Source organism: Liolophura sinensis, chromosome 4 (assembly GCF_032854445.1).
Source record: "Liolophura sinensis isolate JHLJ2023 chromosome 4, CUHK_Ljap_v2, whole genome shotgun sequence".
NCBI lineage: Eukaryota > Metazoa > Mollusca > Polyplacophora > Chitonida > Chitonidae > Liolophura > Liolophura sinensis.
The window spans coordinates 18,759,846-18,893,511 of record NC_088298.1 but is presented as its reverse complement, the minus strand read 5'-3'; the positions used below and the strand labels follow the sequence as shown (position 1 = coordinate 18,893,511).

At 39.5% G+C, this 133,666-nt stretch overlaps 2 protein-coding genes across 8 annotated transcripts in view; both read right to left on the bottom strand.

Annotated features, from left to right (window-relative positions):
- Nucleotides 1-7,835, bottom strand: part of LOC135464717 (trafficking kinesin-binding protein 1-like) — a 19,701-nt gene extending 11,866 nt beyond the window's left edge. Inside the window, exon 1 of the mRNA XM_064742229.1 lies at nt 7,709-7,835. Within this exon, the coding sequence (XP_064598299.1) occupies nt 7,709-7,720 (12 nt within the window). The 5' untranslated portion in view covers nt 7,721-7,835. The remainder of the gene's footprint in view (nt 1-7,708) is intronic.
- Nucleotides 7,836-18,120: 10,285 nt separating this feature from the next.
- Nucleotides 18,121-114,784, bottom strand: LOC135464720 (innexin unc-9-like). Of its 7 annotated transcripts, none has more exons than XM_064742236.1 (2): nt 114,632-114,784; nt 18,121-24,530 (listed from the first exon to the last, which is right to left on the bottom strand). In XM_064742236.1, the coding sequence occupies exon 2, from the start codon at nt 24,527-24,529 to the stop codon at nt 23,324-23,326; it is 1,206 nt and encodes a 401-aa protein (XP_064598306.1). In that variant the 5' UTR covers nt 24,530; nt 114,632-114,784; the 3' UTR covers nt 18,121-23,323. The 7 variants fall into 7 exon arrangements, with proteins under 7 accessions (XP_064598306.1, XP_064598308.1, XP_064598307.1 ...); XM_064742238.1 differs by lacking the exon at nt 114,632-114,784 and adding an exon at nt 92,853-92,858; XM_064742237.1 differs by lacking the exon at nt 114,632-114,784 and adding an exon at nt 85,133-85,380.
- Nucleotides 114,785-133,666: the final 18,882 nt, after the last annotated feature.

The window sequence follows — 133,666 nt, the reverse complement described above, 5'->3', positions numbered from 1 at the left end:
CTTGGTAAACACGGAGTTTTTATTAGTTTAAAGTATGCCCAAATTGTTTGCATTTTCATAACTTTCTAACAGCTTGAGAGTGGATAAGGCAATGCAAAGATGAAATCTAAGTTGTTTGACGATTCTCAAAATCTCAACATACACGCTATTTGATTTTAGGTGATGATGCACTTTATCGAAAGAAAGTGTCGTGTTGATTGCTAAGGGACCCGCGAGAAAAAGCTGATGTTAACTGTTTGAAGTTATTAAGTGTGTGCGCTTCAATCATAAGAAAAACTGTACGACCATCGCCAATGGGAACCAACTCCTTCCACGACCATTTGAGTTGCACTGATTCGTATCTTAGGCATTCATGCATACCGAGCAGTATATGTTATGCATATGTTAGCAGTTTGTTTTTCCATAAAAATGTACTTTTCACAGGCAAAGATAAACATTTTAGGTTTATCATGTTTGTTTACTTTCTTTCAGACAAATCGATAGTACTTACTAGGTCACCGGTCAAGGTAAAATAGTGTTTACAACTTCGACAGATAAACCTGCGTCATAACTTTTACCAGTCGTATACATAATAAAGATAAAACCATTTATCCGTCTAGGGTTTCAGACGTCGTAAATTTTAACACAAAAACTAACAGTTTTTATGATAGCCCCAACGCAAGCCCAAAACCTTCTGGAATGATCGGATTTTGAGAAGGGCTTTACTGCCATCGACGTAGAAATGAGCTCGGTTACAATACCCTTTCAAATAAACAAAGAAACAAGACAGCACACAAAGAAAAAAAGAAAAACAAACAAAAAAAAAAGAAACTAGAACAATAACAAAAAACAGTACTGAAACAAAGAACCACAGAAATAAATTATTAAACAAAACAACTGAAAGTAAACAAAATATAAAAAAAAATAAATAAATGCCATGTATTATTTGCAATCTTTCTACTTTGGATTTAAAGTGGGTATAAAGGTCTCTTTTTATGAGCAATTTGTTAACTTAAGGCGGAGATATATGCCAGTCTAACCTACTTCTTTATCAAAGCGATGACGATTTTCACAAGGTTATCCCTTGAGCTGTCTGACAACTCGGATTTTTAAGCGATTTATTACATCACAAGTGGTAGCGGTAGAAATATTCCATTTGTGTTCAGGGATTGCCCTACGGCTCGGTAAGTTTGCAGCCAGCTATGCATGTTTGGAGGTTCGCTTGTAGATCTTGCCAACGAGAAAATGTCCAGGCAGTCGACACGTGACTGTATTAACTTATGAGGGTAATGGACACAACCTCTGCGCACTAGAAAATCTGTAAATGTATGTTCATTTGTACTGCAATCCTTCATACATGTAGCTCCGTGTATATAAATGAAAAATGCGTGCGTCTTGTCAGGGAAGGTTGGGATGGTGCCCTCGTCGCATGACGGTGCTTAAGTTTGCATATTTGGTTGACATGCACTCAAAAAATTACTATGTTAATTTTACCGGCAAGTCTGTTGTCTGAGTGATGCTAGAATGTATTATGTTAATGCAGTAGATTTTTCTGTTAAATATAACACACATATTCTGTTAATTCAACATAAAGATTCTGTTAGACTAACAAGATATTCTGTTGCATATCACAGAATATTGTGTTATAATAACGGAACACATTGTAGCATCACTTAGACAACAGACTTTCCGTTAAAATTAACAGGTTAATGTTTTGAATGTTTAAGAACTACTTACCTTGACTCCAAATTTGATAACACAAATCCAACAAATGTTTCAAAAGATATAACTCATTCTGACCATCTGTTTACTTCGGTACGGAGAGACGTACATAGTGGGAGTCAGTGAGCTGTAGTTGAGTATGGTGGGGGGTGGGGGGGGGGGGGGGGGTGGGGGATGTGGGTGGGGGGGATTTGGGTTCATCTCATAGTGAACAATGAAGTTGGTTGGCAGCCAACTATTGAGCCAGAAATATGCTGACTGTGTGAAAAGGTGATAAACATTTGACGGCGAGTCTATGCAATGTTCAGACACAAACAGGGCTTTGACCACTTCTTCAGGGGGACGTGACATGCTTTACAGACGTGTAGATTCTCTCACTGTGTCTGGTGAGGGGAGAGGGCGTTGATCGCGTGATCAAGACGTCTGATGTTAACGTTCTGGATTGAGATATTCTTACTTAATATTCAAAGTCTCCAACCCTACTATAAATTTTACTATACAGCAGATAAATTTTGCTATTTAATAAGCTTATATATACAGGCATTAAGTTTAAAGCTTCAAATTTAAGATACAAAAATAGAAATTAAATTATATTAATGAGGGAAAAAAATAAATAATAATAATAATAAAAAAATAAAACAATGATGTCCGACTGTCGTGCATGTCTGTCGACTTAAAACTGCAAGATAATCAAATTTTTTTCTAAGAAGCATCTTTTCATTTTAGTGTACATTCAGGTTTTTTTGGTATGTTACATGCATAAATCTAGTCATTTTTTAGAACAATCTCTGAAGAAATACTTTCTCATTTAAGTGATTTTAAAGGATGTTCATGCATGCATTAAATGCACTGTTCATGAATCAGTGTTTTAAATAACCTCTACAGAAATCTTATCCATGCAAAAAAGAAATAAAACGACAAAAAAATAAACAAGTAATACCACCGGATCTCACGGAAGTTAGCATAGTTACTTTAAACTTATGTGGTTAATAAAAGAGATGAAAATGTGAAGCAGTGTATATTTGTTTATTTATTTATTTATTTATTTGATTGGTGTTTTATGCCGTACTCAAGAATATTTCACGACCAGCATTATGAAGGGAGGAAACCGGGCAGGGCCCGGCGGAAACCCACGACCATCCGCAGGTTGCTGGAAGACCTTCCCAATTAGGGCCGGAGAGGAAGCCAGCATGAGCTGGATTTGAGCTCACAGCCACCGCATTGGTGAGAGGCTTCTTGGTCATTACGCTGCGATAGCGTGCTAACCAACTGAGCTATGGAGGCCCCCAATGCATATTTGGAATGTTGTTTTGCAACATATCAAAAAAGCACCTAGAAAGACATGCATTGTGTGACATCAGTGATTATACACGGAAAATGCATGACTTGGTTTCGAACTGTTGCTACGTGCAACTTTTACACACACCCTAATGAGAGTAGGCCTATACCGGTGCCGTATACTATAGTCTACTTTTTAGGGAGTCTCCTATATTCAACTCTCTACAAAATCGGTCATATACTCAGTACCAAAATTGCCTTTAGTCAGTGACACGTAACAACAAAAGCTTTACAAATACATGTAGATATGTTGAATGTCCATAATATCACAGAGAAAATGCAGTTAGAATACTTTTTCTAATTCATAATGTTAAACTCCGTATGCTTAGTTTCGACACAAAGAACACATTGCGTCCGGTGACGTCATAATTATTCAAAAGCAAGTTGCATGCTGGAGAATGGGCGTGGAGAGTAACTTATTTTACGATGGCTTCACCAACAGGCGGTAAGAACAAACTCCACGCAGTAACAAAGCCTACACTACCGTCTCTGCGAACACATTCCATTGCTTTCATTTCCTAACATTCATCTCTAAATCTATACTGCCGTGGGATCATATACTACAAGAGATAATATAAAATTCATTTATTCAGGTTATATTATAATAAAACAATATTATAAACAATATTAAATATGACAGTGTTAGTAACAGAGTTAATAGTTAAATCGATAGCAGTTTAGGTAACTGGTGTTGCCCTCCATCGAAACATGTTCAACTCCGCTCAAAATCCAGCATGTCACTGTTTTTTTTTAATATTTCTGACTTCACCCCGAGGCAATGGGTTCTTACCGTCGAAACCGAGCTTTTGGACGTTAACATTATGAGTGGAAAATGTGTTCTAACTTTTCCTTGCAAGAATATGAACTTTCAATATGTCGACCTGTAGAGCTTGTGTTGTTACGTGTCGCTGATTAAAGGCAATTTTGGTGGCGAAAATGACTGATTTTACTGACAGTAGAATATAGGCCTAAGCGACTCGCTAAAATAAACACACTATAAGTTAGAACCACTTCAGCGCTTCTGTATGACAAAATATTACATTAATATAAATTCTGTGATTATCTTGAAATGAAAATTGGTATTCGTTGTTAAAATTTATTCCGATCATTTCTTGGTTTTAGTGACGTGTTTGAAGCCGATAAAACTCTTACCATTTAGACGCAATTTTGTTCCGTGCTGATGTCGGACATTGTTCCGCAATTAAATAATAATTAGCGCAGGTAGCATGACGTGGCAGATACGTTTTGTTTTTGTCGCAATACTACCCCCCCCTTACCACTCCTTCCCCATTTGACACGGTTTCGTTAAAGCTGTCCACTACACACGGAAGTTTTTCGTTACAACACGTTTCGCACCATTATACCAACACCGTGACGTAAATAGGTCGGTTAATTCTATTTTCTGGCTGTTTAACTGACAGGTGAATTTAGGGAATTGAAAAAAACAAAGGGCTCGACTATTATGTATCATCACTTCTGTTGTTTATGTCACTTATTTTAAATGAAAAACAGTAATTAATCATAATTAGTTATCATTTGAATGCAAAATAATTAAATGTTGATGTAATATGATGTATCTTTGTACAAATATTTATTATCTCCACTACGTATGGTTTCCGTAACAAATGAAAATTGTATCACATGTAATAGGTTTGTTCACAAATCTTCCTGTATTAAACGAGAGATTTCATCATTAAAACATGCAACGTCCAGCATGATGTTAGAAAGTAGCAAATTTAAAGGGAGTCACGAGAAATTAATGGACAAGGGGTGTCGCACACCAGGAGTCAAAAGGTTTCGGTAGACCAGCGAACGGCAGCCAGAAAATATGGATATATAAGAAGACCTTTCATTACAAGCTTTAGTGTCATATTAGAATGCGGAAAACCGCCGGGATAATCATCAGTGTTCGTTTCACTGCAGTTTCTCATCTGCTGCAAAAAATAGTCCACCGCGGTTGAGTTTTGTTTTGTTGTGGCTAACGTTGCTGTTTTACATGCTAGCGCGAGATGCAGCTCGAGGGTTTGTAAGAAGTACAGTTGTACAAGTTGTTAAAATTCATACGGCATATTCTGATGAAAAGAAATACCCAATGTTATACTGCTGGATTCAAAACCACAGTTTCCGTATACATAGTAATTCAATTTTCTTATCACATATTTGGTCAGTCTTTGCTTACAATATGCTTGTACGATTTTCCTCACAAACAATGTGGTATTTGCTGGCAGATCAAGAGACAAATTGCTGAACCACAATAACATGCAATTCATTACAAACTTCTCCAGGGACATGAATTCTCACTAATGATCATGCACCTGATTCAAAGATCATGCACTTGATTAAAAGATCTTGCAACTATTTAAAAGATCATGCACCTGGTTAAAAGATCATGCATTTGATTAAAAGACCATGCACCTGATTAAAACTTTGTGCACCTGATTAAAACTTCATGCACCCGATTAAGGCCTACGTAGCCATTCATTAAATTCAGTTCTATGGAATATATTACATATGTTTTATGTATTTGGGGTTTTGCGAAAGGAGTAAATGGTTCTTCACAACCCAAAACAACTTCGTGTTTGAAGATTAAGTATTTCCAAGTGAAACATACATAGTCGTATTTAAAACCAGTGATGTGAAAATGTCAGAAAATTACAAAAATGAATACAGCTGCTCTCTGATGGATTCGAACCCATACATGTTCACGGTGCAAATGGGTCAACCTTGGGTCATCCAGCTCATCTCCACAGCGTGTTCATTGTTTAACATTTACGGATATCCCACTGAGAACTGACACGGATATTTCAGGATATTTTTGTACCTAACACTTATTACTCATTTAAATTGTGCCAGCGCCCCCTGGTGTGTGACGCTGCATCTCCCGAGCCAACAAGTCACGCAGGCACAGAGAGTTTACGGTGAAGCACGAGATCTGCCAAGGCTATTCAATGCTTCTGACGAGAAAAAATCACGCGGAGTTTTGACTGGCATATGACCACGAGTATGACAGGTGAAAAACTGGAAAATGGAAAACATCACGACCTACAGTAGGTATCCATACCATCATGGCCTGTAAGGCAAACTGCAATTTGTACATAATACAATATTCAATCAACGCTAACACCGGGTGTTTGTGGTATGGCCTAACTGATAGCCTAAATAATCCAGTTTTTATTTCGGCACGTTTTGTTGTGAAGTCTTAATTTTTTAATGACCGGTTGAGTTAAATATACTTTATCGCGTCGATCTAAGTATTACCCTAACTGCTGTATAACTACCTGTTTTTTTTTTTTAATATAATTTGGACAATATCATATTGTACATGTCTTTAAAGGAATATTTGGCTTCTATTAAAGTGTTTGTTTGACTCCTCTTTAAAAGTTTATTCGGTGCCTCTTCGAAGGTTTATTTGAGGCCTCTTAAAAATTTTGACACCTCTTTAAAGTTTTATTTGGTGCATCTTTAAAGGTTTATTTGACACCTCTTTAAGGTTTATTTGGTGCCTCTGTAAAGGTTTATTTGACACCTCATTAAAGTTTTATTTGACGATTTTTTAAAGGTTTATTTGCCGCCTCTGTATAGGTTTATTTGACACCTCTTTAAAGGTTTATTTGGTGCCTCTGTAAAGGTTTATTTGACACCTCGTTAAAGTTTTATTTGCCGATTGTTTAAAGGTTTATTTGCCGCTTCTGTATGGGTTTATTTGACATCTCTTTTAAGGTTTATTTGATGTATCTGCAAAGGTGTATTTGGGGCCTCTACAACTGTCAGCGTTCACGGGTAAGAGATATTCTTTGAAATATGAATAGTGCTTTATATAGGTAAAAATATGTTGCTATTCTGAGAAATTACTCGCGACAAAATATGCTGCCATTCTGAAAAAAATACTAGCCACATGTTATACGGTGCATTCACTACGCCATTACTCATGTCAGTCATAAACCAATCATATCAAAGCAAACATAAATAATTTGCATGCGTGGTAGCTTAACAAGAAAATTCCAAAGAGGAAAATGGAATTAATATACCAATGTGTGTATTTTCTGTACTATGTGTACCATTAGCTCGCATGGATAGCATGCACGGGATTATAGGTTCCATCGTAATGCACTGAAGAAACGGCGTAAAACACAAATGAAATAAATAAATCGGCGAAGAATAGCATTTCTCATAGTATCGCTGTCAATTAACCAGTAAAACGACTGAATATCCACAGACATGTAACTTGGTTCAGGACGTACAGTGTCATAATACAATTTCTTGCCTGGTTTAATGCCAGTTTACAATCCCATGCATTCGGTGCAACATATATATCCAGTTTATCATCAATTTATTGTGAACATATTGAAAACTTTGGCCTCGGAGATCGTGCAAGACTCCCATTGTTTATCACCTCAATAGTAAACATAAATTTTTATCCACATATTAAGGTTTTATGTTGTGCAATGTATTAAAGAATCAATGAATAAATAAGTTAAAGGTAGATTTGTACTCATAAAACAGAACTTTGTTTAAAGGCATTAGAGTTTTAGAGGAAGAACAAAAATTTTGATGAGGATAATCGTATATAATTGGTAATGTTATTAGGCTTTTCGTACCACGATATACAGTTTCAGAAGAGATATAAGTCCTGTTAGTTAATCAGGTGAAGTATAAAATACAGGTTTACCTGTGGTAGCATGGTGTCTGTCAAAGTGAGGGCCGAGGTGGTTTGCAGTCACACTATGAGGATAGAGTCGACTGGCAGGCAGCCCAGCAGATATAGGAGTTTATCGGTGAGGAGCTCTGTGTTAGTTAAAAGCTCGCGGTCATACTGACTTGACACATCTCACCGGTGGCTTATTTATCAGGCCCTTTATTCTGACCCGGTGAGCGTCTTTTCCTCGAAAAAGTAAGGAGCGATCTGATTGGTCGAGGCGCACTGACCCGGCATGTAACATGACGGCGGTGTTGAGTGGTTGACAGTGTCGGATCTCCAAATGTCAGCGCAAATAGCTGGAATAACAAGCACAGCGTGTGGCCGAGAACTATTATCTCCGACAAGATATACGTGGTGACTTGCTCTTAAAAAAACAGTAGCTATGTCCTTTTCATGTTATTTTTAAGAGAGTGAAATTGACACAGTCGAGCTACAGTGACTACTTAATACAAGGCTTTTTTCTGGAAGACATCGACGACTCATGTCACACGTGCAGCAAACTCTCAACAATGTTTTAACAAAACAGAAAATGTCGCCAAACAACGTGTAACAAAATCTAAAACAGTTTGATGAGTTACAACTTTCTTGTCTATGGAACACGTTCAGCTAAACATATTCATTCTTGGCTAATGAAATTATTTAATCAGAAACGGACGGAATGCAAGGAAGTGTAATTAAATAAATAAACCGCGTCTTGTTTGTTGTTAAAATTAAAATGACATTCGATGAGTAATAATTTGAAACAGATGAATCATTAACGACATCATCAACTCTAATCTTTTTCTGGATGTCAGGATAGCAGTTTTGGTACACATATTTCAGGTTATCTTTATAAATTATGGCATTGTTTGTCTTTTAAAGGATAGAGTTGCTGTTGCAAGGTAAACCAAGATATTTTCAGCGTCTCCGTCTGCCAAGAAAAACTAACTGTTCGTTAGAATTCAACTGATATTTCGTCATTACTACAGCGTTGTCTCAACGGAAAAGCAAAAAGTAAAAGAAATGGAAAGATAAAATCACTTCGACGAGAAATAATTTGCATTCTTTGGAACATGTTCAGGTAAGTGTTTTCTTTATTCGCTCTATGAAGTGACATAACTAGAAAAGAAAGTCCTTTTTTGGAAGGAGGCGACAATAAAGAAATCTCATCACTTTTTAAAAATTCTTATTCAAATGTCATCCACTGAGCATTAACAAAAATGAGTCTGCCAATTAAAGACGATTTAGCTGTAATCTTTAAAGGAGAAGAAAATTTAAATATCTATCAAATACCATTGAAAAGAGTATGTATTTCCTGGCAGGTGCATGCCATACAAATTTTTTTTATGTACCTCAAGTGGAAAAAATTATAAATAAAGTCAGCGCCAAAATCCGCCGTGGGCGACTCCATTTTGCCTAAGTAATAGTCCTGGAGTCTTCTGTGTTAGGAGAGGAATTGCTGTTGTAAACCGCTGAAGTGCAGTTCGTACATTTTCGGTAGAACTCGTCTTCCCAGAAGGTAGCGAACAGTACAGTTCGTTTTCCGCTTGACGATCGGGAGGCCGGAATGCTGGACGTAGGTTCCGAGTTTACACGAGCATGCCATCAGTTTTAACGACTATCACTGGCTGAGAGACACCCCCCACCCCCCCGCATTAAATTACAGGGTGTTAAAGATGAAGGACGCGATGGACTCAGCGACTTATGCCAGCTTTGCCGTTCTCAGGCTTTACGTGTATGGCGAGGAAAAATCGCAAAATTATGCAGCAGGCACCACCAGATAGAAAAAAATGTGCTCTTTTGAGCCTATAGTGTCATGTTTTTAAGTTTTCTTGTTCTTTAACTGGACATCAGTAGGGGGTCGTCTGTCTTGTCATCACACTAATGAGGCGTTCATTTAGGGATTACAGGTAGCAGTTTTGACAAACGCGTAAATCCTTTTAGTTGTCTTTGTAGATTATGATATATTGTTGTTGTTGCACCGCCTTTAGTTTGAGTTCTTACGCCTTCAACTGTCAAAACTGAAGACCAAGTCTAAAATAGCCAAGTATAATCCATCTGTTATCATTACTATAATATAATATTCAAACTTCACTCTGACGTCAAACTTCATTTACGGGTAATAAAAGGTTAAAACACAGTTCGACCTTTTGTCATTCTTCTTAAAGTGACAAGGTTATGAAAGAAGACAGTTGTTTTTCTTTAACAACCTTTTTTGGCTTACCTGGATTTTATAAATCCGACGTAGGTCGGGTCAGATGGATGGTTAAGGATATTAACCCCTGTTCATCAACCTGCGGATGGTTTCATCCCTGGGCTCCGCCCGGTTTCCCCCCACCATAATGCTGGCCGCCGTCGTGTAAGTGAAATATTCTTGAGTACGGCGTAAAACACCAATTAAATAAAAAATAAATATTAGCTGTAATCTGTAACAGTATGGGGTAGTCCCTCTTGTCACTACACGAATGGAGCGTTCACTGACGCATTACAGGTAGTAGTTTTGAGACACGTGCAAATCTCCTCAGCTGTCTTTGAAGATTATGATACCGCCTGTCTTCTTTGTGATAAAGTGTTTCAAGATTCCTCTCGGAGAGTTGCAACGTCTTCAAGTGTCAAAACGTAAACACTATATTCCTGAACAGCCTGGTTGGATCCAACGGTTTTACCATTTTAAATGTAATAATACGGTCTCCATTACAAAGCAGAAATTGACATAAAACTATACATGGAATGTAAAGATAAAAAAAATCTGCCAGTTACAACTTTCTTGTCCACCTTACACATGTGGGTAAATAATTACGTTCTTGGTCGATTAAGTACAACTTTGAAGGTTCAATTTTTTTCTAGCAAGTAGGTGCAAATAAAACATTTATGTCATGTTTCATTTATTACCTTTTGGTAAATTAAATGTGTTGTTCGGTGAATATTAGTTCTTTAGCTGGATGTCAATACGGTGTACTATCTCTTGTTATCAAACGAGTGAAGACTTCAATCATGGATTAAAAGAAGCAGGCTTGATAAAAGTGGGTGGAAAGGTCTGTTAGTAACCTTCGGATGGCCGTGGGTTTCCAACGGTCTCTGTCCGGTTTCCTCCCACCATAATACTGGCCATCGTCGTATAAGTAAAATAAGATCGGCGTAAAACACGTCAAGTAAATAAATAGATAAAAGTGCAAATCATTTTTTTTTTGGACATATTATAACACTCTCTGTGTAATAAAAGAATATAGTTGTTATTGCGATGTCGACAACCAGACTTTCACCGTTAACGTCGTTAGTTGTCTAAAAAGGTTATATTTTTTAATAATCAATAGAAGAATGAAACGTTTATGACAATGTTGTGTTACAATAACAGAATACGGTCTAGCTTCACTCAGACAACAGACTTTCTCTTAAAATAAACAGATTAATGTTTTTAGAGTAAAGTCAAATTGGTGAAATTAGAATGACAATCTCTAAAAATAAATATAACTTAAACGGAAGACGGTTATCTGGAGGCAAAAGTAGTAAGCCAATGATGTATCAAAGGCCTTTGTGTTCAATATCCAATTCGTCAAATCCAGCACGTAATCCGCAACACTTTATGTTCAGAAATTTAAATGTGCACATAAATTGTTCACAACATCCTGTCATAAATCAAGAAAAAGCACACAAGTATCTATGTTAAGCTTTTATTGCAGGTGTTTATATAAACATAGCGGTAACATTAAAACTGTGCCATGTTTCTGCATTCATGTGTGGTAAGGGAAAAGTAGACACATATATGTACATATAACTGCTGTAGAGCGAAAATCAATGTATTGGTATTTATACGTCAGTTTTACACAGAAATTTTTTCTTTATTTGGTTTTCATTTAACGCCGTAGTCAAGGGTTTTTCACTTGGAAGTGAAATGTATGGAAAACAAGTGATGCAAAAATTGTGCACGAGCTACTGAATTAACGAGTGCAACTTTGCAGAAGTTTACTGGTGTTACCTATTGCCTTTTTTATTTTGTTTTGTCGGGTATTTAAGATGTTAAAAGAAAACTGCTAGATATATCTTATTTATCTTGCAATCATACTTTTTGAATTGGTTTAATTTGTACGGTTGCCTACCCTGACATAATCATTTCTCCACACATTTCACCTTCATGATAGGTGTCATATGCATGGCTTGAAATCTGGCATCACTTTCTAATTACACAATACACATGCTATAAAAAGCATTTTATTCACATAGATAACAACACGAATTAAAAGCTTTACATTCTTAAATTAAATTTTGAATCAGGTCATTTGAAAACACATTAACACTTTTTCCGGTGAAAAAAAGCGCAGGTTTATATATGTACATTATAATATGTAAATAGCCTTCGTCTAAATGCATTGATGTGTGCATGTCTGCTTCCTGATACCAAGCCGTGACTGACCCCTTCATATATATCCCGGTCTGTTTATTACATAATAAAATTTTATGATTATTTATAGCTAAAGTTCTTAAATGTGTGCACATAGTTGCGAATTCTGAAAGGATGGAAATTATGTCCGTGTGATTAACACGCGCTATTGAAGCCGTTATAAACAAATCTGTTCACGTTTTAACATTTTAAAATGTTAATCGATTTAGCAAGTTATATATCATATCATTAACAAAATACTAAATCTACAAAGTTATTTTTGTCATTCTTCCTCAAGAGATTAAGATTTACTTAAGGGTTTACAATTGAGATATAAAGCTACGAACAATTACAGAGTATCCACAACTTAACAGGTTTGATATGTTTGTTAAATGATACAGAATATAAAGCTGGCCTGTGACACAAATCATATGCCGTAGATTTGTTGTCTTTTCGCGAAAAAACTTGGGCCGATTTCACAAAGCGGCGCACGACATTTTTTTTATCGTACATTCGTCGCACGACATTTTACATGTCACTTTTACCGTACCATTGTCCTATATGTGCGGCCGTAAGTGGGAAGGTCTGTCAGCAACCTGCGGATGGTCGTGGGTTTCCCCCGGGCTGTGCCCGGTTTCCACCCACCATAATGCTGGCCGCCGTCGTATAAGTGAAATATTCTTGAGTACGGCGTAAAACACCAATCAAAAAAAAAAAAAAAAAAAAAAAATCCTATATGTGCGATTGTCGTACAGGTACGACATCTTGTGTGAAACTGGATTCAGGAGCACATAGGCTAAGATGATTGCATTCAGTCTGAGACAGGAAATTGCCTTGGTTCCATTGTCTTTGTCAACAGCGCCAGTATAGAGAAAGATTTCCGCTAGCCAGACATCGGTATGGTAGACACGCATTCTGCAGGTGATAATCTCTGTTTGGCATTCATTGGGAAAGTCCAACAGTTACTTGCCAGATTTCGGTGGTTTTATTCGGCCCCACCATGCCTCCTACCTTGGCACCGTCATATATGCGAAATGTGTTGGAGGACAGCAATAACTATGACTGAAAGCAATTGGGCAGTCTTTGTGCAATGAAGGAAAAGTGCCCAAGTACCTGTACAACATCAATCATGCCCCAATCGGGAACAGGAATAGAACATTCAATTTAAGGGCGGTCAATGTGTAGATATAACAGATCTTGATGTTTGTATACTTTTACAGCTCTGGCAGTATATGCAATGAAGCTTTCAACTTTAAATTCAGCAAACCATATAGATCTACTGTACAGTGCATACATATATGTCATGTAGGCCTATCTACACAGATAAAGTTCTCGGCTATTGCATCTGTCACGTTTTCACACATCCTCGCCATGCATGTCGTGTTATTCTGTTTTACCATAGTTTTTTTTGCTGATTTAAAAATATATGCATGTAATTTACGACGGCCTTACTGGTCCAGCGATTAATAGTGCGTATACAGAAAGCATTTCACCTCGTCATCATATGACTGAAAACTTATTAAGTACGATGTTAAACCCCAAACATTTATTCATAGATTTATTCAGAAAGCATATCAGTATATGAGAAGGTAATTTTAATGAGGGGAGCCACTGGAATCGCGTGTTTGAATTCAATAAAATTTTCAGCTGAATGTTTGTCAGGCAGTTTTGACTTTCCCACTTGTGACTTATTCCCTAGAGGCGTGGCGTGTTAAGCCTTGTTCAATAAGCCAGTGGAAACTGAATTTGTCTGTCAAAGTCCGTGTCAGATTATAGCAAGAGGGAAGCTTTACGTTGCGTACGAAAACTTACCCGCGGAACTGATCAGTCGATGCCCTCAGTTGTGTTTATTTATTTCTTTGATTTCTGACACAACACGCAATATTATTTCACTTTAGCGATGGCAAGTCAGTTTTACAGGTTGATGAAACAGGATATAGACCGGGGTAATCTCCTGACAAATTTTCCCATGTGTCTCAGATGTGTTCCCAACTAGCAGTCAGAGCGGGGAAATCTAGCGTCTACACCCAACTAGCAGTCAGAGCGGGGAAATCTGGCGTCTACAACCAACTAGCAGTCAGAGCGGGAAAATCTAGAGTCTACACCAAACTAGCAGTCAGAGCGGGGAAATCTGGCGTCTACACCCAACTAGCAGTCAGAGCGGGGAAATCTAGCGTCTACACCCAACTAGCAGTCAGAGCGGGGAAATCTGGCGTCTACACCCAACTAGCAGTCAGAGCGGGGAAATCTAGCGTCTACACCCAACTAGCAGTCAGAGCGGGGAAATCTGGCGTCTACACCCAACTAGCAGTCAGAGCGGGGAAGTCTAGCGTCTGCACCAAACTAGCAGTCAGTGCGGGGAAATCTGGCGTCTGCACCCAACTAGCAGTCAGAGGGGAGAAATCTAGCGCCTACACCCAACTAGCAGTCAGGGCGGGGAAATCTGCGGTCCACACCCAACTAGCAGTCAGAGCGGGGAAATCTGCGCTCCACACCCCCCACCCCAGACAAAGCAAGGAAATCTAGAGTCGACACACCAACAGCAATCAGAGCGGGGAAATCTATCGTCAACACCCCGCCAGCAGTAAGAGCGGAGAAATCCGCGGTCCACACCCCCACCCCAGACAAAGCGGGGAAATCTAGAATAGATACACCAACAGCAGTCGACACCCCGCCCTCAGAAAGAGCGGGGAAATCTGCCATCCACACACAACTAGCAGTCAAGAAATCTGGGGTCAATACCCCCACCCAAGACAGAGCGGGGAAATCTAGTGTCGACAACCCGCCAGCAGTCAGAGCGGGAAAATCTTGCAGAAATTGTCAGTTTGGGTCATCTTTCTTGTTCCCTTGCTCGCAAAAGACGTCTAGGTTATAGTGCCATAAGGCGTCTCGTCATTTACGAAAAAAATTATGTCAGTTTGATGTATGAGGTTTTGTGAATGTGGACTCTGGACCTGGGATCCATATACGACGCCCCCAACATTTTGGTATACCTGAATTTTTATTTTAACTCTTTAGATGTATTATTATATATGCAGCTACATTTGCCGAGTATAGGAGATTTATTGTTTTATTTAAACAACAGCTTATTTGTATAACCATTTGATTCACACCAGACATAAGCAATGCCGAATATAGGCTCCGCCCAAGATTTGCCTCTGAAATGAAGAGTGAAGAAGCACAGATTGGATAATACTGCCACATAGCTCTTTTGTACCTAGTTAAAACATATCAGAATTTTGTCTGTTGGACAGAGCTGAAAACTTTTTGTCCAGTCTTACCACCCACGTGAGGTTATCACTGTAACAAAATCCCTGACTTCCCTTCAAGCGGGCACAGCTCAAAAACATGGTGGTCATGACAGATTAATTTTAGCTGAATTAGTAGGGAATATCATTGGGTTCGTGTAAACTATAGCCGAGGATTATCAACTAAACAAGGGAGAGAATTGTTGAAAAATGTAAACACCCGGTTCTCAAACTTATCTCCCTTGATTGGCAAATCGCTTTTCAAACCAACTTATCTATTGTTAGTTCAATTAAATTAAACTTCGATTGAGGCGACTGATGAACACATCGACCTTTCACACCAAGCTGCAGTTTCCAGACTGGTGTGCAGAGGTCAGAATCTGGCCTAAGAAAATCGACGCCGGAAACTCCTTTTTGACAGATAGGTAGGCCTATTTCTGTTTGTTGCTCAAGGTGATTTTATCTAACAACTGCTAATCTAATTGGTTGGTTTGTAGAGAAGAAGTTGCTTCGCCATATACTTTCCCGCCAAATGCGGAGCGCCTTGCTTTGATCGGCACGTGTTTCTGAGAATTGTTCATAACACACAGGAAAATATTTCAGAAGTACCAGGCTGCAGAAGGCTAACCGATTGTCTGAGAAACTGTAAAGGACCCCGCATGGTATAAATATGTAACAAACGTAACTTTCAGCCTTATACTCCCGCTTTGCATAACATGTTAATGTTTATGATATCTAGAGGACCACCGGTGTTCTCAACCAGGATTCACGTACTATTTCGCTGTAGTTGTCAGATGTTACGTAATACCATAGCTTGTCCATTCCAATTCATCAGAAAACTCATTTAGCACAAGATGACCTGTATCTTTACCCACACAAAATTATGTTTCCAAATAAAAAAAGGAAGAGGCACAAAGATTCCAACTCTTCCCAGAGGTGCAATATGTTTTCTACAGCCACTTCCTTACTCCACTGTACAGTGGAGGATTTCTGAGCGTCTATGACAGAAGGATAAGGATTTCAAACTTGCCAAAAAGATGACAAAACTGGTCACGTTATAATGTTTATGCTTTACACATGAAAACAAATATTAACCAAAACGTTACTTTGACCGCACATAGAAATAAACACATGAAAGTTTCAGTAAAGATATTTGTCTGGTTAACATTGATGTTCATACCATAAATTAAAAACAGAGCCTCGTTTGAACGAAAAATTGTTCTTTTTGATTGAGAGTGCATTTTTGGCAAGTACTACGCAACCATCTGTTTCATGGCCATGTAACCTTGATCAAGATTTATAGTTTTGATTTGGATATTTACAGAATTATGCTGGGGTTTGAATTTTGCTTTTTTTTTATATCGTACCTCTCTGGGTGCCGATTTTCCGCCTTACCGTACAAAATCCTTTCGTTCCTGTTGAACGGAAATTATATTCCGACGGTTCATACCAAAAAAAATGATTAATGGCATAGTATATGAGTGAATGGAAATTTGCAGAAAATGGAGAGAAGAGAATACGAGTCGTCAACCTCAATTGTAGCTGTTGTACAGCCTTCTACAGACCAAATAAGAGCGACCAATTAGGACTATATCGCCACAGCCCACAGGCGACTTACTTTGGTTTACTGAATGATTCTTATTGCTGCTCTCGTGAATATTTTGGTTATTTACTACGCTGGTGACTTTCATGAAAAAATCTCGGAAACTCAGAGTAAACCACCGACCTGTGACAAGCATAACCCACAGGCTATATAGGTACAGGGAAGATTACTGACCAAAACCGGACTTGGATATTTACAGAGACATGTCGTAATTTATTGCTAACCAATGTCCCTAGACTCTCAGATAGACTCGTGTTCACGCGTCAGTTCTGTTATTTCGAAGAAAGTTCGCGTTGAGCGGCGGGATTTCACATGACATCATGAGTTCCATCCAAATTAATGCGAATCACTTACATTTGTAAGAATCTGTACCAGAGATTCGCTTCAGTATGATATAATTCCACCCTCTCACGTTGGATTCAATTTAGCTGTTTATCTAAATTACAAACTAGCTAAACAGCGTCTGAGTAAGTTTTGATTGAGAATGTGACATTAAAATAAGGCGTCATGTCAAGCACCGACTTACAACAGTCTGACGTTCGTCGCCAGGAGCGACGCGTCAGCTACGCCAAGTAATGGTATCGTAGCTATTCGTCACCGAGCCGTTTCTGGTATCCCGGCTCCCTGAAAGATAGCTTGTGGTGTTACTGCATGCAGAATTCATTATCACTCATTTTAATGTGCCAAATGGAATCGTTCGTGGAAGAACAAAGAACAGTCGTGCAGTCAGTTTATCTTCTTAACTAATTCTTTGTGTCATATTAGACTCAAACGATAGCGGCCGGAGTGCCTGTGGTAAACCACCGACCTTTGGCAACTTACTCACGAACTTTTCCAGCTATACACACACCATACTGGTGGAAGTCAAGTGGTTATCACCGAACGTTGGACTGTACAAAGGGACACACGAGCGTTGTAGACCGCTTATTGTCACTAAGGTCTCAAGAACCTACAAATTCCCTGCCCCAAGCCGGCTTTGAACTCACACCTCGCTTGTCCTAGCGACTGAAAGATATGCCACTCGGTGCGGACAAGGAATGTTTGCTTCTCAGCAGAATAAGTACTGACAGAAGCTGACGTGGAAAACAAGAGAACCAGAGATTTTATCTCACTACTCACATGTGCGAAAAAAAAACCCTTTCCAAACCTACAAATCTCATGAGACAAATCAAAGTTATGTTTTAAATGATGAATGATTTTATTTTTTTTCTCAAATTCGTTTGGTCAATAACATATAAAAAAGCATTTATTCGTATCCGTCCCCGGGTTATAGTGTCCATATATATATACATGTACATATATATAATTATGGATGTTGTTTTAGTGTCTGTCATAGAATATAATATGGTGCTATACAAAATGATTTTTTTTCTCACTTCAAACAATTAACAAGTAAAAAATATGGGTTTTCATATCATACAAGTGGAAGACTACATACGCTTAATACATGAATAGCTATCACATGCAGATTGTCATAAAATCAAGTAACAAAACAGCTAATGTACTTCAGAATCATGGTGATCCTTGATGTCACGTGATAAAGGTAAACATACCAATCATCAGCCAGTTAGATTTTTCAAATCTAACAGAACCATATCAATCAAGATAAAAAAAGGAAATGTGAAATATCCGAGAGAAAAGGAACAGTCCTGAACAACACACGTCATTCTGAAGCCGAATTTGAAGCAAACCAGCTCGATACTAAAAAGATTAACTACACATACCGCTTCGGAAATAAAATCAACAGACATTTAGGTAAAATTATACAGTTTGTAAAACGAGACGATGTTTTTTGGACATCAAATATAGAAACACAATCGGACACCACAAATGTGAAATAACTGCATGCCTGTCACCGTTATCATACGGAACAAATGGGAACAAAAAGAAAACAATAGACAGTAACAGCTGTTGAACATCTCCATAATAAAACAACAACAACATCATCACATCGCCATGACAACCATGGTTATACAGTTTATACAGTACATTTCAACCATACTTCCGGTAAAAATCTTGAGGCATCATTTCAGCGTGAGACTAAGTAGTTCTGGCTAAAAAGCCGTTAATACATCAGTTTGTGATTAAATTTTGTGATTAGAATTCTGGTTATTAGTGATAAAACAAAACACTGACGCCATACAATGGCGAGCTTTTCCCGCCTGGAGTAATCCAGGCCTGACGCTGTGTAGTTTAGTGTTCCTTTCTGCCTTTGGCGTGACGCTTCACGAGCAAGCGGCTTACGTAGTACTGCTGTATTGCAAGTATCAGCTTGAACTCGAGTCAGCATTCATGCTAATATAGCGCTGCGCACTCGGTCCAATGCACGAATGAATGCTTTCTTTATCCCCGGAAAATACTTTGTTTACATTAGGTATATGGATTTAACAATTCAATTCTGATGTGTCGAGTATACAACTACTTTGGCACACTGATAAAAATTCCATCTTGAATAACGTATGCCCTGTGGCGTGACTTTGGGTAGCAGTTGGCTGGGTAAATGGGTTTCCGGTATGACATAATTTTATATATCGCTATCCAAACATCAGACCTCACAGGGTGAAGCAAAAGCATATGCCACATAATACATCATACAAAATACAATGTAGGTATTGGAAGAGTACATATTTTCCTTTTATGCATTTTATTGCGCGCAAGGTCTTTGTTTTGCATATTACACATCACTCATTGTTGAAATTCATTGCAACAGAAATACTTCAGCTGAAAATTCACATACGCGTTGTAATGTCTTGTCTTTTTTATTTACAGACTACCATACCTTGTATAAAACTCTCAACTATATTAAGTCAGGCATATGCATACCCCTGGCAACTTCCAATACACACTTATGTACACCATGAGTGAACAATGACTGCTTTCAGCAAGGCGTAAAAATAAAACCAAAAATGAGAGGATTAAAAATCAATAGAAGTGACGAGTTACAAATTATCTCATTGCTACCAATAACAATGCATGTAAAGCCGCATTCAACTGCATAGAGAGAATGTATTATTTGGTAACAGACAGGTATTTTGCGACCGTAAGATACTACAACATTGCACCGCATGACAAAAAGCTACAACAGTTTTATTAATAGACAAGTGACGTAATCGGAAGTCCCGCTCTATCTAAGAGTTCCTCCTCATGGTATTCGGCCATAATGGTTCTACAGAACTGAAGTATTTCAGAGGTCAAGGACAGTTCGAGGTTTTGACTCTATTCGCCGTAAAATTCACAACTTCATAGGAAAACGTTCTGAATTCAAGGCAATGAAAGCTCTGCGTAACCACATAAGAAATTAGAGATACACAAACAACATACAGAAAAAAAGGATTAACTACGGTACCGCTAAATGCAAACTACTGACATACAAGTGGGTTATTTTCACACAAAAAATATTTCCATATACAATTTATTTTTGGCGGGCGAAAAAAAGAGGTCTGTATATATGTTCAATCCAAATACAATCATATCTGGAAGGTTACTTCCACTAGCAAAGCAAACATCTGCGAGATATATGTACTGTCCATTTGGTTACATTTAAAATGGCAGTTATCAAAAACTGTATTATATACAACGCTGATAAAAATTTTAACAAATGGGAAACAAGAAAAAAACTAACAAAACACAGGTAAAAACATCACAAAATTGCGCTACGTCCTCGTTTCTCCTTCCGAACCACACGGGTATCACCATGACAACATTTATTTCGCAAAATTCGGATGAAAACGAAACTTATTTGTCACTATCAAGAGCCCGTGAACCACCCACAACCATTAACCATACTGTACCGTACATCACCTATGTTTTAATCGAAAGACGTTTGTTAACAGAAAAAAAAAGAAATAAAAAATGAGTGAAATAATATAGAACAAAACTGTCGTTCCTCATAGCCACTAGAATAACTTATCCGCATGCAAAAACACAAAATTTACAACCACGGGCTAAAATATAACCGTTGTAATAAGCATCAACGATACGATATGTTTTGTTCGGTAATGTTGGGAGCAATGCATTCTATCAAATATGTTTCCCATGTTGGACCTGTGCGTCGATAAAGACACTCGTACACCAATCGTAATGCCCGTGTCAGTGACGGAGGTCATATTGCCAGTATCAACGACGGAGGCCGTAATTCCAGTGTCAAAGACAGAGTAATTCCAGTATCAACGAATTACCACAATATATTTTAAAACTATCCACTTTTTGTGCCCCTAAGTTAGTAAAAACGTGTACAGGCTATATATAGCTAAAGCAATACAGAAACTACTTGCGAGAGTGTATACTCTTGCAGATTCAAGATATCTGGTTGGTTTGAGAATATCTAATACAAGTATATGTCAAGAGGAACCCTGCGAAAAACAATGTTCAGTCACCTTTTTTTTTACATTCAAATGTTTCTTTTTTGAGAAGATCAAACGCGCACTTTCGAAAGTGAAATGATGTAGAGAATTGACATAAAAACACCGACAGTTTTGAGTAAAAAGGATCAAAGTTTAAATAAATAATTTTACGATTCTTGGGGTAGACTGTGGATTGGGTGAGAACCGTGCAGAGTGATGGAGATTTTCTATGGATAACAGGGCGCCCTTAGTGCAGCAGGTGTTGTAGGCGGGGCGAACGCTGCCATCGGATTCATCCAGACAACAGAAAGGCCTCCAGGAAGTAAAGAGAACTGACCAGAATGGGTCGAACCTGTCGTGGTAATATAAACCCACGACCTGCAATCGCACCACACACCCAGCTTAGTCACCTCATAGTTTACATTCCAAGTAAATACAAGGGTCCCACTTCTGACACCATTTCCACACTGCAGCACTTCCAGGGGTCAAGCTCGTTTTCGTGTGCCATATTTTATCATTTTCAAGCAAATTCCCTCTGCGGTAATCTGTCAAACCATATCCATCGTACAGCTGTTATTAACGCTAAACACGACATCAGAAAATCACGCCATCAGTATAAATGCATCTGCCAATATTTCATCCAGACATTAAATAACTCACGCCAATCGTAGTTATGAGAATGACACCCGTGGCAAAATGACATAAGTCCAATATCATAATTTCCACCTTATTACTACGTAATGTGCTTCTGCATGATAATAACACTACAGCCATGTATAACACTGATCCCACTATACTACATCTTACTTTTCCTAGTGCATAGAAACACACTGTGAAAACAGATCATACAAAATGAGCAACATGAATTATTTGCACTTTCGATTTTACATGCAACAGATTTGCATAGAAGGAAGACGGTAGGTTAAAAAATGTGGTTGCTACCTTGCTACAACCAAAAAGGAAGGCACTTTTAATGTTTCCATCACATCTCAATTAGCGGAGCATTTTAATATCGTAGTCGTCTTGGGACGGATGGTGAATAATGTAGAGAGAAGGCACTAAAATGTGATTTCGGTGATACATGTGGGTTAGCACCAATCAATCTACGATGATCATTTTTCTGGGGTTCATTGTCAAGAAATCATATTTTGAATCCAACAATAGGCGAAATCAGGAGAAATATCAAATTGTTTATAACCGAAACCGAATTTCTAATTCCTTGGATGATATTGGTGTTAAACGCCATTTCTAAATAATCACCAAACTAAACACAACATCCAAACGTTAATTGAAAATGAGGGTATACAGTCAGCGGCCTACTGAACCATTCTGTTCCATCTCCTGATGTTGAACACGCATCAAACGTTCTTTGCCACGGTCTTTACCACAGCATGCAGCAGAACCCGCAAACCAGCAAAAGTGCAACCACCGTTGACAAAATATGGATGAGAATTTGATCACAGAACGATTTCATCGTCAGTGTTTCTACACTATAGGTGTCCCCAAGGCCATTACATTGTCCCTCTTCGACAAGTCCTTCATTGATTCTCACTAGTACAACGTATGTATTGCCACCACGTAGAACAGTTTTCATGACTTTGAAACCTTGCCGGGACTTGCAATGGCTTCCTGGGGTTACTAAAGTCCGGAATGCTTTGAGAATACCTGGAGTGCCCGGATATGACTCACTCTACACCCGAAGCCTCATCACACAGTAGTATGCCACACCACACATCTACACAACCGCCCCCAGAATTTCCATCGAACACTACACCCTCGCATAAATCGGTCTAATTCCGTAAGAATTTTAAGTTTTCCAGGTGTTGCATATCTCCACTGTTATTATTTTCTTCCGAGGGAATCTAAGTACATTAGTCCGTTCCGGGGGTGATTTGACTTCAGCTTCGCACGTCATCGTTTACTGTTACCCAGGTATTCAGGGAATAATTTTCGCGATTTACTTTGAAACAAAGAAACAAAATGTATAGCTCTGATGTCCTTATTTTTTTACTTTCTTCTTAAAATTTAACGAGATCATACATCTTCACCTTCCGTCTCATGGCCATTCGGTCGAATCTGAATGTTCTTCTTATTTCTATACATATCGAACAGACCAGAGACGATTTCTCCCACCACAATATCGCTTGAGTTTTTACCTACCAGACGTAACGTGAAGACGCCGTCGTGACGTAGGTATTCCATCGTAAAACGATTTGCCAGTTTTTTGTCCGGTCCTGCACCGATGCGATCCATGATTTTAAGGAACTTGCGCACGTAGGTGATGCGCGTGGCTGGAAACAACATGCTCCAGAGCCAAGACAGCAGGCTGTAGCAGCTGAAGGCCGCAACGAAGACAAACCAGAACCAGAGGAAGATGTAGATCTTCTCGTTGAAAAGGTTAATGGGCAGGACGCACTGGACAGTGTATCGCTGAATGTTTTGTAACTGGCGTATTTCAAAGTCACACAACGTCACCCGCGGAAAGCGCTCAGCAGCCCTCCACTCCTTCCCTTCTACAAGATCCTCGATGACTTGGACGCCGTACAAATGGTACTGTGTCCCCAAGAAGGCGTTCAAGAGGTACAGCTGACCGATGGCGTTCGCAATGTACAAGAGCTTGGTGAGGAAGTACACAGCCAGAAGATAATTCCCATACCGCTTCCCGCACAGCAAGTTCATCTTTGTGGACAGGATGTGACGTAGTCGCACACAACACGTGTTTCTATGCTCGCGCTGGTTGTCAAGACAACGGTCGAGATGGCGGACGACGTATTTGATGGTCTTGATACGGTTATCCGGGCTCTCGTACTGTGCCTCGGTGGACAAGGAGACGATGCGATCAATGTTGATGCCAGACTGACTGTTGAGGATTCTCCAAATGATACAGGGAAGGTAAAACAGCAACGCCTGCAGCAACAAGACGACTGGCACCCACTGGTAGTATGGCAGCTCCTTCTGTCGTCTGACATGATGCTCTATTGGAATGGTTTCAATCATTGGGATGTAGTAGGTGTTTGAAATCCAGCATATATTGTTCGTGTAGTCCACGTGTGCACCCGTAAACTGGGCAGGGCACCAGCATCTGATCGGATCCCCGACATATTGCCGGGCGCTGACCACCACCGTAAAGATGATCAGGATCCCCGTGGAATACAAATGGTTCAACCTGTCGACAAGGTCATCATCGTTCCTGACCTTGACTTTGGCAACCCTGCCAACCGACCCGATTATACTGTCCATTCTGCAACAGAGAGAAACAGAAATTGTATATGAAAATAAAATGATCAAAGTCACCAAAGTTCACAACATATCGTAAGTATCCTGTTCAGTTAAAAATATGACTCATCTGGTACAGTGCTATCTCCTTAGACAAACCTGCATACAATTTTTTTAAAATTTATTATTTATGTTCCCGAGGGAGTAGTCCTGTAACCTCCTGCTTTCTGATGGTGCGAATAAAAAACAAGCTGAGGTATTAAACGCATTTCACCAGTGACTGACTTACTTATTTGACTGTTGCTTAACACACACAGTGACTGAAGTGAAGGGTTACAAATCGTATGGTATTACCAACTGATCCTTAATTTAATTTTCTCACTTGTCCCTGAAGGTCAAATATTTTTCAATACACACTGTCAGTGTTAATTAAAGCAGATGAAATGAAAACGTAAACAGGCCACAAATCATATCCATACTGGGCTTCATACATCAAGGAGCCTGAAAATACCGTGTAATATACTCAATACCTTTCGGTGAAGAGCCTAGTTCACAAAATACAGCTCAAATCGCCATTATGAGCTAGAAAGTTGGGTCAATGTCATCAAAAATAAAAAGTGAATACCCGAATAACTATGGGTAACATGACATAAGTATGGTCCATCACACAACGAGCTTAAAAGAAACAAGAGCGCATACAACAATATGGACCGACGACCGGCTTGACGTACAAACTGACGCCTATACGGCCACGTCAACTTTTGTACAGGAGCAAAAAAGACACCATCAAAAGTATTTCGGAGGAGGATGTTACTACTTGAAAATACGTTTGACTATAACTGTATACTGTTACATGGAACATTTTCGGTCAAACACAATAAGACTTAATCCTTCTCAGTGACTACAATACTACGATACTTTCGTTATTTCGTAACGTTTTAGTTTTTAAGAAATAAACACATTACTGACAACGTGCCGATGTTGTCTAACGCTTTGAAACAATGGTTGGGCAAACATATCATAAAATACATATAGAACAAAAAGTTGGTTACACAATGGGGACTACAGCGTACGAAGTCCTGATATGAGGACCTACGGTACCACACATGCGTAACAGCATATCATCGCATTGCGCAAGAAGCACTTCCGGTTTACTAACACATCTGCGCAAGACTAACACATCTAAGGTTTGACTTACAGATATTGTCCACACAGCAAATGCTGAAGTCTGTACAACGAAGCAAGACTGGGAGCCATGTTGTTGAAGGTGAGGGGAGAAATAAGTACGAAAGATTCAAAGAAAGCAGCAAGGTTCTCAGTACCACAAGATCATAACTTCTTGTCTAGTTTTCTGTGGCAAAGTCTTTCTGACAACAACGACTCCAATGCGGTGCGAGTTTCATGGTTTATATCCCCTAGAATTGGTACTTAGCACGCGGCCGCACATTGCCACATAATTGCAGCATATTTTTAGCACGCACTACGAGCAAAGCATACGCCCGATCTGGCTAGCAGAGCTGTACCAACAAAGATAGCAAATTTCCCAGACTTGCTGTTTTCGAAAATGGTATTCCAATCCTCACTGTGCACCACGATGGCTTTTAGAAGTTCTAATGTTGAAACTGTCAAAACGCTTTCTTCTTGCATAAAGCATGTGATGTGCATCGTCTAAGCAAACTACTTCCAAAAACTGTTCAGAGTTTAAGAACAAAGTATAGCCATCGGAAAATGCGGAAACAAACTTATATCCGGATAGCGACGAAGCCGAAGTTTCGTTTCCACGCAAATCGTTAAGCCCAAATCCAAGGAGATAGAATCCGAAAATAGCTTCTCCGGTTTGAAGGGATGTCTTGAGAGACTTTTACCATATGGTAGAGGTCATGCTAAACAAACCACACTGCAGGGTAGCATTTTGGCGAACGGAAAGTTCTGCGGCACTTCTTCTATAAAGCCATGTTAAGCATGTTATTTTAAAACCTTTTAGCAAAAATATGCAAATCGTCAACATCTTCATTGATAAAATACACAGTCTTCACGTTAGTATTCCAAAGATCCACTGGAAATCCAATCAACAGTCTCGAACACATTTAAGGTACACGACAACCCATACATCAAATGGAAGTAAAATATTAAACGAAATCTCCATCTATATGGGGATATAACCAACAGTTAAACGAATCTTTTGGGCTCCTCCGAAAGAGTGCACTTCGGATTTTATCTCTTGGTGACTCAATAAAGCCAGTCATAAATTCAACGGCACCCAGAAAGAGGTTTCAACGATAAGCAGTGAGCGGAGCCGTAGCGTAGAAATGTTTACATGCTATCCAAAAACAGTAGTGTCTAATAAAATAGAAGAACCCGAGAGGTAGAGTTTGCGAGGGGAGTGCGCCTTAGAGCAAAACCAGGCCAAAGAGGAGACTGGTACAGTCTTTAAAAGCTAAAAGATCACGAAGGTTACCATGACAACGCGGGTTTATAGGTGGCCAGGGATGCGCAGCTGCCGTTGTCTATGTGTGCGAGAGAGGCAAGTCATTTGAAACTTCACACAATCTAGCCTAACAGTACCTGCAAATGAGATTATCAAACTCAGTTCCCCTTCCCCCTCCCCCAACATCAAACCCGTTACAATCCCCAAGCAAGCGGCTGGTCTCCCTATCGCAGTCACTCATACTTCATGGGAGGATAACTGGTACACGCCCATTTCATCTTAACTTTGTACAACCTGGGCCACGCTACTAATAAAAACACGAGTCCATTATACTCATTACATTTTCTCCAATCATCTAAATCCTTTAAGCCTTCTTTTTACATGATTGAAATTTATATACGAGGAGCTAAATGTTTCAATTTATTTATGATTTCTTTATTATGGTTAACTTGTGTTCTCTCATTTATTTCACATCCACCACGGCTGTCATGTTTATGTGCTTTCTTTGTGGATAGAGAAAACGGCACAAGAGAAACAGCAATTAGTCTACCGCATTTCTTCCTTTCCCACCACTTCAAGGAGATATAGAAAGTAACTAACAACTAGGATACATGTCGACTAATTTAAAAGTCATTATGGTAGCTTCAGATTTAAAAGACATGAAACACAAGAGCTCTTTTCCCCTCCATCTTTCTAAATCGACTGCAGCCTAGATCAACTGAATCACGACTTTCAATCAAGCTCCACTTTCTCGATTGCAGTCTGATGTCAGGCTACCTTATAAAGTTAAAAGTCGCGAGTTAGTCAAAATATTTCAGGGGAATTAAAATTTAGATATCAGAGTGAACAAACGATCTGCCTATGAGAACAACCACAATCAGTAATTATTCAGTGTAAGCCAGGTTAAATATCCGGCTCACTCCAGATCAAATTAGAGCTAATTCCACGGTTCATTCTTAGAAATCCCAATAAATTTGGCCATTTTGACACAATTCTGTTGTCAGTAAGGTAAGGTTACATTTGGAATTATGGATCAAGCCTTGCCTATGAGAGCTCGAAACGTGTTTTTCTGGTCTCCATTCTGGATGATACCCCTAATATTTGAAGATTCATGTGTGCAGTCCATATTCTCAGCGGAATGTGGAAGTCAAGTGCAAGGAATTAACCCATGAGGAATTGCCTATCCAAGCTGCGCACATGTAGAGAGAGAAATGGCCTGGTTAACTGGGCGACCAGGCTTCAAAACTGTAATCGGAATATGCCAGTGAAAACTGATTCTGTATTTTGGCATATGTTAATCTCTTGTCAGAACTGCCTGTAGCTCGTCAGTCTCTTGCATGACATAGCCTACGCACCAATGTACAGCGTGCTATGGCAATGTAACACCGGGTTCTCGCTTTTCATCTTCCAATCTACTCTCCCTAACAAGAACCGTTCTGTTGCTTTTTTGTCTTTTCGTTTCTTTTTCATTTTTTGTAAATGCGATTCTTTGCGACTTTTCACCAATAATTAAGTTGAACGTACAAAACATTCTGACTAGTCTCATAACATTTCCTTCCAGGAATAAAACAAATAATGAACTGTTAACCGGGAAGACTCCTTGTAAAAGGAAGAGAGAAAATGAGAAGTTACTGAGATGAAGGTATGTGTTTAAGCATATACATGAACAGTCAACATAAACCCTAACTGAATTAAACTGGCAAGGGGCCATATTTCACTGGTAATGCCTGTGAATTTTCTAGGTGTCCTCACTGTTCTGGTTTTACTCTCTATGCTGTATTCCTTTATATCGTAACGTCACGTACACAGTTTTCTCTTGAGATTATGCCGTACGTATCCCAATAGCATCTTCACAGACATTTAGGGTTGCACAAAGGCTTGTGATGTGTCTCAGAGAAAGCACCAGCATTCTCAGGAACATTTCCCAATTGTTTCAAAGCACACCCAAAACTTTATTGAGCACCATTCTGACAAATATTCGAGGAATGACAGGTAGCATTGAGAATGCCTACCTCTCTATTTTACCAATAAAAGACAGAGACCATATGTGTATGTCTGCATGACACTTTAGACTCTTAGACTACTGTATTACCCAATTTAGACTTCGGCGCAAAACTGAATTTTCAACATGCCAAACACTCACTATCGTAATTACTGAAACCAGCTCTAAATACTCCATCTTCAGAAAATCTTTTCGACAACAATTTATCACACATGCAGACACAGAATCCAGAACGAGAACCGCCAATATTATAATTCTCCACTTTCAAACTCTGAGGTCTCATAACTAATAGCAAAACCCAGAATATACACTTAACAACTACATAACAACCTTGGCGAAGACCACCACCGCTATAAATTCTGCAATCTGCAGGGTCAAAAGTTGAAATACTAAATCGAAAGGATCGCTAAGCTCGCACTCGTTGAAACAAAACGGCAAAGCGTGTTTGTACCACATTTTTTCCCGATAGTTGTGGGCTTCTCATACCTTCAAACTGATGTGGCTGCCAAGGCATGGGTATTACCAAACCCGAACGCAATCAATCCTGTAGAAAGAATAAACACAGCTCCACACGAGTGTTCAACGAAAGCCTTCGTCAGACTCTTGGCAGCCAGTGTTTGTGATAACTTTAACGTCCCGCGTATTATGTTCCACACCATATAAAATAAACACCTGCTTGAACGCAGACACGTAACAAATTAGATGAGCTTTGGGAAGTTTGTAGCTGTGGCACGAGTTAACAGTAACAATGATAAAAGTACTGTATCTCTACTGAACCCATATCACGAACGGCACTGTAAAATATTCGCCAATGTCTTTCTTTGACATATAGTGATCTACTCCGCCTTCGTTTAGAGCCATGATATGCACATACAAACCCATACACGTACATGTAACAACAAGTCCCGGCACAAAGCCATGGACAGTCAAACCAATTACAGTGACATATTCTCTGAAGCGCTGATGTTTTTAACAAATGATTCCTCATTTGCTGGCAGAGTAATTAGTTTAAACATTCTTTTTACCTTAAAATGACTAACCTTAACGACCACATAAGAAAAAGCGACATGTTTGTACAGGGAAGAAGAGGCAGGGTGGAACAATTATATACTAATCATTTTTTCTTACCCGTGGAGATTTTGGCTCACAATAACACTTTTCTGCAAGCACGCATATAGAGTATGCAATGGTAGGATATAAGCCAATTACATTAAACACATGTTCCTATATAAACAGAAAAACTGTCAGGAACATACTGCTCAAATGAAACATTTTATATCTCATAAAAAGTCATCTTTCGTAACATCAGTTCGTTGTCAGAGGGTCATAAGACCTAGTACTTGGAAATGGAATAAACCATAAAAATAACCGCAATAATAAAAAATGACAACCTTGGGTCTAGAAAGAAACTCATATTACGGTTTTGTTTAGTCGAGTGAGAAGGAATGACTCGCATGCAATCAAGACATTTATTTTCGAAAATACTGCACTTTCTATCAGGTTAATTTTTTTAGTGCAGAGGTACACTGCACATACATATAGTAAATCTTTTCCTATACTTTAAAGAACACTGAGTTACAGCCATGTGGCCACTGATTTCCGTAAAGGGTTTGGGCAACCAGAACTGCCAGATTTCATCAAAAATGTTGTGTGGGAGAATACGACTAGCACGTAATGACATGACGTTATAAAAAAGAAAGCTAATTGAATAGTCTGTCATTATTTTGCAATTGTACACAAAATCAGCGAGCTGCTAACAGGATGTATTTTCAGCAGACATTGGGAGTTCTAGATCTGTCTGGTGTGTCATACCTTCCGCAGGGATGGTATTAAATGATGTCTTTCAATGTCTGGAACAGCTATTTTAAGGAAGGTTCAAGAATGTGTCTGCACAGTGTACATGGAATGTAAACTTACTAAAGATAACAGCACAACAGAAACCGAAAGACGTTGTTATGGTAAGAACGCAAGCAGACGAACGTGGATATATCATACTTGGACATACAGGAAAAACACACCCACGTTGCTAGCACAATATGTACCGAAAACATCGTACTTAGTCTGCGTCAAAACCCACCTATTTCTCTGATATCCAATCAGTATAGGGTGAGGCGTTCACTGACAACAATCCCATGCAATCTACATTCTCAAGCTGATTACAGTGTCATGGCGTCATTATAATATTGGATGTTAACTATACAAGCTTAAACAGAGCCTCCTTCAGAACGCCACACGATACTTTAAAGCATACTGTCTACAGCGTAGAGAGCAAATCCAGAGCTGCGTCGACAGTGCTAGTTGGAAAATTGTCACACGTCAATTTACCTGAGTTAAGCTTTAATTCTAAATGTTCATGTAAATGCATTTACAATGTGACTGGCAAGCTCTATGAAGGAGCTTTCGCAGATTTCTAAACCATCAACAACTTCGCAACGCCGTGGGAACGGTGAACTTTGAAAGACCTAGATATCGGAATCATCCAAGGTCCCCAGCGTGCGGTCCATATGTACGCGCACCTGCAGGCAATTGTATTTGTGTTAGGTGATCAAAACAGACCCCGGGGCCTATACGGCGAGTTGTTCATTCCAACAGGGGATGGGTATTTACACAGCGTTAGATGGGTATAAACGAGGCCAGCAAAAACGAGGTGCTGGACGAGAATAGCTCACTAACTTCAAGTACCTAAGAGAGCAACCCATGCCACACATGCATGGGTGCACCGGGGTTCAATTCTACGCAAGGCCAGATTTAATAATCCTCAACATGCATTTCTTGCTAATTGCTTGGCTCCCAATATTGGTCCAGCTAAGTCAAAACACAGACTGCTTGAATAAAAGCAGGAGCCACTTTCATGAAATTTCCTACATGTCATTTCCTAGCATATAAGATATACGTAAGTATCTCATCAGATAGTCTGATTCTATGGCTCATTGTAGACGGATGACAAGAACCTTACGTTATATGCGTTTTTTCCCGTGAGATTAGGTGCTCATGACAGTCATGACACCCATTTAGCTGGATACGAATTAAATAGCTATGTCCTGAGCTAACCATTGGTTTTCTCGCATGTAGGTTTAATCTCAATGTCTACGTGTCTATTAAATGTATTAAGTAGCAGCGTAAGGACTGCACGCTTTATGCACCATCTACGTAACTAACAACATTTTGCAATACCGAATCCACTATATACCTATGTCAGAACAGATAACCAGCATCGTCAACTAATAAGAACAACTGCAACACAAGTACAAGAACAACAGCACCAGATGCTTCAGTCAGTTGTCCGAGAGCATACTGTTTCTATCAACAGACCCGCCTCTAATATAAATGAGTCCCAGATGAACCTCCATGAACACCGGACCGCCGAGTATAACCTACACAAGTATAAACAGCAGTTCCTTAAGGTATGCTTGTGAAGCAAATGAATAGACCTCTAGTAAGAAGCATTGCTTTTCTTTCACGCCATACACAAATGACACATAACGTTGTGCGTAGCTTTTCGCTTCACAACAGCATTGTGCATTATGACACCAACTCTTATCGTTGCAACGCCAGAACAGAGTACTATGGTGTCAAATAGATTAGCAGCCTTTATTTGAAAAGTTCAATGCACAGACTGAGTTAGTGTAACCAGTACCAGTAACCAGATTTATTTCAACCTTGGCGAAGCAGTACAGCCACAGAGATTCGCATCATGTATAAAGGCTTCGGAATATTAGCTCTCTGAAGTAAGCATATTACGTTCACTAGAATACATATACGAGATTAACACGCTTCGTTTTACTTCATGGGTATTGGCGTGTTACCGATATCATTACTATCTCCTCTTTATCTTGTACAATATATAATTCCTATACAATTCTACAAGATATGAAGTATTACGTAGACAGGGTTGTTTGAGATATGAAACTGTGCACATCATTATCACTATTTGAGAGCGTCAGTGTACTAGTCCTTGTGATGAGTAAAATCACCAAAGGTAAAAGTAAAATACAAGTACTTTACCAGTTAGCTGTTGAAAGCGTACGCTTGTTTTCTTTCAGAAAAAGAGAGATACGTACTTGGTTATATACACTTTGTTCACAAGTTTCAGGGGGTCATTAACTCGTGGAATGTCCACCGTATCATACTTCCGATAAGCAGATTCTAAGGCAGGCAATTGCACCGTACGTAATGATCATCAATATCATGATTTTGTTCACTCTGACAATATTTAACGCAGTGAGTTTATTGGGCAGTCAAAAGCAATATATGAGCAATACTTGAGTATAGGGCTGAAAAGCAGACGAGCATGTTCTCACAGGATCTCTGTCGTTAACCCTTGCTCAACTGTTCTCACAGAATGTACAATACAGTAGTTTGTAGCAATACAATGCTAACTCTGAAGGTCTTCAACAAGACACGGTTAAGTTAGAGAATGCTTTAGAAGTAAATAGTCCCTTGCACTGTAAAACCCATCCCTCATATTTTTGGCAAATGACTTTAAAGGCCAAAGGGATAACTTCATTTGTCTCATATAATACGTCCACGTGGCCACTGAGATCTATACTGCCTCCATGGCGTTACCAAACCAATTCTTGTGCTTAAACACTTATTTTTTTCGGTCGTATCTTCAAAACGGCGTTCGTATAATTAGAAGATATAGGGTAAACTGCCGTTCACCGGACGGCACGCGCCAATGTGACGTATACATTACAGTCACCAGCTGAGGTAAATTACTCCTCGTGTATGTCACGATGGTCGGGCCGGACCTCATGCACCAGCTGGCTTCCCAAGCATGCAACACGTTGACTTACATGTACATGTAGAGACTCGCTGACTATAGTGCTACATCTGCACCCGTCCTACAGCTGATACTTGGGCATACTATTTGGCAACATGGGAAACAGATAGCCAGATTGAATATCCAAATTCGGCCTCTCAGACTTTCTCAAACAGGACAGGCCTCACAATGGTATAAAGCAAGCCCTTGTGCAGTTTTAATCCGCCAAATATTTAATTGCAGCTTACTTTATATTGGATGTGTACATATTTTACAAATACAGATCCCATCCAAAAAAATGTTTAATATATATTTTGGTGAAATAAATGAAAACGCCAGGGCATGTCAAAATCTGAGCCATGTCTGGTGTCTGCAATGTAACGATATTTCTACCAATGCCGATAAGATTCATTAATCATCACTGGAAATGGAGATATGCAAGCTACACACATGAGCCAAAAGAAAGAATGTCCAAATACTGGCTAAGCGTATGTGTTCACATGATAGGGGATGTAAAACCTAACCCTCTTCACAGGGATGTTTAATGTCAACTTCGCTGGGACCTGTGCAGGAAAATTACGTCAGATGAAAAGCGGTAATCACTGGTAATGAAAGACAAGGTGTAAAACGTCGTATATGCTCTTGCTATAGGAAACGTGTGGAAATCAGTCCAGTTGGTAGCTGACTCAGACGGTTTCTACATAAATATACGTCAAAAACAGATACTGTTGTCATCGAGTTAGAACATGAACACATAAATAGGCAGAGAAATGCAACATACTTGTAATTCAGAAAAAAACCCCACTATTTTCAAATTCCAATAGACTGAAAGATGAGATCCATGGATAACTTCACTACTAACTTTTAATTGTTCGTCACGTTTGAGTATGGTTCATGATATCCCCGTCTTTGCAAGATGGATGTAAAATTTTAACTTCATCGTTAAGGTAAATGATATTGGTCGAGTTCCCTTATTTTCCAGTATTTCCCACCCAGCTCATGGAGTTTGTGTGGCGATTGTTTGATATCATAATTCGGACAGTAGCTCTGCGTAACACTGGACCTTAACAAAAAGACTACTATTAATATATGCTGAATCGTCTTAATTTACAACATTTATTTCACTGGATACTATGTGTGGAAAAAGTCAAAGTTGGACAACGTTTGTCTGGATAGATTGGAGCAAAAGATTGGACAGTAACAACGACAAAAACAACAAAAGAATCAACGGAAAACACACACGAAAGGAATGGATGATAAAACAACAAACCGATAACCGATTACAATTACACAAAATCGGTTAGGGTGGGGGTGGGGTGAGATTGTCCCAAAACATGTCACATGTCAGTATCAGAACACTGCTCATGCGTGCGTATTGCTTTCGATAGATTGGCTGGTGTATATATTTACTTACGGAGCACCAGCATCCGCTTCTCCGAAATATGACGATATATTCAAAGTGGTGCCAGCGTGAATTGACTGGCGCCTCGCGATTTCCTCCCGGCAACTTTCCGATCTATCTAAGCCCGGATGTCCACTTAACTCGCCGAAAAACTTGACCATGGATGGCATGGCGGGAAATATAAATGTGACCCCCTCTCACTGTGGTTTAGATAGTCTCCACTGTGACAAGAGTAACAACCCAAAAATACGAGAGGAACGGCATGAAAGACGTCACAGATGTTAGAATGATGGATTCTTGGGCAACAATGATAGGCGATCAGCTGGTGACCTGGTGAATTGTGTACGGTGACTTCGTCAACTTCCGGGCAAACTAAGCAAGGCGCGTCGTGAATGTTTCCACAATGACAACGAACACAGTTGTCGTTAACAATTCCGTGAAATTTGCCAATCGGTGGGGGAGTTTCCTTAAATGAACGAAGTTTCCTGAATGTCACTTTTGGAAGGCGACGATGTAATGAGTATTTCTTTCCTGCTGATGCTGAATAACAACAGACTGATTGGGACTCCAGGAAGCGTTCTCCAGCAAGACCGGAAGTGATCCCTAATGCTGACTCGACCAAAGGTAAGGAGGAAGAAATGGCATTGGAATTAAGAGAAGAGGGTGAAGGAATTCTCAGGCACAGAGTTAACATCAGTTCCCAACTAGCTCAGACAAAGTTTGTTTTTTACACCCTTGGGGATTCCCTGCACTGTCTCTACCATATGTCCTTCTTGTTTTTCACCTTGGCCGTCCAGTGTGGAACTCACGGCTCTCCGCTCGCGTGTTTCTCTGGCAATATGTTTACATTAGCTGAAGTATGACATACACTGTTAGCCTTCTTTACCGCCCTGGCCAGCCATTGCGGGCGAAAATATAACCTCAGTGCTCGGTCACTAATAACCCATCGGGGATGTTTTAGTTTGCCGTCGGACAGGGATCTCCGTAATACACACTCTAGCCTTCTTGTATGTCCGTGAGTTTACAAGAGGCGTGTTGAGCCGTTGGCTGATAACATCTTCTCTGCTTCAAGATTTCACGAGCCGGCGCGAGTCATCAAAACTTTTGGCAGAAATTCCATGGCACCGTTTCCTCTCGGTACCTCCTTAAGGTGGATACAACAGACATGAGGTTCCTCTTGAACTAAAGACACTCGACAAGCCACAGGTAGAAAGTTTTTCAGGGGGCACAGAGGTATAGAGCTGAATATCGTTCCCCTTGTTACTATTCTCTCACTTTTCTCTCTACCGCAGGAGAACGTTTCTCAAGAGTGTTATCCTTTGGCTCCGACCCAGTTTGCCAAATTTATTTAGCAGCTAGGCTCTCAGCGAAGGAAAGCTCAATGGTAAAGGTGCCCCGGTGTAAGATTAATAGAACGAACCATAAGACAGTTCCAGTCGTTTTATTTACAAGAGCTGACTCCCCTCGTAACTGTAAACGGGAGATAATTCAATGTCAGAGCAACACTGTTTGGAATAGAATGATGGAAGAAAAAACTTTCAACAAGTCAGCAGTCCCCTTGCGGAGGCAAAGTTTTCAAACCTTGCTGGACATCACTGAAATGATGTCCCTGAGTGAATGTCTTCAACAAAAAGAATTTAACTGTCTCTCGGATATAACACAATCTAATAAATCATTTCCCCAAAGCTGAACAAACCTGGAATAATGAGAGGAATGGTCCTATCGGTTGCTAAGCGCGCACGTGCTTGAGCTATGGAGCTCGTGCGGTGAGGTAGATCGTCACTTGAAAAAAACTTATCACGTAAGATGAGTACATTGGCAACGTTGTCTCCCATGAGTTACTAGACCCAAGCTTCTTCCGCTACGTCAAGGCAGGCAGACATGCGAAGACGGTACACAAGTACATATCTATAGCCTAGACTAGTTTACAGTTGCACATATAAATATACAGACAGGAAGCATCTTTACGACGACTCCAGCATGTAGACTCGTACGAAAGGCAGATGGGGGTACGTAACAGCAGCTGGTACCTAAGCACAGCACGCGCCCTCTTAGATACAGCCTGATTGCGTTTAAACTATCCCCTGATCTATTTTAAGTTTCGGGGATGAAGTTATACATAGGTGCCATCGTGTATACGCTGGTGACTGAAGATTAGGTCTGCAATACAGATTCCAGACCCACACTGCACAAAGAACAGTCTACACCTAGTAGGCTATGCAATGCACTTTACATGCGCTATACATTCGCTTGCATTGGGTGTCGGTGGTCCAACGTTTAACAGTTAACACACACGGGCATTGCGTAACTTGCTCCGGAGCGTAAGTAAGCCACTTGATAATTACAGGCGTCGGGTGTTATGTCAGGAGAAACAGGTAGACTGACACGAGAGCTGAGAGAGGGCTCAAAACAGACCTGTACTTCTTAAATGTTGGTAAAGGGAGGAATAAATCAATTAGGTTTGACGTTACATTGGCAGTGTATTTTCAGCTATATCCTAGTAATGTACTGTTGGTAAAAGAACATTTGCCTTAAGCAACAATGTTTTACAAATTGTTATCAATTGGAAGGTATGGTTCAAGTTCAATTAACGGATGGGCTCGCGGTATACCTATTTTCAATATTTGAACGACAAAGTGAAAAATTTCATAAAGGATCAAGAGGAACTAACAGAGACCGATGTGTGACAAAAAGTTGTGGCGTACAAAATCCGAATCAACCAAACCTAAGTCATGGTTACAATTCCACGAGGATCATCACCATCACAAGGAAATAACAAACAATGCAATGAAAACTCTTTACTGCTTCTCTTTACGTGAATCTGTTTTAATGTCTTACTTTAAATACTTTCCCTTTTTAATGGTTTCCGTTGGAAGTTGCTTTAGAAATTGATCATGAGTTAAATGACCTGAATTAATGTCCATTATGGTTGAAAATTGGTATACAAAAGTCTTCGACGTCTAGAATTTACCGTTCCAATTGTATATAGAAGCAACCCATTTAACTCCTGTTTGGTCACCATAGAATCTAGTCATCTGCATAACTTAATACCATAAGCAGAGTTGATGCGGTGGTTGTCTATAGCACTAGTAGCATTAGCCACAGGCAGATATTGTGATGTTTGTGTAACGACGTGGTCGGTGAAATTTGGCAACAGTAAAAAGCTGGAATGCGAAACCCAAGCGAATAACATCTTTCTGAGGTTGTGAGAACAGAAAAAAGGTTTTACAAGCGAACGACTAGAGATACCCGTTGCAGGGCGTTTGTTTAGCAATAACAGCGTAAGGCGTTTGATTGATGTACAGCGCAAAAAACAGGTGGGATGTTACATCACTAATTAAATCTATAATAGGGTATCATATCCGCACAGTCAAACTCGTTTTCGGGGACGGAAATAGTCTCTAGAAGTGAACTTTTGCCGACACACCACATAGTTTATTTATTCCATCACTAGCTATCCACCAGCCATAATGGTGCTGGTGTCAGTCAATCCTACATAAAGGATGTATTATACACCACTTCCATTCAGGAGAAGGCGACCTAACAATTTACATGATCATCTTTTATCTCCGAGGGATGGCGTCAGTAGTTGAAGTCCAATATAGTCCGATCATAGTTTTGGTATATTCAAACGTTTCCCAAGAATAACCTACGCGTTTAAATACTCATTGAGGACATGTAACAGCAAGATGCTTGTGAATTTGAAGACTTTGAATAACCGCACATCTTACCACCCGCATGAACTTTTAAGGGATATAAGTAGCCACCTTCACAAACCTGTGTAAGTCCTATCAAAGAGGCCCGCCATTACATCTCAAGTCTGAATTCTTATACCGCCTAAACAAGAATATACCGTGTGCGTAATAACCTGCAAGAACACTTTGTGGCCGCCATGCTATATCACGGTGAGATGAAAGAAACACCAATTTCTGATCTGCTGAACCTCGTTGTATGTATTTGTATTTCCGGAGGTTTACGTAATATACTTTTTTTTTTCAATTTCAATTTTTCAGTCATATGACTACGACAAGCCCCGCTCGCCACTGAAGTGTCATGTCGAAGATACCAGACACGACACCCCACTCAAGTACATTATACGGACATCGAGCCAACCAGCCATGTTTCCTTTCTCCAACCTCTCAGAGCTGAGCGCCAAGTGAAGCAGTAACCATTACCATTTTAAAAGTCTTTGCTATGACCCGAATCGGGTTTGATAACGGTCTCCCGACTTTGGAATGTCGTTGTTAGATATTCAATACATTACCAACATCCAATATACTTCTGATCATACCATGATATGAAATCAAATAGCTTTGAAGTCGTTTCAAGAATCAAACCATCCTATTCAGACGGACACACGGACATAGATCTTGATTCATGCCACAGGCATTGCTGCAAGAGTATTGTCATTCAAAATGACAATGGTCTATAGTCAGTAATACAAGCAAATTTCAGAAGAAACATAAAAATTCAGCTCTAACATACGCCAAAGAAAATATGTCAAGTGACTGCGATTTCGCTGTCGTGTGACCATAAATACCAAACCTTCATGGTAACCTACCCGAAATCCATCCCTTCCTCAGTGAAAAACACCTGAAACTTCAGTGAATATTAAAGATCGTCAGCATGGGCGAAGTAAGCAAGATTTGAAGATTATGTATTCAGTACAATCCAGTGAAAACGAGATAATAATACTGGTAAAATCCTGTACGACGGTCAACCATCAATCAACGGTAAAATGTCCGGTAAATGGAACAAGCAAGCCAGGGAAAAGGGTTCTTGTCCGTTGTCCATAGTACATGTAATACTTTAAGTCAAGTCCTGTTACTATTTGCTTCTCCATTTGAAGACATTCCAGTCACCTATATCTTCCAAATGACCAATATTAAAGCAGAAAACAATTGAACTTCTGTGCACTGAATGAGGAGCTAGACTGCTAGTTACCATTAAACAATCCATGCACATTCAAAATGTCTTCCCCGTGAGCGTGCTATATGATCAAACTGTCAGTCGCTCGTCAGAAGTTTTAATTGATTATTCGTATGGAATACATGGTCTGTTGTCAAAATTTCATTGAACAACGGCACATTAGCATTTGAACACCCCATTCCAATAGGCAAGGTAAACAGTTGTTCTTCATCGACCATTTCAATGTCTGAATGATGAAAAGCTCGCATATGTACGCATATATTTAGTCACGTCTGGACGATTTTAACCAATCAAGTGACAGAAAAATGCAGTATCTGCCGTTGTCGGTTATATAAGAGTTGCATACAAACTCAGAGAAGAATCATAAGTACATGTACACTACTGTGACTGGACTGTTTGTGTATCTAAGCCACGATACTGACATTCGAATGCCAGCCGTCAACCATTAAAGACGTTCCACGTCATGGCCAATTTCCAGAACGACATATAACCCGAACCAACAAAGAACTAAGACAGTATATATAAAGTACGAAATTCGGCTGAAATCACGCAAAAAAAACAAGCAGTAAGCAGTCTTCAACACTGCTGGAAAACGCAAGGAATGCTCTAAGGGAATAAGTGAAATCAGTGGTTAACACACGAGCTGCAGGAGGCAAGGGCTTGGTAACAGTGTGAGGCCCAATAAAAGTTAAACAGGTTGGCGTTTTGGTCCTGTTACAACGGCCCAGATGTTCGATACAGATATGACTTTGTAAATATAACGTCTCCACATTAGTAATTCACCAGTACATAGCCTTTCCCTACCTACTTTGCATATCGCATATCGCATATAGCCAGAGCAAAGCTTAAGTCAACAACTACAACTAGAACACAAACCGCCAATGAAAACCTATACAAAAGCCGAAGGTCGTTCAAATACACAGCGCCCATGAAACTGTTATCTGTACTAATAAATAAATATCCAATAGTATACACAGCTCAAAATCTGAATCTGTGTCCAATGTTTATGTGACCAAATGTACAAGGTCCAATCCCATAAGAATGACCACATCTTTCACTCATGTGTTTCATGTACTTAAATTAAAGTTTCATCATAACATTCAATCACAAATACATCAGTTATTAAACATTTCACAGGGCTTTATTGATATACAAAAACCAGTCCAAGCAATACTGTAAGTATAGAGCACTTCCAAACGGAAAAATGAACATTATGAGCTCAGTTTTGTAAAAAAAATCACAAAATATCAATTTATCTGAAATGCACAGTAATACATTTGGAATGTGGTGAAAATAATGATACCGCCTCAAAACAGTACAGGGTATGCATATCTTATTTTTAAAAAAAAAACACACGTAGAGGTTTATGTACAGATTAAGTGCTGGTTTTTGTACTGTATGCCCATGTGGCTAACAATCAATTCAATGTCCTCTCCATGAGGCTGTTCAAATGTCCATGTACGGTGTAGCCACTTCAGGGGATTTTCCTCAACTCAACTAACATTGTAGTATACCCCATCCCTAGACAGCTAACCATTTACCTGTCTCTGAAGACACCCACCCATCACGTCCCCTGCCAAGCCTCTAGACAGCTGTATTTTCGCACTAGGCTGACTGCTAGTTCATAAGAGAAAGTCAATGTCTGTCACACTCTGTCACATGTCTATCGATCAGTTATTGATTATTTACATGGCTTCACACAAACGCCATAGTAAAGATAGTAAATCTTTTGTGTGTTCATGCACAGAAAAGGCGGCTAATTTAAAAGTCTTTTCTGCTATATGAATGGTTTTGTAGTTATATAAAGGGATTCTAGTATGCTGAACTTGTGAGTTACGATGATTTTAATTACAGTATTTAATTCAGGTTTTAAAGCTCATGTAATAGATAATTAAAAGAAGACTTGTCAGCTTTTTTGTTTTTCAAATCAAATAATCAGCCTTGGATAAAACTGTATCTCCAGGACAAGGGTTTAGAATATGTCTTTTTAAGAGAGTGATTATCTAATTGAAACCACTTAATGTAAAATCATGCAAAGCATTGATTATATACTTCAATTATTTATTTGATTTATGTCTTACGCCACACTAAATACTCAAGAATATTTCACTTACACTATGGCGGCCAGCTTTTTTGTGTGAGGAAACCGGGAGGCCCCTACCATCCGCAGATTGTTGGAAGCCTCTCCCACATATGAGAAATATACTTAAATGCACATCTGACAGAAACATATACATAGGTTTCAGAAAAACTTAACCTCAGAATGATTTTGATATAATGAAGTGGAATGGAGGTAATGAAGTGGACATTATAGTACTAAACCACCTTACATGTACATGTAAATAGGAAACCAAGCTTATTACTCTGCATCATGGAATGTACATTGAAAATACTACAATAACAAAGTGCTACTGATCAAGTCAATCAAAGCATAGATTTACCAACAGTAACTAAAACTTAAATAGTTTTACATTAACAATATTTACCCCTGTCCTAGAATTATGCTATGCATCTAGCTGTAGCAATGGACTGGCACCCTCTGTAGAAGTTTGCATATGAAGTCGGGATAAATCATCTGTGCTAGTAAAAACACTGCCCCTGATACAGTTGGTCATGATCATGTACAGTGTATGAACTGTTAAATATGCTACACACAGTGTATACAGGCATTTGTCATCAGAGCCAGGTCAATCAGCCAGGTGTTACACCATTGATTTCATTTCACACTACACGTGCATAAATGTTCTACAATGGGATGATGTTACAAGGGGGCTAACTCTTCACACCTAATCCATATCACTTGTTGCTGTGTGATACAGTTATGTTCCCCTTAGAAAAACACACTAAATTACAACAGTGTAAACTTAACATCATATTACAACAAAATGCATGTATTTTGCTGGAAGAATTGTTTCTTAACACTACCGTGGCTAAAATATGACCAAATTGACTGACCCCAGTATTATGACATGCAGTGTATTCCAGGCTCGCTGGGATGATATTTTCATTTCATCTCATTGGTGTTTTATGCTGTACTCTGGAAAATTTCACTTGAACGACAGCAGCCACCATTACAGTGGGATGAAACCGGGCAGAGCCCAGGAAAAACACACGGCCATCCGCACGTTGCTACCAGACCTTCCAAAGAAGATATTTTCAAGAAATGTCTCCCTCTGTTCAGTTTTAACCTTATGTTACATAAAACGACACCATATCAGTACCTTTGTCAGACTTACCAACAGCTTTGGTGCCTTCTTGTTCAAGCAAAGCTTGTTAAATTCTCAGACATGTGACATAACTTAATGCAAGTCACATGGACTTGTAGCTGACTTGTAGGAATTAAGTATATATATATATATATATATATATATATATATATATATATATATATATATATTTGTAAAAAGCACAAGCAGTATGCACTATTTTATGACTAAATCTGTACCTAATCTTTTTACCTGTACATATTCCTTCTGGGAATAGGAGCTTTTTTGTCTACCCCAAAAACCTTAAATTGATTCAAAAAACAAAACAAAAAACTTTAACATACATGCATAGAAACCAAGTATATTTTAGCATTTGAAAATATTTTAATTTTGTCTAAATTTAAAAACTAAACAAAACTCCTTGTCCATGAAATGGGCAGTTCACCAAACTACAAAAATAAATGAATATAACAGCCAAACTGAAAATAGACATATAAACAAATCCTGCCTTTATACTATCAGGCTTTGTGATAAGTACTATTTTGGAATATTACGATAAGCTAGTCAGGAACGGCATGATAAAATTGTCTAAATTTAGGTCTTGGTTACCAGACAGTTCAGAGATAAGCATGTGTTTACAGTCCTGAACTCTGTGGGCATACAGAAAGCTTGTGGGAGTGTGTGAAGTATTTCACCACTAATATTGATAAGTTGGCTTGTTAATTAACAAAGTTCTACTTTACACTGTTAGAATTAATATTGCAAATCCACAAGCTATAACTATGTAGGGACAGGAAGATACTACAAGAAGATCACTCATAAACTGAGGTCATATATACCTATATACTGGTTTTTAAATACTATACAGTACTAAACAAATACATTTAAGATATAAATTAAAGAGCTATTAAACTCAGTTAAACATAATGAATGAACTTGATGGTGTGTTACATTAATGAACTTGTTGGTGTGTTACCTTTAGGAACAAATTTAAACACTAAATAAAATTTGTCATGTTTCAGTTTTGAGTGGCACAGAATATGCTACGTATAACACACCTGGTATTAAAGATCATGCACTCAAAGAATGCTTCATGCACACTTAATGAAGATGAAGAGACTTATCAACACATTCCATTTTTTTTAATGTTGTAATCTTGCAAATTAAAATTAAAAACTCTTAAATGAATCTAATGATATAAAATATTTCAAAAAATTTTTAACTAAATTTGAAAAAGTCATTTCAACTTCCCAAAGGACATGACACACCAGATAAGAACTTAGTCAATTAAATAATTAGTTGTTAAGAGTTTGAAGGATTTTAACAATGAGGTCACCTGACTACATTCACAGAGTGATGTTATGTAAGTGTTCCATAGGTCATCTTTGATCTCAGTATTTGGTAAAAGCCTCTGGGACATGTACCTAAGATGGAGACCAGAGATTTCTGTACCTAGTAGTGTCACATGTTCTGTGTCGTTAGGGACTAGGTTTAATACTAAGCAGGCTTATGCTGTTATGCAGTTCAGAAAAGAAAGGGTACAAGGTGAGGAATAAAAGTGTTTGTATGAAAGAAGGGCATCGAAAGGACATGCCGATTCACATTATACATATAATACCAAAAGTCCCATTAAGCAGGATTATTCATTGGCAGCTATCATAGTTAAGTATACTGAAGTACAGTCTCTAATAAATAGTTACACTGCATCGTTTTAATGGTATAAATACTGAAAAAAGAACAATTTTTTTTTCTTAATAGTTTTACAAAGTTACCATCATGTAAGCAAAACTATATTATTTGGTATCGCTCAGCCATATTGTATTTAAATTGCCTATGCTTATGTCAACTGAGTTAACAACCTTCCTTCTTTCCCCTACTTTCTCCATGCCAGACGGTGAGATCGTGTTAACCTACCTGTGGTTGAGTAGTCCTACTGCTACAGTCCTCTGAGAATTAGCTTTCCCCTTACTATATATCAAGTTCCAAAGACTCACCTGTATGTTTTAGTCTCTCAGAAATTTTTGCAAGATTTACGGTAAGATTACACTTCTACTGTGACATCAAGGGGCGGACCATCGGCCTGTCACTAATTGCTGACCAGGCAGTCAGGTGTGTCAAGGAATGATCTGCAGTCACTCAGCCATGACTGAGCATACACAGAGGGCTAATCATATGGTCCTTACCCATGGAGTGGTCAAAATTTGTACTAAAATAGTCACAGTGCTGTAGTGTACTTTTACTGCTGGCACATGGTGCTTCATGCTACTGACCTAGGCTTACACATTATGTGCACTGGTGACAACACTAAACAGCTGATCAGCAACATTTCGTGCATATTATTTATTGTGTAAGGGAATATAACATAGAATGTTTCAGCAAATCATACTAATGTATATAAAATTGGTGATATCTAAACATTTCTTAATTAAATCTGAGCAGGGTGGTAGATTTAACACTGTTCTGTTAATAAAGATTACTTCATACGTACTCACACACAGGAATGGCTTTCAGGAATTCAAATTATTAATGTTGGTTCATAAAGTATATATCACAACTGTGAGCGCCGACAGCTTGGCAAAGCTGTACACGTCAACTAAAATAAGACAAGCTCTTATTTGACGTCCAGGTTGTAAATCTATATGCTATATTCTTTCACAACGGTGGAACGAAAGACATCATGAAGTCATACTTGCATACTACAGTTTGGATGACCCATTTAAACAAGCTCGGTGTGAGATAAAATGAGCATTTGGCGAACACCTGTTTCGTTCAATATCAATGTGCAACAAGTGACAACAAGATATAGCGAATCATTCATCGCCGATCGTCTGCTTCTCACAGTTTGTCACCAAAACTAACGATCGCCCCAAGTAAACACACCAAAAACATGCAAGCACTTACACATTTTTTTCTGCACGCAATTGCAAGTAAATATTACCAACTTTCGCCGAAAAATCTTTTGGGATTACCTACCCGACAACTTAATGCTCCCGTCTGTCAGAGTGGCCGGTCCTCCATTGCGTGACCTATGTCGGCCAGTGCGCCGGTCAGCAGATCGCCACAATGCCGCCCGCTGATTGGCTTAAATTAGCCCAAATTTCACATAGAAAAACACTGGCATACTTGTTCGTACTTGGATAAACAAAGTTAAAACAGAGTGCCTAATCTACTTTTCAAAACTTTTGTCATCTAAACATGTCAACACAGCAATGTTTGGTTTAAGTATCTGTCGTCAGGTTTCATACAGAGAAGACTTCAGAAAAGTGCGCCTAGGCATATATGCAGTAGGCCTATAGGTCCCACTGGTATAAGTTTATGTCTAGTTTAATATTATGGGGCTTAATGAATTGAATGAAGGAAAGAAATAACGTTTCGTGAAAAAATAGCATCAATCATAATTACAAAAAAAAGAAAAGAAAAGAACAAAAATGGAAAGTGAAACTTACGTGATAAGTAGCTATATGTATAACAGACAATCGACCGCCTACATATGCCCCTACACCTTCGATAATCCTCTATAGGCCCTTACTGGCATCAAACCGCCGATCTTCTGGTGTGGTAAGTCACATATATGCTATAGTTATCAGTCACTCAACTGAATGATAGTTGATAGTTTATTTATTCATTCTTATGATTTAGTCTGGGGATGTTGACTTAAATGCGTTCGTGTGTATAAATATATGTCCCAAATGTCAACATCAACACGTAGGCTACGTTGGTCTCTATCTTTGTGTTCGGTGTTGTTTTACTGTGGTCCATAGGGTTGAGATATATTTCAATCAGTTACCATGATGTAACAATACACTATATCAGATCGTCACTTCAAAGATAGTTATACATCATGTCATCATATTTTGTCACGTGTCCTGCATTGTTATGTTTTCATTTACGCTATAGGTCTTGGGTCGGAAAATAACAACGTTTAACACAGAGGTCGAGTCAAGATTATTATTATTATTATTTTTTTTTTCAGTTTTCAAAATCTCTTCTAATGACAAAGGGATAGGCCTACAAGAATCCGTATTATATTCAAACAAACCGCTTATCTTATATATTTAATAAATATACCCGAGTAATTCCCGGCGCATGCTTCTCAGTAAGAGTATAGGTCTGTATATAAAACGGTCAATCAACAGTACACGTTGCATGCACATGCCGGAGTCGAACTTCGTCAAAAAAACAAAATCGATGACCGCAAGATCGAGGGATTCGAACTCGACTCGTACATTCCAGTGCATAACGCCTCTTCCGAAGGCATTGCACTGTACATGCTACAAAAGTTATGTCAAAGATCGGAACAGCCTTTAGAAGCACGGGTGTACATTTATACAAAGGAGCATGTCGTCAAGGCCTTCTGAGGCACGGCAAAACTAAAGGGTTGTAAACACAATGTTTGTTTTGCTTCCCCCCAAATCCAGACCCTGTACCGTTTAGACTTCTGTCGGTTTGATCGACGCAGACTGCGTAAATAAAGCAGAAGTAAATAGGCTTAAATGCTGCATGTCTGTATAGGCCAGGGCTAAACATTCTGATGCAACGTCAGCCAGCCTGTAGTGTATGTCTCCATATATCACTGATTCATGCTCGTTGTGTTGAAAAGTTTGTCCAAATGTACATAAGTCTACTGTACATATGTCGTGCTTTCAGTGAACATGGCTCACACCATCATGACTATAATCAATTTGTTAATTTGAAATAACTGATTTTTGCACTCCAAATAGGAACAATTTCTATATATATATATATATATATATATATATATATATATATATATATATATAGGTACAGTAAACGTAAACCACACCGAAGGGAGAGAACTCTAGAGAGCCAAACAGTTATTTTATATATACTGTATCAGTTTCAGTTTGTATGTAATTAAACCGCCCACTGTAGTATGTATTTTAACACAGTATATACCTTTACACGCGGTTTCTCTCGAAGACCTAGAACGAAAATTACAGTATTAGATGTGTAATGCGAAAAAAATTTATTTTTATTTATTTATTTTTTTTGGCTTTATGTTGAGCGTCAACATTTAATACTTTTGTGTGCTAATCCTTATAGAGGTACTTGTATATATATAAAAGCCACATGACATCCTTCTGTATTTCACGATTTGAGCACATGTACCTAAGGACGTCATGAGCCAGTTATGGTGTTACCCTTCAATCCACCTGGATAGGCCTGTAAAGGCTTTACATCAATACACGTATGTAACTACGATACACGAGACATTCCCATACGTTGGTAATTTTTTACATTTAACTGACACAAACTAACATACCACGGCAAACCAGTCTGACTACACCAGAAAAGTGTAACAACAGGCTACCGTACGAGGAGTCTATTACAGTATTACAATCTATTGGTTTGCCTGGTTTCCTCCCACTATAATGCTGGCCGCGTAAGTGAACTATTCTTGAGAACGGCGTAAAACAGCAGTCAGATAAATAAATAAATACATATAATGTTGTTATATACCTGGTCGGGAATTTCTCCAAACTATCTAAGAAAATTACAAAGATTTACATAGAAAAAAATGATAATCCATTGAGCAGATATAGATCTTTTAATGAACAACCTTTTCCTAGCGATGTAACATGGCTTTCGTTGGCATCTTTTCGTTGTACAAAAGCGGCCGAGCTAGTGACAACGAAACCCGGATTCACACATGCGCCTTACTATGGACAAAAGTTATGTGGTGTAAAGCACTTTATAACTCACTTGGCCAGTGACGGCCCTTCCCTCATTTATATGCGTATACCGTGTATACTGTACGCTTCATGTCTACATGGTTTATAACTCTAAGCACTTCCTTAGAGGGACCATGCAGATAAATATATACCCTGAAGATTCACTTACATAGATAACATTCTAATGGTCCTTATTAAATGAAGGATATCATCAACTAATCATTTTGAGATACGCTTGGGCGAGTTAGAACAAGTGACTCATCATGCATACAGTAAATGTGATGGTTTGCCCGTACAGAAAAAAAAAAAACAAAAACAACGTTTAGTTTGGTGTATTAATGTATAGAAGATCATGTATTCACTCTGAAATGCGAATTTCTGTGGTTAGACTGTCGTTTATACATAAACGTATATATGCATGTACATACAGAGATCTGTAACTATACCTACAGTAACTAAATTTAGCCCTATTCAACAGCGCAAACCAGTTTGAAATGAAAGGGGATGTTTTTTTTTATACGTAACACGGTTCAACCAGAGACAAATAAAATCTCAGACTATGAGATCGGGAAATATGTATTATGCATGGTATGCATGTTTATAGAGTACGTCAGAGACGGACAGTCAGTTAGCCAGACAGACGGACAGTCAGCCAACCAACAAGACTGACAGTCAATAAGCCAGACGGACAGACAGCCAGCAAGTCAGCCAGACAAACAGACAACCAGCAAGATCATTGTACAATGCACACCAAGGTTTAATCTCTGTTGCACTTTTGTCCCTGTTACAGATCTGTCCTTTCTCTCTGTACATGTAAGACCCTGTATATATCTATGGGCGATAAGTAGGCCGCCCAGTGTAAATAAGTACCATAGGGCACAGCGCATACATAGCAAATGTCAGCCACTTGAGACTGTATATAAATCTGAAGGCATGTTATAATGATAGGAATATGGTGATGAAGTCCACAAAATATCAACTCTATGTAATATAACATACACCTACTAAGCGCATAGGTTGGCACAAACATGTGAACCTATAGAAAGTCTGTTGTCTGAGGGACAGTAGAATGTATTCTGCTATTGCAGCAGATCATTCTGTTAATTCAATTCAATTTATTTAACATAAAAATTCTAACAGGCTAGCTAAAATTCTGTTGAGTATAACGCAGTATTAAATATATAACTCAAACAATGGATTTTCTGTTAAAATTAACAAATTAATTTTTTTTAGTGAAGGGTTCGAATCCGGCATAGGTGTATTTTTCATAGATTCATATATCTACCATACTGTCATGGGGTATAAGGCATTTAATAGCATTAACCACACATCTTTCTCACAAAATCGTCTGTCAGGATACATCATGTGACGTATTTAGTATACAAATACATACTGCATTCAGTGGATGTATCGACCAATTAGGAAATAGTGGACGACTTTGTTGCCAGTGGCCTACTACACTTGCGTAATGTGACAGGAAGTCATGAAGATCACAAACGATGAAGTCAGAATCACAAAGTGACGCTTACTTGTAATAAGAACAGATTTCTATTATAATATTCTATGCCGAATATAATTACTGGCTAAGTTGCCAAGTCATGCACTTGTATTGAATGAACACTTTTGGGAGAGGGCTTTTCTTAAGCTATTGCCCACCATAATGCTGGCCGCTGTCGTATAAGTGAAATATTCTTGAGTACGGCGTAAAACACCAATCAAGTAAAATAATCTTAAGCTATTGTGTAGGCTTTAACATTTCACAGAATGTAAATATACGAATAAGCTGGCATTTATGTAAATGTAAGGATATGTAAATGTAAGAATGGATGAACAGATTTACATATCAGTAACATGAAAGGCGAACAAATGGCGGTAAGTAGGCTACCATGTTACTGGGTAAACATGAAGAAAGGACGGTATATCTGTATAATATTGATATATACATCATAATCAACCACCCATGCTAGAACGTGCAGTTCCCAGTCAACTACCTTTTCACCTGTTCAAAAGTGAATATCTCTTAAACTTGGTATAAAATCCACACCTTCTATGCAAAATGCACAAATAGTGATAAGCTTGTCTTAAAAAAATCGGATAAAAGGTACAAATAATCATACACAGTACATCCGGGTACACATGTCATGCTGTACGATCATGTGGTTTATGCAGGTGTCACTCGTCAGTGCATTATAGGTGCACATTTCGTCCTAGTCGTCCCCACCTTTGTGACTCAGGTAGTCTGCACGTAACACATCTGCATGCACCGACATGGCGCATGTGTGAATCCGGGTTTCGTTGGAGAGAATGGGGCATGGAGAACGTTGTTGGTGAATTGTGCTAAACGCGACGTGCTTGAGTTCATAGGCCTTATAGTTCACTGCGAGCAATCGAGTATTTTACATTCCTTTGAAGAAGTGACTGCCGAGAAGCGTTGTCAAAAATTTAATGTTGAACTATTTCTTTTAATGCATTCTGTTTTCCCAAAATGGTCTCGTGAGCACACACATCAGTGATACATGTTAAATCCTTTACATATGTTTATGATCTTATGGAAAGAAGTCAGTTATGCACGACGGCAATTCACCATGGCAACTACATATGTAGCAGTAGATATTTGGGCATTTTCGAATCAACAATGGACGTACTGTCTGCTCAAGTGGAGTAAATAAAATTAAAAGCGGATGGATCAACCGAGTTATCCTGAAAAAGTAGTTGTTATACATGCAGGAAAGTTTTTAACCAAGTTTCGTGACGGCATTTATGTCATTTGTTGTCACTTTTGTTGAAACTTGCGTGTAACACTGCTTTATAGCTCAACAATGGGATGATTTTATTGTCCTTTTACTTGCGATCCCATCGGTGTAAGCTTACACTGATGTGGAATACCGCAGTCAATACCACTCTGCAAAAGAGGGTCCTGCGACCTCTATAACTGAATATTTCAAAGGTGCTTGTTTGTACCTATCTATCTATCTATCTATAATATATATATATATATATATATATATATATATATATATATATATATATATATATATATATATATATATATATATATATACATGTATATATTTTTGGAGGGTTTTGTTTTTTTTATGCACAGATCATTGCTATCCTGGCCACGCTGCAGATACCATCAGAATGATTGATCACGTGACACCACAAGTAATTCACTTTGATATATGGAAATCAGTGACACACTGCACGTATACATGGGATTTATTTGATGTCGCTCATGAAAGTCAATGAGCCGTAATATATCATGTTTAGAGAGCGCGTGTTCGTAATCGGAGCGAACAGAATACGTTATCTTGCAGACTAACTTACCGATTTTCATAAAACTAAACGTCACAGGAAAACACAAAATTGCCCATGATCGGTTTCGAACTTACGCTTTGGTCGCTGAATTATGCCACACGCAGACTACAATAGCTTAACACACGACGATCTTATCTAGCCACATCTGACTTTAATTTTATTAACAAAAAACGCATTCATTATTATTCTGACGCTTACAGCTCCGTGTAATTATAAAGTGTTCCGGAATTTAATCGGTTACAGAACGGAGTGAGGCATCTTAGGATGTTTCCGGCCGTTGATTTGACATCGGAAACCACAACGAAGGATGTGTGCACTTGCTGAACTGCATGTTTACATCCTTTAATCGCGGATGATTGCGTGTATGGATTACAAACTGTGGACAGCAGCTCAATTTGTACACGGTGCATTCTGTATTCACTTATCACAAAAGAGGATTACAAAGTTGACTGAATTCTATTTTAAACAGCTAATGGTGAACTTTTGATAAGTGAAGTCATCAGGTGACCAGTAATGATTCAGAAATTACTAAATATAGACATAGATATCATTAAAACACACATTTATCCGCCTTAAAAAAAGATGGTTTGCCAGCAACCTGCATGTGGTCGTGGGTTTCCCTGGGGCTCTGCCCTCTTCCCACCATTATGTTGGCTGCCGTAGTGCATGTTTAAGTGAAAAATCCTTGAGTGCGGTGAAAAACACAAATCATATAAATAAATTACTCAGCCTAAAACAGTGTCATTCTGTTCGTTAGAACTCGAGGGGACGGATTGTACAAAAAGAAAAAAAAGAAGCTGGAAATGAAAATACCAAAGACCTTGATAAGATGCATGAGTTGACCTCAAGTTCACCTCACATCAGTTCTAAGAGATTAAACACATATTTCCCTGGTATCCCAACCTCACAATAGAGGTAGGCCTACATATACATCAGCACACTGTCATCGGCAAATCCTTCAGAGAGAAACCGCTCCGGGCAATACGTCTTTTTTATCCTTCAGTTTTAACTGTATGAGTGCGCCTGCGCATCTCAACCTAAAGCTACATGTATGCAGTCATTGGAATATGAATCTGACGAAAATAGAAGTGTTGTCTGAAACGAAAAATCACTGAAGTGAGACGATGTCGTCACGGTCTATTTCCTGGCTGTTGCATCCTGCCAAGTTTTCTGTCTAATGTAAGGAATGTTCTATTTTATTTTTCTGGCCTATGTGATTCTTCAAGGACAGTCGCACTTGGTAAAAGTGTATGACTATGTTTGTCATGTGGAGGTCAATACAAGACTCCTGTTACTTTCCACACTGGACGGCAATGTGTGTTCCACCAAAGAACTGACCACCAGACAGGTTCATGTGCTCTTCAGACGTTTGGTATTTCCCAAAAGACCCTTCGCACTTAGTTGACGTGTATTGGTCCATTAATGCACAAGACAATCGAAGGGCATGGAGACATTTGCTTATAAAGTTGCTAAGAGTTATTTTCTAAAACGGGCGACATTTACATAACGGATTTGTTGGATTCTCCTAAACAGTCACGAGGGATTGCGGGTCAACTTCGAATTTGGGTTTTCGTATTTTACTATAAATTATTTTAAGAAGAAGGTTGCTGGAAGACCTTCCCACGTGTGGCTGGAGAGCAATGGAGGATGAGTCAACTGTGGAAAAAAAAATCGTTTCACCGCAGAAAATTTCACGGACACAAGAGTGACAAATAACAACGCACATATTCACTGTGGTTAATTGATCAAAAATTGAAAACTGCAATGCATTTTAAAGCTTCATGCACTCAAGAAAATCCGGTTTGATGTTGACACGTCTAAGAAACACTGTGCATCGTTGAACATGCATACATTTCTTAAACCCGGACTCGAAGGTTCAGCAACTGCAATCGTAAAGCTAACACTGGTGAAAAATATAGGTAATTCAAAGTGCACATGATAGGTAAATCCTGGTCTATATGCTAGGTATATCCTGATGTGTACGACTGTGTACGACTGTCGTAGACTTCATCCCTGCGTGTCTCGGTTGTCAGTGTATTAAATAAGCAGTGTGATATTGGTTCATTTCCTTTTATACGGACAAAAGGCGTCAAAAGGCGTATAAACCTGATCCAATTGTTGTAAGAAAAGAATAGAAAGATGCTCCACTATATCAGGAATAATCTTCCGTGAGGTAAATACAGAGCACAAACGCTGACCGAAGAAAACATTAAACAGTTCTGAATTCAGAGTATTTGCCGGCTCATTTCATGCACTGGTCGTGTTAAAACACAGAATTGAATCACATCTGATTAGCAACCTTAAATTTCTTCATTTTGTAGTTGGCTTGCAGTATGAAGAAACATGCCCTTGTTTTTAACTAACGACACTGTGTATTATTGGCAATTATTGATATGCCGACATCGGTTTTATATCTTTATCATATAGAGCACTATAGATGGGGGGAAAAAAACCCCAGGTGCTTCATTTTTGGTCGACTGTATTAAACCAGTCCTACGCCTACTTTTCATTGGTCATAATTTGAGTATACAGCTTTAGGTAAGCAGTGTTTCAGCAACCGTTATAGCAATTTTCCACAATTGCAGGACATTATCTTCGTCCCATCTGTGGCCTGGTATTTAGTTTTCTGACTTTAAATGGGAGCAGCGTTATACAGTATATAGAGCCTGTACATGTGTACTCACTATGCATGCACCCAGTACATACATATAACACTCAGGATCAGACAGTTTTTCTCACTTGTTATGCTGCAAACTGTATCGTCTTTAAAGGCAACGAAAACACTAATGTTAGGTATATGTCAGCTGAAAGACCACCGAACACTGTTCACGAAAATGGTGGGAATAATTTTTTTTTTTCAAATTTTTTTCAACCCAGTAAGAAAACGCACGTGAAACTCTGGATTCTATAGTGGTCTGTTCTGACCAGTGATGTCCGGCCAGGCTTTTGTCGCTGAAAATACATGGACTTCTAGATTTGATCCTTACGGATGTATTTGCCGAAGGGATCTTGAAACGAACTATTTCAATCACAAAATATAAATGTGATTTCATCAATACCTTCTGGGTCACTAAAGACCACCATAAAATCTAATGTTTTAAAATCATTTTACTTGGTAGGAAAAACTGGAAAAAATATATCGAACTACTATCTTGGACAGTGTTTAATGACCTTTCATCTGATATATACTACATAGAGTACAATTTAGCGTTCTCTTTGCCTTTTAATGACAGATTTAACAAAAATTATAAAAAAAATTATAAAATTAATAAAATTGAGTAAGACTGCAAAAGGATCTTCGCTGGAATACACCTACATGTATACCATATCCTGTTCTGAGTTTAAGACAAGCCCACTTCAAAACTTTCTCGTGATGTTTGATGTTTTATCCTTGTGCTATATTAACTCTGTATGTAAGACAGATATAAACAATAAATGGGGTAAGCAAATGAATGAATGAATAAATAATTAACGACAGTATTTCAGACAAAGTTTTGAAAGCATCTGCCACTATGCAGGTAATAGATAAATAGTGATATCAAATCCCACATCATCTCAACAGCAATGGCAGTCCTGAGTTTCAGTCTCGCCGAAAACAGTATCTACAGTACATTGGTCTCTAGCTAAAGTTGTTTCAGCGTAGGAAATTAAATCTATAGTTTTGTAACTCACACTTGTTGCATATCTGTGGTGACTGAAACGATTCAAACATACTCACGTCATCATGGCCTCTACTCGAGAGAATAAATCAACATTCTCACAAGTCATCATTCTCACAAGTCATCATTCTCACAAATCATCATTCTCACAAATCATCATTCTCACAAGTCATCATTCTCACATTCTCACAAGTCATCATTCTCACAAATCATCATTCTCACAAGTCATCATTCTCACAAGTCATCATTCTCATAGCTATCATTATCATATGTCATCATTCTCACAAGTCATCATTCTCAGCTAGGTGTAAAAATATATATAGAGTATACCTTAAAGGTAAAACATCGCAGTGGGCAGTGCTGTAATTAAAATTACACTCGAGCTACATTATCGGCTGATTCAAGGCAAATGAGTATATCAAGATATCAAGGTAGAAGCAAAGAATGTATATTACTGCATTAAAGTGAGTTTTACAAGGGCAAATCTTTTTTTCCACGGAGTTAAATATGTAGGGAAGGTTGAAGCTGTTTTTAGCGTATAAAGGCTGATTATAAGCCACATCTGTTCGTCTGGTCAAAATGCACGGCTATATAGGTTCTTTTCTGGCTGTATAGAGGGTTCGGTTAGATTTAAATCCACGGTAATATAGGTCTTACTTATATTACCTCATATAAGATTGAGTAAAGGAACCCGATAAGTAATCAATACTGTATCTGGAGGCGCTGTGCAGCTTATTAAATCCCCTCGACAAACAAGCCATACTGAAGTTGCCATAGACCTCCGGTCAGGTAGCCCTTTATATCATTATGTCACAATGCCAGCCATCACCGTAAACATTTAACAACTGTCCCGACCCGACAAAAACAGTTGTCCTAACTTTGAATGGAATGACAGTATACCACACAACTTTGGTCATGAAACTCTCTGCGTATCAAAAAATGGTACATTTTACATTTTTTTTACAATAATAAATCCATGATTTGATAAATATAGTAGTCCTTATGAGGTATACTATTTATATACTCGAAGAAAAACATGAATTGCAGTATTTAAGGTACCTGTAGTTTGGCCACCCTATCCCTTGGTGTGACGTGGGCTCGGATATTCGTGTGAAAACTAATCATGTGAGAAACCATGATTGGTTCAGTTCAGACACGGCCTGTGTGGTAATACAGAGGTGTGTAAAGTTTCGTATGTCTGTGGACATTTTGGTTGTGCCACAGAGGTGTCTCCGTACACAATGCGTCGAACTCAAAACACTTCGCAACACTTTATGAAGGCTTTTGTTGTCTGTTGAAATTCTCCACGTCCACTTTGTTTTAGGCATTATGCTGTTTCCTGAAGGGCAAGCTTTTAAAGGAAAGTTTACACAGCCTTAAAAGACAGTGATGGTATTCAACAGAAAGCAATGACATTCAACAGAAAGTGATGCCATTCCACAGAAAGTGATGCCACTCCACAGAAAGTGATGACATTCACAGAAAGTAATGACATTTAACAGAAAGTAATGACATTCAACAGAAAGTAATGACATTCAACAGAAAGTGATGCCATTCCACAGAAAGTAATGACATTCAACAGAAAGTGATGACATTCAACAGAAAGTAAGGCCATTCAACAGAAAGCGTAATTCAACCGATTAAACCTTTTCCAAATTAAAGTCCGATTTGCGTATATGTCAGCTTATAATTGATATAGGGACCAATCTGACTTGGAATGGGTGGGAGACAATCTGACTGTTCAGAACGTGAAAAATTAACCTGGAATGTGAACACTGAAGTAAAGCACCGATGAACAGTCCCTGAAGTGCCCAGTGCACTTAGATTTAGAAAATGTGAAGGATCTGTCCGTGGAGTGGTTACATAATATATGAACACATACGTGATACTTACACCATTTATAACACGACTACAAACACCTGGGTTAGAGCTTAGTTCAACAAAAGTGAATGTAGAGGTCTGTTTTAGCAATTTCGGATGACACACGTAAATATCAGAAACTGCTGAAAAGAGACTTCAACGTTTACTTCAATCGAACTAGGCTACAGTTGTGGATTTTTCAAAAGCTTTAATACCTTATGGTGAAGCATTACAGGTAATGGGGAAAAAAAGGAAGCAGAACTGACATTTAAAACTGCATTTACGATTTATGAGCACTAATTTCGTAAGTAAATATTCGTTTCTCCCATTACAGCTTTTACGAGTAAAGTTAAAAGATTTCACACTCTCGGTGACAAATCGCGATATATCCCTAAACATTATATATTAATGGCGATATCCGATTTTTGAACATGAACATTTAAGTTAAATATGGTTTAGTATTTTCTGAATATGAACAGTTTTGTCTGTTGCCTGCGCAGGCGATTTATTGAGTGTAAAGGATTCATCAAGTTTAAAAAAAATTTGGAATATTCATTAGCAAATCACAATTAGACTATAGCTAATGTTTCAGCCGGTAATTATATGTCTTTTCATTCACAATTATCCGAACACTGTGTTCAGGAATTCTGTCACTTGTGTGAACCGTCCCGGAGTATATCATCGCCCTTTGACTTCATGCTGCAACGGGGCTTGCAAGGGCTAGATTAGAACCGCTCGCCTGCACCTTATCAATCACTCAAGCGTCCAGTGCCGTGGAGATTAATCACATAAAAATGTATATTTCTTGCATAACAAAGGCTTATTCATTCGTACACGCAATACACTGTGTGTCATCAAAGCGACAAACAGACGTAGCTATAAGAAAAAAACAAACAACGCCATTGTCTCGCCAAATCAACAGCCGATGAGTAAACAAACGAGTGGAGTAAATAGAAACTTCTCTTTCGATGGCCCGACAGAAATACAAATTAAATGCTGATGTAATTACATATGATTTCGCTAATTCAATACATACAACTCTGAACACAAATATAGCCCTATATATATATATATATACATACATGAATACAAATGCGTGATCGGCGAAGCTTTATCTAGATAGGCCTGGTGTATTATGTCTTTCAACTGGCGAACAACAAAGGCTTTACGAATCCAGACAGTTTTTGAAATCGGCGAGGTATATCACTTTAAAAGAAACTTACCAGACTTTCTTGTGTCCGGCGTTCCAAAGTAATATACTTCTATTTGAGCCACGATCCACTGCCTCACTACAACCCCGACATAAGTGCGGGACTGTCCCACAGACGTGTAAGCTTCCTTTGAGCCCGTTCGAAATGTCACCCGTTTTCACCGAGCTGTCTACATGTAGGTCGGGTCCTGTACGCAGGTTTACAGCTATATGTATATGTATGTACAGGTCAGCTGTGTAGATCGACCCAGTAGGATGTCTGTAGCATAGATAAGGGCTTTAGATTAACTATGCGAAGCCCGAACACAAAAAAGTAACCTGCTTCAGAGATAAGCCAAGGACCAATTAAATGTCAGTACAACTAAGGCCTAATAAAACCCCCGTCAAAGCAAACCCTATTTAAACCTTTAAGACGAACAGTGTAGAGTACGTTACAAATGTCTATAGCCCTGTACGCGCAACGCTTTAGCTCTGTACAGTTTAGCTCGGGTTGTCAGGAGTAGGGATTTAATCCGATAATCCGCGACCCGTTTAATCCTCGTTTGGACTGGCTTTCTACGCAGACGATTGATTTAATCTTTTTATTAGTTCAGTTTTCAGCCTGACTCAATACAATGCTTGAATTTGCGAACTGGAATTAATACTTGGGTTTAGAAAAATGAAGATGCACATTCTTGAAGAATGTTCAAAATACAAAAGTCACTGAGTTATTCGACTGATCTAATAAAATAGGTTATATTCTCCAAGGCCAGTGATTAAATCAGTTGATAGTAATCGATTATAGAAGATCGGGTAATACTGGCTGATTGAATAGATTAAATGAACGACTGGCTTGTTTTTTTGTGTATCACTAATTCATTCATTGACAATTCCTTTGTCTACTTAATTAATGAATTAACTGCCTGTTTGTTTCATTGCTAAATGAATTTGTTATTAGATATATCAACAAATGAACTTTGATTCTACTTTAGAAACTGGTTATTACCTACACTTGAGAAACTGGTTACATTTACACTTAATAAACTGGTTATACTTACACTTGAGAAACTGGTTATACTTACACTAGGGAAACTGGTTATACTTACACTTGAGAAACTTGTTATACTTACACTTAATAAACTGGTTATACTTACACTTGAGAAACTGGCTATATTTACACTTGAGAAACTTGTTATACTTACACTTGAGAAACTGGATATACTTACACTTGAGAAATTGGTTACACTTACACTTGAGAATCTTGTTATACTTACAGAAAGCATGGTATAAAAAAACAAGTGACCGAATAACTCTTTCATTGGTCACAGGAAATGAGTAATGCATTATCATAGATCATACCAAACTATACGTGCTTACTCTGTAGAGGTATCTCGCTTTGTGCCTTAAGGCTATCTCGATAATACATACCCGAATTTGAATTTAATAGTTACTTTTTACCTTGAGCATTAACATAAAAGCAGAAATCACATCACGACTATACATATCAGTAGTTGTCACGTTACGACTATGCATATCAGTAGTTGTCACGTTACGACTATGCATATCAGCAGTAGTTACGTAATTATGACTCCACATATCAGCAGAAGTTGTCACATTACGAGTACACATATCAGTAGCTGTCACGTTACGAATACACATATCAGGATACACAAGGTTATGTTTTAACAACGTTCAAGAGAAGATGAGGGAAAATATATCAGTAGCAAAACAGGTCACGGCGATTCAAGAACAGAAGATACATTTAAATTTTACGTATTGAGGTGAAAACTGCAGAGTACATGTTTTCGATGATTTTGTAAATCTACGCTGATTGCTGGACACATGCGCACATTTAGGCATACAGCTGTACAAGTATAGCCTGCATAAATATTAGTACTTCTCTCGTGCAAGCCAATCTGACATTCACTGTATTGGTGGAGACTTTGTAAAGGAGTTTCGAACCCACTTCTGTGCACTAAAGTTATGTTGAACAGGTTTAATAATGAGAGTAACCGTCCGTTGTACACAACATGGAATTTTCAAGCAGACAGACTATAAATGCCTAACTTGTAACTAAATATAAGTTAATTTGTGAACAGATTTATCCCGTTAATGAGCATAGTTCAGATATGTGGAAGCCCAGATTCGCTATTTGTTCACAGCTTAAACCTGAGTTCTATAGCTTAATTAACTACTACCGACTATCCAAATGTAGTAGGTCATCAGCCTGAGATCTTTGTTGTCACCAATCCGTATTGGTTAATAAAGACAGCAAAAGCTCTTATGTTTTATGCTGTTCTCTATATTCTATATGGGTATTCTATATTATTCCCTGACATGGTTATATAGGGCTATAGTTGACTCGTCACGATAACTACCACGTGTCCGTGCATAGGTTGTCCGGTCAGAGTCAAGCCGGGCAAAGGTCCACTGCGCATGTAACGGATACAGGCTGATTAAAACTGCATAAGAGTGCGCCATGGCATGTTAAAAAGACTTTGTTTTGGCTTGTATGGAAATTATGACGTACCCGAAAAAAGATAAGTTTAAAACATCAGTTTACGCAAAAAGCCGACCCTTCGAGCCCACACACACAACTTCATCTTGCATATCCCCATGCAGACAAAACCAGTTCGAATCCATCATTTGGTAGTTCTGTCTACAAGGGCTTTGTACCTAACAAAAAGTCTGTGCACATCTTTCCGTCTATCTTGTTAATCCTTCATTGGACCAAGGCACCCGAATCGCCGTCGCGTGAAACTGATATTAGTTTGGTAATTCATTTTTTAAGTTAGTAAATCTACTTCTATATTCAGTTATTGTCATTCTTACTTCATTTATCATCCTCAAACAAATTTCCACATATACGACCGTTGACAAGTAGTTGACGCACTTTCCGTTGTTGGACGTACCCATAATAATCTTCCACGAACGTTTTATACTATGCACACCGGCAAGCGAGCGTTGTCACCGGCTTATTGGTATAAGACCCTGAAAAAATGACAGCCGAGTAAAGTACAAATTCTCTGTCCAAGGCCGGGACTGAACACATACCTCCTGTTTCCTTACTGATTACAGTTTTTCTTGGGAATGAGACAAACCCGGAATCTTGGCACGTATCATGCAGTACGCAAGAGTTGCCATTCCTGTAATGTGTGTGTACCGTTTATCATTAAATAACGGTAATCCAGTGTAGGAAACGAAGAACTCACAACGCGTGTGTCATTTCTACACAACGTCAAGCGCTCCATGAAAACTTCCCACAACTAAAGACAAAATGTTAACGAGAGAAGGATCAGAACCCGCGATGTTATTTGTGAAACACTACAATGGTCGTGAAAACTGTGTCTGCAGAACCGGGCTAGCTACATACAGTGATTGTGAACACTATTTTTTGACCGATCTGGTGTTGATCCCACCCTAAAGGTGATCTATTGGCTACATTCCAGTTTAACATCTCAAACCGATCATTAGTCTCAGTACAACTGTAAAATAATCCCACTGACAATGGCACAAATATAGCAAAAACCTGGCAGAATTCTGGTAAATAATGAGGGCAAATTCGTACTGGCCACTTTGTCACACGCATATAAACGTTACAATGTGCGGTTGTAAAGATGACATTTGAAACTGAATATGTTTGTTATGTTAAATTAATTAGTGTCGGGGTCAAAGGTCTCTTCACATATAAAGCAAAACACAAACCAGGTTTGATATACTGTGATTTTGTTATTTTAAGAACTGAGTTTTAATCAGACTACCCCACAGTAACCCTCTTCTACGTGTACGGCACCTCCCTCAGGCACCGCGGGAGACTCCAGACAAGCATAAATATCCACGACCCCACTTACGTCTAACAACTCGGAAAAGGTCAACAACTTTAGCGACTGAGTAAACAGGTGTTACTAATGGCTAAGTAAATAGCTGAGCGCACATATGCGCTGCACTTTAATATTGGACAGGTAAACTGGAGATAAAATCCATCTGACTTCCGAATACTTATGAGGTAAATAGGTATATTACGTCGGTCGTTAAATCGATCACTTGCCTGACTGGCATGATTGATTAAACTGATTTTGAGGCTTGCAATTAAAACTTCGCTCAGAGTTGTACGTGTTGTAGACGATAAGCTGAGTCATCTAGATCATATAACATGGAAATGATTGCGATACGGAGATTCCCTAATCTTGAGAAACTAAACTAAAGAACATGCTCTCGATTACTTAAGCGGGGTCAAATCCGAGTCTGGTCACACCAAAGACTTTAAAATTGGTACTTGTTGCTGCCTCGCTTGACGCTCAGCACTGAAAGGCTAGAGCAAGGAAACAGAACTGGGTATAATGTGATTGGGTGGGGTGTCATGTATGGTGTCTTCGGCATGATACTATAGTGGCGGCAGCACTTTGGTGTGCTTACCCCGTCGGCCACGGTTACATGGAGTGTTGTTGTGGCATCTGCTTCGTGGAGTTTTGTTGTGTTACATGTTACATGGAATGTTGTTGTGTTACATGTTACATGGAGTGTTGTTGTGCTACATGTTACATGGAGTGTTGTTGCGCTACCTGTTACATGGTGTGTTGTTCTTTTACATGGTATATGGAGTATTGTTGGGCTACCTGTTACATGGAGTGTTATGTTACATGTTACATGGGGTGTTATGGCTCTACTTGTTACATGGAGCGTTGTTGTGTTACATGTTACATGGAATGTTGTTGTTTTACATGTTACAAGGAGTGTTGTTGGACTACCTGTTACATGGTGCGTTGTTGTTTTACATGTTGCATGAAGTGTTGTTAGGCTACCTGTCACATGGAGTGTTGTGTTACATGTTCCATGGGGTTTTTGTTGTGTTACATGTTACATGGTGTGTTGTTGTATTACATGTTACCTGGAGCGTTGTTGTACTACCTGCTACATGGAGTGTTGTTGTGTTACCTGTTACAAGGAGTGTTGTTGTGTTACATGCTACATCAAATTACCAGGGTCGAGCTTTACAAAGCGTCGTAGGACAATTTTTTTATCTTCGATTTTTTCGTACGATATTTTGTACGTCACTATTACCGTACCATTGTCCTATATGTGCTATTATCGTACATGTACGACATGTTTGTGAAACTGGGTCCAGAACTGGCATACCTGGGTTCATGCCTGGGACTTGACAACCTGTGCTCAGCATAGAAAGACAGGTCAGCCACTGGCCAAATAGTTGTCTTTATGCTGCGAATGATTGGGTGTCATGTCTGGTGTTTTTGGCACCGTGTCCTGGTGAGGCAGCATGCCTACAAGCGGTCTATACGGCTACTAGGTGACACCATCGTCGTATGATCCAAACAATGTTGAAAGCCAAGTCAAACCCCCCAGCCAAAACACAAAAACACACCAGCAGAAATATACATTGTTTGTGTGATTGCATGATGGCAGCTCTTGATGACGTCAGTGACCACCTGTTTATTGATTGGTAGATCGATGCAAGGTTTTGGTGACGTTGCTATGGGCACATGTTTATTGACAGATAGTGAGAGAGGAGGACACGTTCCTTATGTAAGGACACTGAAATCGTTATCCAGTTAAAATCACGACGTATGCGCTTGTCGTAACTGTAAATGTTTGTTGTGGAACAAGATCTTGCCCAGCTGTTAAAAGACATAAAGCATACTTCAATCGAAAGCAGGATACTCAAGCTTTCTAAAAAGTATCATATTTTATTATTTTAATCAAATTTCACCAAATAACACGGAGAAAAAAATGACAATACGGCACAAATGACTGGTGTGAATCAAGGCAGCCATCTTGAGAATTTTATCCAATCAAACACGGTGCTATCAGATTTCAGTGACCTAAGCTGTGGTATAGCCTTTACTAATTCACTCCCTGAAGTGATATATGATACCACAGAACCACTGCATAAGACATAAGATTTGAGATCACTTACAATGATTTAGTTACGTGTACGAGGGAGCAGTTCACAAAGTGTGTGGGACAAATCAGCTTATTTACAAGCCGTGTAATATTAAACGCCGGTATCACAAATAATGTCAGACGGTAGCATACCGTCTGCGCCCAAACCTAGCATTGAGCATTTAACCAGCAATTTCTGAATAAAAATTGTCACAGTCAGTGCAAATTTCATTAGGTATGCCGCAGGTTTATGCGAATGAGAAGACGTCATCTCACCCGACAACGCTTAAAACTAATTAAAACATATGATATAATTTTTTTCTCTGAATTTACTACAACTGAAGAATTTAAAATTTTGCTCCTTCGTCTCTCTCGCATACAAGGGAGGCTTTTTTCCGTTTTCCTTTATAAAATACCGTAAAATACTTGAAAAGCTGTGTTCAAAGCCGAGGTGCTCTCTCTGATGCCCTCGATGACTTTGTCGGTACTGCTTTTATCTTAGAAGCCATCGCTACAAAACTGAAGCATAAAATCCAGCGACAGTCCAATACCTAGATCAGCCAGGTAGTACTTAGCTTTATTTCCATTTGTTTCAGAACTAAACATGAATCTAGTTGCATAACAACCCTATTGTAATTTCGTAAACATTTAACAGGAGTCAAAATCACCAGGATGACTTAAGCGCCGGAATAATGCTTATGTCCACTGAAAGACAACCATTCAAAGTATCTTAAACTGGCCTTAAATATTTTTTTCAACCCAGTAAAAGTATGTCGTCTTGACTTAATGTCAGTACGTCTCCATTATCGAAAGTAAGGTAACGTCACGTTTACTCTAGCTCTCTAACGTCGAAGGTATATTCCGTATAATAGTTTAAGCAGTAGTCTATGGCAGATTGGCGCCGATGAAGGCCCAAATGATAAAAATAGTTTTCTCGGAAATTGAACATACTGAAAGAATATTTCTTGCACTGCTTGAACTGTTCATACAGTAGGCCTACTATGTCATTTACAAGGAACCCAGCAATCCTGTTTAAATAACCTAGCTGCAGGTGCACGACCGAGGTATTCCTGGTTTAGGACATAGCCTGCGGACGGGTTGAGCTTAGTAATCTCTCTCGGCAAAAACAAAGCACGTTATACCAGTCGATCTGTTGTATTGTCAAAAACACACGAATGACTTACAAACCCATATTGGCAGTGTCATACGAGAAAGTCGTCGTCTAAGTATTCGTTAACATGGGGAACAGAAATGTAAATGTCGACGCCGACATGTTCTATTGCGTCTCTAAATTAAATGCCGCTCTGACCATTTTTATATAGCATACATAGGACTAAATGTCACAGTTCAAGTATTAATACGATTTTCAGCGAAATGCATCAAATCATATGACACAGAGCACGTCAAAAATCGTTACTAAAATGGTACAGTGCTGTATTATGAGTCCAAAATATTTGTTCACGTACCTTAATTCTGCTAGCTGCGCGATGACCCAGACGCCTTTCATCAATGCGGTCGCTGTGAGTTTAAGTCCAGCTCATGCTGGTTTCCTCTCCGGCGATACATAGGAAGGTCTGCAGCAACCTGCGTATGGTCGTGGGTTTCCTCCGGGCTCTGCCCCGTTTCCTCCCACCATAGCCCTGGGCGCCGTCGTATAAGTGAAATATTCTTGAGTGCAGCGTAAATCACCAATCAAATAAATAAATAAATCAGTTCTACAACATAAGTTAATATTGGCATAGAAATTGTTATTTTCAAGCTTGTCGTATAACTGGTAGCGTGCTGCATACATACTATATTTACTCTTTTGCTTATTTGCCTATATCAGAAAAATACTGCTCTCAGATATAGACAACAGAGCCCGGATTCACGAAGCACTCTTAACGTTACGTTCGTTTAACTACCATGGTAACCAGTACTGTAGGCCTTACGTCGTCATGGTAGTTGCGAGCTCGAAACGTTAACAGAGTTTCGTGAAACCGGCCCCAGGCCTCAATGTTGTATACAGCTTAACGTTACGTTCATTTAACTACCACGGTAACCAGTACTGTAGGCCTTACGTCGTCATGGTAGTTGCGAGCTCGAAACGTCAACAGAGTTTCGTGAAACCGGCCCCAGGCCTCAATGTTGTATGCAGCATAAGTTACCTTCATCTTCACTTCCTACGATTTTTGCGCTCTGTTTTTCTAGTGTGGTATAACAATTCTTGATGAGGTTTCCTTTTACTAGTTACATTATATGAGCATTTCCAATTCCAAAACACTCTAAAGTTGGCAAACACTTTTCACAATGGCTAAGGATGCTAAATCATGTACAGCATGAATACGGGTGTGTGCTCAAGGTAAGAGTCTAATGGATCAGATTGCAAAGCACAGCACGCTTTCAGGTTTCAGTACTGCTAAGACAATGGTTGAAAACACAACACAACTGATCAAAGGATGTTTGTTTTCTTAGCCTTGTCCATGGACTAAAACAGGTGAAAACAACGCACCTGTCAAGGTTTCCCACCTTCCACTCGCCATGTTCTTTTTATCTAATACGTTCCCCAAGTGCAGACATCAATAAACACAGAGCACGGAATCGGTGTTGAGCCAAACGTCAAAAACTCTACTCTTACACCTGGTGTAGACCACAAAGCGAGTACGCTGAATCACGCCTTTTGCTTTGATGGACATTGTAGGAGACGTGGTGGTTCTCAGGGCAATAGCAAAGGATGCTGGTTGATTCCTATTTAAGCCACACTAAGGCATTAACATATTTATGTACCTGGCACGTGGTGTATTGGCTTTCTCAGACTCAATCTTTCTCATTCACTAAATGGTATAATGATCATTTGTTAGCTTTAAACAACCCACATACAGCAAAGACTGTGTATATACGCTGGATTTAAAGGAAACCACATACTCTCCAGGTGGTTTTCACGTCAGTCCGACTTTATAGCAAGAGAGGTAGTTTCAATTTTGACATCGTAATTTATCCTTACGTGGACAGTAATATACTGAAGGGTCCTACATATAGCGTGTACTTATCCCGCCTTGTAGCATTCGTTAGATCCTGTGTGTTATATGATGACTTCAACCAACGTCACAAGTTATTACTGCAAAATCTAGTGGCTCAAGTCTATTCTATCAAGTGTTTAGGTCTGCGGGCTTAGCATAATGACATACAACCGACGACCGAATACTGCAACACATACGACTTTAATTGACTCGTGTACTTGCCACTACATCAAGTGCCCTTGGGTCACAATGAAATTGTGGATCTAGATCATGCACATGGACATATCCATAACATCAAGCGCCGTTAATCTGCAATGAGCATAATTCTTTGAATATGACCAGAGCGTTCAGAGTCCAAGGCTGATTGTGTGTAATTCCGCATAACGATCGGGGTTAGGGGACGTATATTCATCGTGATGAATTAGATAGCTACGTTAGATGTATGGACCGTTGCTATCAAAGCACAGCAGAGATAAATACATCGATTATCGCCAAATCATTCAACCAAAGGTACACGGTTTGCAAACAATGATTTAATTCAATAGGCTAGAACATTCCCTGCGTTTTCCCATCATCATTGAAAACTGTTGATTGCACGAATCCGTCTTAATTTCGTACTTTATAGACTTTCTAAGTTCTTTAGTGGTTTGTGTTAAACGTCGTTTAGGGAACTGGTCTTGCGATTATTGAATCGGAACGTTCATTTTGGCTGACGGCTGGAATACAAATGCGGGCTTGACACATATATTAGTGAGCTTACCTCAACTCATGAACCGTGCCGCCTTCATGTATGTACAACTGAAAATATTCGTGCAACTGCGTGAAACATTCATCAAAATTTAGGATTTTACACGTCACGTGCTTACATCAAATAATCATTGACTTGTTGTTATGTACACCCGAGGTATAAGTTATGGCAATGTAAATCAAACAGAAATAAAATATAGCTCCGATGAGAGATAACTTCACATTGACCTATTTTATCAACAGGTACACGTCTTGAGTCGGGAGTCAGGCTCGAACTCACGACTTAGGGTACCGGTACCTAGTCCGATATCATAAACTGTACATGTAGAGGGAAGAATTATGCAATGAAAGCTAAGTTAGTAGTACGGTTTAGTTGGACAAGATGTATGTGATGTAACTGAAAGAAAGAGACAGAGATGAGAAAGTTCTGTACATTACAGTTCTTAATAAAGGAAATACACTAATATTCAACACAAAGATAACAAATACAGTAAAGTGAAAGGAATGCCAAAGTTTATACATAACACAGCAGCACCTGTCTACGATAGGTAAAGTTTCTATGATTCCTTTGGGCTCCTAACTTAACCAAGATGGCCAGCTTATAATTAAGATTAGCCGAGTTACTGATATAGATAAGGCGTGAGGAAAATAGCCTGGAAGGAAGGATATCGCATTTCGTGTAGCACTTTCAAGTTCGAGAGGCCAACACATAATTTAACGGTGCAGGTGCGAAAACGGATGGAGGTCAGATTGTGGTTTCTCTCTTGTTCCTTTGCTAGCCAAAGCAAAACGTATCGATAGATGGAATAGAAAAAAAAGCTGTCAAGGCAGAGTTAAGTTCTAAAGCTTGTAAAATACAAGTACTGTTCCACTTGTTAACTTGTGGGATGGATGGGTTGATGAACCCTCAAGTACATAGTTTTGGGATTAGATCTGGCTTTCGAAAAATAAACCAAACCACACAGTGTTGCTGAATGGTACAAGTGCCCAATTAAAACTTCTATCCTAACGAAAAATTTTGGTAGAATCATAGCCAATGTATTGAATTTAAAGCAAGTTGTCGTTTTAGACACATATTCGCTTAACGGGTTATAGAATCTATTAATGTTAAATATTAAATATACAGAAACTAAAATTGTCACGTAGGTCTAATCCGTAATAAGGTCATCTAAAATCGTCTTCAAAAGATAACGTTATGGTCGATGAAGGCTCATTTGGATTGTACCAACTAGTACACAGCATAGCAGAAGTAAAAAGTGATAATATTTGTGTGCAGATGTGTGCAATAGTTTTACATTTTAAATTATTACGAAACTTTATGGATACTTCCAATCACTCAACACATTAGCGTCGATTCTCTGTCTGTTATAGCGAGTTAAAACTCTACAAAAACATCTTTCATTGTTTACAAAAGCATAAATACGCTCATGTGGAAAGATCACCAGTGCAGTGTCTTTGTACGAACATTTGCTCTGTGTTATAATAACCATTTCAAATGGAATTGAATTACATGCTTCATAATGAGGACATGTTGTGTTAACACCTTTCCGTGATACAAACCCTTCAGTTTACACTTCTTTGTGTTCGTTTTCTTATGGGAATCCGTGTGTTGACACATTTCCGTGTAACAAACTCTTCAGTTCACACGTCTTTGTGTTAGTTTTCTTATAGGGAATCCGTGTCTGTTAACACATCTCCGTGTTACAAGCCCTTTAGTTTACACGTCTTTGTAATAGTTTCCATGTTAGGGCATCCATGTCTCTTAACACATTTGCGTGTGTTAACAAGCCCTTACACGTGTTTGTGTTATCACGCGTCATGGGGAATCCCTGTCTGTTCAGACATGTACATGTAACAAACCTTTAAGTTTACACGTTTTGTGTTAAGTTCAGCTTTATTCACATACTTGAACGTGGAATAACACAAACACACAACCTTCTGCCCACATTATAGTACTAGTATTATAGTACAAGCGCATTACATTTATAAAAATGTTGGTATACTGTACCAATGCCATTCGGACAACCGGGACATATGATATGCCAAAACTAGACTGGATTCCGACTCCCACTTTCCTGCTCTTGTACAAATAATTTAGATCTAAATCATTTTGTTCTAAGATTTAAATGAGTTTCATTGCTCGTTTTGAAATCCGTTTCAAATGATGTCACGCAATACAAAAGTTACTTTAAAGTTACAGAGGCCATTTGTCTGCTGACGAGATGAACAGCCGTTGAACTGATTAGAACATCACACAACAGGCACTTTGTGTCTCTCAAGACATAGACTTTGTAGGCTATTTTCTCCACCAGAGACAGGCATGGTTGTAATGAAGATCTCATCTGTCCAGTATGTTCTTGCCTTTCCCCCATATACTCATGTTGTGGGTGAGGCGTTTATCCGGACCTTGGCAAGCTACTGCTAACTACATAGGCCTATATATAATGTTCCGGTGGTCATGGTTCTATCATTATACTTTATATAAATTCGGGGCAACACGACATATAGCTCCCAACTTGAACTGAAGACAAGATGTAAAATTTATTTCTTTGATATATTTGATTGATGTTTCACGCCGTACTCAATATTTCACTCATACGCGGCGGTCAGCATTATGGTGGGAGGAAACCGAGCAGTGCCGGGGGGAAAACTTTGGGGGTTATTACGCTGTGCTAGCACGCTAACCAACTGAGCCAGAGAGGCCCCCCAAGATGGAAAGGGCAAAACGTTTATCAAAGGGTGTCATACACATCAACAGTACTAATATGCAAAGCTGTGTTTATTACAAAAACGTGTTAAGTGTAGGCTGTTTCATTCACAACCAAAACTACAATGTGTCAGGCAAGGTTGAAAGTGTCTCTCATCTCTAGCCATGGCTTTCGTGGCCATTGTTCTAATATCAAGGTCGTTTTTATATAAACAACTGTCAATAACAGTGGAGCTGCAGGGATAGGTTTCCGCCTGGATTGCCACGAGTCACTGTTCCACAACTAACCACTGGCCATGTGCCTAGCGTCCACCACCGCTAAGCTTTCATCACCTCGGGATAAATGGTTGTGAGGACATAAGCATAATGTAGGCCATTCTCTTTTGTCTACGAAAATCGAGAAAACTCTGACCCGTAGCTTGGATTCCTGTGGCATGCGGTAAGTTTACGTCAGGACGATAGATATAGTATAGTCGAAGTTTACAATTTTTCGGTCCTTTCTTTGACATCTCCAATTAGATTCTTCAAGTTAACTACATGTTCTGAGCCAAGTAACCACTTAAAATAACCTAAGTTTGTTATGAACTAAACTTACTACTGGCAACTGTTGACACTGCTTTATCAGCTCAACAAAGACAGGTGCTGACCTCGTCTTTAAGGATAGATGTATCTTGATAATGGCTTTAACAATACAGAGATTTGATTTTTTCCTTTCAGATAGATCAAATAGATCCCTTAAGATTTTTATTGGTGGGTTATCCCTTTTCAAATAAACCACTTGTAGATGAAATATGCGTAACAAAAACAGGTGTTGACCTAGCATTCAAACATGTATCTTGATAACGGCTTTAACAATACAGAGATTTGAGTTTTTTTCTTTCAGATGGATCCCTTTACCTTCCGATGATGGTAATTTTTGATCAAATAAAAGTTACTAGGCATTCAAAAAGTTTTCAGCGTGAATACATATGACACGAAGTTATCCCTTTTCGAACAAACCACTTGTAGATGAAATACGCGTAACAAAAACAGGTGTTGACCTAGCATTCAAACATGTATCTTGATAACGGCTTTAACAATACAGAGATTTGATTTTTTCTTTCAGATAGATCCCTTTACCTTCCGATGATGGTAATTTTTGATCAAACAACAGTTACCAGACATTCAAGAAGTTTTCAGTGTAAATACATCTGACACGAAGTTATCCCTTTTCGAACAAACTACTTGTAGATGAAATATGCATAACAAAAACAGGTGTTGACCTAGCCTTTACAGATCTATCTTGATAACGGCTTTAATAATACAGAGAATTTGCTTTTTCTTTCGGGTTGATCTTATAAACTTCCAATGATGGTATTTTTGATCAAACAACTGTTACTAGATATTTAAGAAGTTTCCAATAAGAATACATCTGGCACGAAGTTATCCCTTTTCAAGCAAACTACTTGTAGATGAAATACGTACCTCCCAAATAATGTACTGATCATGATGCTTGGTTCTTTGCACGACGCCTGGTATACGGATAAAAGTCCTGGTAAACGGAAATCCGTTACAATTTCTTTAAATTCCACGGTACATCTGGTTATTTTGTTATGCTTTGAGTTATGGTTGTCTCTTGGTAGATACAGTAAAGCCCGAATTTCTGGTTCATGAATCAGCACCGTACACGCGAAATAATCCACTCTTTGGTGTTATCCGAATATGAAAATCTGTTTGGCATCAAGATGGCCGGGTAGGAACATTAGAAATGAGTGACGCTTCAAGAATTTATCTGATGCTCTCTCCAGTCTGTGGTACAATATCTCAGGTATACAACGTAAGAAAGGCAGAAGTTATTTTTCTTTCTTTCTCCAAATGAATTTGCGCCAATTCACACTTCGGCTACAAACTTGAGTTTGGAAAAGATGCAAACTATCCTTTGTAGCCGATATATGGAAAAGATTGCGCCCTTTGAGTCCTGTTGTCTAAAGAATTCTCAAAAGTTTTGCCAAAGTTGGTCTTTGTATGTTTGCTGAGTTCTTTGGAAGAAGAGAATATCCTTTGGGCAATCCAGAGCACAAGGAGACATCAGTCAAGTCTTCGAGGGTTACACCGTAGTTGCTGTAGCACTACTCGAACATCCACCACATCGAAAGGTATCCCAACTTCCAACGGACTCAGCAAACGGACATGCGCGTGTCTTCGTTGGCTCAAATTATACGATCTACAGACCGCAACAAAAGCTGAAGATGGCCAACGCCAAAGTACATTTTAAGACTGTTTGAAGAATCTAATTTCCGAAGCCGACCTTTCACCATCTGGGCATAACCGGTGCCGCGTGGTATCCAATATTGATTCAACAGATCGTGAAGGCTGTAATCGCTTTGCCCAATCTATGAGGAGCCTTTAGCCGGTGGAGTGTTAACGGACAAACGCCATATCGCTGGCAGCTATCATTTCGTAATGGTGGCGCTGGTCGTGCGGCTGATTACTAACCGGCTATCGCTTCTCTTTGATATATCAGCAACAGGTTCCAAGGCGTCAGAAGTTTAGACTTCAGTTTTTGATGGGCATAGCCTTCCAAGACCAGTTGTATTGGCTTCTAATTATAGAGAACACAACCGTCCCTTCACCCCTTTGCCTCTTAGTTCGCGAAACTTGAGTAGTTACTGGGAAGCGGTTCTCTGTAACGAGTAGTGCCACCGGCGATGAAAAATAAACATAACAATGAACTCTGACAGATTCTGGTTGAGCTGTTCACGGAAGACTATCCCGTGCGTCGTCACCGTGTTAACAACCAATCAGTTTCGGAATTCAACCATCGCCAAAACCCCTCACGCTTCGTGATAAAACTTATTGCCCGACACCGTTATGGAAACCTAAACCTCAAACAAATTATTACATGTACGTCAAACTGTGGTTCACGAGGTAAAAGCCCAGGAAAGTTGTGAGATTTGAATCGGAGCTGCGGGACGGGAAACCCACGACCCTCTGTGAGTTCAAGTCTATCTCACGCTGGCTTCCTTTCATGGCCGTAAGTGGGAAGGCCTGCGAACAACCTGCTGATGGTCGTGGGTTTTCGACGGGCTCTGCCCACTTTCCTCCCACCATAATGCTGGCCGCCATCGTATAAGTGAAATACTCTTGAGTACGGCGTAAAACACCAATCAAATAAATAAACAACTTACGGCCGGCGTGGAAGCCAGCATGAGCTGGGCTTGAACTCACAGCAACCGCGTTGGTGAGAGGCTCCTGGGTCATTACTCTGCGCGAGCGCGCTAACAAACTGAGCCACGGAGGGCCCCAGACACTTTAGAGGAACTCATTCACAGTTGTATTATTCGATGAATACGGTATACTGAGCGCTGTGTTTCAATCTTGTGCCACCTTAAACGACCTGTACTTAAAACTGATAATAGTTGGTCGGAACAATCACGAAGTTAAAGAAAGAACAACTCTGCATGAAAACCATGGTAAAACTCTCATATAAACAACCACTTTCTATCAAAGGTCTATGTAAAATATGTGCAAATTTCTCTGGAGAAACAAGACACTGTTACACCTTTACACCCATCTTACACCCATCTAAATCATCGCTTTAACGCCTCAGAAAGGAAGAAATTAACAATGAGGATTGCGAATGATGCACATAATGGTGACAGAAGTGAAATCTTTCAGATCCATCTTGCGAAAACATACCTCTAGATTTCAAAGTTCAAAGATATCGCGTATATTCTAGCAAGTCAAAAGTGCAGATCCAGTCACAAGCATGTGAGCAATCACAATGGAATATTAAGGAATTGTTTTGAAAAATATGTACAACTGCATGTCTTATAAATGTATTTAAATATGATGATGTTACGATAACTACACAGAAAACTCCTCCGGCATAGCTATATACATATAAAAGAGTCATGGTAATGAATGAATGATTATCGCTTAACGCCACATTGGTGACATTTCAGCCATATCGTGGCGAGAAAATATATTTAAAGACAAAGACATAATGCTTTATACGTAACGAAAACTAATGTGTTTTTTTTTTTGATCGAAAAACATTCAGATTTTTACGGTGTCTTCATTGAAGCCTGAGTAATGAGAAGAAGTGGATATAAAATCCCCCATGTTTTCTTGACAGGATATTTCCTATAATAGACGCGTCAACAGAGACTGCAGTACAGTGAAATACGAAACTACGGCTGACGGCCTATTTTCTACCATACATGTGTGGGCGACCTATTTTTCGTGAGAGTTTTGCTGGACTGGCAGCAGCTCAACAGCTGCTGTCGCGGAAGCCTTTCCCGGTCATAATCTGTCTGAGACTTCAGTAGTCCGACTCTGGTTTGTTTCTCGGGGCAATCATAGGTCTACAGCAGTAGTCAGAAATAGAACGACTGTGGTAAAAACATTTGCTGCGGACCATGGCACGCGCTTACAGCGAAATCGGCAAGTTTCCCTGCTGATTGGACAGCTGGAAACAGCACGTGGTGGTCAATGGTAAGTGGTAAGATACACATTTATCTGATAGTACACGCATGCCAGTCGACTAGTAAATGCCCGTGCGTAGGTACAAACCAACAGCTGTGTTCCAAGATAAGTTGCTCAGTGTTATGAGTAGTGCCTAATGAGTGAAGGTCCACATCACCACGCATGTGGAAAACCATTGAAAATTACGCAGCATCTGCCGGTTGAGGCCAGCCCCATTAGCACAGTTGCTAGAGCGTCCGTTTCGGAGGCGGTAGATCTAGGGTCAGTCCTAGGTCGGGTACACCTAAGACCTTAAAAGTGAGAAAGTTAACTTCCTTGCTTGGCGTTCAACATTAAGGGGATAGTGCAACGACTGGTTGACCCGTATCAGTATAATGACTCGGGCTTACTTGCCTTCGGTAAGTCGTCTCAGTGAAGCAGTACTAGATAAAAGAACGGTGGAAATCCGTTCTGCAACAAGGAGGCACATTTTATACACTCTAAGGATTCCGTCGTCGTCATATGACTGAAAAATTGTTAAGTACGATGTTAAACACCAAGCATTCACTCACTCACTCATTCACTCACTCACTCTGTCGGTTGAGCGAGTGAATATGCATGTTCGTGATATAAACAATGTAAATATTCTTCAGTAGATATACATGTAGGCCTTCCTAACGTCATTTCGTAAGCTTGAAGCTGGTCAACAAAATGGTCAAGGAAATGACAGCCTCTAATCCTAGGCTACAGTGTGAACCGTAGGCAGCTATTCACATGATTTGATTTTAGGTCTTGTGCCCTTTACATGTTTATGTTCATTTGAATTGTTCGTGGTAGCCAACAGAGATGACCTTCAGTGTGAACCGTAGGCAGTTATTCACATGATTTGATTTTAGGCCTTGTGCCCCTTACATGTTTATGTTCATTTGTATTGTTCGTGGTAGCCAACAGAGATGACCTTCAGTGTGAACCGTAGGCAGTTATTCACATGATTTGATTTTAGGCCTTGTGCCCCTTACATGTTTATGTTCATTTGTATTGTTCATGGTAGCCAAACAGAGATGACCTTCAGTGTGAACCGTAGGCAGTTATTCACATGACTTCAGGTCGTGTGCACCTTGCCTGACCTCACGTATGGAATAGGCAGTTATTCACATGACTTCTGGTGGTGTGCGCCTTGCCTGACCTCACGTATGGAGTAGGCAGTTATTCACATGCCTTCAGGTCGTGTACACCTTGCCTGACCTCACGTATGGAATAGGCAGTTATTCACATGACTTCAGGTGGTGTGCGCCTTGCCTGACCTCACGTATGGAGTAGGCAGTTATTCACATGCCTTCAGGTCGTGTACACCTTGCCTAACCTCAGGTATGGAGTAGGCAGTTATTCACATGACTTCAGGTGGTGTGCGCCTTGCCTGACCTCACGTATGGAGTAGGCAGTAATTCACATGACTTCAGGTCGTGTACACCTTGCCTAACCTCAGGTATGGAGTAGGCAGTTATTCACATGACTTCAGGTGGTGTGCGCCTTGCCTGACCCTATTTTCGCAAAGCTTTGTAAATCTTTCGTACTTTTTTTGCTGCGAGTAAGCGTCTGTGTATGTCGGTCGTCCTGTCGGTCAGTCTGTCGGCCGGTCAGTCTGCCGGTCTGTTAATCTGTCGATCAGTCGGACGGTCAGTCAGTTAGTTGGTCAGCCTGCTGGTCAGTCTGTAGACCTGTCGGCCAGTCTGTCAGCCTGTCAGCCTGTCTGTCAGACAGCAGGTCAATCAGTCGATAAGTCAGTCGGTGAGTCTGTTGGTGAGTTTATGAGTCAGTCTGTCAGTCTGTCGATCTGTGTTTTATCTGTTGATGCACTACAACTTTAGTGTTTTTAGATCACTATAGGTCAGTCAAAATGAGGACCTGTTTAGTAAAAAATACTCTCTCAAATTATTGCGTCAGGCTAATTAAATATACTGGAGCAGAAAGATTACGTGCAAAGAGACTGGGTGTACTTTTTAGCTTCGACAGAATTGGGAAAGTACATTTAACTGGCGTACAGCCTAGAGGAAGTGAAATGTTTCACGTAAGAAATAATCCACTCTTATATGTCAGTGAAAATAAGTATTACATGGGCATGAAAAATGAGAACAAATGATCTATTGTCATGAACACAGAATACTTCATTGGCTGGAACATTCGAAATGAAGAAGCCATTGTTATAAACTATTAAAACGATGATCGAGTGATTTTCCATTGCCTTGAACAATGAGCGTAACTATTCCATGAACATAAATGTCCAATGGGACCTTGAACAGTTCTGGATATTGTTCCGGCTGAGGGTTTTACGAGGCCAAGAACCATTTACCCATTGATCCCTATTGCAACTAGAACACAAGACTTGCGTTATTTACATATCGTATTTTAGTGATTGTTTCACTTAATATCAAGCGAGATAATTTATTTCAAGGAAATAGACATGGGTTGAACTGGTGCAGTTGATATCTGCCAGCAGCATTCCAGACTCTTTTGCCAAAAAACGCAAAATATTTACCTAGAAATAAACCAGAATAACAGTTTTTGACAACCCTGCGTACTAATCTAGTATCTCGCTGACATTCGGATTGAAACAGCATGTAAACTGTCACAATAATGAAAGGAAGGACTAGAAATTCCAGAGACATTCAAAGAGGTAAACTGTTTGCAGCAATATATGTATTTTCCACAGGCAGCTATATTCAGCGAAGCAGCGAATTGTGTCGCCTGTGTTGAAAGGCTATGGACATGTTATTGCTTGTTTGTGTGATTCTTTCGGGTTAAAGAACGCATTTCTACATTATTTCGCTCTTATCAAGATGGACTGGGAAATACCAATACTAATAGCATTAAACTCTGAACATGGCCCCTGGCGTTCGAGGTGGACACTTACGTCACTTAAGCACTTGAGTGTAGAGCACATATAATAGACAAGCCACATCTGTATGCATGGCATGTGTATTTGAATATCGTACTAGTAGGCTCAGCTCGCCAGAATTCTGTTTTTTTTTTTGCTACTGAAGTTTAATATCGTCGGTACTGGGATAGTACTTGTAGCTGACCAGACCTTAGGTCGGCATATATAGTGCTGTCTCACTGGAACGCCATGCGGAGTACACCATACACCAGATACATGGGCGACAGATGCATTAGACACAACATGCTTCTGTGTAATCTGTTAATTTTTTTTTTTTTAACTTTTCAGTGGTGGCGACTTTGCTTTCTGTATTTAGCCGGATAAATGGGAGTTAGCAAGCAATTAGTTCATCTTATTTGCATGGCACATCCCCTAATTCCATCTCTGTTTAGCTTTTCAGCTAATTTCTGTCTTTAATTTTTCTTTCTTTAATTTGACCAGGTAGAGAATTGGTTTAGCTTCTATGAAGTTTGACTTGACAACTGTTCGCCATTACTTCGAATATTGAGATCGGCATAAAACAGCAATCGAGCAATCGAATAAAGAAGGGAGTGAACACAATTTTATTTGTATATTTTCCCTGTTCGTGGCTATTGTTCATAAAGATTACAACATGACTGGAGATTTTCATACTTTACCCAAAATGATAAATTCCACATGTCCAATCCTTTGACGTGATAGTACTGTTTGATCTCAACAGCGTTCCACGAACAGACATATGTTGATGCTGTGTATGGCCATTTTTTTCTCACTCCCAAACCTAATCACAAGTGTCAAAATTTTGAATTTTTTTTCTGCACGTCATATTAAACACATCACAAGCATTCAGTTCAGTAAACTTGCCTCTACCTCCCATATTTCAGTCTCTCTCTCCTCTCCTTCACCCACTTCAACTCACGAGACTTTTCCTCCTTCGATCCACAACGTGGTTTTTGCCGAAAAACATTCAGATGTCACCAGATAAGCGGTAAAGGTTTAGAAGTTTAACCCTCTAATGGTATCAGTCTTGCTAACACTTTCATAGCACACTTCCATGAGCACACTGTCGTTGCACATTATTTATTTGGATGCTTGAAAAGTTTGTTGCAGCCACAAATTTGTCAAGGCCCCTTAAATTTGGCCTGGTTAACATTGCAGGAAGACAAAACAGTTTTTCAAAATTTTTTTCTCTAGCCGAAAAATGAATAGACAAAAAAGGAAACAAATTTAACGCAGTTGTTACGAACCTCTGACCATAATCAGATGAGGCTAGCATTTTCACACGCTATACTGTCCAGTTAGCAGAGGCAATGCACAGTAGACTAACAAAGAGACGGCTTTCGCCGTACCATCTGTCCAAAGTCAGACACAATATCTCCGCACAAGCTGTGCGATTTTATCGAATATGTTGTGAACGTGCCATTGTTTTCGTGTTCTATGGAGTGTTATGGCATAGTTTCGTCACAGACCTGTTGACGTTAAATATCGTGGGAAAACGTGGGAATGACTTGATGCTATTAAATAGACGTTAAAAGTAAAACATGAAAGTCGTACATAATAAAAAACTAAAATATATACGTGGTGAAATAGTGACCAAAGTGAAAGTTCGGGTACGGGCTTACTTTCCCGTCTTGTAGAGTTTATTTGACTTATAAATACTGTTCCTGAATCAAGAGAAATGGCTGAATTCGCCTTTTGGAATACGCCTGGAAAGTTTGTCGTCCATTGGATGAACGATTTTGGAGAAAATCCAAGTTTCTACATTCATACATTCCTTGCTTTATTGTCAGATTTTGTGTCATATTGAACACCTACACACATGTAGCTGTATGACTGATTTACTTAATGCTTTTTACCCATGCTTTTTAACGCTGAGAATTCAGGACAACAACAACAACAATAACACCTCCCCCCCCACCCCACGCCCTCTTTATTCATATTCAGCAAAGAAATAAAGAAGATAAAATCGAGAAAGTTCAAAATTAAATGAAAAATAATATCTATTTGGCAGATTGGGGGTAATAAAAGACGACCATATCTGGCGTCTAACCACAGGGATAAAATATATTCACAGCAAAATAAAACATGCATGCAAGAAGCGGTAGTATTTTCCCCCACTGACAAGGAGAAAACTTGGGTGCTGTCAGGTGAAAAGATTAATCGTTTTCCCTGTGATATAATGAAGTATGATACATATTCCGGCATGATTTATCCCGTAAAGCACCTGTGTGCACACTTTGCAGTGTCGAGTTTCCGACAGACTTGCTTTCAGTCTCCAGGTTACCCCTAATTACCCAAGTATGGAAGACCATACGAAGCAAAAACACATATGCTGTGTGTATCCTACGGTAAGTCAACAAGGCTTAGCCAGTGTGAAGTGCTGTTATTGATGTATCCAATGTGCTTTTTGCAAAAATATAAAATGTCCAAAAAATGAAGGAATCACCACGCACGGAGACATGATGCAACTTTTGCAAAGGCGCAATGGGTAAACTTTCAAAGAAATGTCTCAATAGATGAAATATAACCTGCGGATGGTCGTGTGTTTCCCTCTGTCTGGGGTATCCTGCTGGCTGCAGTCGTACAAGTGAAATATTCTTGAGTACGGCGTAAGACACCAGTCAAATAAATAAATAAACAATAGTTGAAATCTGTACTGTGACTGGATGCTTACACAAACGCGGATCTCGAAGTATTTCTACGTTACAAGGGAGACAAATCTTGATTGAATCTCTAGTAGCTGGTATGCCGGGCGAGGCAAGGACAGTAGCACTGCAGAAAGAACAAGCTTAGCTTTACGATCCCGAACAGAGGTGCAGAAGACTGGATTATGTCCAGCCGCTGAAGGGGATTCCCCAGCAGATGACGACATACGGGTGTTTATAAGCTATGTCAGGGAAATAACTATAGTTTATTCTGAGAGTCGCCTACATTCAGCTGTCTGTTAAATCAGTCATACTCACTACCAAAATTGCCTTTAGTCAGTGACGTAAAAGCATAAGCTCTACGCACTGATATGTTGAACGTCCATATCATTGCAAGGAAACTGAAAAAAGTTTGACTTTTTCCAATTCGACGGCAAGAACCCATTGCCTCGGACGACGTCATGGTTATTTAAAAACCAGTGGCATACTGGATACTGGGTGGAGTTCAATACGTTTTGACGAAGGTCGACACCACTTTCCTAAACGGCTATCGGTTTACTGTCAGCCCAGTTTTTAACAGTCATATTTGAAATTTTTAACACTTTTAGTATCATATAACCTTAATAAATGAATTTTATTTTATCTCTTGCAGTATATGATCTCATGGCAGAATGGTTTTAAAGCTGGGTGTTACGAATTTTTTTTTATAAAACACAATGTGGTCTATTTGCTGACGGTGGAGTGTATGCAGTGTTATTGCGTGGAGTTTGTTCTAACTGTATGCTGGTGCACCTATTGTACAACAAATTACTCTCCACGCCCATACCCCAGCATGTCACTGTTTTTTTAAAAATAATTATGACGTCACCCGAGTCAATGAGTTCTTGGTGTCGAAACTGAGCTTATGCAGTTTAACGTTGTAAATTAGAAAACGTGTTCCAATTTTATTTTCTTTGAAACAATATAGAGCTTATGTTGTTACCTGTCACTGACTTAAGGCAATGTTGGTAGCGAGTATGACAGAGAGCTCAATGTAGGCGACTCTTTAAAAGAAATAGAGTGAGTGAGTGAGTGAGTGCTTGGGGTTTAACATCGTCTAAAAGAAATAAACTATACTTCATTAATCTCTTGGTAATATCTTGGCAGTCACGTGTGTTTCACAAATTTACTGGAGATGAAGGCTGGATGTTTTACGAACAAGAACGAATTAATTTGCTTTGCTTTCACAACTGGAATCCGACGTAAAATAATTCTGCACGATTTCTTAGATGTGCCTACGCATCGTAACGCTATCGTAGCGGAATGACCCAGCAAACTCTCACCAACGCGGTCGCAGTGAGTTTAAGTCCAGCTCATGCTGGCTTCCTCTCCGGCCGTAAGTGGGAAGGTTTGCCAGCAACCTGCGGATGGTCGTGGGTTTCCGCCGGGCTCTGCCCGGTTTTCTCCTACCATTATGCTGGCCGCCGTCGTATAAGTGAAATATTCTTGAGTACGGCGTAAAACACCAATCAAATAAATAAATAAAAACGCATCATAATGACACCAGTCAATTCATGCATGTATTTAACCAAATGGTGCTAGATCACAATTTACACTCGGAGACATGCAGAACTGTATGCTGTATCTGTATATTGAGTCATACTTATTTATGAATTAGGTAACCAAACAGAGCAATTATAAAACAGATAAAATTACAGCCATTCTCGGGATTCTGACAAATGTACAAATGTTCTTAACGGCATCTTTTTAAGACAACTACATTGCACATTTCAGCAAACGGAGTCGAAAAGTACTAACAGTCTACCTAAGGCAAGTATTTCTTCTTAACGTTGATTTTGGGGCGATAGTTAATGTTTACAACAGGGTCGACCCGACTGTAAATTCTGATTGTAAGTTACAACTATCTAGCAAGAGAGTGTTGATTGTAAGCAATAGTTACGAACCAATTAACTTAGACCCACGATTCATTTCTGCAAGTGGTTTCAGTCCTGTAGAGCAATAGTAGGTTGATTGCAAGTATCTTGGCAGCGAATGTATTGAACACGTGTAGTTATGTTAGTTAAAACTAGTTTAGCTCTGAGTGTCTCGTGGAACAGGGCCTGGGTTGTGGACAATGTTTGCCTTTTTGCAGAAACGTAATTACACACCCTCTGTAGCGTCGAAGATATAGTCTCCGAACAACACGTTTGTCGAACTAAATTAAAAGGGATTTTTTTAAGGTGGTAACGTTATTGAGTAAGGCACACTTACTACCGTTAGTAACTGCAAACAGACGAAAAAGTTTGGGCGCGCTGCATAATTAACGAAATCTGCTGAGATAATGATTGCGAGCTATCTAACAGTACATCCTTAGGTGCTAAATAATTATGCGCTCCAGGTAACTTGAAGTGGAGAGGACCTTGTTATCAGGTAGGCACCAGAAAGCGTACTTATGCGGGTGGCTTAATTGCTGTGATTATTAATTAAGGAATAATTAGGCTGTTTTGCTTTCTATGGCATAGAAAGGCAGCCAGTGTCGTTTACAGCTGGGTGGCATTACAGGAAATTGCTAAGAAACAGTTCTAGAGCATGTTATATAATAATAGGCTGAGAATCATGAAACCCACAATGAAACGTAGAAAACCAATCCTGAAACGTAGGACCCCTCCCCCTCACCCCACCCAAACGTATGACATTCGTTATGAAACACAAGGAAATTTAAGAGATCCTTACAAAACCTTTGAAACCTACTACATGGCCATGCGACGTATGTAAACAACCCTAAAACCTGAGAAACACAGCCTAGAGCTTGCGAAACGCGTCATGAGACTTTCCAAGACTACTGTGAAACTTCGGATACCACCATGAGACTTATGAACTCCACTGTGTATGTATATACGCTGGGGTTTTACATCGTACTTAGTAATTTTTCATTAGGAGTCATTAGGTGTGCGTACATTTATTGGTGTCTTTTTGTGGCAGGGCGAGTTCATGCCGCCGAAGTCCTGCCGCTGCTGAAGTATCATGAAACCAGCCATGACAGCCAACATTATACAGACACCTCAATGCGGAGCGTCAAGCGAGGCAGCAACAAGTATCCTTTTAAAAGTCTTTGGTATGACCCGCCCCGGGTTTGATCCAGGGACTCCCGACTTCAAGGCGGATGCTCTAACCATGAGGCCACCTAAACGGTCTCGAATCCCACTGTAAAACTGTGAAACTCACGAAATTCACTGTGAAACTTACGAAAGTGATCATTCGTACAAATTGTGCCCTAATCAACGCGCATAGCCTTTGAAACAAACGACGCTATACAAACTGAAGGTGAGCTGTAATATGTAAGTGACTAACACGTCAGAAATGTTGTGAAGAATTTATTTTCCTTCGTAGTGCATGTATATTCGAGATTCAAAGATTAATTCATTCCACGTTTAAGACATTGTCAATGTAATTTATTTATTTATTTGATTGGTGTTTTACGCTGTACTCAAGAATATTTCACTTATACGACGGCGTCCAGCATTATGGTGGGAGGAAACCGAGCGGACCCTGGGGAAAACCCACGACCATCCGCAGGCTACTGGCAGACCTTCCCACTTACGGTCGGAGAGGAAGCCATCATGAGTTGGGCTTGAACTCACAACGACCGCATGGGTGAGAGGCTTCTGGGTCATTACGCCCCGCTAGCGTGCTGAGCTACTGTGCCACGGAGGCCCCGTTAATGTAATTTAGAATGACGGGAGTGAAACCCCGGAGAGATGTTCAGTAAGGTATTCCCTAAATGATATCTAATTAACTCCAATATTTGATTAATTTCTAGGGTGTTAGGAACATTACACCATACCTTTTCTCTACAGAAACTTCACAGCCACTCCACCCGTGTCAATTTCCAACCCTGCGTCGTAGCACGTTTTCTTATGGCGTACGCATTGAACTGAATCGCCCGGAATTTGCTGTGTGACTTGTTAAGGTCAACAAGTGCAAATAGTTTGAAGCGCAGTTCTCAAAAGTCGTGTATTTTCATGTCAAAGATTGTACTAATCACTCGTGAGCGAATACCACTGATAAGGGCGCTGGTTACCACGCGCTGGGGGAAACCGTAAAGTCTTAACACTAACATATATGCCAGGAACGTCTTGCCGAGAAAGAAATAGCAAACGTGATATATCGCCCACGAGTCAAAAAGCGTCAACAAAAAACGAAATAAAAAATATTGAAATACCAGCCTGTGATCACGCATTCAGGAGCCTCTTTCATATGCGAAAAGGAAGTGCGCTGATAAAGCCTCTTTGGCAAACGACACGTGTGTCGTAATCGGAAACCAGGACTTGCGGCTTTTACTGCCACTTTGATCGCCCTTGTTAAAGGTACCCCGTGATTTTGTGATGCAGGGCACCAGATAGACCGACAAGGCTAAACATTTATCAGTGATAAGGTATTTCAGCGGCTGATACGGACAGAACGGCCAAACAAACATCTCATTTAACGCGAGCTTGTGTAGACAGTCGGCACGCGCACGCGTAAACAGACACACGGGAGTTTGACATCCGTCTTTGCCACGGCTATGTGAGCTTCCGCGGGGGCAAAGGTCATCGCACTGAAAACTGACTACACCTCCGATCTGACGTGAGGATATACACATAGAGGATGTGACTGTGTGATTAATTGATTGATGGATTGATTAGGTGGTTTCATCAAGTAGGCCTAATCTTAAGCCATGATTGATGGATGTCCACGAACCATGCTCAATGACAGTAAACATTGTAGGAATAAAGAGCTACGTACCAAAATCTGAAATCAATGAATACATTATTTAACGTTTGCCTTTTTTATTTGACGTTTCACACATATGTACGTAGTGATTAGGCGTGCAGTACGTATGCGGCGACAGCTACAGTTAGTGCTAATATTACAAATGTCAATACAAAGATATTTCGACAAACATCGGCTCAAATCCTAGCCATGAACTAACGTTTTTATATTTTTGCGTCAGAAGAATGATCTTGTACTGTTAATTTATGCGATAAACACCTCAGGGACAAGATGCAATCTCGTCAAAGTCAGATCAAATAGCCATTCCAAACACTAATATGCGGCCTACTTGATATAAAGCAAAACCTGATTTCAGCCAATCCCGTGATCCCTCTTTAAGTAGAGAGATCAAAGATGAGAACCAATCAGTGTCATTATTTCAAAACACAAGTGCGTGAAGAGAAATAGTGCCAACCGACATCACGGCCTACCCTATGGTAGCAGGAATTCGGTTTGACGTATAGCTTGTAACTTTATATCTGGAAAGCAAAATCAGTATGGAGAAAGGTTTCCAGATTAGCACCCGCTTGTTCGAAGCATTCTTACATCCAGCAATGTAGGCATTACGTCGCCACGGCCATTACGTGCTCTTAGCGTTAAGTGGGCTTCATAGACTGACTGGTGGATTTGTTGATTGATTGATTGATTGAGTAGAATCATATGGTTTTCCCTCAAACCGACACGAATACATACCAGTGAGCGTTATTTTTTTATTTCGTAACTACCTTGTAACTACAGGGCAAATAAAAGCCTTCTAGATAACCACTGATAGACAAAACACCCACGGAAATAGTCCACGGTCACAAGTGATTAATTCCAGCTCTTTGTAGCTAAATATAAAGCTGGGGCGTCCATATCTCTACACGGATGTATCTGCTCCCACCTGTCCGCGTTAATCAAGGTATGACATTACACGTATATATGAAGGCCTACGCTGACAACAACAACAACATGTGTATATTTATTTCAGTGAATCCTGTTTAATGTCAGACAAAGGGTAGCAAGAAACACAGCAGTAAATGTTACATCTGATACACAAGACCATCTGGTTTACAGCCGACGACGTGGAACGTGAGAGGGACATATGAGTGAGTACTTAACGTCGTACCTAACAATTTTTGTGTGTCATATGACGACGAAAGAGTCTTTAAAGTGCATGTGCGTGTAATATACCTCCTTGCTGCAGGACGCATTTCCACCATTTTTTTTATCGAGTGCTGCTTAACTGAGACGACTTTCCGTAGGCAAGTAAGCCGCTCCACCCGAGCCATTATACTGATACGGGTCAACCAGTCGTTGTACTATCCCCTTAGTGCTGAACGCCAAGCGATGAAGTTACAACTCCTCTTGAGGGACATGTAGTTACGACTATACACAATGGGTATGTAGTTACAGTTACATGATGGGTAGCTACATGAACTAAAGAGCAATGACGAGCTAAAGAATCACTATATCTTAAAGAACCCCGCGGTCTCTACCCAGTCGATCTCAGCCTCGAGGGATTGTTCGGCAACAAATTTCCACATGGAGCGACAAGGCCTAAATAAGTTTTTTCCTAGCTGTGTAAGCACACACTGTTATCTGCTGTTACGCGACAATGTCTGTGAACTATCTGTTTGCTCCACTGGCACATCAATTCACTCAAAATTTTTTTTTTGAGTGCTGAAAAACGTCGATTGACTCAGGCGAGGGCGATGTTTTGTGAAAATGAGCCAGAGAGGGCCCTTTTTTGAAAGGTGTTATATAGAAGATAGAAGGTGTAAAGATGTAAAGATTAAAGATATATTGGCGCTATGTAACAGCTGGAAATATGTACTACTAGTTCGTCTTGACAAGTGGTTACAGGCAATGAAATCATTTCCGGAAGTGCTTATTATGATTGTATAATGATTCTAGTATAGCAGGTCATGAATGTCAAAACAGTCACGTGATGATTCTCACGTGCCATAGATAAAATTATCAGTTAAGCAGCGCGAGCCTCGAACACATGGCTCAACGATAATTAGACATGAAGCAAGTGGCAGATTCTACGTGAGTGCGATATGTTTGCTATACACTGTCAAAGCTGAAAAAATACGCGCTTCTGCTGAAATATTTTCTAATCCACGATTGATAATATGTATCAGTAAACGTTAAACGGGGAAAGTCAAAAAAAATATGATTTGTTTTTTTCTCCAAAAGTGCCGTTTTTTCCCCAATTTTGTCATCCTGGCACATAAGGTTAACGGTGTTGATATCAAAGAGCAGTTTAACGACTTGATCAGGAGTCATGGAGTGCTGTACTCGAGAAGATTCCGTGAAGGGATCGTGTACTATTTAGTTACTGAATGTAAAATGTTCCAGAAATTCATCGGGAATTATGGAAGTATATATGTCAAGTGTTTCAAGCCACAAATTATATAACAGCTGTTTGATTATGTTATTTATTCAATTGATGTGTTTTTCATCATACTCCGGCGAATGCCATGGGTCAGAAAACATTGACAAACGCTCTTATATCAAGAGATATCAAAACAAATGCGAGAGAATTTAGGTTTAGAGATTTATTTACTTTCGGCTGCGGCTTTATGTGAGAGGGTTTGTTAGGCATCTAACAAAGGTCGGTTGTTTACTCATAAACTCACAAAACCTGACCGTCCTGATATATGTGACATTACAAACAATCGAATAAATATTTTAATCGAACGTCGGATACGGAATCGAATTAAAACTTCATCGCTGATCAATAACTGGAGCGGTATTAATCGAGAAAACCTTAGATCGCTCTGCCGGAGAGGAAATGTGCAGACCAATGTAGTAGGCGAAAAACAACAGGCAGACGTCACCTGATATCTCGGCGAGTTGGGTGTGGTGTGCTTCTATCTATCTATGATATATGCGCAGTTAGCAGAAAATGGAAAACGTCACTTCTCATTTATGATGGAATTATTAAGCCAACAACGGCAAAAAGTGGAAAATCTTACTTTCTATTTTTTACGGTGTATACCACGTACAGTTACATGCCCCAGTCACTCTGCAGTTATCAGAGGACTAGCTTAGTGACGAAAATGTTATCAATCCAAACAGAAAACAGAGAGTCGTTCCTCTCCTCCGACCCCCACCCCTTATAAGTTATTACATTATGACAGCGTAAGTACTGCTGTCATTACGTGAGTCAGCAGATTACAGACTGCAGCCCACACACGTATTCTCAAAACCACTGTTTACTTACTGGGAAGAGTCAACATTTTGCCCACGTGTGCTGATCGTGTTCTCTAGTAACGGAGGAACCAATGAAAATTCACTGCGAACGCTTACCAAGATTTATGTCCGAAACACGTTGACGATAAATCACGCGTGAACGAGATTTCCCATTCTACGGTCATTTGAGACGCCATTTTTACAATGACCTACGAAGAAGGTGAGGAAACCTTTATGGCTGTCGAAAATACTTGTCTTCCATTAGTCGAATGGTTTATGCCCAACTCCGATGATAGCAGTAATTCACCCATACCGAATCACGTGATATGATCAGTCAAGAAACTAACGACTGGTTACGGTTGTGTGTGTGTTTGTGTGGGAGGGGAAGGGTGCAGGTAGGTTGGGTTGCGGGTTTAGGAACAAGTTTTATGGAATAAGTGAAAATTCCCATCTATACTTACATGTAATGATGTGTATTTGTATCTATCAGAAAACTGTACACTCATTGGTTAAACAGACGGAAGGCCATGTTCAGTACTAAGCAATTTAATATTAGTAATATTTACTTCTCATATTTAAACTGTTCCATAATGATTATGAATATTGCATAAAATTCATATATACATCACGCGATATTTTGTTGTGGATTACTCTTGTGGCTATTATACCTTTTTAGACAGATGGCGGAGAAGGGGTTAACCTTCATCTTAACTGCGAGAGGTACCTACATCTTCACTGGGGGGAGGGGAACCAATGCCATCACTGAATTCACATCAATAACTACACACAGGTGCAACTAATCGCAAATTTTGCATTTTATTTTCTCTGTTGTTGTATTTTGGGTAACATTCTCCTTGCCACTTTCTCGTCATACGTTACATTAGGAGTGGACACATGTTTAGTGAAGGTCTATTTGATGTTCTGACGACTAATGGACTAATTTCATGGACTTTTAATACGGTAAAAGTGACGCTGATGGCGATAGAAGATTTGACATAGATCAGACAAGAATAATTGCCGTTTGGAAAAGAATGGTTTTTAAATATTACGAATTTCGGGAAAACGATCATTTTATTTTCAAAACGGTCAAATGCAACGGAAAGTTCCGAAGAAGGAATGCAAGTCCTTAACGCAATTTGTGAACTCAGTTCGGGTGAAGGCGTTACACTAGATGAAAGTTACTCTTACACGGTGTAATTACAAACATGTGTAAGCGTTAATTGTGGATATGGGTCGCTGGGTTCAACCCAACTTCGTACAGGCGTACCAAGATTATCACATATTACCCCTGAAGCTTCGCCAATGTTTGTAGACAGGAAACAATTGCTTATGTCAGAATACCGGCTTTGAACTTTCTCTGAGGATTTAGTACTGTCAGCAGCATTGCTTAGCGGCGTAAGCGTTTGTCTATAGCGATTATTGTGTAATCTTTGTTATTTACATATTTGAGTACGATGTAGAACGCCAATAAAATAAAATAAATAAATTAATAATTTATTTATTTATTTGATTAAGGCTTATTCATATATATATACATTTTCATATGGATAAACAAAAATAATACTGACTATGTGACATACAAAATATTAATGCAGCTACAAACATATCTAAGAAAGACAGCGGTGTCTGTTTAATTACAATTTCTGGTATCCACACCTATATTTGTCAAAAACTGTCGCTGATCTAACAATGTACTAAAAGACTATGAGTAAAACCTGTCGATAAAAATCTGGTGTATTATGCTCATAAATAATATATTTATATATTATAAGAAATTTACCCCCTGACCAAGGAGCAGACAAAACAACTTTTAGAAGTGGTTTTCTGAACAGATAGGAAAACGAGAAAGTTTCACTTGTGTTTAAATACTTATACCTATCTATTTATTCTTGTGTGCAGTAACCTGCGGATGGTCTTGGGTTTCCTCCGGGCTCTATCCGGTTTCCTCACACCATAATGCTGGCCGCCGTCGTATTCTTAAGTATGGCGTAAAACACCAGTCAAAAAAAAATATTCTTGTGTACTGCGTTAGACTGATATTGAATAAAACTAAATAAGTAAATCAGTGCAAATTGATTCAGGATGCAATGATACCAGATTGGTTGGTGGTTTAAACGTTAGTGAACAATGTTACTGTCATAGCCATGTAAACGATTTGACCTTTACTAGTGAATTATGAACGCAATGTGCTGTGGCCATCTTGTGTCAATTGAAGAGTCTGTTAATGTTTTCTCATATATTGCCCTTGACCTGTACAGGAAGGGTCATAAAAATACTGGTAGGGAATAAAGTATTGGTTATCAAGTTTGAAGAAGACTTAGATAGTATTTATAAGGTAAACTAATGATTCTCAGACTTACTTAACATAAATGTCGATAGAGGTATCGCAAATCCGAAGCTGGTTAAGACTAAATACATGGGCAACTTTCTGCTCATTTCGGTTCACTGCCTTTTATTACAATTTAACAAGGTTAAAATATTTAGTTGAAATACCAGACTCTTGGCTGAAGTAAGACATCAGTAATGAATCGACCACGTACATCATCACGCGTTAATAATCTGGCAGCTTGTCAAGTCTACTGAGCTTACACTAGCCTGGTTGCTGCTATCGTTAATCATTGCCATATTTTTGGATGGTTAAGATTATTAATTTGTATAAACGTCAGTCTAATACTGATGCCATATTAATAATAAACCGCAGCATGAATAAACCCTGGCTATCTGCTTCTGTAATAGAAACCACGGTGGGAGAAAGAAAATAAACAGTGCACTTAACCATTATGTTTCATAAGAAAAGCACAACATACGCACCGTACAAGCTTACCACAGACACCATTGAAGTACATGTAGTTGATTTACTCATTAGATTGATTACCAGTTCCATTTCTTATGGAAAAGGTAAATCAAAATTTTAGTGAAGAAAACGGCAAAGTATAAAACATGCACTAACAGCCTTTAAAATCTCTTATATGCATGCTACTGGCCAACAACAACAAGTCTACTCGATGTCCACACATGCATGGACATGGATGTAGGGTCAGACGTTGTTGTCAGTCTGGCGCTTCAAGAACCGTCAGGAATGGGCCACATAATACTTCCTTCCTTTCAATACACAAGAGTTGTTTTTTAGTTGAATGACATCAGATAGCCGTCAATCATTTTATGGCCTGTGATTTTGAGTTGAAATGAAATCAGAGCAACGTGGCGTTCAGAGATGAAATTACCATAATATGCTCCACGGGTCGTACGTGGGAAGCGGATGGTCGTGGGTTTCCCAGAACCAGGTTTTTTCCCACTATAATATTAGTCAGCGTGGTGTAAGTGGAATATTCTTGTGTACAGCTTAAACATCAATGAAATAAATAAATGTTATACATTCCTGTAAAAATGTTCACAATTTTTGCAATTCACATCATCAAGAGATTGGATCACCTCTTTAATACTGACTTAGGTCAAAGAAGCTTTTTTAGAATCCGATTTCATTTCATAGCTATCATCACGCCGGTAAATACAGGCCTGATCAGTCATGAGTACATTAGTGTACTCCTATCAGTATTAACTAATTTGCTTACCCATTAATTCTTCCATAGATGACACTTCTTTAAATGAACCCAAACTAAGCCCCTTTATATCCTTTCACTACGCTCTGGAGCTAAAAATGTATAAGTGCACTACTTGCAAGCAAGCTTTCTGTCAGTCAGAACAAAATTTGGATGCGTTTGTCAGTTCCGTACATTATTTGTTTTGGCACCGTCCTAAGACAATGTTTTTGATAGACGGCTTTAGCCAGGTCCGGATGTGGAGTAACGGAGCTCTGGGAAATGTTTTCACCGCAACGAAGAAGTTTTCTCTTGCCTTCACACTCGAGCTATGAATGTCAAAGTTTAGTGATAGTTTGAAATGTTTTCGTATATCTCTGTCTGCAAGACGTGAAGACTTTTTCGCAGACGACATATATAAGAAAATACTGAGGCCTGCAAATAACAGCCCACCTGACCCCCCTCAAAGAGTTCATTCACCTTTCCCTGCCAAACACACCTGCTTTACCCCCCGCCAGAGGTTAATAGGACTTCCCTGCGTTCCCGTAATATCCCGCGTAATGCCGCGGTGGCTGCCATGCAGATGTCGGCGTCTTGCTTCCCGAATATGCCCTCGTTTCTTGTATACAAACATTTAGAGTTGAGTAGAGAGATGCTTAAACCTGTCAGCGTGGAAATAAACCCCTTAATTTATTAGCTCGATGGGTACTTGAAGGCCAGTGAAATAAAGAAAACTCGTGAAAATGCACCATATCTCTTTATCAAGTCAAGGTCACTGTTGTAGTTGATATCACCATGGTGACATGTTACACAGTTTCATGCTACTCCTCTACGCGTTCCGCGTAATCACGGTATTAAATCCAGTCGAATTATGATTTATTTTTTGTCCGAAACATGAAAACATAAAACAGTGTATGTTTGCTGTTCACATAAGACCAGACACTCCTTCGAGCTGTTTCGGAATTTGCAGGCTACTTGGACAATTGTTCGTGATAACCACTAATGGCTTTTATTCTAATGTGATATCCACATCTTCGGGAGCAAATTAGAAATGAAAAGATTCTGTCTTGCGCTCTTTCCTGTGTGATTATCCTAATGCAGTTTCAGTGTCTGGGTATACTTCTTTAAGTTCGAAATTTTACATTGTTCCCGTGACCCTTCCATTTACCTTGTACCCATGACCCTCCGTATCAAAACATTGGCTAAGGTATGTCAAATATTCTAAAGCAAAATAAAAAGTAATACCAAAGCAAGATATCTTGTATATTTTCACACATAATCGTTCATTTCAATCTGATTGCACATAACCAGTGACGTGCACTAATTTAACACTGTCATACTTGGAATGTAGTCGCAAATAACATGTGAGGTATGGCCATTTTGACAATGTGATACTGGGTATGTCTTCACATATAAAGGATAAAGTATGGCCACTTCTACAGCGTGATACTGGGTATGTTATCACATGTAAAAGATAAAGTACGGCCACTTTTACAGCGTGATACTTGGTATGTTGTCACTTATAAAGGATAAAGTACGGTCACTTTACAGCGTGATACTTGGTATGTTGTCACTTATAAAGGATAAAGTACGGTCACTTTACAGCGTGATACTTGGTATGTTGTCACTTATCAAGGATAAAGTATGGTCACTTTTACAGCGTGATACTTGGTATGTTGTCACTTATAAAGAATAAAGTACGATCACTTTTACAGTGTGATATTTGGTATGTTGTCGATTATAAAGAACAAAGTACGGCGACTTCTACAGCGTGATACTGGGTATGTTGTCACATATAAAGAATAAAGTACGTCCACTTTTACAGCGTGATACTGGTATGTCGTCACTTATAAAGGATGAAATACGGCCACTTTTACAGCGTGATACTGAGTATGTGATCATATATAAAGTGTGGAGTAGGTCCATTTCGTAAATCAGTCCGCGGTTTTAATCTGACTGACCATGACAATGGCCTTGTAGCAGAACTGAACCCGGAGTTAAAGTTTATCTGAATGGCCTTTATTTTATGGCCTTTTGCCGGCTATAGAATCCAATCGCTCATGTACGATAAGGTATATATTTAACCACTTGCCGTAAGCTCCTAGAGACCGTCTTTAAGGTTAACCCTTGGACCACCATATACGCTTGTCCTAACCGAGCTGGAACGTCGGTACTCTCTCTACATTCCAGCGATCCACTCAATTGATCTTTCAAAAGTGCATAGCTGGCCCAGCTGTTTCGGTGTGGCAAGCCAGACTTAAATATAACCTTATCAAAAAATTCTGAGAATTCTACTTTCTGGCACCTGATATTCGTTTCGTGTGTTGTTCCCACTTTCTGGCATGTCGTTATCTAAAGGCTAATGACGTTCGGTGTTAAATGGAAAGGATGAAAAATGGCGGTCTAGCTGTCAAATCCGCAGCTCCCTGGAATTGAAGCAATGATAGCCTCTGACTACAAAGCTGATTTCGAGTTTAACAGTTGAGCGGATTGATTGATTGATGGATGAATTGACTCTAATTGGTGTTCGAGAGACATGTTGTAATTATCCAAAAGATACAGTTACAGAAAGAAAACGTAATTCCACCAAACCATGTCAGCCTTTTCACTCAGACAAAGTGAGAAAACCTCACAAAATGTGGCCTAGAGCAAACTCGACATTAATACAGTACCATGAATTCCTACCACATTTCGAAATGATGTATGTATTACACGATGCAAAACGGGGGTTTGTACGGAAAGCCAAAGTTGCCAGCGACGACTGGTATTTTTAGTTGGGTTTGACGTCTTACCCAAGAGCCCGCAGAAAACCACTGCACGTTGACATGTACCACGCAAACCGCCTGACTTAAAGTTTTCGCCAAATCAGCTACAGCTGGATTCGAACATGGGACCGTGCTGGTGGAGGGCTTTGTTCTAATGAGCCCGCCACGGCCCGAAAACCAAATAGCAATTTGAATCAAGCACTTTCTAATGTTACCTCTTTTTCTACTTATGTGCTTTACAAGAGTTTAAATTTCCATGTTTAGTAATTTTTTATGTAAAGCGGTGTGTTGTGTTTTTTTTTTATTCCTCATTTCGTATCATGAGGGATTGTACTTTGAACTTCAGGGTATAAAATATCAAGCCATAAAGTTAAACAGTGTAATAAACCGAATGAGACAAGTCGTATATCAATAATGTCCAGCACTTGGTATTGATAATTATTTTGGTGATGATGGTAATTGTTCTGTTATATGATTGCTATGAAAACATATGTGGACAGACGCGCCGAACACGTGTGGTAACGATTCTAAAACTCGAGTGCTCAGACATAACATAAGTCGTGAAATGAGTTACAATCCAGTGTTAGACAATACTTATGTCGGTGAGAAAAAGCGCTAACAGAAATAGGCTTCTTTACTATCAAGACAGGTTACACCTCTTTAATTGGGTCCTCGGCGAGTACTGCAGGCTGTCTTTGTGCTGGTACATATTGATAAAATCGAACAAAAGCATGAGAAAATAATCATCATCATCAGGTAAAAGTAAGCAGAGCTGCATGTATTCCTAGGATATGTTGTCATTGTCAGCGCAACTCTAGTACACTTTTGATTAACGACAACTTTTAGCTAACGTGAAATACGATTACATTTAGAATATCCCTTGCGTGGCATAACTGAGTGAATAAATGAATGAATGCTTGAATTCAACATCGAACAGTCATTAGATGTGTGTACATATATTATCTTCTTGTGGCAGGGCGAGTCATGCCGATAAAGTGCTGTCGCCTCAGAAGTATCATGCTGAAGACATCAGACATGACACCCTACCTAGCCACATTATATGGATACCGCGCCAACCAGTCCAGTTTCTAACTTCTCAGTGCTGAGCGCCAGGTCTCTTTGCCTTACTCTGCTCTTATTTCTTACTTTATATGCGTTTTTTTGGTATTTTGGTGGTTTGTGTTGAACGTTCATTGAAACATTCATTATTATTAACGATTACCAGTATAGGAACACGATTTATAGCGTCAATAGAATTAAGGCAATTTTCAGGCCAGCGGTGTCAGACTTTCATGAAGATGCATGTTTCCATCATTCGTACTGTGCAGGCACACCCCTATACATAGCTAACAACATCATGGTAAATTCTCGAGCTGCAATATCTCGACCGTTACCTGTTGGCGCCGGCCGGGTACAGCACTGAGTCTCTCTTCAGCCACTAGAATCAGGGGAACCTCTTTAGTCTACTTAATTCAACGCCGATCTCTACTTAACCAAATGACCCGGAAAACTCTCCAAATACACCTTTGTTGGTTGAAAAGAGATAAAAACTGCTAGCTGCAGACAAACTCCGGCAGACCCGCGTGGAAGATCTTCGGTCTCGTCTGAGAATTGTGCCAAGTGCTTCACTTCCGAACTCTATCTGTGCTGCCATCGCAAAAAGATTTATGCAAGAAGTTAGATGTCGCTTTCTTTTGTAGGAGAGAGACTAAGTGAATGTACACCAATCTTAGTAAAGTCAGATCCAGTACGTGCCTGTGATACTCACTCGTTCTTTCCTAAGCTGAAGAAACACCTGTTTCCAGCTTGTCCGATGACACTTCACAATCGTCGCTTCACACAAAACCGATGTTTACAGAGTCCTATCTAATCCAGCATTAATTATTAATGCTAAAATAATTCTATTTTAAGAATTAAAATTAATTCTAAAATAAAACAATAAATGTTCGTTTTGTGATTTTTCGTGTAACAAAAGCCGTGCTATTAAAATACGACCACCAAGAATATTACAACAGCTGATAATAACTGATGTGTGTCGAGACGTGTACAGAATGAACAGAAAACGTATGTAAAGGGAAATGAGAACGGCATTCATTCACAGCTATGCTATAGCCTACTTGTAGATAAATTGTGCAATTCACACAGTTAGTGAACGACAACTTCATTTAGACTTGACAAAACATGGCGATTAATTTGTCTGCTTGTATACAAGTTTGCTACTTCCGCTGTGGCTTTCATTTCCTGTTTTCATCACTCATAAGCATAGCCACTGTAGGGTAAATGAAAGAGTTTTGGGCATAGGGTTAAACTATAATGAAATAAATAGATCAGTGTGGTAATATTCTTCTATGATCGACAGGGTCATCTTGTAAAATACATGAAATAGGGCATTTTCCCTAAACAGCTGTCTAGATCTGGCCTTCTTGGCTAGGTGTACGCCTGGTCTTCTTGGCAATGTGTACCTTTGCCTCTCCAGGCAATGTGTACGCCTACCTCTCCTGGCAGTATTCGCTCTTCTGAGAAGTTTGTAGGCCCACATTTCTGGACTACATGTACGCCTGTCACTCTGAGCAATGTGTACCCCTGCCTCTATGTGCATTGTGTACGTCTGCTATGGGTACCTTTGCCTTAATGTGTCATGAAGTCATATGGCTTTCAGGGAGAATTTTGAACAGACTCTATTGTCCACTTAACTCTAAACCACGTGTGAAGTATCTCTCTGACCGCGGCTCAACTATCCCCTATCGCCTGACCTTAACGAAGCTTAAGTTATCTTAGAAGGATTGACCGGGGCAAATATAGCGCGGCCCACAGGCTCAAGTGTTAACGCTAACCGTTTGCAGATTGGCTTCGGATATGAAAAACAGATTCCTGGACAGAAGCTCTTTGGTCATCGGGTTAAAACAATATCGTGTATGAGCTGACCTCCGCCGAAGCACACTATAAATTTTGATGGTTGGTAGAACGAGGCTAGTAGGCCGGTATAGTTCAGCAGACATATAGATCGAGAAGGCAGAAAGTGTTTCCAGTCACAGACAGAAATGGAATCTGCTTTTGATTCAAACTGCCGAGGATGAACTGGTTGTGCATGTTACTATTTATGCAGCATATACATGTATAAAGGAGAAATGTCAACAAAACCATTACTCCACCAGACATCAACCTGATAATGACCTTAAAGAATAATATCCATCAAAAAACAATGCTATCAACATGAAAATGTTCACAGAAACATAATGTCCACACAGCAGGATTAAATGTTGAATATGACACAGTATTTGTGTTATAATAACAGAATACATTCTGGTATCACTCAGACAACAAAGTTTCTGTCAAAATTAAGGGATTAGTTTTTTAACTGTAACGTAAGAAACATAATAGCCGACCTCTCTCAAACACACAGCTAAAGAAAACTACGCTAGGAAGCACATTTGGTGAACAGTTGGACATGCTACAGTAACATGATAACTGACCTTCAACGAGCTTAATACTACGCGACACGAGTGATTATTGTCACCAAGGCCTCAAAAAAGTGAGAGCGGTATTACATGGATGTATTCGTCCTTTTAATCCCAAACAAAACTTTCAAACAGTTTATTTGACCCCCCCCCCCCCCCCAAGGCACGTACCTTCAGTGTTCTTAGATGCTGTTAACGTCACCAAACAGAGATGGTACGATCTGCAAGTACGTGTATCCCACTGCGTTATTCCAAAAGTCTGGGGCATATTAGTTGTTTTACTCCATTGAGTTGGGGGTCGAAATTCAGCATCGCCCTATGAAGACATAGAACATCGCATAGAACTGCGCGAAGGTTTTCTGCTAAAGAACTTGCTGGTACTCCAAACATCCTGCTCGAAACTCACAGCCAAAGTCACTGTCATTGAAACAAAGTATTATGGGCAAATAAGCCGTCTGGTCACGCACGAAAACTGTTGGATAGAATCTGCAAACATTTTTGGCCAAATGTCTGCAACGACTTGCAACGCATTATCGTCTATTGTCTTGTACAGGGCATAAAAACATCGAAGCTGCAATTACTGCGGCGCTGTCTTACGCAATAAATGTCACATATATCTACCTTGGCAGTGGTTGTTGTGGTGAGAATTGAATACAGGTGTCGATGGAATCAGATATAACGGCACTCTCCTCAGAACGAGGGACAATTGGCACAAGCCTGTTATATAACGAGAAAACATAACCTTTCCCAGCCGTTGTTTGGTGAGAGAGTGCCAGAGTTAGGACTGTCCCGTGGGATGGGGGTTATCTCACAGAATCATCTCCCCATGCCCAACAGAAGTGGTTTCCAGTACGTACGTGTAATGTTAAACATGCACGGGGTGGTTTTCGGTATTTACCTGCGTGTGGACATGGAACGTCATGGTTCATTTATTTGGCGTAAGCTAGCATGAGGTAGAAAGTCTACATGCACGTTCCACCAGTAAAATAATTTTGAATTGTATAATTGTGTTTATTATATACTCCTGAGGGCGTGTAAGTAATACAGATAATATGTACACCTAGCGTGGGTGCTACAGGTAGTGTCGACACCACGACACCTTATTTAGCAGTGCTACATGTAATATCCACACCATGCCACCAAGTTAACACTGCTGCAGGCAGTTTGTACGCCAGGTTGTGCTACAGGTAGTGTCGACACCACGACACATAACTTAACAGTGCTACAGGTAGTTTCGACACCACGAAACCTAACTTAACAGTGCTACAGATGATATCAACACCACGCGCCCTAAGTTAACAGTGCTGAAGGTAATATCGACACCACGACAACTAAGTTAACAGTGCTACAGATAATATCGACACCACGACACCTAACTTAATAGCGCTGCACGTAATATCGACACCACGACAACTAACTTAACCGTGCTACAGGTAATATCTATACCACGACACCTAACTTAACAGTGCTATAGGTAGTGTCGACACCACAACACCTAACTTAACAGTGCTGCAGGTAATATTCATACCAGGACACCTAACTTAACAGCACTACAGGTAGAGTGGACACCACGACACCTAGCATAGCAGTGCTACAGGTAATATCTATACCACGACACCTAACTTAACAGTGCTACAGGTACTATCTATACCACCTCTCACCAATGCGATCGCTGTGAGTTCAAGTCCAGCTCATGCTGGCTTCTCTCCGGCCGTAAGTGAGAAGGTCTTGCAGCAACCTGTGGATGGTCGTGGATTTCCCCGGGTTATGCCAGGTTTCCTCCCACCATAATGCATAATCAAATATTCTTGAGCACGGGGTAAAACTCCAATCAAATAAATAAAAAAAATTACTAAATCAATAAATAAATAAATAAATAAAATATCTATACCACAACACCTAACTCAACGGTGCTACAGGTAATATCGACACCACGACAAATAACTTAACAGTGCTACAGGTAATATCTATACCACGACACATAACTTAACAATGCTACAGGTAGCGTCGACACCACGACACCTTACTTAACAGTGCTACAGGTAATATCGACACCATGACATTAACGTAAGCAGTGCTACTGGTAATATCAACATCACGACAATTGAATTCTCAGTGCTACACGTACATGTGGTATCAACGCCACGACACTGAACTTAGCAGCATTCCTTCCGACACTTCTTTTGGTTTTTTTGCAACATCGGACGAAAATGCTCCTCTTAATCGCCCTTTTTTCTACAAGGATTAAATCTTCATCATATCTCCTGCATCAGAGAGTAAATGTGATTCGCATTAAACCGCCTTCGGTTGGCCGTGACTTTTTTCTTCAAAGGCTCCATCTGTTACATATTAGACTAGAATAATGCTGGAAGATATTTGTAGCGAAATGGCCTGCATCAAGTGTCCCGTGGTGTTTGGATGTAAAGGTTACCGTAATAAACCTGTATGTTATCGCGCCAACGCTTGTTCCTTGGATAACTACCACCAACTTGAGTCCCCACCCGCAGGAAGTGCCCCCATTCCTTGCCCTGTGGATATGTATGCACCCACATGCATGGAGAGTACAAACACAGAACACAGTTCACATACAATGGTCTGGTTCCGACCAGTAACACTCGAGGGAAGAAGTAGGTGAGTTCGAATTCAGGACCGTCCATTAACAAAGCACTGCGAAATTCTTTTCTTGTGTATTGTTCGCTTTCAATACCAATATAACATTTTATTTATTTATTTAATTTTTATTTATTTATTTATTTAATTCGTGTTTTACGTTGTGTGCAAGAATATTTCACCTATACGACGGCGGTTAGCATTATAGTGGGTGGAAACCGGGCGGATTCCATCCGCAGCTACGTTTTATTCATGTGTTGCATTTTTAAACTTTATCACAAGGTTTGCATGTAAGATTTTGTGGTTTGTCTTGGACTGTCTTCAACCCTTAAGACTTAAGAATTAATCTGATCATTTCCAGATCTATGAAATGACAGGAATTGTGACCATAATTTTGCACCAAGTGTGAGAATGACAGACTTGTTCTAAGTGATTTGCACAGTAAATTTCTTTGGGGTGATATATTTAGTCTGCTACCTTGAAGCAGCTTACTGTGGCCGTCTACTGTTGAATATACTACCTTGACCGCTTACGGTGGAACACACTACTGTGGCCAGCTACCGGGCTACACATTACTGTGGCAGGATACCGGAGAACACACTATGGCTAGCTACAGGGGAACACACGACACACTACTATGGCCAGGTACCGAAGAACACACTATGGCCAGCTACAGGGGAACACACGACACGCTACTGTGGCCGGGTATTGGGTAATACACTATGGCCAGTTACAGGGGGACACGCTACACGCTACTGTGGCCGCCTAGTTTGGAACAAACTACTCCCAGTAATTAACAGTGCACTACACCTTTTCTGTCCCACTAATACATCAACCGTTCTAAGATAACAACCCCCCCCCCCCCCACAAAACACACACACACACACACACACACACACACACGGCTGCCTCAAATATACATACCAGTTCCACAAAGTCGCTTGTCAGCAACGGAACCGACTTGCGCACATTATTTAATTTGCTGGTGTCAGAATAAAATGTACTGACATGGAATCCACTTTGCTATAGCCATATATCGCCGGCAGTGAGCTATGTAGGTCTGATTCACTCGGCCGTACAAGTTTTGCCTGGAGAGTGTAAATCACAGAGAGCAGGAACAGCGGATGTTAGCGCCAAGTGCATGTTGATCCACACTGCTTAGAGGAGCCTCTGAAGTCACTTGATTTATTCTTGTTGTCAGAAGCAATACAGACTGTTTTCAGAACCGGAGTTCAAGCGGTTCCAGAGAATGGAACTTTTCTGTCGTGGAAGCGATTAAAGGTGCATTCGAAATGGTGTCTATCGAAAGACTTGCCAGGTTGCTTGGATAATAATGCGTGTGTTTTCTTAAAAGCAGACCCTTTCTGTCAATGCTGACTATTAATACACTCCATTAGCGCGCTTTGCAGGTGATTACATTGCGCAAAATAGCCACGCCACCACGCGATCGGAAACGTCAGACTTACCCGATTAGCGCATGCGCGGGTAAGGTTTGGATATCCGTATCGCTTACAAATTAGGACAAGCTTCGCACCATGTGCTTATCTGGATAACATTAACTGAACACGGTTATAAATTCATCGCATTTCATTTCTTTGACATCACCGCGTGTGTTATTTTTACATTCATGTCTGTTACTTGAAGATAACTGAAGAAACCGAAGTGCACAACGTAGGCTACGCGTTCTATTACAGGCAACATGGCGCAAGTATCTATCAATAAAGGAGAGCAACGAGTGTAACGTTCCATAAATGTCGTTCCATTAATATGTTTTAAACAAGCTCTACTGGTTTTACGACTTCACATCTAACATAAATTAAGGTGTACAACTGTAAATGTTCAGTTGAAGTTATGTCGTTATTGGCTAATCAGTTTTGAGTCACGTCTCATAAGCGGTTGGTCTGAATGTGTTTCGTGTATATATAAATGAAGAAAGTGAATTGCTAAATCCTCTAAATAGAAGTTTATTTATTTATTCATTTGATTGACATTTTACACCGTACTCAAGAATACATGTATTTCACTTATGCGACGGCTGCCAGCATTATGGTAGGAGAAAACCGGGCAGAGCCCTGCGGAAACCCACGACCCAGGGTACTGCCAGACCTTCCCATGTACGACCGGAGATGACAGTCAGCATGAGCTGGACTTGAACTCACAGCGACCACACTGGCGAAATGCTCCTGGATCATTGCGAGACGCTGTCGTGCTAAACCGCTCGGCCATGAGGGGAGATAGGATTTTGTGCCTCTTTCGTTTCAAGCACTGTACACTCTCTGTTCCTTATAATAATGTTTATTTGTTTGACTATGATTATTTTTTTCATAGAAGAAGGTGATTTACAGATGGCGCACTGCCACGAAGAGTCTCCTGACTTAAAGCCCCAGTCAAAACAGCAAGAGTTTGACTAAAGATAGCGTCCACAGTGATCTAGACTGGATCAGAAAGAGCAAATTACTCGTATCACACGGGAGATGAACATGTAGTACATTTCCTAATGTGCTAAAATACACACTGGTGTTTAAGTGCTGTTGTAAGGTGGTATAATGTTGTTACAGTCTCCACTGAGGATAAATATAGCCAATGAAAACATAACAATATTTTGCACGTAGGATGAAACAAATTAATTGCCTCACCTTTTCAGCATATTGTAGACGTAAAGTATCACACGTTTTGAGGGTTCACGATTCACATTCATAGAAAACACCAATTTAAGGGTCTAAAGCGTTCGCAGTTCACACAGTTTTTAAACTTGTAGAAGTATTTTAAGCAACCTGCTCACCGTTTGTGTACTTATTTGCTCATGGGTATATATTTTAACGTTTGTATATCCAGATGAATACCATATGTTACATATCAGAAGTTGCTGATGTAGGTGCAATGACGAACTAGTGCTTATGATTTATTTGGTTTGTGTTTAAAGCCCTACTGAAGATTTTTTTCACTTATACGACGGCGTCCAACGTTATTGTGGGAGGAAACCGCGCAAAGCTCGGGGAAACTCATGACCACCTGCAGCTTGCTTACAGATATTACCACCTACGCCCGGAGATAAGCCGGCTTGAGGCGGACTCACAACGATCGCATTGATGAGAGGCTCCCGGGTCATTACGATGCAAAAACAATTTACACAAATTTGTTAAATGTCTAAATGCTACCAGCTTTTATCATGAAATTTTGTGAAATTGGGCGTAGTTTTGTTTTTGCTCCATTAAGAAATATGATCCCGTCAAACAGAGGAGATCTCCTTTAACTGTCAAATAAATTACATAATTCCCACGAATAACAGATGAAAAATATTCGTTTTCCATAATTTGTTTTCGGACTTGGTGAAAATACCAGACAGATTGTCTGCTTAGCGGGGCCGATAACTTTGGCAGATCCTAGTCATAAAATCTACCACAAACAGCCACTGCCGCTTTTCGGAGGAGGCAGAAGCGTCGTGTCGTATCACAGAACTAGCAATAAATCGTGTGGAAACAGCACGAGCATAAACCATTACCGCAAGATTTTATATCAATGTATGGTTAAATATTGACAAGTAGAAAACACATGGTTGTCTAAATATAGGGTCTAGGGGTATAACAGGTCCTTGTGGGTGCCGTAATGGTCAGGTCCACCAGGTTTCCAGCCGGTTTGTATACTTCGCCGAGCAGGACATCGTACTACTCTTCCCTTCTCACATTATAAATGAACTCGCCTGGGTTGAATTAATGTTTAGCGAATTTGGCGGTTACGGAAACAAGAGAACACGCCAAAAACGATCATGCCTTTCTACACAATATTATATACCAGATTTTAAACACTGTGTTCTTGCTGCTGACGACCTGCGGATGGTCGTGGCTTTCACCCGGGCTATTCAGTGCGTGATATAGACAACATTGAAACTGTGACTGTTCTTTCTTTACGCGAATCTGTTCTAATTTCTTGGATGTTGGATGTACCAATGTCTGTTTCAATTCCTTGATGGTCGTGGGTTTCCCCCGGGCTATTCAGTGCGTGATATAGACAACATTGAAACTATGACTGTTCTTTCTTTACGTGAATCTGTTCTAATTTCTTGGATCTTGGATGTACCAATGCCTGTTTCAATTCCTCGATTCGTAGAAATTTCGACTTTTTGGTATGGACAAAAAGTTCTATACATTCCAGTTTTATGGAATCATTATGAATTATGAATTATCCATTATGAAATCAACATGTTGATAACTATGTAAAACAAATCGTTCGTCAACTTGATGATGTAACCTCGCCGTTGAATGAATAAATGAATGATTATGGCTTTACGCCACATCGGTAATTTTTCAGCCAAATCATATCGCGAACAAGTTTAAAACAGGAACCAGTGAATGGTTTTTCGACATAATAATAACACTAAAATAAAACAAAATACACGAACTTGTTTAAAACCAGCTGAAAGGAACCAAAACCACAACATTTTATAATACAATGTCAAGAAAATTGTATGTATGTATACATGATTTATCTGTATATATATATATATAGTAAAGGCCTACATTTTACAATACAGGATAATGGCCTTCAAATAACGCGTCGTTGAAATCATGCCGATATGCAATATATACTTCAACCAGTCCGATTAAAGTTATCTCTCTAACACCATGCTGCACGCACACATCTTCTGGGTTTTGTACATCGAAAAATGATGTCGGTTTTTCTTAAACATATGGCTTAATAAAGACGCCCAAACACAGGTGGAATAATGCTGGCACAAGCCTGTTGAATTTTTAAGCACTGCAACAGTTAACTGTATCGGGCTATGGAACCAACTAATGCGTCAGCAGTTTGTCTTGTCCGAAGGCGATGATAGTAAAATCAAACACAGTACGTCTCTATTGGCATCTCCGCATAGCGTATTCACAGCTGTCTATTAGCAGTATCACATTACGCATTAACAGCTGTTACAGTTCGTGTTCTACACCAGAAGGCATCTTTTCAGTGTTTGGCAAAGAAATTACGAAATAAATACCTTAATGAAGCGTGCAGATTTAACTATCAGTGTCTATATACCTTCACTATATCGGGACTGATTTCTTGGGTGAAGCACTTCGGGTGGGATAACCTCAGTTAATGCTGAATAATGTGCATAACATAATTGCACGAGTCATGAAAATAATGAATAAATAACATAAACATTTTGTCATTAAGGGTGTTTTTGCAACCTGGTGTTGTTTTCACACTAACGGGTGAGCTACGTGTACTTTTAGTTTTCAAGTACCAAACAGTAACAGTCAAGCCTTTATACACGTAACACAGTATGATGGCACAGCATGATCCCTCACAACGTGCTGTGCTCATGTAGCTAACGCAATAATCTAACTACCCACGCGTGTTTCATAAAGTATCTTATCATAGACGTCACGAATCTTATGTGCATTTTACACAGTAACTCCGAGGCAACACGCCAATGTCTATAAACAAGAAGTAATCAACTATTAATTGAGCTAATAGAAACGAGTTTCGGTGGAATACACACTGATAAGGCATAAAGTCACGTGTAAAAAAACACAGCGTCTTTAATGACTGATGTATGATGGGGAAATTGTTGAATCAATGAGGCATGATGGGAAATTACCTGGTTAAATGATTAAGATATTTGTAATTGTTCACTGCTAAATGCATGTTGAAAAGTACGAAAATCAGGGAAAGTCAAAGTTTTGCCGTTGTCTGACACAAAGTTCTACGTCAGCGTGGTGTGTATGTAAAATGGTAACTGGATATGTGAACATCTTTATGCCACAGAATGAAAACCAGTGTTCCATTGTTCACAACACATACCCAACAATCAAGCTTATATTGTACAGTATGTGGGAAGGTCTGTCAGCAGCCTGATTGTGGGTTTTCCCCGGGTTCTGCCCAGTTTCCTCCCACCATAATAATATATGTGAAATATTCTTGAGTACGGCGTAAAACACCAATCAAATAAATAAATAAATATATTGTACATTTAGATGACCGAGTGCAGGTGGAATCGTCATCTTCCATGCTTTAAACCAAATCGACATATTCCATCCTCTAAACCGAATCGACATCTTCCATACTCTAAACGAAATTGACATATTCCATGCTTTAAACCGAATCGTCATCTTCCATGCTTAAACCGAATCGACATCTTCCATACTCTAAACGAAATTGACATATTCCATGCTTTAAACCGAATCGTCATCTTCCATGCTTAAACCAAATCGACATCTTCCATACTCTAAACGAAATTGATATCTTCCATGCTTTAAACCAAATCGACATATTCCATCCTCTAAACCGAATTGACATCTTCCATACTCTAAACGAAATTGACATCTTCCATGCTTTAAACCGAATCGTCATCTTCCATGCTTAAACCGAATCGACATCGTCCATACTCTAAACGAAATTGACATCTTCCATGCTTTAAACCGAATCGACATATTCCATGCGACTTCCATGCTACTATCCTCTAAAACGATTCGACATCTTCTGTGCCCTAAACTGAATCGACATCTTCCGTGCTCTAAACCGAATCTACATCTTCCATGCGACTTTCCACCGAATCGACATCTACTATCCTCTAAAACGATTCGATTCTTCCGTGTTCTAAACCAAATCGACATCTTTCATGTTCTAAACCGAATCGACATATTCCATCCTCTCCTGCATGTTAACCATGCATTGACGCTATAAACCTACTGCTGGGGACCTCTTTTACACCGCACCCTATTTAGACATCATATGAGCATATATATGCGTATTTCTGGACTGGACTGGATGCACCCAATGCAGCTGGATAGAGACAGCTTTAAGAGGCTATCATGGCAACCATCAACCCATAGAAACCGCAATGAAGCAGATGTGGAGGTGGGGACAAGCGCGTGCGAGGTGGGGCAGTGGGGAGGTGGGTGCGGTGGATGGGGGGAGGCAGTAAGATGGCGAGATGAGGACCACCAGATGGGATGTGTGGTCTACTGGTAAAGAATTCTACAGTAGTATAACAAATGTCAGATAGTTTACCAGTCAGATGATATAAATGCACATGGAACACAGATGGTGTTTTACACGTCCATTATTATCACGTAAATATAGAGCACTGATTGAATGTACGCTGTTATTGTAAGAGACTATTCCAATAAATATAGCACACTTATTCTATGACTTCAACATGATTTATTTATTTATTTATTTGATTGGTGTTTTACGCCGTACTCAACACTATTTCACTTGTACGACGGCGGCCAGCATTATGGTGGGAGGAAACCGGGCAGAGCCCGGGGGAAACCCACGACCATCCGCAGGCTGCTGACAGACCTTCCCACGTACGACGTCAACATGAATACATGAAACATGCACGGCTTACATAATATTATGTTGAATATGACACGTTATTATGTTGAATATGACACGTTATTATGTTGAATATGACACGGTATTATGTTAGAAGAACAGAATACATTCTAGCATCAATCAGACAGCAGGTAAAAGATTATTTATTTGTTGCATGAGGAACATTTGGGGTTTAACGTCGTACTTAACAATTTTTCAGTCATATGACCACGAAGGAATCCCTAGAGTGCATGCTCCTTATTGCAGGATTTCCGCTCTTTTATCTAGCGCTGCTTCACTGAGACGACTTACCGAAGGCAAGTAAACTGCTCAACCCGAGCCATTATACTAATACGGGTCAACCAGTCGTTTCATTTCGCCTTAATGCTGAACGCCAAGAGAGGAACCTACCACTTTCTGTTTTAAGGTCTTAGGTGTGACCCGATCAAGGGTTGAACCTATATCTGCCGCCCTCGAAGCGGACGTTCTACGAACTGAGCCATATTAACATTTTGAAATGATACATGTAATGTTTTAGTAGCATATTTACGTGTTGAATTCGTTAAACTTTCGAAAAAGTAAAAAAAAACACAAAATTAATCTCTTAATTTCAACAGAAAAAGTGTATTCCGTTATTATAACATAACACTGTCATATTCAACATAATATCCTATTAGTCTAATAGAATCTTTATATTGAATTAATAGGATATGTGTGTTATACTTAATAGAATAATCTGTTGCAATAACAGAATATATTCTAGCATCACCCAGAAAACAGACTTTCTGTTACAATTAACAGATTAATTTTTTAGCGTACACACGTATTACCTCGAAATTTATGTGGTGTATTATGTTATGTCACTTGCTGAAATTTAGAGATTTTCGTAACTTTCAGCCAGTTATAACGAAAACCATAGTCTATTCTATTCTACAGCCGCATACCGAACACACCCAGTCGCTTATTTCTGTAGAATGTTTTTAATCGTGAAGGCGTGTCGTTTAGGGAGTAGTTTACGATGCACAATATGATCAGGTAAATATGGACAAGATCTGGAGAGTACAGCAATATTGATTTTTTTTTTTTTTTTGATTGGTGTTTTACGCCGTACTCAAGAATATTTCACTTATACGACGGCGGCCAGCATTATGGTGGGTGGAAACCGGGCAGAGCCCGGGGGAAACCCACGACCATCCGCAGGTTGCTGGCAGACCTTCCCACGTACGGCAGCAATATTGAACAAATGCATGTGTTTTTGTGAGTTAGTAATGTACAAAGTTGAGTGGTAAAACGGGAATTGCCACACCGGAAGCATATGTCACGCCATTTGTGCTTGAAAATGATCTGTATTTTCGGAAAGATTTTACAGGGGGCTGGATGTAAATATCCATCTATATACACGTTGATATACGCATTTATGTAAGATTGGTTCCGATTCCGGTAAAGTACATGTACATCTTGTAATTTTGTTTCAACACATATTAAGCTAGGCTTCCTTTGAGGGTGACAAATGAAAAATCCATTTGCATTTCGAATTGCATCATGCAACATTTGATTGGTCAATTCAAAATTAAGGACAGCGTATTCGCAGAAATTGACACATTTTCTCGTACTTTTTGGATGATTTCTAAAATAGATGTTTTGCAATTTTACTGATGTGATCAAAGTCTAGGGTTGTCTCGACGTGCGCCATTTAGAACCAGTGTAAGATGATGACATCAGAACTAACCAATCAATGCTCTGTTATCTTTTATTTATTTATTTAATTTGTGCTTTACGCCGTACGGGAGATTATTTCGCGACCACAAGCCAGTGTAAGGGAACCGGGCAAAGCGCGGGGGAAACTTTCAGTACATATTGTACGTATATGTCGCCTTTGATCCTATGGTATATAATATAAGAAACTTCTTAGACAACTTTCCACGCCTGTATACATGGAATTTGATGAACAAGGTCGGTCCTCATGCAAAACAGTTGACTCCCCGCCCCCTTTTTTTCGTGTTAACAGGTGTAAAATTCACTGGTTATGTTTGGATTTGCACAATTTGCTTTTTAACAGATAGACTCACGTGTCAGTCCCATCATTCCGGTGAAGAATATTCACGCTGAGAAGCGAGATTTCGCATTACATGAACTGTATCACGTATAAAGAGCAAACGGAGTGGGTTTTCGGCATGCTAACGGTAACTGTGCCACTTTGATGACTGCTGACCGCGTAGCGGTAAAACTCTGTATAAATCTGATATCAACAGTTATCAGTATCAGCATAATTAAGGCGAGTATTTCCGGTAATATGTTTGACACACGAGGATATACAATCTTTCATGAGCAGGATAACCGTCCCACAGTACCTCTCCTCCGGGGAGAAGGGGGAGAGAGATGGTCTAAGCACGGGAGATGCTCATTTACTACACCGTCCAGCTACTAGGTGTGGCAACAGCAGCCCGCTGGGTGACTGATAAGGTCTTGAGGGGCACTGTAGGGTGTATGGGCAAGTAAGAAAGAGTCCTTTGCGTCTTTCATATCAGTACACATGGCACATTAGGGTTAGTGTATCACCATTTGGTACTTTCTGATGCAATTGTTACTAACGGTGAACTCGTGGTCAAGTATCTCTTCATGCACACAGGTTTAAACCTTTATGGCGTCATAGCTTCCATTGTTTTTTGGGATGTGGAACATACAGACAGTCCTGGCGAGCATCCACATTCGTTTCAGTTTGTTACATTCAGTACATGCAAAGCAGAAACATGAACAGTTTTGGACAGTGTTACGTGGCATATACACTGTGGGAGACTCGAGGACGAGCTACACAGATGGACCAAAAGACTGTAGAACGCATCGTTTTCTGCTGTGACGTTGCAGTGCATTTCATGTATGCTTTGTGCGCACACGTACACCGATAATTGTGATGTAAGGAAAGAACAAATGGGCTCACAGTTTTGGACGGTCTTGATACATAACGGGAAGAGGTTTAACGAGTTGCCCCATTGCAATGTAACTTTTGTGACGACGTCTTACTAAAGCCGAATGAGATACGAATGCCACGAAGAAAATACGTTTCTCGTTCTTGATGACCGAATGCTTTAGTTTAGTTCAATTTGCTCTACAATTTGAACAGAAATCAGTGTTGACACATAGGCCAGATTTCACGGCTTACATGTGACTGTTTGCTAGACATCACACTGTCGCCACTGCTTTGTTTTTTTTACTCTCTATGCTTTAATTATATTGACGGTAGTGTGTATGGTACTAGTAACTGTTAAAATACAGTTTCGTAATAGATTTTGATTGAATTTTTTCTTCCACGACTGACGAATGGTATATAATATTGGAAAAGTTCCTTGAAGATTCTCTATTCTTTCTATACGTTCAAACAAAGGCCGACTCGTTTTCTAGCTCTTTTTTTTTTTTACAAAAGGCACTATAGAAGCGCTGATTTCTTGCAGCTGTTCTTGAGTGTCGGATAGTCATCTGTACAGGAGCCCCCGATTGGGGGATGTCAGACGACTATTCGGTTGCTCACATCCCGATATCAATGGCTAAAGGGGCAGATTGGTTACAAGGATAGCCTGCAAAACGCAGCTAACTGATTTTATGACGGATAAGATTTCGTGTTTGATAAACAAACCTGGAATAGACACCATGAACAAGTGTCTGCAAAGTGGCAGGTGTCAACTTGAACTGCATTTTCTAAAGTGCCTTTTCATCTGCTAGATGCTGTGATAAGTGTAATTTTAACGCTTGATTTCTTTTAACATGACTCAAGTACAGCTCGAAGTCTATGACGGTGAGACACATAATATATTCGTATAACTAGCACAATGTCGTATAGGTACTGCTCTCCGTGCTGTAGTCTATTAAATGACCGAAAACACAGTGGACATATATACACTTACCTCATATGCTATTTATTTATTATATAGGGAACAACTACTATCAAAATATAATTTGATGCGATAATATGTGATCTCCTAATTCTAATTCAAGGACGGATCACTGAACAGAGTATTAGGATCTGGGTTTAGTTCTGTTCCCTAAAACGAAACATATTAAGGTCCACTTATGTATTACCTCTTATTTTATATTCTATAAAATATATTACCTCTATATTTTGCTCTTATTTTATTTCCTACAAGTAAAATATCATAATAATAAGTACTCTTCTCCCCCTACCTTATTGGAATTCCAGAACCTCAGTATGGCGGAATTTATCGCTGGGGAATATTCGAGATATCATACTACAACAAGCTATGATTTATTTAGGACGGGGACAATGTTTACAGAATGCAGGCGATTAAAAGCGAGAACAGATCAGAACAGATCAAACTTTTCATGGGTGTAGCACTATGTACGAATGTCTCGCTGGACGAAGTCGGAACTAAATACCAGGCCTATGATGAGTGAGCCACTGGTTTTGCAACCCAGTCTCTGTTTTCAAATGCAGATGGTCTATGAAGGTATGAGCACAGCCGTCGCTGCAAGCCTTGCAGATGGTCGCGAGCGAGCGATGCCGTACCAGCCACACAGATAACTCATCTCCGCTACCGCAGTTGCAGCCTTAGGAAGCAGTCGCTATGGTAACGCGTGCTGTCTACTTTTGGGATGGACTGTATGTGTGCATGTCGGTGCTTGTAAACGACCTGTGTTTTAGGCATGAGCCTGTCTTAAATAAATATTCGGCTGAGAAGTGAGGTACGGCTGGTAGTCCAGACGAGCTGACGGGGAAAAGCCGTGTCGGAAACACAGGCGTATCATACCGACAGACATGCCGGTAAAAGTTTCCATTCATCCACCAAACACTACAGAGAGTAAATACACTGCTCTACGCCCCTACAAACCACAAATGATGTTTCTTTTTCACAAACAAACGATCATCGAACGTTTTGTTTATCGTTTTTCCTTTGAAAACAAAAATTAATTTACTTGAAAGAAGGATTTGTAAATGAGCGGCTAGTATTGCACCAGGATTAGTATCCCGGTATATGCATTGCACCAGAATTAGTATCCCGGTATATGCATTGCACCAGAATTAGTATCCCGGTATATGCATGATATATTTTTGAAACATGCTAGATTGAGCTTAAAAATATTTTTCATGAATATGCTATTTTCAAGACCTTATTTGAGATATGTTTTTATTTAATGTTTGAATTTATGGAAGAAAATATCACATGGAATAGCGTATAAATTTATAAATGTTGAATGCTGAATCGTTTGTTTATTTTCGAACATCTTAAAAATGTATGTAGTTAAAATTTTTACTTTCGTACGCTTTTTTTGAACCGAGTGTTATTTTTTAAAGTTGATTTTTTAATATTTATATATGTGAACTTAATTCTCTATGATTTCTTGTATCCACCACTTCAATATAAATAAATAAATCTCCTTTTTACAGTATCAATCAGTCATAAATAAACAGAGTAATTAATATCAAATAATAGAGTTCATATCTCATTAAAGATGATTAGTATGAAAATGATAAGTATAATATTTGGCCTTCTGGTTATCACAAGAACTATAAAATATCGATATTATCGACTGTGGGAAAGAAGTATAACATGGTAGGTAACGAAATATGAAGATAATATGTTCTTCAGACAATTTGTGATTATTAACACTATCAAGTAAATCAATAATGACAAAGAAATGTAGAACCTACCTGTACTTATTTGATCACGGCATCTAGGTAAGATATAATTTTCACTTAGTAAGGAGGCTCTTGGATCCCACAAATCTATCTGCTATATCCACTCGTCTGTCGTACACAGGCAATCACGCACAACCACTCTACTACACATATATGTGCCAGCTGAGTTCGGCTTTCGCTACTGTACGACATTTGCATCAGACCGAGCTAACCACGCTAAAGTATGGGATGGTACGCCCGTGAATCATGGAATATTCTCTTGGAGCTGGAACCGAAGCATTTCCAGATGTCACTGCGTCGGTATGATATCATATATACCAAATGGACGATAAGAACAAGGATCCATCTTCCGACTGGCACGGATATAACCCAGTTGTGTTTTTTTTTTGTTCTCTCTTGCCGCGAGGGCAAACGAATTAGACAAAAATAAAACAAATGAAGCACATCAAAACGGATGGAAATTCAAATCACATCGCGACGAAGTAGGTAGATTATAGGTATAGATGGAATGAAACCGACACGTTGCAGTCATGTTTGCAAAATATGCATATCATCGATGGAGGTAAATCCCTAATTCCCGTTTTCTTAGTTGTTTTGTATACGTTAGGCCTCACTTAACTCCATTACATTTGTCGACAGGTAACATAGCTAAATACAAAAAGATGCGGCAAAGTCCGCGATCGGGTTGTCCGGACACGGATACAGTTCCCAGTCTCGGCGAAGTTTCAGACAATGTTGACGAAGTTCGCAGCTTGTTCCTTTCTGCAACACTGGGGCTGGTTCTAAATGAGCCTGACCAGACGAGGAACAGAAGAATAACAGCAGTGCTGGAGGATCGTCTTCACCAGCGTCTCACAACCATCATGGTTATCAGCTGCTTAAAGTAAGCCAGAAGCACGGAGGAAGCGGCCAAACGCCTCTGCGTCTGCAAGGCTCTTGTCAGTCCACATGCTCGAAACTCCACACATCCCCATCCCGTCCCTTATCCACCTATCGCCTAACCTTCTCCTTCCCACCTCATACCGCCACTTGTAGCAAGTGCAGGTCTGCGGAGGGTTGCCGGATGCTCAGTGACATAACCCCTGACTTATGCATTGCACTTCCGCTGCGCAATTTGCTCGAGGTAAGATCCATCAAAATTCCAGAGAGCGTTATTTCTTAGATTTCTTTCGCCTTATGAAACATCGTATGATATTATATCATGGGATGAAAACAGTTCATAATCTTGATCTAAACTATTAAGCGCCACATAACGTCATTTTCATCTTAATATGAATTTATCCCATTTCGACGTCATCTAATTGCATGCATATATTGTATTACATAATTTCATTGAAAACAGTTGAGAACGCCTGGCTAAATAAATTGGTAAAAATCTTTCCTGTGCGTCATCTCGACCTCAGATGTAAGCTTACCTAAGATTCTCTCAAAGTATTTATGATTTATAGATGGAAAACTAAAAGAAAAAAATAGGCACACAGGCTGTTCCTCTGGGCCTGGTTGCTCAAAACTTGTTTAAGACATAACCAGGTTTAACTTTTCAAATTTTGTACCTAGCCTGACAAAATTGTGTCTGATATACTTTGACTTTGGAAAACTGCATTGGTTAACAGAGTTTGGCAAAAATTTTAAATATAAAATATTACTTCATACCAGTATTAGCTGATTACACTTTCGAACAACTAGAAGTACTAGAAAGCTAATGGTACAAATTTCCCCCCTACAGAAATCCGGATCCTACTGTGCATTCTTGTCCAACCTGTAAATGGTGGGGAATTATTTGTAATATTTTCTACATTTGGATCACTGAAATTTAACGGATTGGTCGTTTAGCCCAAGCTTAAAGCCAGCCCGTTTGTACAAAACTTCATCAAAATCCCTGCATAACCTTTCCCGTAAGCCGCTGTTAGATGAGCAAATAGACAAACACACAGACAGACAAATTAATGCTGACAAGGCCATATTCGGTGGAGGTAACAAATGTTTAAGTGAAGGCTCTGACCCTTCCTGGCCTTCACGCTCTAATCGGCCACCTGTATATTTGGGGTTATATTCTGTCAGAAGAGACATCCACCGAAACGCAAACATACAACTCAACCGTAAGAGCTAGTGCCTATCTGGATAGCAAAGCTGAGAGCGTACCGTCTATCTAACTAAACTGCAACCAAACGTCGTGTATACTGTGCTAGGTGTTGTTTTTGTTGATTTGTAACAATATATTAAGCTTCAACCACCGGCTTTTTGACTTCAAAACACTTATATTAAATACATTCGAAACTTCCCTACATTATAAAGAGGTTCATGACTGAAGATTCTAGTATTCTACTGACAAGCTCAGCACGTAGGTGGCACAGGGGCCAACCTAATTGGCTTTGAACTGACCCTTCACAATTAGCCCTTAGTAATGAGGAGAGGCTAACATGTAACGGTAATCCAGGAAAGGAGGCCAGACTAGACATGTGGGAAACGCATACTACCAGGCAAGGGGCAGACACAAGGGTTATTCGTTACATGGCACGACTATTACGCTCCACAATAAGTAATTGGAGAATTGATAGACTTCGTAAAAATAAAAACTATTAACGTTTAGTATCAATGTCAGATAGGGACAATTTGACGTCAGCTTTTAGCAGCTGATCTCGTAATTCTGCTTTGTTTTAAAATCAAATGAACCTAATTGTGGCACGAAAGTATTACGTGTCTGTGTTATAGGTTATTCATAGAAAAGCTCCACTGCAGGGTCATTTAGTCAGTTGGTTGTCATGCGCCTACATACACACTTAGTGTCACCCAGCGAAATCGACTCTCAACTGAACCATAGTGTGTATACATCAGTGATGTTTCCAACCGTAATTGCAAGTGGGAAGATCTGTCAGCAGCCTGCGGAATGGTCGTGGGGCCGGTTCCCTGCCACCATAATGGTGTCCGCCGTCGTATAAGTGAAATATTCTCCCATGCGGCGTAAAACACCAATAAATGAATAAATAATACACATCAGTGGAAAGACAATTGAAAACTAAATGCTTGGATTCTGTGGTGTGGTTTTCAGCATTGAGGTGAATATGAGATTCACCTTTTTCAGAAATTCTTGTGAGGTTTAAAGTGCGACGTCTACTCGTGCATAACAAAACCATAAAGGTAGTTTCAGATGTAGTTTTCAGTGGATACCCAAATATTTTCTTCGTGAAACGGGCTAGGCAAAATTGCAAGTCAGCTCACTAATTTATCCGTCTAAGCTTATCCTTTAATCCTTTCTCTTATTCAACCTGAACGATTATACGAAACGAAACAACTCACCACTAGGGTACAAATACGACAGTCACTCTTTTATCTGGCTGAGTAACTGTGACTATCATACATAAACACAGTATACACAAGTACCACGCGTACCAGGTATAAAACACAGAAAAGCTCGTTACCTTGAGATCACTTTGATTATGGTCCAGAACCAACCCGCCATTAAAATAACATAGATAATGCATCTCCCATTTCAGATAATAATTTATATAGCCAAATTGTCCGTGAAAAGAATTGGGTTGTTCAGATATATCTTGCATACAAAACAAAAAAGAAAGGGAAGCACCACTGTGTCTTGCATTGTATATTTTGGTGCACCATTGTTTACATAACGCGTATCTTATCAACTTAAAAGGATATAGAAGACAGAAAACCATCACGGTAACAAAAAATAGTGCGATATAGCCATAAAAACAAATTTGCCAGTCGTGGTTCTCGAAACTGTCGCGGTGAATGATTATTCAGGCCTTTCACATGCGCCCAAAAGCCCCCCTCCCCCTCCCCACATATGACCTCTTCGGATGAACAGAATATAACCTCTAATTCCTCCCTCAATCAAGATAAAATGAAGCGTCCCGGAGTTTTTAGAGCTGTTTTGTAAGAGCTAAAAGTATTTATTACGTGCAGACTCACCTTTGCAATAGCTGGGTCGAGTGAGGTTTTTTTTTTGTAAGCACTTTATGTTTCAGAGACAATTTTTCGCAAATAAATTTACTGATTTCAACCTTTTTCTTGCCACTAAACATTACGCCATGAACTTATGGGTTTTACATCTAACCCGAGGTATTGCAGAAGCATCGCCGATTATTTTGTCCTTCCCTCGTCGCTTCCGGTAACAATTTGCTGTGTTAGACTTCAAGTCCCGCGATTTACTAGGCGAGCTGGCGAAGAAGGCGACGCACTTCTGGCGCTCGTCCATAGCCTTCATGCAAACCTCGATGGTTTTATAACCATATGACGTTATAAATGTACTTATTTATTTTAGTGGTGTTTTACGCCGTACTCAAGAATACTTCACTTATACCAAGACGGCCAGCATTATGGGAGAGGGAAGAGGACAGAAATCGGGGAAACCCTCGTTCATCCGAAGGTTGCTGCACACCTCCCCACGTGCGCCGGAGAGGAAGCGGGCTTGAGGTGGACCTGAACTCACAGAGGCCGCATTGATTAATAAATAAGTAGCTACACTTGTGGTATCGATTATCAATGTTAAAAAGCATAAAATGACAGACAACGAGCGAATTTTCTTTACGAAGAACTGATAAAGGGAATGACTAGTTTAGATAACGGGTATATTCATGATTGATGGACTTGACACCCTACGTTTATTTATTTGGATAAAGGTGAAGAAAACATAAAAATTACATAAGTTCAGATAAACAAAGTGCGAAAAGTTACTTCTTTCAGAGGCTTTTAGGAGCTAGGGTGGTATAGATTGACAGAGGCATTACTTATGAATAACATCCCCTGTATTTATTGTATTGGTGACGACACCACTCACTCTCTTACTGTAATAAGTTGACTTGTATCTCTGTATGTTCATATGGTTTGATAACGATGTAAGAACCTATATCAAAACGTCACCGATACAATAAATCCAGGCGTTGTTATCCATAAGTAATGCCTCTGTCAATCTATGCGAAAAGTTATTTGTGAATGTGGTCTGACTATTTTATCTTCTCTTTAAAGAGAAAAAGACACTTAACGGTATTTGGGACCACCCCTTGCTATATGTTGTCTTTGTGTAAATAATTTTATAAATGAGGATGTAACTCATTCTTTAAAATATGTCTGCATTAGAATTTTCAGCTGACAAATGTGTTCAGTCTGGATTTTTATCATATTTATATTTTTTAATATAACCATGTATATGATCATAATTCTGTTTAAATGGATATGTTTGCATATAAATAGCAAATTACATTCAAATAAACTTAGCCATGCATCATATCCTTATTTAGAACATTATTATGCAAAGAAGATATATATCAAATTGTATTTCCAAAAACCAACCATACAAAAATATTTTCTCAAAAATACCTTTTTCTCCAGCAAAAAAAATAAAAAAAAAATAAAAAAAATATTAGAGACCATATTGCCACAGATCTTTCATCTGATTTTAGTACTGGCCCGGATAGCACAGTTAGTAACGCGTCCGCTTCGGGAGCAGTAGATCCAGGATCAATCCTGGGTCGAGTCACACCCTAAGACTTTAAAAGTTGTAACTTCCTCGCTTGTCGTTCAGGATGAAGGGGATAGTGCAACGACTGGTTGACCCTTATCAGTATAATGGCTCGGGCGGGGCGCCTAACTTGCCTTCGTTAAGTCGTCTCAGTATAGCAGCACTAGATAAAAGAGCGGTGGAGGTGGAAATCTGTCCTGCGACAAGGAGGCACATTACATGCACCCTATGACTGAAAAATTCTAAAGTCCGACGTTAAACCCAAGCACTCTTATTTTAGCATCATGTTTATGTTTTCGTCTCCTTTAACTGATTAGGATGGCTGATTAAAGTCTCATTTGATTGGTATTCGTTGAAAACAAATTGCTATAGTGTAGGACAATACTTGCCAGAAAGGAAACATATATACAGAAAAAAGCTTTTTTTCTGAATTATTACTAAAGCTAAGGTATGCTCGTCTACGGGCATGCGCACCCAAAGTGAGCTATCTCGTAATAATCAAATGATCACGCCTGCATCAAATCATCCATCTATCAGACGATTTAGGATACGGTGCACAACAACATGTTTATCGTTTGTGGACACCTTGATAGCGGTGCTGTCAAAGAGCACGCCGCCATTTTACATAATATAGGATATTCATTAAGTGGATATGTACGCTTATCGGAAAGTCCGCTCGTAATTCTGCCAGCCACGATTCGCTTAGAATCGTGAAATTTGCCAGCGGACGAGATCTCCGAAGCTCTACGTCACGACTAATTTGCTGTAGTTTGAAGTATATGCGCGAGTATCCAAGTCAAAAAACGACGTTCCAGAAGGATAAAATCAAAAAACAACTTCCAAGGCAGTTACGAGAAAAGAATTTATTAAATTTACGTGGGTGTAGGTGCCGTATGTGACAATGGTAAAGTCTGTGTGTGCGTAGGTGCCATATGTGACGATGGTATAGTTTGTATGGGCTTAGGCCTCTCACCAATACGGTGGCTGTGAATTCAAGTCGTGTTCATGCTGGCTTCATCTCCGGCGGTACGTGCGAAGGTCTGCCAGCATCCTGCAGATTGTCGTGGGTTTCTCCAGCACTCTATCCGGTTTCCTTCCACCATACTGTTGGACCGGGGTCATATAAGCAAAATATTCTTCAGTATGGCGTAAAACACCAACCAAATAAAATAAATAAATAAATGTATACGTATGGGTGTACGTGCCATATGTGACGACGATAATAATTGATTGGGTGTAGGGTGCCGTGCGCGATGACGATAAAGTTTGTATGGGCTTAGGTCCACGTATGGGACGCTGGTAAAGTGTGTATGGGCGTAGGTGTCCTACATGAGGATGGTAAGGTTTGTATGGGCGTACGTAGGTGCTGTATGTGACGAAGGTAAGGTTCGTATGTGCGTAGGTGCCGTATGTGACGATGACAAGGTTTGTATGCTCGTAAGTGCAATATGTGACGACGATAAGGTTTGTATGCTCGTAGGTGCTGTATGTGACCGATGATAAAGTTTGTATGCTCGTAGGCGTTGTATGTGGCGATGATAAAGTCAGTTTTAATGTATGTAACTTCCGTATGAACAGAACACTGTCAAACTGTCATTAAGCTGCATTGAGCATATGACCTACCAATCTATAAGCTCTCCCTGTGCGTTTAGCGAATTGTAGTAGGAGCTCGGACTCTACCACTTTGTATTACACCGTCTGGAGCCTCCCATGTAATGGCTACCGAGGCTGGGATGATCACTTGTAACCAGCTCATCAGAACCACGGCTATTGATAACAATATGCCTTTGGATAGTGATTACAAATTTTGAAGAGCAGTTCAACGATGGGCTAGAAAAATCTGTACTACTATACGACCCAAACTATTAAAGTTTACCTTCCTTCCTAAGGGGTTTGACCGGCACCAATGGCTCAGGCCGCTTCGGAGGCGGTAGATGCAGGGTTCAATCCTAGGTCGGGTCACACCTAAGACCTGAAAAGAAGCTACGTGTGGCGCTCACCATTAAAGGGATAGTGCAACGACTGCTTGGCCCGTATCAGTAGAATTGTTCGGTGAGGCGGATTACTTGCCTTCGATAAGTCGTCTCAGTGAAGCAGCACTAGATAAAAGAGCGGTGATAAATCAGTCCTACAACAGGGAGGCACATTACATGCACTCTAATGACTCCGTCGTCGTCGCCATATGACTAGAAAATTGTTAAGTATGACGTTAAAACCCAAGCACTCACTCACTCCTTTCTAAGGACCTATCCAGAGGGAGGGGATTATAGATATGGGGAAAGGGATCCTTCTCCTGGGTGCATAAACGACAAGACAAATCTCTCCCAAAACCTCTAATCAAAAGTGAAAGTGAAGTAATTCTATAATGCCATTTGAAAATGGCTTAAATGAGTACTTTAATTAGCCACACAAAGCACTGATCGCTGTGGTTTGAGTGGCAGTGAACGAGTATAGTATTACATTTAGCCTATATGACGACTCAATCATATGTTGCTGTGCATATCATATAATAAAATAAACTTATGCATTTGACTCAGTAAGTATTCATGAAATATTTATTGTTAAAATGAAATATAACTCTGTGTTGCCATTAAGATCTGTGTTAAACAATTATCGCTTATCGATTATGAGATGTAAATTTAGAATTATCCACTAGAGTATAACGATCAGGTTGTTAAAGAAAACAGCGTTTTGAGGAGATCCATCCACACGAAGTCCTCCAACTCATTCAACGAAATCAGGAAAACAGGGATTGATTGCTAAACAGATTTGGGCTAATAGAGATAAAGGGAATTAACCCCTGGCTCTGGTCAACGTATGGGTGAGGCTCAAGAGTTAAGTCCCCTGAACGGCCATGCGTTGCCACACCTGTTTATTGGTCCCATTCTTCTAGAAACACCGGTTCGTCGTGATTACCAAAAAAATCTGTCTTTCTCTTAGACTGGGAGCAGAATATGCCGTATAAGGTTACCTCAGTTTCTTTAGTTTTTGGTGGTTTCCAGATATTTAATGGCTGGAAATTTTTGATTTGGCTGGAGTGGAAAGAGTTATAGAATAGAAAGAATAGAAAGTAAAACCACAGCGGCGATGGCAGTGTGATAGCTGGCAAATTCTCATACGAAACCGGTGAAATATGGCCTCTTGTCATTTCACCTCAGTTAGAGTTTTATTTAAATGTTCATGTAAATGCTTTAATAATAGCAAATTACACGCTTCCCCCTAACTCCTGGGCTAAAGCAAAATTAAGTAAAAATGCAGTGATGTTACTTGCAATTTATTAAACGTCCTGGGTTTAGAATTACTCCAAACACTGTTTTTTCATCGCATTAAGTAACCATTTCCGGTACAGACTTCTGGTAATACAGATTTAACTGTGAATAGTGAGAGTTTTAATAAAATCCTGAGAATGATGCAAATGTAACGCTTGAACGTGCAGTTCTAGATTCAAGTTAGACAAGCCACCTGCAGTTAAGGGAGAATGGGACACAAGTATTGTAACTGGATGGAAATTATATCGCCTAAAAAATCTCTTTCTCTCTCTAACTTACCTCAGAAGTCCTTTACTTAGAAGTATGCAACTTCCTATAATTAGTCACCACGGCTCTTTACACTTTTCTTCTATCCTTAACACATTATGGCTATGTATTTTTTTCTCTCTACTACACAGCTAACGTTTGAGAAACGGCTGATGCGTGGTGGGTTCGAAACGCGGTTTTGTAGAAATAGCCTTAAAAATTACGACAACGGAAAGTTTTGTAAAAGGATAACAATATCTTTGATAGTAATCGCTTGAGAGTTGCTTGGAGGTATAAAAATAGTCAATGCTACCTGTACAGCAACAATTATCAGCGAAATTGTAGTTTTTAAATACGAAGTTTCGGTTTCAAGGTGTGGCTAGTTCTTGTAGCAGCCGTTTACAATTAGATTTCCCATGATTCAGTTCACAATTTCCATCCAAGAGGTTGGCATATTTCTCCACCAGGTGGCGCGACCAGATACAAATGACGTGACATGTGTACTGTGCCCAGGAGATTACCTATGGGCAGTTGCATACTTCTAGGTAATGGACTTTTCCGGTGTTACAGAAACGTACAATTAAATTCCACTGAAGAAAAACATCAGTTTTTCCTTAAAGCAATTAAGAAAAAATAACTGTTTTTGCATGTATATGATTTCTTCAGTGTGTATACCTTGACGGAATACGTTGATGTTGCGGCAATTGGCTGTTGTTGAAGCCATGTTTCCCTCCTCTGTGCTCTTGATAGTAGTAACCCTTGTAGATAAACGTAATATTGTGAGGAACCTGTTGACTGGAACAGTAACGCATTCCATCTGATGTTCAGCGGGTATATTTATCCTGCTAGACCAAGTGTCAAGTACTAAATGATGTATACCGTCGCTGGGTTCGATCATGCGCCTAAAAAACAAGATTTAGTTAGATCATATTATTTTCCCAATATTAAAGTTACCAGTAATCACATGATTACATTGATCGTAGATAAAACAAAAAATGTATATGGCACCTCTTCTAATATTGGTTGGCTTTTGGGCTAAGGGGTAGAAATCTGGGTTTACTAAGGAATAAACACACACACGGCTTTATTTTACTTACCTTTGTGTTAAAGCTATGACCGTCTATCAGAGGTTTTCCTCTCTATAGCCCAAATTTGACTGGCCTGTACCTTGTTAAAATAACAACATTTTATGTGTTAATTACCTCTGTGCAGGAGATCCCATCATATATCCGTTTATTTCCACCTGTTCCTTTTAATGTCATCTGGAAATCAATACGTAATAAGGCTATTGAGGCTTCACCTGGATATGGCATTTAGATTAGCCCAGAATGTACTGCTACCAACAAATCGTGAGTTCCTCACAAAAATTATGACGATAAAACTTATGTAGAGGAGGTAAACACGGCTACAACAACTCCCGCAATGTCAATATATTCTACGAGATATACACGCTAAAGACGCAATATATAAAAGCATTGGTTCTTTCTTAAAGTAAGGGTACTGTAACTTCGCCATCACACCAGATTACACAAGTGCACAAATTCCCATACACGCTTTATTACGTTGCTAGGAAAACTGTACCACAAAACGTGTATCTACTCTTAATGAAAGCACTGCAAGAAAGAAAAAGTACTCTCGTGCAATTGAGAAAATGAAAACCAAAAATACATCTACAAATAATGAAGACGGGGTTCCATCATTCATTGGAATGTCGTATAATGTATATTCGACTATGTAGACGTCTGGGTTGTACCAATCTATCCATGATCGTTCGAGGTCGACTGCTCTAATCATCAGATATAATACACACAATAGTATCATGTGCAGGCCGTTATATACACAGAAGTGAATTCTCTTCAGAACTATGCACAGCAAAATGATAATGACTGCATTATGACGCATGAACACGTATCAACCATACCAATGAAATAAGTCAGACTAGTTTCGCTACACCTAAATTGTCGACAACAGTAACTAGTTAAACCAGCATATGGGATACAGAGATGCCCTGTATGTTAAGAGAGGTGTGTTTATATGGAGAAATTCTTTGTCAGCCCGGAGAGAGCAATTAGTGGTAAAGTCCATTATTTCGCATGACAAAAGAATAGGACTTCGGTTTTCTGCCACTGTAGACTGGCATCTGTTCGTGTTCAAAATATGATGTTCAGCAAAGCGCGTACTTATGTGGCGTTTTGTCAGGCCGATGAAAGAGGCTAAGCACTGTTCGCACTTAACGTTATACACGTAGCTTACATGGCCTCGAAGAACTTTCTCTTCAAGTCTTCAGTATTTTTACTGGTTAATTTTTTTATTTCACAATGACGGTTGGCTCTTCCGAGAGGACATCACTGTTAATCGGTGGGAGTACAGATTAGTGTCAGTATATGCATCGAATATACGGTTTTACGGTTTTATCTTCATCGTTCGGCGTTCACTCAGTTACCAGTCGACCTATTGTTTTAGCAGGAAATTTCAATTGCGTAGAAATTTTGGACAGGGATAAATTATAGGTGGGGCGCAGCGTGATGGATCGGGAGGGTTTAAAATCTGTGTGTCGGGAATTCAATTTTGTTTTTATCTTTTAACATCTATATTCTGATTTACAGTTTTATATGTTTCACAGAAACTCTGTTGCATCTCCGTTGGGCCGTTTTTATATATCCGAGAGTTTACGCCATGACGTCAAAGACTGTTGTATTCCCCCGTGTTTTTTTTTCCGAATAGCGACGATATAATATTAGATTTACATCTGAATCCCGGTATCATAAAGGTTCCTGGATTTTGGAAGTTTAAATCATCTGTTTTGTACCCTCTTCAGGTCATACTAAGAGCTTTTACCTGGGCAGATGGGTGTTTATTGTACAGGAGGTGAGATAGTTGTACTTGAAAGGTTTGCGTACTGTACCACAATAACTTGTTAGCAACACTACGCATGCGCAGAGGAACTGAGGCAATACAGGACAGGATTAATTCTACTTTGCATAAATAATACGCTTTTGTATGCTGTGATTGTTGTCAGAGTCTTGCAGTTAGAGCATCAGGTTTGGTCAGTTTGAAAATCTCACACTGAATCCCTCTTCTGACACCATGCTGTACCCTCATATTATAGCATCTAAAATGAAAAGCTTAAGCGCCTGTTTTCCAGGTTAGTTTTATTATTTCTTACTCATAGCTTTATACAATTGGGGAGCTTCGAGTTCGAACTCTCTTGTCGTTAAAGGTCAAAATAGTCCTTGTAAAAAATAGTAGACAACCTTTGTTGGCATTAATTTACTGATCACCTGCCTCACCCTATTCTTGACGCTCGAATGATACTTATGTCCTTTAGGTACTTCTCAAGTTCCCAAACGTTTAGCTCCTCAATTTTCCCCATCGTTCCTCAACTCTAAATTGCCTTTCAGATGACCATGTTGTAGTTTATGTGATTAAATTTAGCTACCTAAAAATGTTAGAGATCACACGGTACATTTGGTCTTTTCTGCCTTTCTCGATAAAAGTATTCCAACTGGAAACTCCTGTATTTCTCAAGTTTTCCGATTTACTTATCGTCAGCCGATGGCGCCGTTGACGAATCATCCACCGAGGTTTACGCTTTCTCACTTCACTGGGCTATATACAGTCCCAGAATTCCGCTTTACAGCAAAGTCCGCCCCGGTTTGGCGAGTGTGTGCACATTGAATGCCACTTCTGACACCGTGCTGTTCATCTCTTGTCACGTGTACCAGTTGATGTGGATATTTGTGATCAGTTTTTATCTAACTTATCTGTTTTGGCAAAGGAGGAATCCGCGTCGTGTGACGGGTCAATTACGTCCCATCAGATTCTCGCCACCTTCAAGTAGATGAAGCGGAATAAAACTCCAGGAAATGACGACTTCACGAGAGAATTTTACTTGTATTTCAGCTCTGTTTTTATATTTTGGTTAGGGTTGTAAATTTAGCTTACAATGATAGTCGTTTATCTCCTTCACTTCGTCTGGGTTACTTTTCTGTGCTTTGTTAAGGTTATACACAAGCAGCTAGTCTCAGTTGTTGTATGCCTATATGTCTTTGTTAAATGTAGGTTACAAAATAGTTTCTGAAGTTTTGGATAATAACTAACAAAAAGTTCTTCCTTCCATTAATCATATACATGTAGATCAGATTGGTTCCCTTCCTGTGCGGCCTATTGATGACAACCTACACTTACTACGCCATGTGTTCGACTATGTTCATTTAAAAGATATTTCCCATGCATTTTGCTGTCTTTAGATCAAACAAATCGTTCAATAAATTTAGTCATGATTTTATGTTAAATTGTTAGATAAGTTTGATTTTGGTAATTGCTTTCGTGGCTGTATACAACTTTTGTATACAAACATGTATAGCTGTGTTTTATCTAATAAGTTTTTATCGGATCCTTTCCACGCAAGGTGCAGAGTTCGTCAGAGCCTCGGGTTATCGCCATAATTATACATAAGGTGTTTAGAGCCTCTTATTAAATATCAGGGATTACTATTGAAATATCTGGGATTACCATTTCTAAAGTGTTTATTGTTATTGTAGGGATATCCTTGTTATCTCGTACCTCGATATTACCAAAAGCATCTTGGCTGTATATAACTTTTGTATACAAACATGTATAGCTGTGTTTTATCTAATAAGTTTTTATCGGATCCTTTCCACGCAAGGTGCAGAGTTCGTCAGAGCCTCGGGTTATCGCCATAATTATACATAAGGTGTTTAGAGCCTCTGTATAAATATCAGGATGGGCAATGAAATATCTGAGATTACTGTTCCTAAAGTGTTTATTGTTATTGTAGGAATATCCTTGTTATCTTGTACCTCGATATTACCAAAAGCATCTTGGCTGTATATAACTTTTGTATACAAACATTTATAGCTGTGTTATTACTAAAAGCATCTTCCCACAAGCTTACAACTGTGATGAACGGAAGTTTAACAAGTTTGTTCAACCTGCATCGTAACATTTCAGAATCCACCAGACAGTTAACACATCAATGCTGAGCACATGCATAACATTTGCGTGTTGCTGAACTCGGCCAACCGCTACAAATTGCTTTGGCATGCACAACACATTATTTATTTATTTGTTTGATTGATGTTTTACGCCCTACTCAAGAATATTTTACTTATACGACGGCGGCCAGCATTATGGTGGGAGAAAACCGGACAGAGCCCAGTGGAAACCCACGACCATCCGCAGGATGCTGTCAGGCCTTCCCACGTACGCCAGCATTGGTGAGAGGCTCCTGGGTCATTACGCTGCGCTAGCGCGCCAACCAACTGAGCCACGGGGTCCCCATAACACATTAACTACAAAGATAAACAAAAGTACAACAAATAAAATGTATGTTATTTCTAACTTTACGTTGTATGATCTTTTATCCGCCATCACATACAACTCACACCATATGACTGAATACTGAATAAATACAACGTGAAGCCCAGACCATACATATATACAAAGCCAAACTATGTACCAGTCTACACGCGCACAAGCACCTACACATATGCATGGCAATATACTAGTCAATCAAACAAATAGATAAACATTTACACAACTAACTATCCTCTGTACTATTATCAGGTACAGGTACTAAGTTAAAAGCGTCATAAACAGTACACATGCATTATTTCGACTACAGGCATGCTGAGGATAACAAATAAAGCTATACTGGCAATAAGACGTTACAGTTACTGAACCCACCAGACAGCTAACAGATCCAAAAAATTTACTTTTTGCTGAACAGGATCAACCGGTACACTTTGGCATCAACAAAAAGTTAACTACACAGATAAAATTATCAAGTACGACGTAAAGCCTAAACTTGCAAGTAAACAAAATCAAACAATATGACAGTCTACCCGAGCACAAACACCTATACATATACGCATCAATGTACCAGTCAATCAAACAAATAAACAAATATTTACTCCACTTCCGTGTTACTGTCATGTACACTATTAAGATAGAAGCGTCGTAAACTACATGCATGAATTATGTTGACTACAGGTATGCTTGGGATAATAAATACAGCTATGGCAATAAGACGTAAACGTTACAACTCTCTCATATGTTAACATATTTGCTTTCAATGGTGTAGACTTGCACACATGACAAACACAAATCTGATCATTGGCTAATAAATACACAATATAAGCCTAAAATTAGTAACACAACGGCAAGAAACCATTTCACTGAAGGGAATCCACATACCGTTTAGGTACCCCTTTTGCATATTTACAGGTGAAACTGCCGTATGTATCTGGCTGGGTGCCAGATTTTACTACTATGCGTGGTTATTTCCCCTTAATGGAACATAGCATATAGGGATACAAGCTATTGGCTACTGGAAAAAGAAATAAATAAAATCACAGTACATAAGATGTAATTGGCCGTTATAGTTACAGCTCCCTCAGATGTTAACATATTTGCTTTCAGTGGTGAACCTTAGAGATACGCCATTTTACTTGTCGACATGACAAACACAAATCCGATCATTGGCTAATAAATACACAATATAACCCTTAAATCAGTAACGCAATGACAAGAAATTATTTCAGAAAAACTAATCCACACACTGTTTAGTAAACCATGGTACATATTCACAGGTGAAACAACCGTGTGGTTCTGGCTGGGCGCATTCATAGACACTATTTCCTCACTTTACTAGGACACAGACCCCCATTACAACTTCCGTTTTTCGGTAGTAGAACTTCGATTGTAGTTCTGTGTATTTTAGGGTGTAAAGTCTTTTTTTGCTGCCAGCCTGCCGTTTGTGGTGTACAGGTGCATGCTTGGTATCAAAATGATGGAAATTGTCTAAGCGTTGGGCAGGTATGAGTTTTAATGATGAAAGTTTGACATTCTGGGCGAGAGGACACATGGAGGCAGGCGGTGATGAGGCTGCGAGTTATGTCCCCTTGGCGTTGCTAGGCACCCTTCCCAGCTGCCGGCATGGAAAGATCCAGATTTTGACAGTCAACCTATGTCAAGATTTTTATGGCTTCTTTCTCACAGGCTGGGCCAGGTATGCACCAAAGCTTATTGGCCACGGAATGTTTAGGACTGAGCTACAGCGCTAAACGTTCACATTGTCGCTTCTGGAAAACTAATGGGGTCTGTGGCCTACTACTGTGCGCGGTTATTTCCCCTTAAGAGAACATGGCATATGCGCATACAAACTATTGGCTATGTCATTTAGATAGGTACACGTTACAGTAAATAAATAAATAAAGTTACAGTACTTACAACTCAGTTGATCACTACAATTTCATTAATAATTTGATTACGATAATCGTCAGGAATAACATTCAGGAACAGGAACTCCTGCAGATATTTCATTGTCACCAGCATAAGTGATATTTTAATTTTAGTTCCCATCACCATTGTGGACACGAAAAAGGAAATAACATCATATGGAGTCTCACCAGTCTATGGTCTGGTACCTTTAAGCAATATTTATTTTTTCATCTGATTGGTTTTTATGCCGTACTAAAAAATATTCACTTATATGACTGCGGCCAGCATGGTGGTAGGAGCAAACCGGGCAGAGCCCGGGGAAACCCACGATCATTGGGAGGTTTCTGGAAGATCTTCCCGGAGAGGACGCCAACATGAGCTGGGCTTCAACTCACGGCGACCGCATTGTTGAGAGGTTCCTGTGTCATTGCGTCCCGCTGGCACGCTAACAATCTCCGCCTCGGAGCACACCTTTAGACAGTATGGCAACGCCATTAGCACTTCCGTTTTTCGGAATGTAATTATATGTATTTTTGGTATAACGTCGTTTTTCGCTGCCAGCCTGCTATTTCTGATATACAGGGGCATGCTTACTATCAAAATGATGGAAAATGTCCAAACTGTTGCCACGTATGAGTTTTATTGATTAAAGTTTGATCTCAGTTGCGCTTTGATTGCAACTGTTCATATATCCAACGTGGCGTTCTAATTCAACATGATGAATATACAGCCTCTAGCCCCGGGTTAAGCGGAATTAGACACAATGTTGAAGCAGAGCGTCATAGATTCTGGTGGCTCTGTCCATATTTACTTTATACAAGATATTTATACTCATTGTAAAAGTTAAGAAACTCAGAGTGAAGTCCCTTGATGGAATAACATTGACACACTTGTTTCTATAGTAATAACTTGGGACGTTGATGGAAATCGTCACACATCACACAGGATCTAACAAATGTTGCACAGCGAAATATGTACACGCCACATGCAGGACTCTTTGGTTTATTGCTGCCCCAAGGATAATTTACAATTTCAAAATTGCAACTGTCGCTTTTGAGGAGAGAGAAAACCGTTTTGATCTTTGTGCAAATATAGGTCCAGATAAGATGTATCACCTGGAGAGTCTGTGGTTTCCCTTAAATCTAAGGAATGTGGATATATGTCTTTCACAGCCTTTGCTATATATCGATTATTTAAAGTTAGTAGATATCATTAACATGATCGTTAAGTGAATGACAAAGATCGGGCCCGTAGAGGATTACTTTTAATAGTTTCTGCATGTGGTCGTATCCATACGAGAACAGGTATAGGTCTGCCAAAGTGTAGAGACATAACTACACTTTTCCATCCAATTTCTAGAATGTAAGTATGAGTTCCTCTTTGTTTCGTATAGCTCGGCCCGCTTGCGATGTGAGTACGAAAACGTTTGCTGTCTGTGTAATGTTTATCAGAGGATGTGTGGAGTCTATCTGTATACACTATAATAAAAGACTTAAAGCATAGTAAACCAGAGCAGAGACGAGAGTGTGATAACGGGCTAATGATAAAACGTATCCGTTGAAATACGCCCTGTTGTCAATTTATCTCTGTTTATTCTAACTGTTCAAGCAAATGCTTAAAATAATAGAAAGTTACAATCTCCTAGTATCGCGGCTAAAGTAGCTCTAGGTAAAAATGCAATGTCTTGGACGTCACTGTTCTGTAATTACTACAATAGTGTGTTGGCATCACATTTAACATACAATAACATTAGAACATGACACTTTTGCACAGATACCCATGAGCATATTGTTTTGGAGATTTAAAGGTCAATTTTTCATTAATAATTCATTAATCTCGATTACAGAATTCCATCGCCTCAGACGACGTGATGCGTTGTCCATACCCTGTGTTCCAGATACGGTCCTGCTGACTGTTTGTCGCTGATAGTTGTTCGGATGTAGATTGTTGTCTGGTAGCTGACTGGGCTGATAATCCTACATTCACTGTTCTGTCTCTCAGTCAAGAATGATAACAGACAGTTGTACACCAACAAAACTGGATAAAGTTTATTTTCTTTGTCCTCATGTACGTCTCGGGATGTGTTGTAAAAGTTGCATATGGTTTTATCTAGTGAGGTAAAAAGTTATAACACATGACATAGAAATATAACTAAAGTGTGTGTGTGTGTGGGGGGGGGGGGGGGGGAGTGAATGGGTGAATGAAATAGTTGGACCTCAACAAGACACTATCATGTCCATCTGTTTCACACATTAGCAACATATCCATATACCCATCTGTCGAGAGTTTCCGGGATCAGACGAAAGGCTTTAAATGTGGTACTTATTGATGTCTCGCTTTGCGCTCAGCACTGAGGGGATAGAGGAAGGAAACAGGTCTGGTTGGTCCAGTGTCAGTATAATGTGACTGGGTGGGGTGTCATGCCTGGTGTCTTCGGCATGATACTTCAGTGGCGGCATCTCTTTGGCAGCACAGGCGGGCCTTGTCACGAGAAGACACAGTATATATACACGTCGTCATAAAACTGCAAAATTGTTATATACCGCGTAAACCCCAATCATCCTTTCATTCTTTCTCACGCCGATCTGTCTCATACATTAACGAGACATTCTTATGTGCATCTGTTTGCCACCTTAACCATACGCTGTCAATTTCATTTGTTTCACATTGTAACAACACCATGCCCATCTGTTTCGCATTGTAATAACACACTCATCGGTTTTTCCCACCATAACAACAAACTCTCATGTTAAACTGTTTCACGCCGTAACAGCACACAGCACACACTCGTGTGCATCTGTTTCACAC

Excerpts from the sequence above, each read along its gene's own strand:
- LOC135464720 (XM_064742232.1), bottom strand. The coding sequence starts at position 35,269 with ATGCCATCCATGGTCAAGTTTTTCGGCGAGTTAAGTGGACATCCGGGC. Across the intron at positions 24,531-35,111 it reads GAAGCGGATGCTGGTGCTCC|AATGGACAGTATAATCGGGT; the intron begins GTAAGTAAATAT and ends TCTCTGTTGCAG.